This window comes from Brachyistius frenatus, unplaced genomic scaffold, assembly GCF_029030835.1.
Source record: "Brachyistius frenatus isolate BFR_SWC_R1_liver_20210118 unplaced genomic scaffold, ASM2903083v1 Contig_95, whole genome shotgun sequence".
NCBI classification, from domain to species: domain Eukaryota; kingdom Metazoa; phylum Chordata; class Actinopteri; family Embiotocidae; genus Brachyistius; species Brachyistius frenatus.
In genome coordinates this window covers 88,927-210,822 of record NW_027210694.1, presented here as the reverse complement: position 1 = coordinate 210,822, position 121,896 = coordinate 88,927, and the positions used below count along the sequence as shown (strand labels likewise).

Below are 121,896 nucleotides of genomic sequence, written 5' to 3'. Positions count from 1 at the left end.
TTAAATGACGTAATGTGCAGCTTAAAGTGCAATAAGTGGTTTAAATATATCCCAAATAAGGAAATGAGACATGATTTAATTCTGCCAAACACACCCCTCAGCCAGAGACTAAATACAGCAATTACCAAGATTCCACAGAAAAAAAAAAGAAAAAGGCCCAGAAGGTCCTCAAGCTGAATTGAAAAACCAAAAATGGAAACTATATCAGAGAAAAAGGAATATTTAATATAATTATTGAGTTAGCCACACACACACACACACACACACACACACACACACACACACACACACACACACACACACACACACACACACACACACACATATATATATATATCCAGGGGCTCTTCCAACACAGATTTTCTCGAGCTGTCGCCAAAAATGTTTTTCCCTGAAAATTACAGCCGGATTCCCGACATTCCCGCTCGACGTGTGAAAGTCCCACCGTGTTGCCACAGGAACACGCAGAGCGGGCGATAAGGACATCGTCCCGACCGAAAGGTCAACCTCTTGACGTACATGGGAGGGGGAGGAGGGACGGGGGACGGGACGGGGGGGCGGGGAGGGGGAAGACCAGCTCATTCGCACCCACTCGTCGCGACAGCCGCGTTTGACGGATGCGAGCGAAGGTTAGAAACAACAACCGGCTGCACAACATCACGAATGACCAACGGGCGCCGAAGTCTCCGCTGCCTTCACGTGTCAGTTTGGCTACAGCTGAAATCATGCTGCTGAAAATGGGACTGTTTGGTAGTTAACAGGTGAAGGGTGAAATCTCAGAATACCGTACGTATAAAGGATCGGTCGGTCCGGTCCGTCAACTCTCCGCCCAACACCGCCTCTTCCAATGAACCTCCACCAGGTGAGCTGGTTGTGAAAATATGTAGCCAACTCTTGATGGGATTTCATTTACCAGCATTCATGATGCTAAATGTTACAACCAAGCTGCCGAAGTCGTCCAAACGAACGCAATAATATTACTCTCAATAAATTAAGATGATTCTTGTTGTTTTGTTTTCACTTCTTCACATGAATGAGGGCAGGCTAAATTAAACTGACTGTATTTAGTTTTTTTGGTGGGATTATAGTCTGGAAACCCTGCTAGCATTAAGATTTGCTCAGCCACTCTGACGGGCGAACCAATCAGTGAGCAGCGGGTTTGGGTAAGTCTGATGACGTTGAAGTTTTTTTTTCTAAATGTAGCTCCAGCGGCGTTAAGAGTTTTGGACGGTTTCCGTGCATAGGGTCCGGTTAACGCTGCTCCGGTAGTTTCAAAATTAACCGGAGATCTACGACCAGTGGGAAGCAATGACCAGACCCAGATATCAACGCAGTGGATTTGGGTCTGATAACATTGGGCAAGAGGTTTACAGAAAAGGCATTAAGACAAAATGTAAACGCAACTTAAACTTTAAACTTAAAAAGTTTTTAAAGTGACCAGTAGGGGGAGGCTCTGCGATAACGTGAAGTCGTTCCAACAATGGCGGCGTTGGAGGACTTCTGGCGCACGAAATACGACGTTATGGCGGTCGATGCCTGTCGTTTAAAGGCCGCCACGATAGTTACCCGAGGTCGACGCCCAACAATCCCTCGAAGGGGCGTGGCTTAGCCGTGTGAATTTTGGGTAAATTGCAGAAACAGTCCAAATATTGTATAATTCAATACAGCTCAACAAACTACATCCTCCAAAAAAAGACCAGACAGTTGATTCAACACCTCGCTCATATAGTTTCGACCGAAACCATTAGAACTCATGAAGGTCGTATTTATAGCAGAGACTGTTGGATTAAACGGGCTAGTTTTAGCCCAGTACACCAAATAAACCAGCAAACGTGTGTAAATCTGCTCAACAGCAACATACTAGTATAATCACATGACATGCTGATGTTCGTATTTAGCATTATGGGTGTACTTTTCCGCTCCATAAAGCCCACTGACACACTGTGAGTAACATTATGCTAAACAAACAAACAAACCCGACTCGCACATACTGTACTGCAATCTCACCGTCCTTGATTCTGGTCACTTATTAATTTTTTTTTTTCAGTCTGTCTTTGGGTTCAGAAGGTGTTTGAGGAGAGCCGATTTGCAGGAACACGGGAGTGAAAAAATATCCTGTGGCGTTTGTTGACACACCTAAACCAACAACCAACAACACATCCATTCCTGGCTCCGGGTTACTAAAAATAAATCAGAAACAAATAAATACGGAAACAAGGACTCCGTTCACGAGGACGACCACTTCCTAGCATCGGTGTTATTGGCCGAGATAGTTGCTGTAAGTTCAGGTGGGAGGGAAGATATAAAGCCTGGCCTGCAGACAGGTGCAAAGATCCGAAGCAAACAACAAAAACAAAAGTAAAAGACAAAATGCAGAGCAGAATTTAGTGCTGCCATCTACTGGGAATAAAATGAAACAACACTGTGGGAATGTTAAAGAGGAAAAGCATCACAGACCTGATTCTCTTCATGTGAAATATTGTAATTAATTCCCAGCAACTAAACAACACTGCGAGAACGGAGAGAGGACTTTTATAACGACCGAACCACCGAGATAAACGGCGTCCGACGCGTCACGGTTCTCCGGAGCCGAATTGGAGGTGAAACGGTTCAGTGATGGCATGAAGCTGCAGTTGCCAACGTTGTGGGAGAAGTCGGGATGTGCCGTCGCTTTCCCACCGGTAAGTTTGGAAAACATGTCCGAAAGAGAGCCGCTATAACTTTTTCACAGTGTTTGGAGAACGTTTTTTGGGGTTCAAAGATTTTCACTGCGTTCACGTGTGTAATGTGAGTTTAATATGGACTCTGATGATGACTTGTTTAAAAAGATTTAAGACAAGGACAGTTTTATAGACTTACAATGTTTTTGGTTTTTGTTGTTGTCGCCAAGTTGTCCTCCAAAATAACTTTTTATAAAATTTATACTGTATAAGTGGTGGAATGATGCATTCATATTCTCTTTCCTGTGATTAATGATACTGTCAATAATAATAATAATAATAATAAACTATATATTTTTTTAGCACCTTTTGTACAGGAAATGCAGCTCAAAGTGCTTCACAGCAAGATAATGACACGCAGTGTTTCACATAAAAACAGATATAAAGGAACATTTAAAAATTATAGAAAAGAAATGAGATGCATAAGAAACAGATAAAATGCACAAAAAATAAACACAAATAGGGTTTAAATATATGATAAGCAATATGCATTTTAAAGGCGCACTAGTTCAAGCTTTCTTTTAAAAGTATTAACTCAGCAGCTTCCCTTAATATCTAACAGCTAGTTTGTTCCACATCTTTGGAGCGTAGTTGACAAAAAGCTGAATTCTTGAATTTTCCTTCGGCTGTCTGCTGTTGAACCTCCAAATAAACCAGCAGCAGCTGAAAAAGTAAGTAGAAAAGTAAAAGTTCAACATTTAAAAGCATTAAAATACACTTACAAGTACAAAATAATACAATAGAATGAATATATCTTGGACTGAAGCTTTGATATTTCATTTTTTCTTTCACTTGGGAGTCCTGCAAGACCGTGTGAAGGGTTCCAAAAACACAGTTCACATGGCACTTGCTACTTAAACCTGACACTGCACTGAGGATTTCTAAAAATGTGGTTGAAGAGACCTCTGGTGGCCAAATTAAGATTAAAAAAAGGCTGAACAAGTTTGCATTTCATTACAGCTGCCAGACCTCAGCAGTGAACCGTGTTACCGTGGCTGCGGTGATAAACAGCTCGCGCATAAAGTTGTCACACGACGGTGCGACTGTCCGTTATTTTACACACCGTGTGACCTCTGCGTGACCTCTTCGAGACATTTTGTCGCAGTAGGAGGAGCACAGGTGTAAAAATAAATGGGCTGAAATCTGCAAGCGAGCTTCTAAAATCTGGAGGAAATTATCTGTAGCGGTTAAAAGGAACCATAGTTTAAAAAAAAATAGGTGTATTTTTGTCATTGTTGAGGTCTGTCAGTCACAACAGAAAAACAACACTGCCTGGTTGGATCCAGTCTTAAAGGAAAAGTTTGACCTTTTTTTTGGGAGGGGGGAGGGGAGTGTTTGTATTCACGATCGCGCAGAGTTCAATGAGAAGGTGAATAAAAAGCCTGGAGACCGTTAGCTCAGCAGAAAGACTGGTAATGTAACACCTGCAGATGTTAGCGGACAGCTCGGACCAGAAGGGTTCAGCACATGATAACTTTAAAGTAAAAGGACCACAGAGGACGTAAATTTACTGGCTTATTTATGTTGAAAGATAGAAAACTTTTAGAAAAATTGGTATCAAAATTCACGTTCCTTGTCCCCAATTTCCCTTGTCTGTTTCACTTCAGTTTGCATTAAAATTATCTTCATTAAAAGACTGAATTTGCACTCTAATGAAGGTAACGGACACTTGTTTTGAACAGACGACTAAAATAGAAGGGAAGCAGCCAGACAGACAAAAAACAAAAGAAGACAGAAATAATCATTTCTTGCCATTTTCTGAATCCAGACAAAAAAAAAAAAAAAATGGATAAAACATTGCAGGCGTTATATGTTCTGCAACCACTAGGTGGTGCCGATTAGCAAAGACAAGAGAAAAGACACTTCAGCTGCAAATAAACCTGCACACCAGAATAGTATCATCAGTCACTCCAAAGAAAAAGACCAGCAGATCTTTTGGGGAAAAAAAAAAAAAACGTGCCACTGCAGCTGTTCATATCTCATTTTTCAGCTTCGTGCACAAAGTTCTTCGTCTGGCCCAAAACGGGTTGAAAGCAGGAAACTCAAAAGCCTCAGCAGAGGAAGTGGAACCGATATCTGACTGTGTAAAATGTCCAAAATATAACCGCGACCTTGAAGATAAAGAAAAAGATTAATCTTATGAACATTTTCCGTTCACTGGGACACTGAGGGGAGGGTGTGGGGGGGTTTCAAAACTTCTGCTAAAGAGACACTTTAAAAAAAAAAAAAAGCCAAACAGTCACTTTAAGGTTTTCTTGGTCAGCAAACAGCAGACTTCTGGGAATTCAAAGTGGGAAGCGGGATAGAAAATGATCCCTCGTGACAGGCAGAGATGCTGATGTGGTCGTTTTCATGGACACGACAGTTTGGTGGGTAAAATGTGAAATCTGCTGCCAAAGCAGACCGAAAACACAAGTTGGACATTTTGAACTGTCAACAGCTGTTTGGACTCCTGATGCCAGATTATTAATAATAACAACAGTCAATCATAATGATAAACTGCATTCGGGGGTTCGATTCACCAAACGCTGACCTGTTTCCAGTTCTCCCCGGGACGGAAAAGATTCCCAAGAATTTTTTTTATTGTAAATAAAAAAAATGTATTCGAAATAATTTCAGAATTGAATCAAAATGATATTCGAGTTGAAAAAACTTTTCTCACACAAATTCTTTTAATTTAAATACATTGTTGTGTTTTGAAAAGTTCAAGCTCAAATCTTGAACTTTCAGTTTTAAATTTTTTTTAGTTTTACATCCATAGTCAAAGTTACATTACATTAAACTTACAGTAGTGGCAGCCTGTCTCAAAAAGAGCAAATAATAATAATAATTTTTTTAAAAAGGAACAAGAACCGAGTCGGACGAAAAGTTTGTTTGTGTAACGTTCGCGTCAGCTGACACCACCTAACACAGTAAACATCGTATTCATAAACATGTCCGGAGCTGCTAATTTGATGCTCCTCTCAAATAATTCCACAACTCGGCTTACCTGCTGCTTAAGTCACCAGGTGTGGCTACGAAATGGCGCAACTTCCTGTCCACATTTCAAATTAAGAGCCCTTCAACGTGCCATACACACTTGGCTTTTAACTAGTCTCAAAAAAAACCTTATGTTTATGCCATATCTCCTTGTATCGTTAATTTACTGATGTAATGTTGTTTTTATATATATATAATCACACCGCAGTCGATCCCTCTGATGGTTTAATGCCTCTGGAGACCGCACGTGTCCATCGGTCAGGGTGAACAGATCCTAACCAATCAGCTGGAACCAAAATAGCTCGTGCCTTTCATTAAGGAGTATTTGGAGGTAAAAAAAATAAATAAATAAAAAAAAAATCTCTTTAATGTTATAGGTATATTTAAACTCATGTCCCGTGTGAAAGGACTGCTCTTTTTCTCTTTTTTTTATTTTTTATTTTGAGAGTCTATTTAATGAGCAGGCTACCTAACACGCTCTATTTCGGAACCCCGTTTGATAGCATTAATTAGCCTGCTGCAAAGCCCTCACATGGGACTAAGCCGCTGCCGTTAATCCTTCCACCTCCCGTCGGGTGCAGCGTGTTTACGCGCCACAGCCTTGCACTTTGTCGTCTCGTGATAACACAACTTTTACAGCGGTGTGATTTGTTGTTGTTTTTCTCCGTCGGCGTTTAACAAAGAGAGAAAGGGAGAGAAGAAAAAAAAAGAAAGGGAGGCGTGCCCCCACGAGTCGGACATATAACGGCCGGGCGAGCCGCGACAGGCTTCAGCTCCCTCCCACGCTCCCTCCGTCCCTCCGCGGACCAGCAGACTCACCGGCACCCGCGCGCTCTCCATCATGACCGAAGAAGTGGTGTTCAACAAGCCGAAGGTACGTCCATCAGCCGGCGCACCGTAGCACGAGCATGCATCTTTTGTCGTGGTCTTCTTCTTTTCTTTTTTTTTTTTTTTTTTAAAAAGGGACCGATTGGAGTGGATTATTGACACGCGCAACTTTGGTGTTTTTTTGTGGGTTTTTTTTTACGCACGGTAACCTACGAGCGCTCTGTTTGGGAAGTCGCACAACAAAAAAGAAAAACACAACAACAGCAACGACACAAAACATACAAATTTGCAGAAAGACCTTTTAACACTTCCTGTTTCCTTAGCATGATAACCTCATTCAAACGAGGAAGAAGATCCTCGCCGTTTGACTAAGCTGCTCTAAAACAACCATTCAAAGTCTCACTTGTTGCATGACTGGAACCAGATTTTTGCTGAGCAAGCTTCTTTCATAAATTTCTATTATTACGCTGCTGCAGAACACCAACACCAACAACAAAAGGGCTGGCGTCTGAACTTTGCTTCTTCTGCAGGGTAATTCAGATGTTTAATGCCTGCCTGTGTGGATGAACCCTCCCTATCAACTTTTAATCTTTCCTATTATATTTGTTCATGTAGTTTCGAGGGCTCACGGGCATTAACAATTCTTCTCATGATTGCACTTTGAGTTCTTGATGCTGACTGAACATGTACCTGGTCTACGCTCATGGTGATAAGAAGAAAATGACTGGAAAGACACACACACACACACACACACACACACACACACACACACACACACACACACACACACACACACACACACACATATACACAAGATCTTAGAAGTACACCAAGAGTGTACTCGGGGAGTGCTGGCAGCCATAACCTCATTACATATTAATATGTTGTTGTAGATTCGATACCACCGATAGAGGGAGGGGAGGGAGGAGGGAGGAGGGGGAGGGCGGGGTATCATCGTCCGGGGTCGCTTCGTTACGCTGAGACATTGCTTCACTGCAGTGACTCTTTGTTGCTACGCGATAAAGTGGGAATTATCTGCAGGGCTGGAACTAATCAGTATTTTTTTAAATTTTTTATTATCGATCAATATACTGATCATTTACTTCATTAATCGATAACAAGTCAGGATTTTGCTTCATCTCTACATCCAACATCATATTTGTTCTTGTTGATTAACTTATTAATCATTAAAATATTGATAAATTAATGAATTTTATGACTAAAGATACAAATTTGAAAGCGCCTGACTTGACTCTGCTTCTACTACGTCTTAGGTTTCAACTCTGGTACGACTGTATCAGATTAACATTATTAAAAGACGAATATGGACAAAAAAAAATAGAAGTACATGGACAAATATGCACATAAATAAAAAGATAAATCTGACCCAAGTGTAAGTTATTTTCATCTATAATTTGGTGTAAAATATCTAAAAGTGAAAAATGTTGAGGTGACATCTTTAAATGTCTTGTTTTATTGAACCAACAGTCCAAAACCCTCAAAATATTGACTTTACCATCACAATACGAAGTAGAAAATGGTTATAAAGGAGTTGTGGTGATTATTATTTTCACTGTTGATCAATCTGACGAACGTTTTCTTCATTGATCGATTTATCGTTTCGTAATAAAAAAAAGAAAAGAAAGCAGTTTGTTCTGGTTTCAATCTCGTACAGCTGGATTATATTAATAAACAAACTAATAAAACAGACGATGTCCAGAGAGCTTTTACTTTTTTACATCGACTTCCTATTTGGCTTCAGACATTGAACATCAGCGATGATCATGAGTCGCTTTCTTGCGCAACGGTCACATATTGTTCCATAGTTTACCGCATAGATCAAATCAGCACGACCGTTATGCAAGTACACCACAATGTACTGCAAGAACTGCCAGTGAAAAGTACTGTATCAGGATTTCCTGAACTCAAAGATGGGTTAAGCAGCTGTTCCCTGTCTGTAAACAGCTCCGACGCACCGCAGACACTTGAACAATCTTGATAATACATAACACGCAGTCACAATCAGTGTTGCAACGTCTACTTGTGAAATATAAAACGCTACAGGTTACTATTGACCCTTTTTACTTTTTCTAACACGTGTTTTAAAACTGGGCAATAAAGCTGGAAAAAGTCCCCCCAAAAAGTTAAATATAAAAAGTCACAACAGTACTTCAACAAACTGTCAAACTTTTTCGAAAAATTGCTCAACAATAACTTGAATTAAGATGAAAATTATTTCATTTGAAAGCTCAACCACCGAAACAGATCACGCGTAGATCACGATCGACTTCCTCGGTGGCCACGCCCCCTTCCTGCTACAAAACATAAGATGGCGACCATTTAGGGTGGAAAGTGTTTTAGACATCTTTTTTTTTTTATGCACTGAAAATAGTGAGCGTTGGTACACAAGTGCAACATTAGGAACACAGGGACTGAAGTCAAAACAACGGGTCCAAAGACGGACTGTGGACCTCTAGTGGCTGGAGGGAGTAACGCAGGAAACAACCTGGACGAATAACCTGAAAGGCAGAAAGATGGAAAACAAAAAACTGTGACACATTCTTGTTGTAAACATTTGGACAGAAACATCTGATCCCTGTTTCTTCTTTTTTTTTGGACACGGATGGACACTCTGCTTTCACTCTCTATAAAAGTTGGTCACAATTGGAGCTGCAATTATCTGTTAATATTAATGGTTACGTGTTATTTTCTTGATTAATCAGACATTTTTCCAACAGATTGTTATCAGGAAATACAAAAAAAAAAACTAAAGATATTTATTTTACAGTGATATAAAACTTGTAAAAACAAAAACATTGACTCCTCCCACTTGTACACCTGTAGGCGGAGCCTATCTGGAGTTAACGACTGCCCGACTATCCAAAAAGTTGCTGATGATGTTTACAATAATCGGCTAATCGTTTCAGCTTCACATCCAGTCAGAACAAGAAGTGCCGTTCATGTACGAGCATGTGTACAAATAATATTAAATAGCGATGACTAAATAAGCAGGTGTCCAAAAAAAAAAAAAAAAAGGACTATGTTTGTGTGGTTTGATCAGATTTGATTGACAGCTATCAAACATCCCACAAAACCCATCAGATGGTTTTATGATCCTGAATCCTTATTGAGATACATTACGTCATCGTTTCCAGCTGAGGCCCCGCCTTCGTCAAACCAATGAACTCGCAGATGAAATAAAAGAAGACGTCGGTTCCCACTACTTGATCTTAAAGGAATCCGATTCCGCATAACAAGGAAATATTGAAGTGGAATCAAATCACGAGACGCGAGAGAAGATCGAACTAAAGAGTCATTGTGGAAAATGGAGGTCAGCTGCTGCCTGCAGTGCACATTAAAGGGCTTCATGTAAGGGCTGATGTCCACAAACCGCTCTTCTGGCTCGTTTCCTTCTTTCCTCCCAGTGATCGATTCGGATTAAATGTCTCCGGCAAGGGAGAAAAATAAATAAATAATTGTTCGCTTGAACGTCTGCTGTCAAAACCGAGAGGCCTCAGCTGTCGAAAGGAGGAGCGGCGATTTATCAGCGTCATGTGCCTGGATAAATCCTGGCTCTCGGTGCGAGGGGGGGAGGAGGGGGTATGGGGGAGAATGGGTGGGTCGGGGAGGGGGGGGGGCACTTTTTCTTCTCTGACCTCTTCTCTGGCAGCCGTCGGCATTTTCACCGCTCGCTGCTCAGTCACGCGTTCGCTGCATTCACGACAGGCCGCAGCCAAAACGCTGAACTTGCAACCCCGCCGCCGCCGCCGCTCTCCTACTGCTGCTCCTTTTTTTAATTTTAATTTTTATATATATATATATATATATATACATAACACCCAAATCATTCTGTTCTTCTTTTAAACTCAAGCAGACTCATTCGTCTTTATTTTTTTTTTCTTTAATTTGACCGATTCGTCATTCATGTCGTCTGCAGGTTGAGCTGCACGTCCACCTCGACGGAGCCATCAGGGTGCAGACGATCTTCGATGTCGCCGAGTAAGTCGACGTGGAGACACGTTGTTCTTACAGAACAGAAACAAGGAGGAAGAAAAAAAAAACAACAACAACTTGATCCTTCTTCTGAATTGAATTGAAAACTCACAAAATGTCACAAAGCTGGAAAAACACAAGTGTCTTTGTGAGCTTGTTGACTTTTTTTTTTTTTTCTCTATACGCGGTTCTCACGGGACGGAGATGATGCGTTACCGAAGAATAAACTAGAGATTTACACATCAGTTACACCAAATATTAATCCAAAGACATCATGCGTATCACAGTAAAACACAGACACAGTGTGTACTTTTACTTTTCATACTTTAAGCACATTTTGCTGATAATACTCACATACTTAAGTAAGATTTTTAATTTTACTTGTAATCTGCTTATAGAATTATAAGACTCTCCTTGCAGCATTAAAGATAAAGATTAGAGCAGCTTTACCTCTAAAAATACCGGTGTCACATTAAAAAAAAAAAAAAAAAAAAAGTATCAGTTGAGGTCTTAAATAAAAAAAACAACGTGTTTTTGCATTTTCCAAATATAATGATAAATTAAAAAAAAAAAAAACAGGCTAAAAAGTGATCGTTATCTTTAACACGTCACACAAACGACAAACCGCCGTTCAACTCTCTCGTCGCGGCAGAGTGAAAACACGTAGACAGGATTTATACTTTGAGTTTTGAAATTGAACCGGCGTCCTCGAGCTGCTTCCTCTTTCCCCTCCAGGAGACGCAGCATCAGTCTGCCTGCCGACAGCGCCGAGGACCTGAAGCAGAGGATCATTCTCCTCCAGCCCACCACCCTCACCGGCTTCCTGGGCAAGTTCGAGGAGTACATGCACGTGGTTGCGTAAGTGCTGCCGACAGCCCCCCCCCTCCCCCCACCTCCTCCTTCTCCTCCCCTTTTTAAATAATTTAAAGTGTCATCGTCATTTTGTTATTTTCCGCCGACTCGGCGGAGGGCGGGGGATGCTGCAGCGATCTGAGCTATGAAGAGTCAGGGTCCACGTCATTAACAGGACATGTTTACAGCGAGGGTCAAAGTTCACCCACTCTGTCGGTAGCTGCCACTGCTGTGATGCATTCGATGTCTTTTAAAAACCAACGTTGCATGAGTGTAATATTGCGATTACACAACAAGTTATGAAATTCCTTCATATTGTGCTCTCAAAATATTACAACTTCTTGTCAGTGAGATCTCTGTATCCATTGCAACACACGGGGGGTGTAGGACTAAGAACCGGTTGCACCAGTGGACTCTTATGTAATGCGTTTACTACTTCAGGAAGTAGTCGGGCCCTCAGCAACCACCCTACCGACAGAGAAGGTTTAAGTGCCAGACCTGCTGAACAGGAACACATCATTAAATCGGCATCGAGTTTCTCCCCGGTAACCAAAACCGAGAGAGAAGTTGTGTTCGGTGGTTCTTTTCCGCTGTCACTCGCTCTTATATTTAGTAGTGCAGCATAAAAAAAATTAAAAAAAGGCCCGAACTGTTTAGCGAAGACCATAAAAACTAAACACACATTCTTTCAGGTACTCAATGGCCGTAAAAAGAAAAAAAAAAAAAAAAAAAGCTTTCAACAATGCTGGTCTGTAGCGGCTCTCGGTTGAGCTGAATGGAGCCTTCTGGAGTTCCCGGTGCTCCTGAAAGCCTCGTGGTGCAAAGCAGCTTCAACAACGTACGGAAGTTGCTGGCTGAGTTTAGCTGGTGTATAATTGTTGTGTGAAGTGGTCGTGTGTGTGTGTGTGTGTGTGTGTGTGTGTGTGTGTGTGTGTGTGTGTGTGTGTGTGTGTGTGTGTGTGTGTGTGTGTGTGTGTGTGTGTGTTTCAGTGTGTGTGTTTGGGGTGGTGGTGGTGGTGGTGGTGGTGGTGGTGGGGTGGGGGGGTTAATGAGAGGACACTGGTGAACAACAGGCCGCCTCTGTGCGATGAGCGTTCACGTTCTTTGTAATTGCTGGAAGCCGCGTTTGTTCTCCGTCACGTCCGAAGCGATTCCGGCCAATATTTTCACACAATATTAAATATCGTGAGGGCAAAACAGACAGACGTGTGTTGGATGTAAACAGGTAATCATAAACAAGCTTAGGGACCGTCTGAAAGTTACCGGAGGTGGGGCAGAATCTGTCCAGCATTACGCCACGGGACTGCAACGAAATGAATTATTTCCTTAATTAATCAATTCATTGGTTTGATTTGAAATGTCAAATTAACAGAAAATATTTCCAAGTCTAATCGTATATAACAAATGTCATCGTTCTCTGCTCAATCAAATTCTATTTTCACACAACTTACATCAATAAATGCACCAGAAAAGTGAAAATAGCAAAAAAAAAGTCATGATAAAATATTCTAAATGAAATGAATTGATGTTTGAATTAATTAGATAGACAAAAGGCAATTTAAAAAAAAATTGAATAGATGAAACGCATAAAACTTAAAGCCACGCTTACAAAGTCGGTTTTTAGATCTGTTTTTTACAGAAGCAAACATAAAGTATACTATCTATTATGAATCTCAACACTCATCAGTAAAACTTCTATTAATTGATTTTAATTTGAAAGATAAAGTCAAGGCCGAGTACACATCAAACAGTTTTGGAGTTATTATCATACTGCTTTAGAAAAAAGTAAATGACAGATTAAAAAAAAAAGGACACCGTGTGTCTCACATCAGTAACACTGAGTAAACGCTTACGTTGCTCATTTCTTAAAAGCCGTTAAAGTTCAGACGATAGATTGGTGCGAGTATTTGTTATCGCTGAGATAAGTCGATCAGAACCGAAACCGTTCTCCGTTTTCTTTTCTTTTCTTTCCAGCGGAGACGAGGAAGCCATAAAGAGGATAGCCTACGAGTTCGTCGAGGACAAGGCCAAGGAGGGAGTGATTTATGTCGAGGTCAGATACAGCCCACATTTCCTCGCTAACTGCAAAGTGGATCCGATTCCATGGAACCAGAAAGAGTACGTTTTTTTTTCTTTTTCGTCTCTAATAACTGCAACTTGAAGTCAAACCAAAGTCGTGCTCACGTGTTTTGTATTTTGTTGTTGTTGTTGTTGTTGTGTTGTTGTTGTCGTCTTTGGTCAGAGGCGACCTGAGCCCCGACGACGTGGTGCGCCTGGTCAACGAGGGCCTCGGCGAGGGCGAGAAGGCCTTCGATATCAAAGCCAGGTCCATTCTATGCTGCATGCGCCACATGCCAAGTAATGAACTGTTCACGCTTCTGTCTGCCAAAACAACCCCGTGAGATTCGGTTCCCTCCCTGTTCTGTCTTCCGTCTCGGTTATTCTCTGGACGATAAACAGGAGCGCCGCAGATACGCTACGTACGCCGACCTCCGCTACTCTTGATCTCGTCTTTGCCACGTATTGTTGACGTACGGTGAAAACCGCGTATTTACCAAATTTAGTGATTTTCTTTCGGCAGAAACTGTTTGTTTTTTTTGGAGGCAAAATGGTACTTTCGGCGAAACGCGAACCAAGTCTGGTATTAATGACCCGAATTCACTTCGTATATGAACAAAGTCCCGACCGTGTTTCTTTGGGGATAGTTTCAGGTCGTTGTATCTAAAACTGAAGACGTGATGTGTACAGTCTGCACCGGTAACCGCGGTAACGCGAGCAGTTTCTGTCGGTAGCGGCGGTGACGGCAAGAAGAGACGTCTGTTGGACGCCATGCAGCCGTTTCCTGCGTCACCCGCCGGCAAAACTCACATCTGCACATCATATGTTTTCTATTCCGTCTCTCACGAAAACATTTCCCCGATGACTGGAGACATTTTTAGCGTTTTGTTTTTTTTTAAAAATCTAAAAATGGGTTGTTTTCCGTGCAGTCGTAAAAGTCAGGAAGCGACATAAAAATTAAAGGGATAGTTTGACCTTTGGGGGAAGCACTTTAATTGCCCTCCCGCAGACGGTTAGAAAAGACTGTACTGTGAATATGATGCGACAGCGAAGGAGACTCGTAAAACAGCTGCGCTCGGTCCAAAGGTTCAGCCAACTTTAAGCGAAACCAGCTCACGGTTTCATATTTACTGTACAGACGTCAGAGTAGGATCGATAAAGAAAGCTAATCGGCACGTTTTGCAAAACGTCAGCTATTGACGGCTATTCACTACGTCCACATTACTGATAAGTATTTATCAAAAAAATCTAAAAGAATCTTATGAGAGAAGTTGATTGGGAGTCTGTGGAGGCTTTTCGACCTCTAGTGGCGCTCGGTGGTATTGCAGCTTAAGTTACTTCGGCATCGGCCTCGTTTTTTCGAAGCTACGGACACTTTTATATCCAGTCAATTGTTGCGATACTGACATCAAAATATTTAGTCAAAACTATCGTGGCATTTGATTTTGTCCATATCGCCTAGCAACAGTCACAACCACATGTTTCTCCATGTCGTCTTGGGTTTAGCATGTCTGTAGATCGGTGGCATTTATATTCTATCGTCACATCACCATCTGTCCGCGTCCTCCGGTCGGCAGAACCAAACCGCGTAGTAATACACGTACGTTTTTAAACTCCGCAGGCTGGTCTATGGACGTCGTGGAGTTGTGCAAGAAATATCGTCACGAAGGCGTGGTCGCCGTCGACCTGGCAGGCGATGAGTCACTCAACTGCGAAGCCAATCCGGATCACAGGAGAGCCTACGAGGTGAGCATGTTGAAACATCGTACACAACTTAATAAGGTGGGGACATTAATGCGTCAACCTCGCATAGAAGACACAACTCGTCGACAGCGGTAATTAAAAGTCGGCTAACCAGCGGCCCAAATACCCGCGATTTGTGTTCACGCCAAAAAAAAAAAAAAAAGCAAATGTCGAACAAAGATAATGACCATGGGTAAACATTAGACCACCCTTACATCAGCACGTTAGCGGGCTAGCGTTAACCTGGCTCCGCCCACCTCTTGCTTTAGTCTGCTTCAGGTTACAGTCCGGAATCGCCGGTCGCATGAAGGTTAGCGCAGCCACTCCGAAGGGCGGACCAACCGGACCAATCGGATACCAGTGTGGAAAGTTGAATATTTCTTTTTTCTAAAGCTAGTAGTTTATATTACTTCAATAATTTCAAAATTAATCCAAGGTTTATACCTGGTAGGATGCAACGACTGGAAATGAGTCCCTATGGAGAGTATCCAGACTCATATATTTAAATAGTGAATTTCAGATCCAGAGTTTATATTAAAAAGATTAAAAAAAAAATGAAGAAGTTATGGTGCTGCTTTAAGACTTCAAAATGTAATAAAAGATAGAAGCAACGAAGTCTACAGCGTTGATTTAAGAGCTCCAAGAGTTCCAGCTAGCTCAAAAATAAGTCTCAGTACAGAAAGATTTGAGACTCCTTTTTTTATATAATTATGGTTCTCAGACATAATTGTAATGTTTTGGTCAAAACGCCAACATATTTTACTTTTTTTTTTTATAAAGCCAACAAGGTTTCGGCCTTCTTTTCTACAAAGATAATTTTGTATTCGCTGTCACAGAACAGTTTTTATCTACTTTATTTAACTAACACGGGATTTTAATAAAAAAAACCAACCCTAATGACCTACTCCCAAACCAAAATTCCTCTTGAGTGCTGAAGCTTCTGAGAAAAACCCAATTTAGATTTCAGCCGGCGTGTATGGATTAATTCAGAGAACACACCACGCTGAGTAATCAGTTTTGCCTGCCAGACTTTAATGAAGGGGGTAGATTAATCACTTAGTGTCCCGCACGGCTCCACGTTTTACCTGAAATTGATTAGTTGCACGGACGCAGGACGGGTCGGCGTTTACTGCGCGGGGAGAAATCCAGATTTTTGCATCCATGTAAATTCGTACATTTTTCAGTCTTGTATGGATCTGATATCGATCATTTCTTTTGATATTCTGTGATTACATTTTTTTTTTTAAGTGTATTTTAGTCATCTATTGTCCCCCTCCTGCTCAATAGAACCACTTACAGGGTTTGAACAGCAAACAAAGATGTGTTAATGTTCAAACCTCACGATGGTTCACAGTAACATACCGCGACAACAGGCTTTAAAAAAGAAACAAAAGAGGAAATTCTTTCCATTCTTTCGTCGTCTCGGTCGATAATTCACAAACCGTCCGTAAAGTTAAAGCAGCTGATAATGTAGTATTAGCTGATGTTGCACAAGTGCTCTTTATCTCGCTTCTTTATCCAACATCAATATCGCAGTGATGCAGTTTGAATAATTGAAGTGATTTTTTTTTATGACGTTATTCAATTTGGTCTTTTTTTTTTTTTTGCATGTGTGTATTTATGTGTGTACAGGTTGATGTACTTTATGTAGCCTCCGAAGGAAACTTATATTTTTTATGTTTTGTTTGTGCATTTTCTTTTCGTTCTGCGTGAAGCACTTTTTTCTAACAGCTGTTTTTGAGAAGCAAGACATCATATTATTTTGAATATTAGTATTGTTATACAACTGCAGCAGCACATTATGCACAGTTTTGTTTTTTTTCCACAGAGGAGTAAAGGTGACTGTATATCTATGAAATTAAAATTCTCTTCAATTATTAACAGAAGCAGACAGAGCAAAGTCCGCGCTAATATTGAGGGTTATCTTCATAACCGTGCGATCTACAGATACATGCGTGCCGATTCAGCAAACCCACGCTTTGTCCGTTCAAGTTTGAAAATGCTGAAACAGAAAGCAGCGGGATGATTCCCACTATGACGAATTCAAAACATAAACTTCCCAACTCCCCTCCTCTCCCTCACCAGTAGATGCTGCAGATGTGAAAGCCAGCTGTTTGGCTGTTCCATCTAATGCGCCGCGTTTCCTGTTGATTTCTGATTTCAGGAAGCGGAGCGCTGCGGGATCCACAGGACGGTTCACGCAGGAGAGGTCGGACCGCCGTCTGTGGTGAAGGAGGTGAGAGCTGCTGCAGCCGCTCGACAACATCACCAGACACACCCCCCCCCCCCCCCCCCCCCCCCCCCCCCCCGAGCCGAGGGCGGCGGAGGCGTGCGAGCGCGTTAATCGTTTCTGGACAAATATGTGTGACAATAGAAGCGGAGAAGGGCGGAGGTCCAAACCGAACAAGAAGAACGGAGATGTTTTTCACGTTTGGACCGTTGAAAGAAAACAAATTGGGGAGTGCTTTAACTAAAACAATTAAAGTAATTAATATCACACACATATACTGTGATTACTTTCTCGCCGTCCACCTCGGCTGCTTTCTCTCAAACCTCTGCAGAGGAGAACCCGCAGTGTCTCCGACTAAATAAGGTGTCCTCTCTCCAAGCAGCCCATCCTTCACTGAGACAGCTCAGCTATGCGTCGACGGTCGGACGCGCCTCTAGAAATAGCTCGTAGACTCCGCTGACATACTGTAACGCGTGGGACGGGTTGGGTTTTGCTTTTTTTTTTTTTGTCTGATATTTTAGGCCGTAGAAGTGCTGAAAGCCGAGCGGATCGGACACGGTTACAGAACCCTGGAGGACCGAGTCCTGTACGAAAAGCTGCTGGAACAGAAGATGCACTTCGAGGTAACCGACCGTCCAAACATCTTCATCACAGAGCTGAAATGGAAAAGTCATTAAATGTTGCTATTTTTTATTTTTTTTTATTTTTTTTAATATTCCCGCTATCTAATAAATTAAATGTGCTTTGCCATTTTGTTGTTACACTCTGTTAATATTTATCATCGCAGACAGGAAATTAATTTTTTAGTGCTGAAGTGGACTGACACATTAATAAGTAGCTGTCGCCTGTAGGAGCAGTGATGCACTGACCCCTAGTGGAGGCCTGCAGTAATTAGCTGTTCTGTTTGCAGCTGTGTCCCATTTCCAGCAAGCTGACAGGTGCCTGCGACCCAGACTTCACCAAACACCCCATCATCACGTGAGCTGCTTTTTTTTCCTTTCTTTTCTTTTTATTTTTTTTATTCCACATTCACCAAAAACTTTTTTTTTTTTTTTTTTAACTTGGAGAAAGACGCTTTAAGCGAGGAGCGATTTAGGAAAACTTCTCAGGAGCAAAGGAAACGACAGAAACCTTTATCTCAGCGAGGAGGTGTGGTCCACCCCGTTGCTAGGCGACGCTTCCTTTGAAAAGATGTGATCCAAACGAATGCTTCTCTGTGATATGGACGGCGACCTCCGGTGGAAATGAAATGAACTGCGTTCCAATACCAGACCGTGAAAACGCTGTTATTTGTTTTCCGGTTACTAAATATTAGCGAACGTCTCGAATGAACATCGATCGCAAATATCATCCTCTGGCCGATTTATAATTTGTAGCGTTTCATTAACGTCATTCAGCTTCTTTTTTTTTCCCATCACAAGTTGTATTTATTTATTTTTTGTGTATATAGTTTGTGTGTATTTATTCATTAGTCTTACTTTTTATAAAAAAAAATATTTGTATCTATCATATTTATTGTATTTGTAATTTTTTTTCTGATTGTCTGCATCTTATTCTTTTCCTAACTGTGTTTCTATGCTGCTGTGACGACTAAATTAATAAAGTCTTAACAACCTCTCTATCTATCTATCTATCTATCTATCTATCTATCTATCTATCTATCTATCTATCTATCTATCTATCTATCTATCTATCTATCTATCTATCTATCTATCTATCTATCTATCTATCTATCTATCTATCTATCTATCTATCTATCTATCTATCTATCTATCTATCTATCTATCTATCTATCTATCTTCTCTCTATCTATCTATCTATCTATCTATCTATCTATCTATCTATCTATCTATTATCTATCTATCTATCTATCTATCTATCTATCTATCTATCTATCTATCTATCTATCTATCTATCTATCTATCTATCTTTTATCTATTATCTATCTATCTGTCTATCTGTCTATCTATCTATCTATCTATCTATCTTTTATCTATTATCTATCTATCTATCTATCTATCTATCTATCTATCTATCTATCTATCTATCTATCTATCTATCTATCTATCTATCTATCTATCTATCTATCTATCTATCTATCTATCTATCTTTTATCTATTATCTATCTATCTATTATCTATCTGTACTTTGGTAGTTTCCTCCTCTGCTTAAGGATTTTTTTTTAAACTAAAGTTTTTCACCTCAGGGTTTAAGATGCTTTGTGAAAACCTTTTTATCTCAACTCTCTAATTTTAAGGGGAACATTTTTAGAAAACACCAAATTCGAAGAATTTCGTCACCAACTAAATTTTAATTCGAGGAATCTTGATATAAACTCGATTTTTTTTTTTACGCACTGGTTGGTTTTCGTTTTCCCTGTTTTGTTTTGTCCGTGCAGGTTCAGGGAGGACAAGGCCAACTACTCCCTGAACACCGACGACCCTCTGATCCTCAACTCCACCCTGCACCTCGACTACACCACCGCGCACACGCACATGGGATTCACCGAGGAGGAATTCAAACGGCTGGTGAGATCAAACGCGTGAATAATCGGAGGTTTTCAACGTGGTCTGAAAGGAGCTTTTTCCTCGGCTGGTGATTATAAGCAGGAACAAAAGAAATATTCCACCGCACGCTGAATTTTAAACCTTGCGAGTTGTGATTCACGCCTCGGGGTTCGAATGTGGAGTTCAGCGAATGATCGTTAAAGGAATAGTTGGAAATATTGATTTGCTTTTTGCTGAGAGATGAAAAGATTAATGTTGGTTTAGTTTGTACGCTAAATATGAAGGAAACAGCTGATCTGTCTGTCTAAAGATAACATGTCACCTATAAAGCTCAGAAACAAGCACATTGGATGGATGGATGGATGATAGATGGATGGATGGATGGATGGATGGATGGATGGATAGATGGATGGATGGATGATAGATGATGGATGGATGGATGGATGGATGGATGGATGGAGGATGGATGGATGGATGAATGGATGATAGATGGATGGATGGATGGATGATGGATGGATGGATGGATGGATGGATGGATGAAGGATGGATGGATGATGGATGGATGGATGGATAAATATATAGATGGATGGATGGATGGATGATGGATGGATGGATGGATAAATAGATGGATAGATGGATAAATATATAGATGGATGGATGGATGATGGATGGATGGATGGATGGATGGATGGATGGATGGATGGATGGATGGATGAAAGATGGATGGATGGATGGATGGATGGATGGATGGATAAATAGATGGATGGATGGATGGATAAATGATGGATAGATGGATGGATGGATGGATGGATAAATAGATGGATGATGGATGGATGGATGGATGGATAAATATATAGATGGATGGATGGATGGATAAATATATAGATGGATGGATGGATGATGAATGGATGGATGATGGATGGATGGATGGATGATGGATGGATGGATAAATATATAGATGGATGGATGGATGATGAATGGATGGATGATGGATGGATGGATGATAGATGGATGGATGGATGGATGGATGGATGGATGGATGGATGGATAAATATATAGATGGATGGATGGATGGATGGATGGATGGATGGATGATGAATGGATGGATGATGGATGGATGGATGATAGATGGATGGATGATAGATGGATGGATGGATGGATGATGGATGGATGGATGATGGATGGATGGATGATGGATGGATGGACAGTTTCATAGGTTAGAAACGAGTAAAAGCAATAAAATCGACAGAATAAGAATAGATGTAGTAAAATATAAAAAAAAATTACAGTATATACAACTAAAATAGAATAAAAAACAAAACAATTACTGACTTAAACTACATATTGTTTGTTTAACCAAAGTTAGAATCGGTGTCTTTTCTATTTTTGGAGTCACCGCTGTCTTCATGCTAAGCTAAGCTAACGTCTGGTGCAGAGGTGCAACATCAATAAGAACTTTTCCTGATTTGAATCCTTGTTGTTTCAGTCAAATTAAAAGATTCATGATGTCTGACTTGTCTAGTTTATTCATAGCTTTTCACGTGATATTAACATTCACATCAGCGGTCGGCTGCAGTTTCCGCCTTCGGTTGTTTATCGAGGTCAAACTGTCGCTGGTTCAAGCTGCTCGGCACAAAACCAGCCAATAACAAATACTCACCAACTTAAGTAAACGAGTGATGTTTACCAAAACATCGCTCGCTGCCGTTCGTCTCGTTTTTCCGGATCCGATTCGTGCTGGAAACTGGTGTATCCCAACAAAACGCAGCGGACGGATGAGAGAAGCAGGAGTGACCCGTTATGTAGGTTTTCCTTTCGCACCTGCAAAAGGATGAAGAAAAGGTTCAAAACAGTCCTCAAGCACTGGCTGCTGCTCGGAGGAGGAGCTTCCTGGAAGGTGACCAATCAGAGGCCGGAAGGGCCCTTAAAGAGACGGGAGCTGAAACGGCTCGTTGTGGACGAAGCTTCGGGCTCAAAAGAAGAAAAAAAAAAAAAAGGAAGCAGATGATGGAAAAAGTCATGGAGTGATTACAAAACAAAAACCTGAAAATGAGCACAGTGTATTCCTTAAAAAAATAAAAAGTTGTTTGCGCATGAATTGAGCAGCTGATAGTAGACCGGCAGCCGTCTTCTGTTTTTATTTCCGAATAATGTCTCGAACTGTCCCTTTAAAAAAAAAAAAAAAAATTCGTACCTTTTTCTCCGTGCGACCTTTCGTTGACCCCTCGTGTCTTTCCGTAGAACATCTGCTCGGCGGAGTCGTGCTTCCTGCCCGCCGCCGAGAAGAAGGAGCTCCTCCAGCGACTGTACGAGGCCTACGGGATGATGGAGAGCACCTCCTTTTAAACCCCGCCCCCTCCGACCGGCACGTCATCTTAAAACCTCCCCCACCTGACACCATGCAATGCGATTTTTTTTTTTTTTTTTTTTTTTACTTATTTGTAACCCGACACGAAGCCTATAGATCAAATATCAGACATGCCGTTTCATCATTATGGCTGCTGCCTTTTCACCCTCACGTACCGTTTCATTCTGCACACCTTTAACTGGCTTTTGTTTTTTTGTTTTTTTTTGGAGAAGGAGATAACGTCTGCAAAGGTGCAACAAATATGAGCATTGGGTGGTTTTTTTTGTTTTTTTTAGTCACATCCAAACTCTGCATACATCATGTTTACATTTTTTTTTTTTTTTTGTCATAAAGAGAATCAGGGAAACTTCACATGCACAATAACGCAGCCTTTATGAACAATTTTCAGCATGTTGTCAGCCTGGAAACAAAAATTAAAAGAGGCCAACTGAAGAACTTACGGGGAAAATATATAGTTTACTGTGAATATCCATTGTCGGGTTGAAAGGGTGAAAACAAAAATCAGGTGCAGAAACGAGCTCCATACCAAATATGCAGTTTTACGTTTGACCGCAAGGGGGCGCACTGCCGTCACCCACACCGATCCAAAAAAAATAAACCACAGCTGACTTGTGTTTTTTTTTAATGCATTTGATCATTACTCTCGCAATTCTTTTGACGTATGTATTTATTCAAAATATTTCAAGCTAAATATAAAAAGCTAAATCACTTCCATTTATAACCAACACATTAATGACACTTCTGAAAAACATCTCTGACCATGATAATAATAATAATAAAAAAAAAGAAGCTATTATGATGTTTCTGTGCGTCTCTTCTTTTATTTGTCTTGTTTTTTCTCTTCGAAGGACTTCCTTATAATAAACAGCTTGTGAGGTCGGTGATCCTGAAGAGTAATAAATAAGCCGTGCACATGAGGAAAAGATCGCAGAAACATCTGCAGATAAAACGGCTGTTTCATTATTGCTCAAAGAGATAAATGGGAACACGGAGGGGGGGGCGAGGACGGAGGGGGGGAGTGGGGGTGTAAACACTGGCTTCCTGTTGGGCCATGCTAGTGTACGCAAACGCTCGCATTCAGTAATATTTATGGTTTCTGGAAAAAGCTGAAGTCATGAATCTCGGTCGTGGTTTCAGGAAGTGAGGCAAAACAAAAACAAAAAACGATCCTAGAAAAAATACCAACGTTACAGTAATTCATAAGTATTTTATTACACAAAGAAAAATTGCTATCACAAAGTTATCACGGAACATTTAGCAATAAATATGGAGTCCGTACACGACAGTAAGATGGGAGACTATGTCGGTTACTATAAAAAAAATAAAAAAAGAAGAAGAAGAAACCCAAAAAAAAGATCGGACGGGTGAACACACACACACACAGAAAAAAAAAAAAAAGGACAAACAGATGATTACGAATACGTCCTCCGAGACGTCGTCATCAGGCCGAGAGCGACGTGGTTGTTTTTTTCTTTCCCCGAGTGTGTTGTTGTTGTTTTTTTACTAAATGTTTTTAAGCTCGGTTCGTCTCCGCAGACGCGACTCAAAAAAAACAACAAAAAAAACAACAAAAAAGAAGTTTTCTGTGCTTTCTCGTCTCGTCGGGAATATAAATGAGTGTGAAGCAGAAAAAAAACAAAAAGAAGAAGAGCAGCAGTTTCTACTCCGTGTTACAATCTCATCCAATAAAAAGGCGTACACATGTTTAGGGGGGGCCCCTCCCCTCTCCTCCTCCCACCACCACCACCACCACCACCACCACCACCTCCCCCGGGGCTCCAAACAGGCCCGGCAGTGAGCGAAAGTGTCCTCATGTCCACTTTTTTTTTTTTTTTTTTTTTTTTTTTTTTTTTTGTCTCTCTCCACTACATTTCTTCTTCTTGCCTCTCTTTCGGGTCTCCGGCTGATTTATATATTTATTTATTTATTTAGGACGGGCCTCCGCCGCCCTGGGCGTCTTGGCTGGTGGAGCCCTCCGCCGCCGGGGCTGGAGAGGCCCCCGGGTCTCCTGCAACAACAACAACAACAACAACAACAACAACAACAAAATAAGTTTTTTTTTAAATTTTTTTAAACACCGGTAAAAAGTCTGTAAAAGACGGGTGTTTTATAATCGTGCACAAAAAAAAAAAAAAAAAGGAGAAGGCAGCACTGAAAATGAGGATCTTGAGGAAGGAACTACGACTTCCTGCGTTAAAACGCAGTGTCAGCGTGACATGAGATTATTTCCCCAGTTTAGCTGGTTTTTGATTTATGGAGGTCGAATCGGTTGGCGCGCCATGGGAAAGTTATTTTGTTTTTTAATTTGAAGAGGAAGTCGGCAACAATGCGACGCGCGCATGCACACACACACACACACACACACACACACACACACACACACACACACACACACACTGTCATATTAAGACGTCCCTGCTGTAAAGCGACTGATAGCGGCGGGGGGACGGACTGCGTGACTCATTTTTTTTTGCCCTCGGTTACCGTGACGACCCGAATCGGGAATCAGGAGGTCACGCGACAAGGTAAGAGGCGACAAATGCTCGCCATCAAAACGGAGGTCGCCGGGGTTTACGGCAGGCGGGTAAGTCGTAAAAACACCGTCGCTAGGCAACCGCGGACGACATCCGGAAGCCGCGGAGGTTGAGAAGCTGGCGAGCTACGACGACGCGCGGTTATGGAGACGAACTCCACGCGACAAAAGTTACAAACACATCGGCCGAGACATCCAACGAAACGCGAACTTCCGGGCGTTCCCGTACACGTCGGCAAAACCCCGTCAATAAAATTTGAGTTCGGACGGAATTGGTGAAATGAATTGTGGGTAAATGAAGACTTATTAAAATAGAAGATAGGGAAATTGGGAAAAGCAATAATTGGATTAAGTTTAATTTATGGTGTGAAATCAGCGCGAAGCGTGGTCCTGAAACACTTAAATAAAATACAGGAAGTATTTGGACGAAAAGTTTCAACGTCGGAAACAAAAAAAACAACAAAAAAAAGGGAGTGAAGAGCAAAAAAGGGGACGTCGTAAAAAAAAGTATGAATGCGAATAAAATGTCAATAAAGGACATTTTAAAAGAAAACCAACGTGGCCGACGCCGGCGCTCCACCCACCTGCAGCCTTCAGGTCCATCTCCGCCAGGTCTTTGGTGAGTTCGCTGGTGCTGGCCGCCCCCGCCCCCGCCCCCGCCTCCTCCCCGCCGATGTCGGGCACGGCGTTCCTGCGGCCGGTGCGATCGCAGTTGATGAAGTCCGAGTACGACGTCTCCACGTCCATCATCTGTCCATGACCAGCGCTCTCATTACACCTGCCGGAGAGGGGAAGAACGAGGATGAGGAAGAGGAGGAGGAGGAGGAGGAGGGTGAGGAGGAGGAGGAGGGTGAGGAGGAGGAGGAGGAGGGTGTCAAAGCGTCTGCGGAGGTGTTTTCTTCTTCTTTTTTTTTAATGCGAAGCAGCTCATAAATCAACTCGGCCGTCTTCCTCTCGGTGGTCGTGGGAGGACGCTTTTTTTGTTTTTTTCTTTCTTCCCAACTGAATGTCTTCTTCAGCAGAATCAACAGGACGCACGGACAAAAAACAAAGACGCTGGTTAATAAGACGGAGCGGAGAGACGAGTCCACGACCGGCAGAGACAGAAGCAATAAAATTAATTTTAAAAAAAAGAAGAGAGAGAATTAACGTGTTGGTAATTGTCATCTCTATTTCTGTACAGCGACGCCGACATCTGTGCTAATTGGTCGTCCTGATTACATCAGGACAAAAAAAAAAAAAAAAAAAAAAGAAAGGAAGGAAGTGTGGCTCTCACTGTCATCCACTTTGTCGGTCCTGTCGGTTCTTGCACAGCAAAAGGAGGAGGAGGAGGAGGAGGAGGAGGAGGGCTGATCAATATGGAAAGCCGGAGTGATAGAACTTGAAACCATTCATGAGGGAGAAGAAGAAGAAGAAGAAGAAGAAGGGGCGGAGCCACAAGGAGCCCCGGCAAGAAAAAAAATAAATAAATAAAAGAAAGAAAAATCGAGCTCCCATTAGGTATTCATTCCTCTTCTGTTTCCCGTTTCCTCGGTCCATATTTAACTAGGTCACCGATCCTGCCAACCACTAAAGCACTATAGAGGAGTGTTTTTTTTTTTCCTGGGAGAGGAGGGGGAAAAAAAAGAACAAAAAAACACCACTGCTCCAAAAAAAAATATATATATATATATATATATATAAAAAAAGAAGAACGAATGAAGTAGAAAAGAAAAAGGCAGAAAAACACTTTGTCGGACTGTAAAATTTCTCCTCCTGAAGGTTTTCACACAAGACGACTTCACGGTTAACTTCTCTGTCAGAAGCACGTCAACGTTTTAACCGCCGGCGAGCAGCCGTGAACCTTTGAAAGGAAAACTCGAGAGTCGGGAGGTCCGGGAGGAAACTGGTACGAGAACGAGAGAGGAATGATAATAATACAAAAACAAACAAAAAAAAAGAAAAAGGAGCTGGCAGCCTCGACACGCCGACCCGGAGCCGGTCTGTTCCCAAACTACTTTTTTCTTTTTTTGCACTCACATTCTTTTAGTGTCAAAAAAAAAAAAAGGGTCCCACAATTGTTTTTCTTTCCTCCGAGTGCCAAAAAGGAAGCAGCAGAGAGACCCGGGGCTGAATTATGAGGCCGCCGCCGAAGGGACTTAAGCTGCAGTACCGCCGAGTGCCAGTAGAGGTCTCCGGCTCCACAGACTCCCCATTCAACTTCGCTCATGAAATTCTAAATCAATAAAGTTTCTTCCGTCAGTTATCTCGTGTGTTGTTAGCTAACTCCTTCCTTATTAGTTTTCTGGAGGTGCATCTGAAAATAATCACGTCATTAATTGGAAAATAAGCTTAAAAAAAAAGATCTGTTTTTGGGGGGCGTGTCTGTTTGATTGACAGGCCTGTGGTGCAGTCAGGTTACAGCTATCGCTGGGCGGGACGTAGTATCGCCGGGTTTCCCATCAGATCCAGTCAGATCCCCCGCTCCCTCCTCCCCCTCCGTCTCGCCCAAATATGGTCACTTCCTGCTCCAAACCGCTCCGAACTAGCAAAGATGGCGCCGGACGAATTCCAAACTCGAGACCAAGAATTTACTAAATTGTTGGCTGCATTCGTCATTTCAAAATAATATTGACATATAATCGTTGATTATTGCTGCATTTTTTTTTTTTTTTTTTTTTTTAGCCACTTAAGGATAAGTGAGCGCCGACTTTCACTCGATCCGACGAGAAACCCCGAGGACGCTAAGCCCCGCCCACCGAGGCCTGTCAATCAAACGGACACGCCCCCTAAAAACAGGCTTCTGGAGGCCAAATATCTCATTTGTGACGCAATTAGTGTCAGATTCTTCGCCAGTAAACGAATACGGAACGACTCGCACGTTTGGCTCGTAGCCTCACGATGACATCGCAAACTGTTGTTTTATAAACTTTTTTTTATATATATATATATATATATATATATATAGTTTACAGGGATTAAACAAGAGAAGTTTCACGAGGAGCAGATTTTGTTACGAAGGCAAACGAGCCGTGCGACAACAAAGAGCATCGACGTTCTCCAAACAAAAATACAATTAACGTGTTTAAACGCGTTAAATTGAGGCTCCCGCTGTATAAAAATCGGCGTAAAGATATAGATATATGAAGCGTATCGGCGGAGAGATTTTAGAGATCGAAGGAACAAACAAACGAAGCTCTTTGTTTGTCTTCCTCTTCTCCACTTTCTCACGCCGACTCCCGTCTAATTGCCATTTGTTTGTTTAATTAGTCGGCTCGCCTGCAACCCGAGGATGGAAATCCTACCCGGAGATCATTAACAGGTTTCCATGGAGGGATGATGATGATGATGATGTTGTTGTTGTTGTTCTGCTCTTCGGTTCTACGCTCCTCTTTCGTTCTCCGTCTGGTCTCAGCTGCTTAATGAAATAAAAAAAACAACTGATTTTGCGTCCTCGGAGCTCACCGCGGTGATGAACTTGTTTTTGTAGCGCCGGCTCGAATGACTGAAGAAGAGGAAGCTGCTGTTGTTGTTGTTGTTGTTGTTGTTGTTGTTGTTGTTGTTCACCCGCTGTGATTTGTATAATGCAAAATCGGGACGTGAAGGTCGCTTGTGTAGACAAATCAAATGAAGCGCCTTGTTTCTGATGACTTTGGTGTCCAAACATGACTGTGAATAAAAATAAATAAATAAATAACAAATGAAATCTAAATTACTTAAAGAATCTTTCTCTGTATTTTGTTCTGTAAAACAAATTAAGAAAAGAAATCTACGCAGATACCGGTATATTTCTGATAGATCAGTCTGGTTGTATTTTCAATAATAATAATAATAATGACGACGGTTAAAGTGATGACTTTTTAAACTGCTTTTATTTTGTCGGACCAACGGTCCAAAACTAAAACTGCGATTTAAAAAAAAAAAAAAAATTTTATGGATTTCGAGAAAAAAAATACTGTTTTGATAATCAGAACTATTCAGCGATTACTTGACTATTTTGTGTTTTTCTGAAATGTTCTTTTCGTGCATTGTTGTTGTTTTGACCCTCATGGCCACCGTAGCTGTAGCACCACCATCTGGTGGGAGCAACACATTACAACTAGGCGCCAATCCAACAGTGGAAATAAGGAAGGGTGGACTATTTGATTATTATTTTATTTATTTATTTTTTCATTTTAATGACTATTAGAATATTCTTAAATCATGACAACGTCCTTATAAGGTTCAGTTTTAAGGATCGCGGAGGCTCAAATCTCAGAAATGGAAAATAACGTCCATAACTATGTTCTAATTAATGTAAAAAAAAAAAACGAACACTAAACTCACCACAATCCAGAAATTATGACTTAAAAGTTCGCGTCCCATTTACATGGAAAAAAAAAAAAAAGGCTCCTTTTATCTGACAAAACAGCGTGTGTGTGTGTGTGTGTGTGTGTGTGTGTGTGTGTGTGTGTGTGTGTGTGTGTGTGTGTGTGCGCGTGGGGGGGAAACTCGACACAGCTGCAGCTGGAAACACGACCACAAGACAAATGTCACAGGTGTGTATTTTCACCCGGGACAATAACGAACCGAATCCTCAGGAGGGAAACAAAAAAAAGCAAACACACACACACACACACACACACAAAAAGGATCGGCTGGAGAGCTTGAACTCAGATCGGCCTCTTTTCTTTCTTCCCTTCGACTTCCTGCTCCGCGTCACTTCAGGAAAAAAATAATAATAATAAAAAAAAAAAAAAAACACGAGCGACGATATCGGACACCGAAGGCTCTTTGTGGCGAGCCGTCTCCTTCACAACCCGTCGGACCACCCGTTGGACCACACTGGGCGAGAGGTGACGTGTAACCGGAGAGTGTTGGTTTTTTTTTTTTGGTTTTTTTTTTCAACGTGGAGATATTAGCAACAAAAGCCCTTTATAGAGACCAGCGACAGGAACATGAGTCAGCAGAGCTTCCTTACAACCATTAAGGGGACGAGAGGAGCGCCGCCGAGCCTTTTAAAACCCGATTTGTGTGTAATAAACTCGCGTTATGTGCAAATAACCCGCACAAAAGACCGGCTTCCTGGACCGTCTCCGTGTCCATTAGGGGGGTGCGCCCGCCCGGACCGCTTCCAGGCTGTCGAGTCATTTCGCGGGCAATTATTGACGAGGCAAGAAAAATAAATAAATAAATCCCCACGTGAAATGAAGGTCGTCTGCTGGTCAGATTTTCCACTGAAGTTTATTAGTTTGGTCAATAAAACGCTGAGAATGAATAATATGTGTTTTTCTATGTGAGGGTTTGACTCTTTTAATGTCAGACGTGAACAGGAGGCTTTTTTTTTAAATTTTTCTTCCACTAAAACTTCCAGAAAAAAGACGATTAATCTGTGAATCAATTCCACAAATTGATGATAAAAAAAAAAAAGTAAGATCTGAAACGGTCCTAAAACAATAAAAAGATTTAGTTTCCAGGGATGTAAAGCAGAAAATAAAAGCCAAACAAGAAAAGCTGTGTTTGGTTATTTTTGCTTGAAAATATGGTGAATTATTTTCCAATGAGTTAAATCAGTTAAAAAGGGCTTTTTAGCTCTAATTAAAAAAACAAAATACAAAACACGCCTTCCTGAAACGAAAGAATACGACAACCTCCAATGCAGCTTAAAGCTCTTGTGGTCTAAATAGATGAAGTCAACAACAACAACAACAACAACAACAACAAGCTGCGTGTCTTACCAAAGTACTGAAAAAGCGCCTCGGACGTGTTCGCCCGGATCCGTTCGGCCCTTCGGTGCCGAGTGTGTCGCGCCTCGGGGTCCGTTCGCCCTCCCACCACCCCCCCACCACCACCACCACCCAACACCCCCCACCCTGCCACCCCACCCGTCCGACGCGGTCTGTTCACATGATGTCAGCAGCTGCTCGGCTGAAACCACTTCAAGGCACGAGGGAGCCGCACTTCCTCGTCGGCATTGTTTTTCCTTCCCCTGGTTCTTCCTCTCATAAATAAATAAATAATAATTTTAAAAAAAAGCCGGTCGTCCCCTGTCCAGTTGTGGTGCATACCACCCCATCGACCCCCCCTCCCCCCGTATCCTTCCTCCTCTTATGGGACCTATAAAAGCCGGGTGTGAAGATCTAATTTCCCCCCGGTGAAGTGAATATTGCAGCTTTATTTGTTGTTTTTTTTACACTGTACACATTTTACACTGTTAAAAGTTTTCCCTGCGGTAGAGACCAGCAAATCTCTGCAACTTCGAAAGAGTTGTTTGTTTTTTTTTTAACGACCTCTTGTGACACGTTGAAGTCAGTAACTGTGTTCAGTTAGACATTCGTACGTATTTAATTGTTTGTATGGTCATTAAAAAGGGCCAAAAAAAATTAAAATAACATGTTAAATAGGAAAGACCGATCAAATTATTATTTTTTTAAATTTAAGAAATGTGAGGTCACCAACAGGTCACATGACCAAAGTTAATGTTACGGCACGACCGCGGCATTGTGGGTAAAATGTAATTTAATTTGTTCATATTAATGTGTGTATTGTTGTTGACGTGCGTTTACCTCGACTACGTGTTGCAGTTTGACTGATTTATCGCTTTTTTTTTTATTTCTTATTTTGTTACGCTAACACGTGTGAGCCGAGGTGACCAAAGAGAGACGCGCCAATAAAAATCATGAAAAAGACTTCGGTGTGATGCGTGGCCGTTATTTGTCAGACCCCTGCAGGAAATCGTAGCGATCGCAATAATCAACGCAAAATCAAGCGAGCAATTTCTTTAAATTCCCACGTCGTCAGCAGAAGCTGTGCTGAACGTATTAACGGCATAAAGTAAAGTCTTTTCAAATAAAAACTTGCTTGCGGGGTTTGCGGAAAATGTGACCTTCACAATAAAATGTTCTAATTTACTTATTATTAATGGAAGTAATTATGTTATTGTATGCTAAAATAATTTTATACCCGCAAGTTGTAAGAGACTGCACGTTGTTTCTGTGCATACAGTCGGCCTGTGTGTCGAGTTAACGTTAATTAAAAAGCACCTGAAGCTCTTATTTTGAAGGCTGACGTAGTCGTTGTTTCTATATTACAGTCACAGACTGTCTGCCCCCCCAAAAACTGTGGAGAGTATCAGTACGTAACTACGGATGTTTTTATTTTATTTCAATCTGAATATTTTCATTCTGAACTTGCAATTTTTTTTCAAATTCCAGCACAAAAAACCCCCCCAAAAAACGCACTTAAAACTGGGCGAATTACATCGCAATTTTTTTCTGTACAGCCACCGCAGAAAGGAATATATTTTTTTTTTAATCACAATTTTTTTTTTTTTTTTAAATAGTGAGATCCTGGAGGGACCGTTTTAAAGTTTCAGACTTCCTACCGAGTCACAATTTCCCATCTTCTCTGTCAGACATGCAGACTTATCGCCGATAGCAACTGGACACTCGATGCAATTTTTCCATCTCTGGCGATACGGAGACCGACCACCGCCACTCTCGCGTAATTGCCGTCCTAAACGAGCGTGCCGATCTCCGACGCCCCCGAAGGCATCACGAACAAACTGGGCGGCGAGAGACGAGAAGCCTGACCGGCGCTATCAGCGTCAGGCTGGAAAAAGCCTTTGAGTGAACTAATGAATAAAAGAAAAGGAGCCGGGGCGAGGCCAAAATAAAAAAAAATAAAAAATCAATCCGGCCCTGAGAGATGATCTGGGGAGGCCCAGAGAGGAAGAAGAGGAGGAGGAGGAGGAGGAGGAGCGTTGTGATTTCCCACTTAAAAAGTCGGAGCACTTTGCAGATCAATTCGTTGGAGAAAAACAGACGTATGAACGGCTTTGGTTCAAAATTTTATATCCACCATTAAAACAACAACAACAAAAGTACTCCCACACTGATTACTGCAAGAAATTCCCACATTTTCTAAATCTGGACGAAGAGGAAGAATTTTTGGCCATTTTCTTGCTCAGAAAATAAAAAGTGAAATGATTGATTTAATTATCATGTTAATTGCCAATTACTTTTCTGTCAATCAAAGAGTTACTTCCGCTATAATACAGCTGAATCGTCTGAAGACATTTGATTGGAAAACTGTTTATAGTACGAGGACAACCAATTAAAATATAACATTGTAGCTGCTATTTAGGTTTAAACTCAAATATATTAAATCATGTTATATATTATATTATATAAATGATATGAAAATAGAAAACTAGAAAAGAGACTAATGCTGGAAAATTTGATTAAATACTTTTACTTTGAAAATATGCTTCGCAGGACATCTGGCCGACGACATTGTCCTCCTTTATTTACCAAAATCGGATCCAAATGTTCGTTAGCTCTAAAAGCCGTTCTGTTTTTCGGTCTGGCTTTCCCTTGTTTTCATCCATCTGTGGCCACGTTGCGTGGGCACGTCTACTCGCGTATGTCCGTCGTGTGCGGGATTTTGATGATGTGATTAAATGCTTATGAGATTACGCTACAAAACCAATTCCCCCACGGAGATGAATAAAGTTCTTATTTCCTGCATCTAAAATTACACCGATGTTCTCTAAATGTCCACTGCACTGCTCGCATTTTTTTTTTTTTTTTTAACTAGAAAATCCAGTGTCCGTCCGTTCCCTCCCCCCCAACCACCGGCTTTTAATTTGAAAAGTCGCTGCGTTCAGCTGGAACTTTAAAGTTATAAACCTAATTTATGAGCACCCGTTTCTTTCCAGCTCAGTGTTGAGAGTCTCTGCGGTGTTTCTGTCCTCTGACCTCTGTGTGTCTCACTGTGGGCGGGGCTTAAACCTCTGCTGCACTCGTCCACTCGTGAATCGATCGAGTCGATGGCGTCGTTCCCCTCGGTCAAGTTAACGAATTATAAATAAAAAATTTTTTTTTAAAAATGATGAATTTGATCATCAAATATATCTCGGCGGCCCGGCCAAGAGGGTCCGTGCGTGGGAAACATGTTCGAACCTTCAGCCATCTACTCGTTTACAGCTTTTAGAAAGAAAAATAACGCTGTCGTCATGGCGACTTCAAATATATTCTAACAAAATGTTTTCTTTTGTCCAACCAACAGTCAAAAAAACTCAAAATATATTCCGTTTACCGTCACTGAAGACCAAGAACACAATAAATTATTCACATATAAGAAGTTGTTTTGTTTTTTGCCGATTTGTTTTAAAAGCTTCCTTTAATTACTAAAACAGCTGCAGTTTTTCTGTCAGCTGACAATCGACAGAATCGACTGTTTGGTCAAAAAAAAAAAAAATCGAAGGAAAGGGAAGGAAAGTACAAAACTAAGGACAGAGTATGTTGAGAAAATTAAAGAGTGTTGATGGCCTTCTAACAAAACAAAAACAAAAAAAAACCTCTGGATCTTTCTCTTCTTCCAGGCGGGGCCGAGATCCTCCTCTTCCTCCTCTTCCTCCTCCTCCTCCTCCTCGCCGCTGCAGGAACTTCAGGCTGCAGTGGCTCGGAGGGATTTAGGAGGTCAGAGATGCAGCGAAGTGCTCAAAGCAACATGATCCCCGCTGGTCAGAAAAGAAAATCGATGGCAAACTTTAAGGTTAAGTGTCTCGGTGAGGAAGGTCTTCTCCGCTTTGTTCTGCAGGCTGTTAAAACAACCGTCTCCCGCCTGCTGCAAGTGTCTGCACAGCTGATGCTGCAGACGGCAGCACAGAAACACACTCCAATCCACAGACTGTGTGTATGGAATAAAAAACAACAACACGCAAAAAAAATAAAATAAAAATGGATGCAGCCTAACGTGACGTCACCCTCCTGAAGTTCAGTCTGAGGTGTCCAACTGGGACGGCATCCCGCCTGTCACTCAAAGCAGCCCGCCCTTATTCATGCAGAGCTTTAAGCTTTAATGCAACTTAAACAGCGAGTTTGCAAAAAAAAAAATTAATAATTATAATTCACCTTCTGCACAGTTGATGTTAAATAAGCTGCAGGACGTAAACGTGTTTATACAATTTGGGGGTTTTAACGTACAAGAGGAGTGACTCGATTTTTAGGAGTCGGCCTCGAGTGGCCACCGGAGGAACTGCAGCTTATGGAAACATACAAATCCAACACGACACGACGCAAAGAGAAGCTACAACTATGACGCTGTCAGACTCATGATGGACAATAAAAACAACAACAACAACTATCAAAATCAATGCAGGAAAACCGGAGATTTTCTTCTTTCTTATTTCAACCATTCCTCTTTCAAAAGCTGCCGCCAACATTACCCACAAGGCAACTTGATACGAAATGTATCTGGATGGAGGGGCCGAAAAAAATTTAAAAAATGAAATTTATTTTACAGAAAATTAACATTCCGCATCGTAAATAAACGTAAACACGACTTTGAAGTGCCAGTCGTTTTGCACTTCTTTTTTTTTTTTTTTTTTTTTTTTTGCACAAGCTTGTTCGTGGGTCAAACTTGGCCCGCGGGCCCCCAAACTGGCCGGCTCTGACACACGACCGCTGCGGTCGATGCGTAACATCAGCGGAGTTCCCCCTTTAAAAAAAAAAAAAAAAAAAAAAAAAAAAAAAAAAGCTCAGTTACGTCACGGTACTACTCCCTGACTGGACGCAGCGCCTTCCTGAAATCACCGCCGGTTGCCCCGGACAACGCACGCGGGTGATGTCTGCAGCAGTGAAATAACAGAAAGCTGGAAAACAACGTGGTTTTTTTTTTTTTTTTCTTCCTCCGAATACGTCTAATTAAAGCAGACGATTCTCCTCTGTAGGAACCCAAAATGTCACACACACACACACACACACACACACACACACACACACACACACACACACACACACACACACACACACACACACACACACACACACACACACTTTGTTAATCCACTAAGTCGTCTCATCTATTGAACAGATGGCAGAATTAAACAACACGGAGGAGACGGACGACGCTTCATCTACGGACTCCGCTTCCCTCCTTTCGTCGGCTCGATCGATCGATACCGACGCCATCGTAACGTTACCGAACGTTCACACGGCGAGGAACGTCACACACACACACACACACACACACACACACACACACACACACACACACACACACACACACACACACACACACACACACACACAGTCCAGGATCAGGTGTCCATCTCTGGAGATATTAAATGTTCAACACTCTGTCCTGTGGGAGTGTGTGTGTGTGTGTGTGTGTGTGTGTGTGTGTGTGTGTGTGTGTGTGTGTGTGTGTGTGTGTGTGTGTGTGTGTGTGTGTGTGTGTGTGTGTGTGTGTGTGAGATTGATCAGCACTTCACAGGCTAGAAAGAGAAGAAGAAGCGGCGAAGCTGTCAAGGCCTCGAGCTGTAAAGGGAATCCCCCAGCTGCTCTCTGTGTGTGTGTGTGTGTGTGTGTGTGTGTGTGTGTGTGTGTGTGTGTGTGTGTGTGTGTGTGTGTGTGTGTGTGTGTGACTGGTTTTCATCAACCCTCCCAGTGATTCACAGCTGACTCAGGAGCAGGTGGTTCAACTCAACTGCAAAAATGAGACCGCGACAACAAAAACACACGAAGAATAAAAAACAACACATTCTCACGTCTCCCAACTTGCTCGTTTTAGCGTCTCGTCATTCGAGACTCTTCGCAGGCCGGCCGTCCTGTTACACAAACAAAATGTGTCAGAGGAAACGGATTTCATATCGGAGGCTGGATATCGTCTCTCGGGGGATAAAAGAGAGTAAAAGAGTCAAAATAAATCAGGACTGAAAATGGGACGTTTACGTATAAATGAACGAGTCCACACGATGCTATTAAATCCATTAATCTCTCCGTGTAGTCGTATTTTTACATCTGTTGTCATTTTCCAGCCGTCACCATCTTGTTTTGTTTTTTTGGAGCCAGACGTGACCATATTTGGACGAGTTGGGGAGGAGCTATGATTGACTGTAAATAAAAGATGGATGTAGCTTCTTGATCCGAAAAATGAAGCAAAGTGTCTTAAGCTGCAATGCCACCGAGTTCCACTAGAGGTCGGATCCAAGGAAGCCTCCATAGACTCCCATTCAACTTCTCTCATCAAATACAAAGTCGATAAAATGTCCCCATCAGTTATTTTGGTGTTGTTAGCTAAAGTCGCTTCTTCTTATTAGTTTTCTGGAGGTCCATCTGAAAATAATCCCGTCAATAATTAGATATTAGGCCTGAAAAGGCGGTATGTTTTTGGGGGGGCAGGTCTATTTGATTGACAGGCCTGTGGAGTCAGGTTTCCGCTGTTGGTGGGCGGGGCTTAGTGTCAAGATTCCTCACTTGGTCACTTCTGGCTCCAAAACGTCAAGATGGCGCCGGTCCAAATGTTGAACTCGAGGCAATTTACCGACCGATGAGTGACATCACAGTCGTTCGCCACTATGCCCCGCCCACTTATAACCTGAAGGCACCCCAGGCCCTGTCAATCAAACCATTTACAATAAACTATCTTTGGGCTTTAACGTTGTTATTAGTTATGATGTTTCTCTCTATTTGACATTTTATCAGCCACAGAATGAATCTATTCACCGAGAAAAGAATCTGCAGACGAACCAATGATGATAATTGTAGTTATTTTGCAGCATGAATCTCAACAGGCTTTCACAAAATAAAAAAATACATGTATTTCTTTATAAATTTACTGGCAGCGATTTGAATGAATATTGTTTATCCAAACAAACATCTTCAGGTTTTCAGCTCTTTAAATGTGGTCCGCTGTTTTATTTCTGAGACATTAAAGACAGCCGAAGATGAGACCTCGGAACAAATTCATAATTGGTATTTCATAATGACCTCATACACTGAATATTTTATGTCTGAATGCCAATAAAATCCTGAAAATGCTCATTTTGTAAATATTCAGACTTAAGAAGGTGCAGCTAATTCATATTTGGTATTTGCGCTTGAAAAATTGATTCAATCAATTAATTAAATATAGAAATAAAGCCGAAACAATTAGTAGATGAGTCGAATGAATTGGGGACAGTTTTGATGATCAATTATCGCAGATGTTTAATTCCCTGGTTTTTCTGCTTCTAGGGGATTTGCTGCTTTTTTTTCTCTAATGCAAATAATTAAAAGAAAATGGAATGTGTTTGATCATAATAAATATAATGGATGTATTGCTCGTGTTATTATCAGTTTTAAAGCAGACGTTTTAGATTTTTTTTGTTTGTTTGTTTGTCACAAAATTCAAGAAAAATTGAATTGGAGACATTTTAAGTTAAAGAATAATTTATGTCGACGGATGAATTGATGACTTGTTTTGGGCCGTGATTAGTCCTCGTCGGGTTTCGTTCCCCGAAGTCCTCGGGTCGTCGCCGGGCTCGCGTCCTATCTCTGAACCGCAGACGGTCGTCACGGCGACGTGTGGCTCTGGATAAACTGTCCGTTCTGTCTGCTCCGGTTCTACGGACGGCTTCTATTTACGTCCACACATTTAACGACACGAGACCTCGGCAGGAAGCAGGTGGTTTGTTTGCCCGTGTTGTTTATGGCCTGTATCGTTTTTTTCCCAGCCGCACACGCACACGCACACGCACACACACACACACACACACAGACATAAACACACACCAGCAGCTGAACGAGACCCTTGAGCTGACGAGGAGGAGGAGGACGAGGAGGAGGACGAAGCAAGGGCGAGCGGCGGGAGGTGTGTGGGGGGGTGATGGCGCTAAAGAAGGAGGCTGGGTGGGGTGATGAGGGGGGGGAGGCATAAACAAATGAGAAGATGAGGAAAGGATGGAGAGCAGATGAGGACGAGAGGGAAGGAAAAAAAAAAAAAAAGGAGGAGGATGACGAGGATGAGGAGGAAGAGCTGCAAGAGAAGGAATGCATGCGTGTTTATTGTGCTTTCTAAATAAAGCAGTGACATCACACACTACTTGTTTTTTTTGGAGGGGGAGGAGGGGAACTTGTAGACAAATTTACAACAGAAGATCTGAGTTTGCTTGACCTGCACCACCTGTTAAAGAGGGATTTACCCACAACTCCCTGCAACCCTCCCCCTCCTCCTCCTCTTCCTCCTCAGACATCAAGCATACTTCAACGAAGGCGGAAGACTTATTTTACTGAAGTAAAAGTCCTTTATTGTCACCGTGCAATAAAGATTCCAAAGAGAACATAAAAATAGTAAATAAATAAAAAATAAAAACGCTTATTACGAAACCAATTTCCGAATATATTTGTCTTCACTAACAATCACAATGCTGTTTAGGACGTTTATGTGGCCACAAACAAGTTTAATGAGACGATAAAGGAAAAAAAAATACTTCAACAAAAATTTTAAACGTCCCACAAAAGTTGAAGTTGAACTCGTTTAAAAACGCTATTGCTAGGCGACGGCAACGTGGACAGCGACTAGAAGCCACAGAGGCTAACGATTCAGCGAGCTAACAGGCGGGATAACGTAATGCAGGAAACGCGAAAGGCACCGAGGGAAAAAGAAGGAAGGTCAAACGTTTTCCTCGGACGTAGCCGATTATCCAAGTTACGAAGACGAACTCCACGCGACTTAAATTGCAAGATATTAGCTCAACATCCGACAACAAAGTGAAGAACTAAAAAAAGGTTGAACTTAAGAATCGACCGTATTTTCTAATAGTTATTGAATGTTTTGTACGTAAAGTCTTAATCTGAAATGCAACTACAAGCTCGAGAAGTCAGAGTTGAATAAAAAAAAAGGATTAAAAACAAATCCATGAATAAGTACGCGATGCTCCGTGTTGCACTATTTACTCATGATTAGAGCTTCGGGATGGGCCATTGAACTGTGACAGTTTATCCTGCGGTAATAATTAAATGCAGCTATTAACCTCCCATCCGATGAATTATCTTCTTACTTTGAAAAGTGGATCAAATAAAAAGCGGTGTCTAAAAGGACGAAGATCACGCCGGTTCCTTTTTATACCCTGCAGGGATATTTTTTTATTTTTTTTTGGTTTACAGTTCACTGATTTTAATTCACGACACAGAGCTTGAAAAAAAAAAGAAAAAAGGAGTTCATCTAAGATAATTCATTTTTTTTACACAGAGAGAGATTCTTATCAAATCATCTTTCACCTCTTTCATCTTTCAGTCAAAAAAAAAAGGTATCTTTCTTTTCTTTTTTTTTACAAAAATATATATATTTTTTTATATAATAAGGCTTGATTAAAAAAATAAATAAATAAATAAAAAAAAGATTTACGGTCTTATAAATGTAGGAGCTGCAGGTTGGTAGACTTTAACCAAAACGTTAAAAAAAATCTCTTGCTCCAGCTGGGCTTAAAATACATGTATTTAGATATGTGGTCAGTTTGTTTTTATAGTGATGGCTGTATATTCCAGCTGTGACCCGGTTTAACAAAACAACAACAACAAAAAAGGAACCGTCCCCAACTTGGGACATTTTTTTTTTGCCCACATATGGTCAAGAGACGTCGTTTCCATCCGAGTCTGAACGTATGACCGCCGGCGGCAGTGCCAAGAGACGCATCTGTGTTTTTTTTTGCGGTCGCTGAAGTATCGGCGTCCTGCTTCTGTTAGTCACAACTGGTTTGTCTTCACTCGCCTGCTTCTTTAAAACAAAACAAAAAATAAGCTGTTCTCTGCAGCGTCTCCTTCAAATATTCCACCAACAGATCTACCTCGACTTTGATATCGGTTCCTGAAGGACACAAAATCCACTTTAAAGAGAAAGAAAATGACGTGTTCAAATGATTTTCATGCACTTTAGAGGGGGAGAGCGTAACCCAGGTCTTTTTTTGTTCTTTTTTTTTTGTAGCTACAAGTGACAGACGCGACCATTTTTTGAGGCCTATTTTCAAATTAATGACGGGATTATTTTAATCTGGAAGAGGGAATTTTATCGAATGACATCGGGAAAACTTTAAAGCTTCAAGAAGATGTGTTTTTTTTTGGGGGGGGGGGGCGTGTCTGTTTGATTGTCTGTTTTGATTGACAGGCCTGTGGTGCAGTCAGGTTACCGCTATCGATGGGCGGGACGTAGTATCGTCAGGTATCCAATCAGATCCACCGCTCGCTCCCCCTACCCCCCCCCAGCTCGTCCAAATATGGTCACTTCCTGCTCCAACTTCGAATTTGTATGAAATAAATTGAATGGGAGTCTTTTTGGAGCCGACCTCTAGTGCCGCTCGGTGGTATTGCAGCTTAAGGCACTTCAGCATTAGCCTCATTTTTCAGACCCGCCGTCGCGACCGGACGCAATCTCAGAAGAAATCTAGGGAGGCGTTCGGACCGACTCTGAGAATAGATTTCTATATTTAGTCGCGTGCAACGTCCTTAATGCAGAAATGAGCCTCGAATGTGGCTGCTTCAGATTTAAGGTCAGTGGCTCTCCGTTTGAGAGGACATTAAAAACACACTGGGAGGGGGGCGGGGGGAGACTGGTTTAAGCAGGACGGGGATAAAGACAGAAGCTGTCTGGCAGGATCTGATGACCACTTATGGAAAAAAAAAAAAAAAGAAGTGCCGAGTGGGCTTTAAACGCGGGCGTACGGGGGGCCGGATGTGTCCAGAACGGCGTTTTTTGTATTGACGGGAGCAGATCCGACTCGTTGTTCACCCGAAGGGACGGAGGAGAGTTGTGAAGAGCGTCGGTCGCGCAGCGCTGCAGATAAAAACCGCACTGGCATGACCTGATTACTCACCGATCTAACCGAGCGCCGTGGCACAAGATTAGAAAGCTCACCGAGAAATACAATAAAATAAAAAACAGGGGGGGAGGGAGGGAGGGAGGGAGGCAAACGATGAAGCACGTTAATTGTTAAAAATGGTAAGTGGTTGCGCTGCTTCGGCAAACGGGAGTGAAATTCAGATGGATCTCTGCAGGGCTCTGAGTCCAAGGTCAGCAGGGCGTGTGTGTGTGTCTGTGTGTGTGTGTGTGTGTGTGTGTGTGTGTGTGTGTGTGTGTGTGTGTGTGTGTGTGTGTGTGTGTGTGTGTGTGTGTGTGTGTGTGTGTGTGTGTGTGTGTGTGTGTGTGTGTCTCTCGAGTAGTAAGGAGGGTTTTCTAGCGTCGCTGCTCTCTGGCTGCTCTCCAGACCCCCTTTTAGGCCATTTTGACAGAAAACAGACCATATTTGGTTTTGCTGGTACGAAGCAGAAGAAGAAAAACACACATGTGACAGGAGACTACGCGCACACGCACACACACGCACACACACACACACACACACACACACACACACACACACACACACACACACACACACTGCACAATTTCATCAGGTGGGTCGAACCCTCTGTGACATGTGGAAAATATAGGTGTTTTTAAGTGAGAATATTTTTCCTCTGGAGTGAAGCTGAATCACTATTTTCATTTTTCCGAGCAAAAAAAACAAATAAATAAAAATCACCAAATGTGATTTTTGTTTTAAGCTCCAAAATGTAAAAGATTTCCTGGATTTCTTTGTCTTACGTGACAGTAGGGAGAAAATCTAGCATCACAATCGAGTTCACAATGTCACCAGACAAAATGTAAATAATATGAATTATTGTATTTATTATTATGTTTTATTCCCCCACAGCTTTACACCCTGGTGTTGTATGTTTATAAGACAACACAGGTGACAGTTCCTCCCTGAAATCAGTGCAAATCAGACGCTCACAGTTTTGTTTGTTAAGCTTGTCCTTGTCGAGACACCCCCCTTCCTCCCTTTTTCTTTATTTTTTTATTCTGGTTTCCGATGCTATCCCCCCCCCCCCACCTCCCCAGCTTCATCAGAAAAAATGTCGAGGCTCTGCGTAGCCGATAAACAAAACCAAAAAAAAACCCAAAAACAGCACCACAGGCTCCGGCAGGAAGCCAGTGTTTATTTTCACCAGTGCTCGTGCCCAGTGAGGCTGGCACTTGCCCAGCAACACTCATGCAAAGCAAGGGGAGTGTGTGTGTGTGTGTGTGTGTGCGTGCGTGTGTGTGTGTGTGGGGGGGGGTCCTAGGCTGCCTGCACCCCCTCCCTCTCCCCCTCCCTTCGCCCCACCACCCCTCAACCAGCCTCCATCCAAACCTCTTTCTTTTTTCAAACAAGATGCACCATCAGGGCTGCTGCTGCTTCACTCAGCTGCCATGATGCTTTTACAGTCAGGAGAGAAGAAGTTGATTTGTGTGTGTGTGTGTGTGTGTGCGTGTGCGTGCGTGTGCGTGTGCGTGTGCGTGTTTGACAGAGGAGGGAGGAGAAAGAAAGAAAAAAAAAAAAAGCACAGTTGATGATGAGATGATGAGATGAGAGGCTTTCAAAAGCATCATTAGCTGCACTGAATGCAGCAGTGTAACGTGTGGGAGGGACGTTGCACGGCAAGCCCTCCAAACTGTGCACGCGCGCGCGCGCGCGCGCACACACACACACACACTAACAATGCACGCAGAATAATGGACACACTTCAATTGTCTCGAGGAATAAAAAAAAAAAAAGAGGAAGAGAAATGTGAATAGCATTAACATTCATGCAGGTTGACCCCGGAGGAGACGCAGGCGGAATATATGTGTGTGTGTGTGTGTGTGCGTGCGTGCGTGCGTGCGTGAAGAAAGATGTATTGTCTCGTTGGTCGCGCGTCCGGCTGGAAAAATGACTCGCTTGAAATCATGGAGAAAGCCGCTCGTGACTCTGCGGCCGCACGAGCTGCTCCCACCAACGTTTTTTTTATTTATTTATTTATTTGTGTTTTTTTATTATTATTATTTTTTTTAATGCGCGTGCAAATAGCTGCGTTCAAATCCAACAGACAAGAGGTAAGAGCACTCACCTCGGTCGCGTCGCCTCCTGCTATCCACTTATTACAATGGAAATTGAACACCGTGGATCTCCGGTTAAGTTTCCTGGCAGTCGGACAAAAAAAACGCAGCGCGCCGAACCGAGCCGAAGCTGAAGCTCGTGCGCGTTAAGGAAATAATAATAATAATAATAATTCAAAAAAAACAAAAACACCGGAGACGGAGAAGAGTCCTTAAAGCCTGAACGGTGGTGGTGTTTTTTTGTCTTTTTCTTTCTCCGTCTCCTTCTCTCAGGGTACCGACGGCAAACAACGAGCACACACACGTACAAAAAAAAAAAAAAAAAAAAAAAAAAAAAAGCTTGTGTCTTCAAACAGCTGTTTTTCCAAAATGGAGTTAGTCGTGTCTGAGCCAATCGGAGCGCAGCAGCGGAGGCTCCCCGCTCCTCCTGTGGGCTGGAGCCGAAACCACGCACGGGTCCACGGGGTGGGTTTTTTATTTTTTATATTTTTTTTTTAAAGGATGAGTCTTTGTTAGCTTTTCATGTCACTGCAGCTTTATTTAGCTGCACATCAAAAACCAGCAGACACTTCATAAGAGGAGATTTCCACGCGCAGGGGAAACTCCCGCAGGGTTTGTTTGTTCAAACTGTTGAATCCATAACGAAGGAAATATTCTGCCAGTTTATTATGCACACCTGGTTGATGCAGCCCAATTTTCATCAAATGTTTTAATATTCTTTTTGTTGTTGTTGTTGTTGATAAGGCGTTGATTTATTCACTGCACATGGTTCACAATTAAAACACAACTAGTAAATCATTTTTCACTGTTTACGACTAAAAAAAAAAGGAGCAGGGAGGAGAAAAATCTGATTTTGCACGACTTAAAACACCTTTTAAAAAAATAAACTAAAACATCTTATTTTATTTTTATCATTCTCGTAATCTATTTAATACTCTTACACACTCTGTCATGTCACTAATATCTGGTCTTTTTTCTGCCACGTTTCTAATTATTTTACCTTTTTTTTTTTTTTTTTTATTCTATTTCTTTCATCTGTCCTAAAACGTTTCTTGTGTTTTTATTTTATTGTGAAAAAAAAATACAGCAACTTAGTTCTCCACTTTTACGAAGTTGGGAGACTCATAAATGGGTTTAACTCCAAAATCATTGGAGCCTACGTCTTGGCCCGAAGTAGCGTGAAGGGGGCGTGGCCACCGACGGAAAGGATTTTCAAATTAAAGGCTCTGAGGAAGCTGCAGCTGTTGTTTCTTTTATCGCGAACTCCTGCTGGAAGAGAAGAATCAGTGTTAAACAGAAGGGCACGAAAACACGTTGATTTCTGGGTGAAAATAATAAAAGCTGCAGATATCTTGGCGTGTTCTTATATTTGTTTGCGTGTCATTTGGAAAACAGCACAGGATTACTTTTCAGAAGGAAAATATCCCACTTCAGGGTTTTTCCTCCTATTATAACATTTGTAAAAAAAAACAGCGTCGATATCGCACAGAAATTGTGATGACGATGGTCCAAAAATGATGTAAAAATGGCAGTTTTCAGCCAAATAAGTGCTCATTGACCCCCGCAGGGTTTATCACAACCCTTAAGCCCTGCGGAAACAACCGCGTACTTCACCTTCATACGATTATAATAACTCAAATCGACAAGCTACAAGCTTAAAAAAGCTGCTTAAATGTTAATCCACAACAATATTACAATAAAAAAAAAAAAAAAAAAACGATGACGTGGCGATTTAAAAACAAAAGGAACATGTCTGCATGAGAACGTTTCACTTTGGATTATTTTTTTTAACTTCTTCCTCCACTGCTTGTATTTCTGATTTCTTTGGGGACGCATAAAAACCAGTTGGGGAGCAAAATGCAATAATGTTGTAAAAAAAAAAAACAGGCAATTTATGGCATCAAAAACATAAAACAAGACACAAACAGCACTTTGTCTGCTTCACTTTGTACTTTAATGTCTTCGCTATATGAACAATAAATATATCCTGCAACACATCACAGCTCATATCCACAGACATGCTTCAAAATTAAAAAAAAAATTATAAAAAAATAAAATAAATATTAAACCCTGAACAAAACAAAACAAAACATAACAATTTTTTTTTTTTTAAAGTCAACTTTTTGGGCCACGGAGAGAAAAACAACAGATGCAAACGTTATTTATTCTGTACTATTTATGCGGTACAGTTTGGCAAACCACCATATGTGTGTGAAGTCACCCCCCCGTCCTCCCCCTCCGTTCACCCCCCTCCCATGTGACTCCAGTAATCAGTATTGGCCCCCCCTGTGTGTTAAGACTGCGTGATAAAACACAGGAAAACAGGTCAGGAAAAACAAATAATACAAAAACATAAGGCAGATTATCTAAAGTTAGAAAAAAACCCAACATGAATAATCCTCTCAGAAGATTAAAACCAGAAAAATATAAAAATAAACCATCGACAAAACAACAACAGCAACAACAACAAAAGGCTCTGAAACGCTCTCGCTCCGGCGTCCACTCTTACGTAAAGACGAGAACACACGTGGACGTCGCTTTGGTGCACGAAGAAAAGCGTTAAGGCGAAAACATTTTTATTTATTTTTTTATTTTTTTTAAAGCTAACGATAAGCGACCGCCAAAAGATGATGTCACGCTTCGACAAGCCGCAGATGAAGAGACTGAAAACTGAAGAAATGCGGGAGTCTTGAGAAGCTGGAAATACTAAAACGTAGATTCAAAATGTTCCCGGTGGGTCTCGAAAAGCTGCTCGTGTGCACGTTAACGGCTGAAGACGCATTTCAGAGTCCAAAATACCGAGCGAACAAGTTCAGCTGAAGCTCAGAGGAGCAGAAAAGAAGCCAAATGAACTTCAGACGTGCGGTTTTTTTGTTGTTGTTGTTTTTTTTTTAAGTGTATCTGAGCCGAGTTGTGGACTGGTGTCTTGTGGGTTGTTGTTTTTTTTTCCAAGGAATGGCGAGCTAAACCCGTTTCCGTCCACATTTGGGCACCTGACTATTAAAATAAAAAATAAATAAATCTAGAGGCCACCGAGGAAAAAGGCTGAACATGCTCACGTCGCCGCCTCGGACAAAACGCATGTGTAGAAACTAGACTTTCCAACTTTTAGTAAAATAAATGTCTAATATTGGCAACTTGCCCTGTGAGAGTCTACACACACACACACACACACACACACACACACACGCACACAGACACACACACACACACACACACCCGTCCTCTCCTCAGTAACAGTAGTAGAGCTGCGAGCGCAGCCCCCTGAAGGTGTCGTCGTCCTGCTGCTGCCGCTCGCCCTCCGTCAGCAGGGAGTCCGGCGGCACGGCGCCCTCTAGAGGATCCGGCTGGCAGAACTCCACCACGAACTCCTCCTCGCAGGCCAGCAGCAGCCGGGACCAGGCGCACATGTCCAGCTGGCCCGCGGTGCCGCCGTACTCCTGCGGCAGGACGGAGCGCGGCACGGCGCGGTGCAGCGAGCGCAGGTCGGAGCCGTGGAGCGTGTACTGAGGGGGCGGAGTCAGAAAAACTCAATTCAAAAGTGTCACTTCAAATCGAAACAAACCCACAATATTTACATAATTACACTTTAGCATGAAATCTGAAAGTTGTGGTTTTTTTGGTGTTTTTTTTCGTAATTTGAAGTCTGTCTCCATTTTAAAAATAAATAAAATACATTAATATAAAAGCAGGATTTTTTTTTAAATTTTTTTACTGTTGTAGCTCTTCAACTTTTATTTAATTATTTTTTTTTATTATTATTATCCAGCTGCCGTTAGTTATTAGCCATTTTCATTTTGGATACGTCTGTTGATTATTTTCTCCATTAATGGATTGACCAATTGAAAATCCTATAAATAGTGATGAATAGTGCTCTAAACGGTTCTCAGGGAGGAGCACCGATAATCCGTCTGGCTGCGTTGGGCTCAGCCCGACTGATCCCGTCTGAACCGTCAATTCATACAAAAAAAAACCAAATTTTTCAGACACGTAAAGTTGTCCCACTTTGATTTTTAATTACTTTATAGAGGGTGAAGATAATGATGTCATCAGTTTATCACGTACCTGTCGCAAGGCAGCATTTTTTTTGTAAAAGAAAAAAACTAACTAAATGCTACAGCTGTTAAACATAAAGGTGAATTATTTTTCCCGACTTAATTTTTTACTGTTAAAAGGAAGTTTTTCCTTCCAGCTGTTGCTCACGTGGCTAATTTTCCATTTTTGGGTTCTTCTCTGGAACACGTTGTGTTTTTTCAGCTGCAGTCAGCATCCATCAATCAATCAATGGAGAAAATAATCAACAAACGTATCAGTAATGAAAACAGCTGATAACTAACGGCAGCTGGATAAAAAAAAAAATTATAATTTTGAAAAAAATCCTGCTTTTAAATTCATGTATTTAATTTAATTTTCAAAATGGAGACAGACTTCAAATGATGAAAAAAAAACGTTCAGATTTCATATTAAGGTCTAATTACGTAAATATTCCTTTTTAAGGGGTCATTTTTTACCGATAATAATATTAATAATAACTGTTCAAATAAACTGTAATATTTTCAGAGACAGTTATGATACCATAAAGAAGAACCGCCACCCTGTTTATGAACGGCGTTTACAAATTGTAAGACTTAAAAAAAATATATAATGTTTTGTTTCTTGGAGTTTTGAGTTCATATTTCTGAAATAAAAAATGTGCATCTTTTACAGTCACACAGATAAAAAAAATAAAAAATAAATAAGACTATTATTATTTTGGACCGCAAGCTGCAAATGAGGCACCCGATCTGAAACAGGCACCTTTTTTGTTTGTTTTTGAGACAAAAAACAGTGAGAAAACAAGCGGAGGCCGATAGTTACCCTCTCCGCCATCTTCTCCTTCAGAAACGGCTTAATTATAGCGAAGATGCCTTTGAAAATCCTCGGCTCGTTAATGATGTTGACGGCCTTGATCCGGATCGGAAACCCGTCCTGTGAATTAGAATTAAGAGAAGCTGCGTTCAAAGCGGTTCCCAGCAGATGTCGGGTTTTTTCTGGGGTGAATATTAAACAAGAAAAAAAAAAAAAAAACTCAACAGGAAGTTTCAATAACGAGTTTTTTTGTTGTTCTTTTTTCTGGATCGCTACAAATAAGATTCATTTAGATGAAATGTTACAAACATTTTAGTATTCAAAATGCCATCATATTGTAGAATTTGATATTTCCTAATGGCGTAATGCGAATTATTTCCACGATTGGATTTTTCGCCGTCTCACCTGGAGGATGCTCACGACTTTCTTGGCGAGGAACGGGCCGGGATTGGACGCCTGCGACATGCCCACGCCGGTGTAGTCGGCCAAGATGACGATCCCGTTCACCTGCGTCTCCTCCGGCTGGATGAGCTTCTCCAGAGTCAGATAAATGGCCCTCACGTTGTCCACGAACGGATAATCGTTGGGTTTCCATTTACCTGTCCAAACAAAAGGAGGGGTGTCGGGGGGGGGGGGGGGTTCGGTCAAAGCTTTTGTCCTGGAAGAAGAGCCGAAACGGAGCGACGGTAACGTGGACGCCACCGACCTGGCCGGAGACAGAGGATGTACCTCCCGTTGGGGTCGGGCCGCGGCAGGACGGCGAGGAAGCCCAGGTCCAGGACGTGTTTGACGGTGGACGGCTTCAGGTCGTGGAAGACCTCGGGCCACGCCCTGCGGCCGGCGTGGTAGTTCATCAGCAGCTGCAGAGCGCGGTCGTAGTCGAACTTCCTGGCCCGCAGGAAGCGCAGGAGGAAGGCGTCGTCCAGCCGCGTCCTGAGGTTGGGCTGCTCCTGCCGAGTCGAGGAGGAAGAAGGAGGTAGAAAATAAGATATTTTGGGGATCTGGAAGTGCAGTTTTGGGATAATAAAGTTTTTTTCTGGTTTGAACAGATTAAATGAATTCTTTGAGATCCGCTTATTTTGTCATCACACTGTGATATTTACATAAATCTAAAAATCAAATTCCTGAAACTCATTAATGAAATAATTTGAGATACTGCTGATGGGTCGTGTCCCATCTGGATGGGGAATGAGATTGGGCCTAAGATTTGCTTTCAAGTCAAAAATCTTTGCTTTCATGCCATCCGACCGAATCTCAGTCTGTAAGAAGTCTCCAACAGATGAAGGATTTCCTCCAGTGACCTGCTTCATTATGAAAATCATTTAGCCTTCTCTTGGAACTGAAAGTATATAATAATAATAATAATAATAATAATAATAATAATAATAATAATAATAATATCAAAGATTTTAAAATGCAACCCGAGTAAGAACAAATGGTTTTTGAACTGAGTGCAACAGGCTGGAGAAGTCAGGAGAACTATAAATATGCAATTTAGGGATTTTGAAGATCAGCCTGCCGGACGATGTGTTTTAATTTTAGACATGTTTTTTTTTCTATAACTCTGCTTCAACATGCTGAAAAACAAGAAAACCCCAAACGTCGATGAAACATAAAAAAAAAAAAAAAAAAATAACCTTCAGTATCATGTCTCTCAGCGCCTGGACGTCCCGGAGACGCCACTCCGGCTTCTCCTGGAGTTCGTCCCGCGCCTTGATCAGCAGTTCGGGGGTCAGAGTGCAGGAGTAGATGGGCGGAGGCGGCCCGGGGAACCAGCCGTGTCCCGCCGACGGGTCCTCCGACGGGTCCTCCGGAGGACTGTCCAGACTGATGGACTCGTGCCGGTCGGCCATGGACGGACCGGGGGAAGCTGCTCGGGGGAGAAACGCACGAGAGGCACGAGAGAGAGGAAGTTCGAAACATGCAATTCAAGAGTACGCAATTCAAAAAACAAACAAACATCGAGGCATTTAATTAATGATCTGGGGCAGCCAACTCCGCGGGTGAGATCAAGTCTTAGACTCAGATCTAAGTTCCTAAGACCAAAACGTATTTTTCTTCCCCCTTAGAAACGCAAACAATCAGACGGATGCCGAAAAGGTGATTCGTGCCTTCGTTTCCAGCCGACTGGACGACTGTGATGCACTTTTCTTTTTTCTTTTTTTTACTGGCCTCCCAAAGAAAACAACAGAGAGGCTTCGGCTCATCCAAAACAACAACAAAAAACTCTGCAGCTCGAGTTAAAGAAGAACCGAGAGGAGAGAACATCGAGTCCGGTTCTAGCTGCTCCGTGAGACGCAGGATGGACTTTAAGCTCCTCCCCCTCATACATCTCTAACTCTGGTTAACTATGAGCCTTCAGGAACACCGACATCATCTGCTGCTTTATATTTTAAACTCCATTTGTGTTTAATTTTAGGCATTTTATCTGCTCTTGTGCATTTGATCTGTTTCTCGTGCATCTCATTTCTTTTCTATATATTATTAAATGTTCCTTCATATCTTATTTTCATGTGAAACACTGCATGTCATCTTTTCCCCGTGCGAAGCACTTTGAGCTGCATTTATTGTATTAAAGGTGCAAAACCACTAAAGTTTATTATTATTATTAGTGCATATAGTTGCTGTTTTTTTTTTTTTTACTGTGAAATGAGTCTGTTTACAGTTTTTAGGTGCAATCTTGCCTTTTTTGTTTTACCCCTATAATTTATAGGGGAGGCTTTAACCCATTTTAAAAATAATACACACTACTGTGGAAAAGATTCATTAGCAACAACATCCTGATTTAAATATTTGATTTGATTTTATATACGTATAATCTGGTTCTGCTGTGTCAGCACAACATTCAAAATACTCCAGTAAAACACCACAAAACTGCATTTTATTTTTTTTATTTTTTTTATAAATCATTAACAGCATTTTTAACGACATTTAACGAGAAGTATCGGAGACAAATATTGCTCCCAGATACCCGATAAAGAGCCCGATTTTGTTTATTCTAACGACACCGCATCACAATATGCATGTGTGCAGTAATAATGAGTCATACAACCGGACCCTGAACGCAACCTATGCGACACAATTTAAGTCCGATACTCACCCGAAAACGCGTTTAACATTCACCTTCTAGCACCGAGGCATAGATGGCTTTAACGGGCACCCATCGGGAAGAGAGGAGCAGCTTTATATATATATTTAAAAAAAAAAAACAGCCGCAACGATTAAACTACAAAAAACTAAAAAAAAAATACCGTGACAAAAAAAAATCACCACCGACTTGACTGGAAAAATCCTTTTTTTCCGGGTTGAAGGGACGGCGCGCTCTCATTGGTCAAATTAAAGCACGTGACGCTCCTCCAGCCAGTGGGCCTCGCGATCGAACGTCTGATGTTGCGACGGGGGTCGTTGTGCTGCCTTCAGGGCCCCGTCGGAAACTAGGCGAATCACGTGTGGTTTGCGCGAACGTGTTTTGTGACGTTTTCGTGTGCGTGAAAAATAGTTGTTCACGTTCTTTGCTGTCACAACTGACAAACTGACAAACTGACGTGGCGAGATGTTACGAACGGAAACAACACACACACACACACACACACACACACACACACACAAACATCTGGCCTTTATTTACGACACCGCGTGATGTCATTTTTTTTTAAAATCAAAATAGCACTTGTAATTTTTTATAACAGACTACAATATGAGCAGATATCTGCCGTGCAATTTTTTTTTCTTGCACCGGTTGTTCAGTGTTTTGTAAATTTTAATTTGTCTGCATATCTGTAAAAAATAAAAAAATAAAATAAAAAAAAAAACTTTTATCAGAAGTTTGATGTGTCATTTATTTATTTATTTAATTATCAATGCGTTCGTTTATTTGGCTTTATTTATCTATTTATTTGTTGTGGATCAATTACACTTCTGAGCGCTAGATGGCAGGATTTGCCTGCATGTTGCTGAGTCTGCAAAGAGCGTCTGCTCCATCTGTCAGGGAGGCTTTTTTTTACTTCACATTTTAAATTCTGCAATAGATTTATGTCCAATTGAAACATTATTTGTAAAAAAAAATAAAAAATAAAAAAAAGGGTTGTTGTTTAAGAAGTTTTATTTGTTTTATTGGTTATTTGGCCCTTTTGTAAAAAAAAAAAAAAAAAACACAATCAACGCAAGAAATTGGTTTAAATTTGATTGCCGACCTGGAAAATAGTGCAAACATTTAATGTCTTTTTTAAGATGTTTTTTTTTTTTTTTTTTTTTAAATCAAATGTCCTGACTATTTAAAGGATTACATGATTAATACGACAGATTTTTCGATGCCGAACATGGCATTCGTAAGATGTTTTTGAATGTAGAAAAACATCTTTGAAGTCCCCCTCCTCTCCATATCTTGGATTTGAGCTATCTAATGATTTTATGACTGTTTATCAGTCTGAAGCAACATGTTGCAGAAGTCTATCAGTGATCGAGCAGCGCTGCCACGTTGGACCTTTTTTTTTTTTTTCTTTTCCTCCAGGGACGTCCCATTTATTACTCTGAGGCTGTGCAAATCCACTTTATACCCCAGTAAACCCTTGTGATCGCAGTATAAAAAAAAAAGAGTCAGCAGAAAATACAATGTAAAAATAGACCTTAAGATTTATTAACTCATCTTCACATTTTAAGGCGAAACATTGCCTGCTTTTTTTTTTTTTTTTTTTTTCGTAAGGCAGAACAGGTTACAAGGCACAATTTATTCCATCAGTTAAACCATGACAAAGTACTAAAACAAAAAAAACAAAAAAAATACAATATATAGTTTCTTAAAAACCAACACAACACATTATTTGGGGAAACTTTCCACAGCACTTTTAAAACGTGGCACTAGAGCGACAGATCCCACATCCACTACAGCAAAAACGTGAAATAGCTACGTTTTTTTTTGCTGTCTAAGGCGTGACAGTTACACGGCGTAAAAATTTAGAAATTGTACTTCTGTAAATATGCATATTCCTGCGCATGAGACAAACCGCAGTAGTTTAGACCCGGAAATCAAGGGATTACCTTTTAGCTGTCGACAAAATGAAGTTTTTCAAAGTTCATTTTTATCACTAAATAAACATAAAAAAGAGAAAAAAAAGAAAGTGTGCAACACTAAAATACATAACAACATAAGGCCTGTTGTAACATTCATAAAATACTGACATGATCACCATGTCTTAACATGAGCCTTACTGCACACAGAAAGGAAGTGATGTTAAAAACCCCAACAATGAACGATACTGTATTTACACCCAGTGTTTTCTTCTTTCTCGGGCAGCACATCCCCGGAAAGGTACGACGTTTTTTAAAAAGTTTTTTTTTTTTTTTTTAGTCCGGCTGTCATCGAGCTCGGCGGGGCTGGCCGCGTACGTTTTTTTTTTGTAAATGAGATCCCTGAAGACTAAAAGGCTCGCGATCTATTCGGCTACTCTTTTTTTTTCAGCGTTTCAGTCAAGTTAACAGCTTCAAATGCTGATCGTGTTATGAAGACCCTGGTTTGAGGCAATTAAAAAAAACTTTTAAAAAAAACAACTGAAGGGGGTTGTTAGATGGCCTCTTGCTTGGTGATGGTCGGCTGCGGGATGGAGGTCGGCTGCTTGGGCACGGCGGCTATGACCCCCTGAGGCATTTTATAATGTTCGGAGCCGGAGGCGGTGGGCGGAGACGGGATCGGGGTTTCGGGAGTGGCTGGAAGCACAAACAAAAAAAACAAAAAAAGGAAGCACAGGAGAGTTAGAAGCAGGAAAGTTGCAGCGTAAAAGCAGGAGTACGTTCGGCGGTGGAAACGCGATTTTACGAGATAAAGGACTAAGCACTTTTGCGACATTTCTCAGAGCATTAAACAAGTTAAGAAAGAATAACAGACGTTTTCTTTGACAAAATAAGCCCCGATTAGTTTCCGTGAAGAACTTATGAGGATTACTTCCGCCAAGCCTGTTTGTCCTTCCAGCTCCCTGCGTGAGGCTCGCACAAGGAGCTGGAGGAGGAGGGCGGTGGGGGGAACTTTATGGTCTCGCTTCATTAAAATCAAATTGATTCCAGGTCACTTTGATTGATGCATCGGGATCGCTTTCGTCGAACTCGAACAGACAAAAAAAACCTTTTATTTGACTGTACGTTGAGATAAATGACCTCGAAGCCGAAGACGGGACGATAAATCTCAACGGCTGCTTTTTTTTCTTTTTCGGGCACTTACAGATTTGACTGTTGTGGATCGGCGTCGGCATGTTGCTGGCCACGATGACGTTGCTGCTGAGGTGCTCCTGGACCAGGTGGGGGTGCAGAGAGTGAGGTGCGTGTGGCGCTTCGTTAGCCGAACCTAAAATACAAAATAATTTACGTCAGCATATCGAGCCCAAACGGAGATTTGATGCGTCGGGAAACTTTGTCCGCCAGTCAATCACAATCAGACACGCCCCACCCAAAACATACCTCTCTTTTAGTTGAGACAATGCCTTTAAGTGTCATACCGCCGATGGCCACTAGGGGGCCGGCTCCAGAAAAAAAACCTCTGACTCCAACAGACTCGCATTCAAAAAGCATCGACTTCTCCTCATTAAATTGCAAAGTGGACGAATATTTTCCGCAAGTCGTTGCAACACCGTCTCACAGCAAAGCGTGAAATAGCCACGCTTTTGCGCTGTTTAGGCGTGACAGTTACACGCTTTTTCTGTAGTGGACGAAAATGAAACCTGCTGCGTGGGTAGAGCCGTGAGATTTACAGGAAAATGAAACTTTATAGTTAAAACACGTGTTTGGGGTCACGAGACAAAAAAAAACCTCAACAAAAACGGCGCCACCTCCTGGTTTTGAACTTCATCGTCCCGCGTGCTAGCGCGACCTCCTAACAAGGCCAAAAAAAACACGGCCTTTTGTTGTTTTTGTTGCGGGACCATTGGTCACATGATCCTGTTTCCACATGACATGTACTCTGCGGTTTTACGCTTTCGAAACGTGTAACTTTCACGCCTGGACAACCCAACGCGTGGCCATTTCACGTTTTGCCGTAGCGGGCCGGCGTGTCTATTTCACGCTTCGCTGTGAGACGGGGTTGCAACGACTCGCGGAAAAATATTTGTAGATTTTGTAATTTAACGAGTAGAAGTTGATGCTTTTTGACTCTATCGGATTGAGAGGGTTTCTCTGGCGCCGGCCCCCTAGTGGCCATCGGAGGTATGGCAATTAAAGGCATTGGCTTAACCTTTTTCTGGTAAATAATCTCACCTCCGAGCAGCATTTCCTGCAGCAGGTTGTCGATCTTGGCCATGCCGAAGAGCTTGACGAACTGGATCTGCTCGATCATCTGCCAGGTGATGCTCTGCAGCGTCGGCAGCAGCAGCAGCAGCTCCCCGAAGCGGCCCCGCGAGTCGTACTGCCGGTCGTTGATGTAGTCCTCCAGGCTGACCTGCACCTGATACCGCATCCGCTTGATCTTGCCAGGGTCACTCAGACCTTTAGCGTCTGGGTGGGAGGATGGGGGGGGACGACGGCAAACAGGGATGTTTGTAAAGAGAAGCGTGTTAATGAGTAGCACGTGGATACAGTGAATAAAAAAAAACTCTTTTCAGCTTTTTTTGGGGAGGGGGGGGGGGGGACTTTTTTGTTTGTTTTACCTGGATCAAAGAAAACGATGGCCTTCAAGCAGGCGTACTCGTTGTCGTCTATCTGGAGCTCCTGGAAGGGAAGCACCAGCTCGTCCAGGATTCTCACCGCCACCCGGCCCACCTCCAACTCCGGGCAGTTTCTGGGGATGATGTGGTCGTTTCCTGTCGGAGACGTGCACATTATTAACGTGAAAAAAATATGGAAAAAAAAACCCACCGCCGCATTCAAAGATTCATTCATTAAAAAAATTTAAAAAAAGAAAGAAAAGTCAATGTATTTTACCTAATAAGAGGATGTCTTTGTACAGCATGGACCTCTTGGCAGCGCCGAGCAGGAGATGTTCCCCGGCGTGAGCTCGCAGCAGCGCCACCTGGATTAAAGGGAAAAGACGTCGTTTTAAAATCTCCTCACGTGAAGGGGAAAAAAAAAAAAAAAAACTATCCGTGTCTCTCACAGCATCAGCAAATGAGTTACCAAAGCCCCGGTGATCACACTGTTAATGATCTCTTGTTTTTCCGAAGGAGGGGATACGACTTTAAAAAAAAAACTAAAAAAAACAGCTCATCATGTTCTAACCGAGGATTAAAACACATTAACTTACTGTGGTTGAAATGTTTACCTGCGTGATGTCCTCGGGAGATTTTACGGTTTTATTTGGGTTTCAAATTGAGAAGCTGCTGCAGCTCCCCCCCCACAACACATGCTGTGGTTTTTTTGAGGTAGTTGATGAGTGACCGGAGTGTCTATACCACTATGTACTCTTGTCTTTCACCTGGTCGTCCAGGGGCAGGTCGCAGAAGGCCGGGATGTACTTGGCCCACTCCACCAGCACCAGCAGCTGCTGCTTCATGGACTCGCACACGTCCGTGATGGCGGCGATCTTCTTGGTCCTGATGTCGCCGTTCAGTATGGGAGCGGGGGATGTGATCTAGAAAAAAGAAAAACCACAAAACCGAAAAAAAAAAGCACGCGTGAAGTCTTTCGATGCCTCGTTACGAGCAGTCGAAGAGGTGATTTTTTTTTGGGGGGGGGGTTGTATTTTTTTGGTACCTGTCTGGACAGCACGTCTGCCTGGATGAGTGCGTTGATGGAGGGTAAACTGCTGTCCTCGTAGCTGGACCTCCTGGTGCTGATTCTGTCTCTTTCGTTCTGTACAGCTTCGAAAAAACCAAAAACAAACACACAAAACACTTCAAGTATCTGCATCAACAACCAAAAAAAAGTGCAATTTTCATGCAAGAAAACGAAAGAGAAAAAAAGGTGTATTTTCCTTCATCGGTGTGAAGATTGAAAAAAACTCCCGAGTCATTTAAAAGAAAAAGAAGTCTTCCCCCAGGTCGCGGTGTTTTATCAGTATATGGCTATTATTGCTCTGAACTTGTTTGCTCAGCATAAGCTGGTCGGAGTGAACATTAACAAAACTCTCGGGGGTGTTGCGCAACGACACTCAGACGAGTCGTATCAAAGTGGCACTGATTTTAACGATGACGTTTTTTTCACCACAAGAAAAAAAAAAAAACCTTGTCTCCTACCTTCTTTCTTCATGCCGGCTCTGAAACACTTCTTCAGTCGGCAGTATCTGCACTGATTGCGCTTGTCTTTGTCCACGATGCACTGTCTGCTGAACCTGGAGATTGAGAGAATGGGGAGAGGGGGTGAGCTGGATTGTGCCGGCATTGTTTCAAAAAATAAATAACTTTGAGGAAGTTTAAAATAAGAAAAAAAAAATGCCCCCCATCTCCCCTACACACACACACACACACACACACCCAAAGAATATTTGCAGTTTTCTTGCCATGTGGAATATCAGAATGTATCTTTAATTGTAGGAATCGATAAGTTTTCACAGATGTTTTGGTGTCTTAAACTTTCGACCGCTTTCCAGCGGTCCGTCTTCACCTGCACGAGTACATGTGGTTCTTGCGGACGCTGCGTCTGAAGAAGCCCTTGCAGCCGTCGCAGCTGGAGGCCCCGTAGTGTTTGCCGGTGGCCCGGTCTCCGCAGATGGCGCACAAGCTGCCCGCCGCCAGGTGGCCCGTGGCGTTCATGTTGGCGCTCTCGGCCGGCGAGGAGTCTGGACATGACGACGAGAGAGAGAGAGAAAGAGAAAGAGAGAGAGAAAATTAAAAAAAAAAAAAAGTTTGATCGTTGCTCAAGAGGCTCCGAAAACTAGAAGTTTTTCTACTCGGCTGATTTGCGAAGTTTCGGGTGTTTAATTTAGAGGAGGCGTGAACGGCCGCTGCGAATACGGCGATCAGCTGCATTGATCGAAAAAGAAAAAAGAAAAGAAGCAGCCTTTTGGTATTGATAGCGGCCTCAGTGGCTCAGACTGAGTCAACAGAGCGTAAACTGATGTCGGTTTGATTACCTCTGGAAAAGACAATCACTGCAGACGCAATCACACAAAATCACATGAGAAACCGCTGACTCGTGTCGAGACATTTCTCTTTAGAGTCGAGTAAGAAGCGTGCAAAGCGAGTTCCCCATCATTTTATTATTTCTTTTTTTTGGTGGAGGGGTGGGTGGGGGGGGGGGGTTCACACAGCCAGACGTCATGGGAGACTGCTTATATAAATAAGATGGGTGTCACGTTGAAAGAAAAAAAAAAAAAAGAAGCAACTTTCTCTTCGGTTTGTGGGAACAGACACGTTTGTAACAGGAGAAGCGAGATCGCGACACTCAAACTAACTGCTTCATCATCGGGCCGGACGTCGACCCGCGACAGGTTTTTCTTCGGGTCTTTGGACCCAAAGTTTTCAGCCTCGTATAAATCGAAATGTATTTCACAGTCGAGGCGTCGTCCCCCTCCAGCGGATGGACAAGATGGACAAAATTTCTCTCTTTTTCTTCACATCACGTCGTGCAAAGTTTTTAAAAAGCCTCCACACGTTTTGCAATATCTGCGACTCACCTGAGCCCAGCGGGAGCACCTGCATGTTCTCGAACTCCAGCGTGGTGTAGGCCGGGTCCAGCGCCTCGCTGTAGTCTGCCATGTCCATGTCTGCCTCGGCCTTTTTTTCTTTTGGTGGTATTTTGGTTTTTTGTGGGGGGGCCCAAAAGAAAAACCCTACGACTGCTTGACAGCTGGGCAGAAAAAAAAGAGTCTGTCCAAGAAGCTGATGCGCCCCCCTCACCTTTCTCCCTTCCTTTCCTTCCTCCTCCTCTTCTTCTTACCTTTCTCACACACCTCTCCGAACCCCCCCCCCTCCTCCTCCTCCTCCTCCTCCTTCTCCCTCTGTTTTCCCTCCCTCCCTCCCTCCGCCCCTCAGTTTAACAGGACGGCTCCGTCGGCCCCGGCTGAGCGTGATGGGGGGAACCGACTGGTGACTGACAGCAGAGCTCCCCTTCATAGGGCTAAAACCAGAGGAGAGGTGGAGTCGTCCCGGCGTGGTTGATGGTTAACTCGAAGCCCTTCAGTGGTGAATCACACGCTTGTTTTTCTTCTTCTTTAAAGAGGAGATAGCACAACTTCAATATCTGACATCTCTTTTTCACGAGTCCCTATCAGGAACGGAGAAACAATTTTTAAATCGCTTTTTGAAACCCGGTCTGTTTTTTGTTGTTGTTTTTTTTTTTTTGTAATCACAGCAAGAAAATGAAAGAGCAGGTTCGATTCGAGAGTCTGCAGAGAGCCACAGAGCTGGAAAAGTACATTTACTCACATGTTTAATTTACAATCAGTCATCTGATAGTGATTTTTGTTGCGCACCTCACGTGCACATATCCACACGTATGAGGGAGTTAGCTCACGCGGGGACCGTCTGTATAAAGTTCTGCTGTGAGGACTCAAATGTGTTTTAAAATGCTTCCAAATAACCCGTGTTGTGATTTGTCGTTACAGAAATCAAATTGAATTGAATTCTGCAGTCCTGTAAATACGATTTAACAACCGCTCGACCTGCACGCGCAAAAAAAGTTGTGCGTAGAAACCGCAACTGGTGCGATGTTGTCGTTACTCTATCTGTCTCGTTTCCTTTGTTTTTGCAGCGACTTGGAATTGTTTTTTTTCTTCAATTTCGTTATGACAATAGTAAAGGAGTATTTCCAGGGAAAAATTAAACTTTATGCTTTTGTTTTCAATAAACAACCCCCCCCCCTTTTTTTCCCTTCTGCAGGTCAGCTGATATTTTCAAGGTTTAAAAGGAAAAAAAACGACTCCTGAGCTTCGATATTCATCTCACACGGAGGAAGAAACGTTTCTCTGCACAGATAATATACAAAATATTAGAAATATTTCACATTATCCAGATTAGCAAACCATCCAGACCAACAGCTGCTTTACATTTTATCTGATTAGTTTGCCACATTTGGTCAATTATTTTAGATTAAACTACCAAACTGTATATAAAGCAGAATAACATTATGTCCACCATCGAGCGTTAAAATGCTTCAATAATAGTCAGAAAACACAGCGAAAGGATTCATTCAGCAGAAACAGAACTTTTCTTTTTGGCTTCTTTTTTTTATAATTCTTTCCAAAACGACTCCCGGAAACGTTGACGTTGCGCTCGAGTGAAAAGATTTAAAATAATTCTCCCGTCGAATCTCATCAGGCCGCCATATTCAGACCGACTTCCATGTGTAACACGGCTGGTAAGTCTGAGTTAATTCTGCAGCGATCGACGGGGGGGAGGGGAGGAAATGGATGGGGGGGAGGGGGGGGTAACTCAAAGTGATGCCTTTATGTAAAAAGCCCTCATTGTTTGTGAAAACGCAACGCGCACGTGAGGCTGATCCCAAAGCTCAACGCTCGTTCGTCGGCGCGAGACGACCTCGACGGGTCGGTAAAATAGAAAATAGGAAAATGTAAAGGACGGCTGACGTCCGGTGAAATCCTGTCGTTTCTTCGTCCGAAAGGCTCGGAGGACGTTATTAAACCGAGGCCTTCGACATCAACCCCAAACAATCAGTCCCAATCGTAACGCGTTGCATTACACTGTAAAACTATCATTTAAAAAAAAAAACTTATGATGCACCGAGTGGTTTTTTTTGTACCCAACGTCTTCTTGCGTGTGATTTAAAAAAATATATAATTAGAAAAGTATTTAGATCCTTTACTGGAGTTATAACACCCGGTGTATTGATTATCAGATAAATGTACTTCAATGATCAAAAGTGCATCTGCTATTAAGCGGTTTAATGGAGTCTCGTCTTCTAATATCATGTTATCGGATTTATTTTTCCAAAAGCTTTTTAATGTTGAAGGTGCTTGAAGGCAAAACATTTTTAAACTTCAGTCCAAAAAAACGCATCATAATTTAGAAAACCGATAAGTTTTGTTTGTAAAAACCTGTTAAATATAAGTGATGCTTTAGATCACAGACTAATTTACAATTTTGATATTCAGTATATATAGGTGTGTATATAGAGAGATGTCATGAAGTAAGTGTCACAATATTTAACTTTAAAAACACTGAAATTCAAACTTTCACAACTCAAATGCGTCACATCTGAACCAACATCAAAATTTATTTATTTTTTTAAACGCGTGACTTTCGCAAACTCTGACTGTTTTTCCAAAAGAACATAAATTTGCTCGCTTGCTTGCGCAAAGCGTCGTCCGCCCCTCTTCACATATCACACGGCAAACAGTAGTCTGGTATTTGAAGAGAAAGTGCCAGGACATCGCGGCGAGGTCAACGATCCCGGGTTCAGCCAGGCCTCGGGATCAGTAAAGAGGGTGAACTTGTTAAACCGCGCGCTCAAATTATACCGAGCACTTGTAAAATTATTTATTTTTTTCCTCCCCCTCTTCTTCCAGCAAGTAAAAAAAAACAAACACTTATAACATTCCTGCTTCTCCCCGCTCACGATGATTGGTTTAATGATTACGCGTTTGACGAAGGTGATCCAATCAGATATGAAGGTCGGGATGTGATTAAGCTCTGATTGAAACTCTTCTCTAACTGTCAGGCATTAGATTAGTTTGAATCTTTCTTTTTTTTTTTGGGGGGGGGGGGTGTTACATATGTTAAAACAGCCTGATTCACTCAATGGGAAATTGATCAAGAAAATGATTAGCATCTTCTCAGCAGACGCTTTGATGGGACGGTGTTGTTTCCACCGGTGTGTACAGAGGTCGAGCGTTACGACATGTCGCCGTGTTCGACCCTCTTCTGCAACGGCCTCGTATTTGCTCAAGAAGTGTGCTGATTATTTCAGAGCGGCGGACAGGAGGAGGAATCGCTGCCGAGCTATGAATGAGTCACTCGCCTGCAAAATCTTATCTGCTCCGTCATTAAGGCTTTTTTTTTTTTTTTTTTTTTTTATCACTGCTCCCATCTTAAATTTCTGTGAACTCCTCAAGGAACACGTCGTATACGAGGACTATAAAACGTAATCTGCTCCGGTTACAGCTTTCTTAATCACGAACTGACAAACTGTTCCGATGTGTTTCGATATGGGCAGCGTCGAAGAAATATTCTCCCACAACTTATCTGCACTTTGGTGGTGAACGTGGTGGTGGGGGTTGGGGGTGGGGGTGGGGTGGGGGTGGGGGGGGTGGGTATTAACTAGTGCAGGCCATAAAACATAAAGTGTTCATGGCCCAACATGTTTAGAAGTCAAGATTACATTCAAAACTTTCCGCCCCGGTTGTTATTTTGGAAACTAAGTAAAAAAAAAAAAAAAAAAAAAAAAAAAAAAAAAAGAAGAAATCTGTCCAATGTCTGAAATTTTGTATTTAAAAAAAAATCTTGAAGGAATAGTTTTATATTTTTGTAAAGTTACGTGAGAAGATCAATAGCACTGCCATAGCCGCACGATAAATAAAACCAGAGCCAGCAACAGGTTAGCTTAGCTTAACCTACCATAAAGATAGATAGATATGTAGGGAGGTGGAGGGAGGTGGAGAGGGAGGTGGAGAGGGAGAGAGGGAGGTAGAGAGGGAGGTAGAGAGGTAGAGAGGGAGGTAGAGAGGGAGGTAGAGAGGGAGGTGGAGAGAGAGAGGGAGGTAGAGAGGGAGGTAGAGAGAGGGAGGTGGAGGTAGAGAAGTAGAGAGGGAGGTAGAGAGGTAGAGAGGGAGGTGTGGGTAGAGAGTAGAGAGGTAGAGAGGGAGGTAGAGAGGGAGGTAGAGAGGTAGAGAGGGAGGTAGAGAGGGAGGTAGAGGCAGAGAAGTAGAGAGGAGGAGAGAGGTAGAGAGGGAGGTGGAGAGGGAGGTGGAGGCAGAGAGAGGTAGAGAGGGAGGTGGAGAGGGAGGTAGAGAGGGAGGTGGAGGCAGAGAAGTAGAGAGGGAGGTAGAGAGGGAGGTAAAGAGGTAGAGAGGGAGGTAGAGAGGGAGGTGGAGGCAGAGAAGTAGAGAGGGAGGTAGAGAGGGAGGTAAAGATGTAGAGAGGGAGGTAGAGAGGGAGGTAGATAGGGAGGTAGAGAGGGAGAGAGAGAGGTAGAGAGGGAGGTAGAGAGGGAGGTAGAGATGTAGAGAGGGAGGTAGAGAGGGAGGTAGAGAGGGAGGTAGAGAGGGAGGTAAAGATGTAGAGAGGGAGGTAGAGAGGGAGGTAGAGAGGGAGGTGGAGAGGGAGGTAGAGAGGTAGAGAGGGAGGTAGAGAGGGAGGTAGAGAGGGAGGTAGAGGTAGGGAGGTAAAGATGTAGAGAGGGAGAGAGTTAGAGAGGAATATATACAAATAAAATATAATCAAATGACATTAAACAACAGTTTTAATGACGTAGACTGGAAACAGGTAAACAAACAGCTAGCTCTGCTATGCTATGCTAACTGGTTACTTGCTGTAATTTTCATATCGTCAAGAAAAAAAATCTTTTTCCTCCAAAAGTACCGAATTCATGTCGTTTAACTTTTAACCGCACTTTTAGCAGCAAAGAAGGATTAGCATGTCCGCCTGCCATCAGGTCGGGCCTGCCGCGCTCACGAGCTGACTCCGCCCCCTTCTGGGGAGCCGTGGTCGTTCAGTTGTTTGTTGGGTGTTCGGCGAATTGTAATTTTAGCCGTGAATCATTTTAGTTTTTGTAATTTAACAGTAGATTTAAGGAGATACGGTCACAGTCCCCGCCTCTGTTGCCGAGTTACGGTGTTAAATGATGGCCTGAAAAGTGTTGTCATTCAAGTTTTTGATGTCACACCGGAGTTAACCTTTGACCTTTCTCGTTACGATTCGTTATCACTTCACCGTTTTAGACGCGTGCGAACCGATCTCGTAATTAAAAGTGTGAATTCTTGAGTTGTGTCCGTAGGCGTGTTTGTGAGCTCCCAGCGACCTTTGACCTTTTACAACCAAAAATCTACGCAGTTCGCATTTGAGTCCAATTTAAAGACGTGTTGTTGTTTTTTTTCACTGCGCTCTGATTGGAAAACTCGAGGCCACCAAGCCCCGCCCACCTATAGCGGAAACCTGAGCGCGCCGCAGGCCTGTCAATCAAACAGTCACACCGAACATACCGCTGTTTGAGGCCTGATATCTAACAAATTATGGGATTCATTTCCGACGGACCGCCGGGAAGCGAACGAGAAGGGGCGACTTTAGCGTGTGACACCGTGTCGACTCGTGGAAAAAAAATCGATTGACTTCGTATTCGACGTGAGAAGTGGAATGGGAGTCTACGGAGTCGGGGGGGCGACCCTCTAGTGGCGCTCGGTGGTATCGCAGCTTAACGCGCTTCGGCACTGGACTCGCTTTTCAGACCTTTCCCATGCAGCCTGCGGCCGTAACATCTGTTGTTACGTAAGATGCATTAGCTTTATGCAATTTATAGCGGTTTTGTTTTAATTTGGTCTTTCGGTCATTCGTTTTTTTTTTGTTGTTTTTTTTGTCCCAGCGTGTTGTTGACGGACATAAACAGCCGCCGCGCTGAAAATATGACGAGGCCAGACGGAGCTGTCTTATAATCAGTCACCCAAACTTCTGCCCCGGGGGCTAAAAGTCAAAAGGCTCGCCGAGGACCTGATGTAACACTTTGTGTGATTCTCCCCCTTTGAAGCTTCAAACTCCAGTTTGTGAACAAAGTCCTGTCTATCTTCTGAATAGGAATCTCCGACCACTGACCAAACTCCATTTGTAACCGCTGCCTATTTGTACCTTCTCCTCAATGACTGCATTTCATTTCCCTCAAAGTCCGACGTCAAAGGCAAACCGGCGGCGAGGCAGCGCCGTAAAAAAAAAAAGAAAAAAGAACCGAAACGCGGGACGCCGGCCGGCAGCGTGGGGAAGGAAGCAAGCGATGAAAAACACCAGGCGGCCCGGGAGATGTTAATAACGTGTGGATACGGGACTTATTTTTTTTGGGGGGGCTTCTTTTCAAAGAGAGAAGCGGGAGATGCGAGCGTTCTTGGTTGTTTTTGGGGGGGGTTTTTCTCCCAGAAGCTCATCCGGGAAGCGAGCTGAACGCTGATAAGAGTTAAAAATCAGAAGGAGACGATGTGCTGCCTGCAGCAGATTTGAGGCCAGCAGAGAGGAAAAAAGGCAGGAGATGGAGGCAGATAGGTGAGTGGAGTGTCATGGCAAAGACCTTGTCAACAGATAACTATCTGCAAATAACACACGGCTTATGCAAGCCCCTGTGGCTGAGCGGGGGAATATCAACGGGTTTTTTTTTTTTCTTCCCCCCGTGCCGAATCGAATATCCTCACTTGCTTTTTATTTTCCTGTAATCGCACAAGATTTGTGATTTATGAAGATCAAAAATGACCTTTTTTTTCCCTCATGTTAGCGCTTCAAACTGTTCTGCTCGCCTTTACAACATATCCAAAACTAAAACATGTATTTTTGTCCCCTTTTTTTTAATTCTGTCAAATGTCAGAATATCTTTGTTTTTAATTTTTTTTTTAAAGGTTTTTTTTTTGTGCTAAAACGCCAAACAGATGCTTACAGAGGCCTTTCAGGGGTCATTTAAAATATTAAAAAATATTCTGTTTAATGTTCTCTTTTGGACTTTCAGAAATCCTAAATGTGCTTTTTGAAGCTGATTTTAACAAAACAGAACAAATGCCAAGAAAAGGAAGCAATCAGGGTTGAAATCTGATTTTTTTTTTCTTCTCTAAAACAGGAGAAAAGTTGTCTTGTTTCACCCATTTTTACTTTTTTTGTTGTTGCAGGTTCGTGATAAAATATCTATTTAGACGACTGGTGATATTTTAGAGGGTTTAAAATTTAGGGAATTAAAATAAGAGAGGTATACGCGTGGATTTTTTTTCTCTAAAACTTCATTTGTGTTTTAAGTTTCTTACATTTCTTTACAGAGAACTTGAACTCTTTCTGTAAAGTCCACAACTTTGTGTTTTTCTTCACTGATAATCACTTTTTCTTACGCTCACATCTTTAACACTGCGATATTCCTCGCAGGTAAAAAAAAAAAAAAAAAAAAATCCACCCAAAAAACAAAACACGTTTAATCTCGTTACACGTCCAGTCGGACTGAAAAACCAGAGTAGCCTCCGTGCACCAAATAAGTAAACAATTGCATCAATAAACACGAAGACCTACGTGGGACGTAAATCAATCACAGCGTGCGATAAGGACCCCGTCAATCATTAACTCTGTTTTTGCTGAGAATTCATTTCGACTGCTCGTCCCGATCACGTCCCGTCAGCAGCTCTGCTCCGATTGGCTCTTTTATCTCTGCGATTCTCTTCAGTCAGCAGCCGATCGATCGACATCTAACCTCCACGGCTTCAATGAGGCGGCCGAAGAAGAAGAAAAAAAAAACATGCAGCGATTCGTCGTTATCCGGCCGGGAAAAAAAAAAAATCAAAGACGACCTTTTTAATTCGTGCAGCATCTAAAATTGCGAGAAAAAGTGGCGGTGGAGATATTTTACTTCCATAAAACTACAAATGCAACAGTGCGGAAGTACTGCATGCATTCAAAGTTACTTATAAGTACAAGCAGCAACGTGTACCTGCATATTGATCTTTAATAATGCATCATAGATAGTTTAGATAATCTGCAAAGTAAATCTTAACTGCAGCTATCAGATAAATGAAGTGGGTTATAAAGTACAATATTTGCTTCTGGAATGTAGTGAAGTAAAAGTAAAGTAACATAAAATTAAATTTATATCTATGTTCATATTTTTGAAGTGAAATTCATTATTATGCAGTATTTTTGCCTCATAATTTACCGTTGTTATTACTTGTCACGGTCAGGCTGTAACTAATTCTAACTACTTTATATATCGGTGGCGTCGTTCAATAACAACATAACTATATTAAAGTTTTTTTCAACTTTAAAAAAGTCCCATATTCGTATTTTTATTTGACTAAAAGCACTCAATATGCAGCAAGTTGGCTCGTCTTATTGTTGTTGTACGTGGTCACGCTGTAACTAATTTGAACTACTTTTATATACTAGCAGGTGGCAACAAGTAGAATAAAATTGGAAATACTCAAGAGGAGTTCAACTGTAATTAAACTGTCCACAGGTAAACGTGTTTTGCTCCTTTCCACCACAAATACTTGAGTTTATGCACTGAAGTTAGCTGTCAGGAAAAAAAAAATCACAATCACTGCTCACTGCTGCCACCGTGTGGTCAAACAGCACAGGTTCACGCTCAATCCACTGCTCAGTGAACCAGGTTCATAATACACAAGATGTTTCTTTCCACAAACTCCTGTCTTTGTCCCAACAACATTCATCAAATAATCTGAGATATAAAGACTTTAAAAACCTAAAATACGTTATTTAGATATTCACCGAAGCAGCTTTTGTGAAACATTTCAAAGCTTTTCTCCGTCAAAACAAACCCAACAGATTTGATTCTTCAGCAAAAAAAATTCAGGCGAGTAAGCGAACCAGAAACTCAAAACAAAATGAGTTCACTTTCATAAAATGTGTCTCTCGCAGTCGCAGCAGCTTTACTTCCAAACAACAGGCAAAAAAAAAAAAAAAAAAAAAAAGAAAGAAAGAAAGAAAAAGCAAAATCTCCATAATCCAACTAAACTCTCAGAGCTCTCTCTCTCGGCGTCCTATTTATTTTACCTGCGTTGGTGAAGTGCAGCGTCCCATCCTGGCCGTACATCCCCGCGAAGGCCGAGCTCTGACAGTGAGCCGGCCAGCTGAGCGACGGCCCATCAGCCCCGGCGGCTCTCTCAGGCCCGGCCAGGCTGAGGCAGGCTGGGAGGAGAAGCAGTGCCACTGTGACCGGACCGTGGACCGATTTGCTTTGGGGCCGCCGGTCCGACTGTAAAGGGGCCCCACCCCCCACACCCACCCCCCACCCCCCAGAGGCACACGGGGATAATCCCCATAATGCCTGTCACAATGAGATTTGATTGGAGACTTGAACGGCCGGGATTAATAGTGTCGAGTGAGCAGAGCGTAATGCCTACGAGCGGACGCTTAATTGGGTTTTCTGCCTCCGTTTCACGCCGGAGACATTTTACAAATCACGATTTTTTTTTTTTTTTTTTACGTCGGGACGGATTCGATTTCCAGGACGCACGTTGTACCTTTTTTTCTGTCTAGGAGGCTTTAATCCTGTTAATGCAGCTGCGCTTATTCGTATCGTTTTTAATATGCAGAATTCTTCCAGAGATCACGTCGGGTGTTACCGTTTAACGCCCGATGGAGCAACTGAGCGGGAAATTTCAAGGAAGTTCGAAGTTCGCGTAAAAGCAAAACCTTGACGTGTGAGAAAGGCTACATGTATGTATGTACAGTTGAAACCAGAAGTTTACATACACTGTGCAAAAAGACACATAACACTTTTTTTTCTCACTGTCTGAAGTTAAATCAGACTAAACCTCTCCTGTTTCAGGTCCGTTAGGATTACCAAAATTATTTAACTTTTGCTAAATGTCACAATAATGAGAAAGAGAATATTTTAGAGAATTTTTCATTACTTTCTTCAAGGTCAAAAGTTTACATCCAGTTCCTTAGTATTTAGTAGCATTGCCTTTGAACTGCATGACTTGGGTCAAACGTTCTGGGTATCCTTCCACAAGCTTCTTACTCTGCTGGAATTCTGGCCCATTCCTCCGGACAGAACTGGTGTAACTGAGTCAGGTTTGTTGGCCGCCTCGCTCGCACACGCCTTTTCAGATCTGCCCACAAATTTTCGATGGGATTCAGGTCAGGGCTTTGTGATGGCCACTCCAAGACATTGACTTTGTTGTCCTCAAGCCACTTTTTAACTATTTTGGCAGTATGCTTCGGGTCATTGTCCATTTGGAAGACCCATTTGCGCCCAAGTTTGAGCTTCCTGGCTGATGTCCTGAGATGTTGCCTTAATATTTCCAGGTAATGTTCTTTCTTCATGATGCCGTCTATTTTATGAAGAGCTCCAGTTCCTGCTGCAGCAAAACAGCCCCACAACATGATGCTGCCACCTCCATGCTTCACAGTTGGGATGGTGTTTTCAGGTCTACAAGCTTCCCCCTCTTTCCTCCAAATGTAACGGTGGTCATTATGGCCAAACAGCTCCACTTTAGTTTCATCAGACCACAGGACATGTCTCCAGAAGTTAAGGTCTTTGTCTTGGTGTCTTTTTGCAAACTGTAATCTGGCTTTTTTATGTTTCTTTAGGAGTAATGGCTTCCTTCTTGCTGAGTAGCCTTTCAGCCCCATGTCAGTGCAGGACTCGTTTTACTGTGGATAATGACACTTTCTTATCAGCTTCAGCCATCATCTTCACAAGGTCTTTAGCTTTTGTTCTGGGGTTGATTTGCACATGTCGGACCAAAACACGTTCATCTCTGGGACACAGAGCCCGTCTCCTTCCTGAGCGGTGTGATGGCTGGACATTCCCATGTTTATACTTGCGTATAATTGTTTGCACAGATGAACGTGGCACCTTCAAGCATCTGCAAATTGCACCCAAGGATGAACCAGACTTGTGGAGCTCCACGATTCTCTCCCTGATTTCTTGGCTGATTTCTTTTGACTTTCCTATGATTTCAAACAAGGAAACAAGTGTTTGAGGTGTGGCCTTAAAATACATCCCCAGGTGTGCCTTCAATTAACTCACATGTTGTCAGTTAACCTATCAGGAGCTTCAAAAGCCATGACATCATCATCTAGGCTTGCCCACGTTGTTTAAAGACATAGTACTTTTGGTGTATGTAAACTTTTGACCTCAAAGAAAGTAATATAAAATTCTCTAAGAAATTCTCTTTCTCATTATTGTGACATTTAGCAAAAGTTAAATAATTTTGGTAATCCTAACGGACCTGAAACAGGAGAGGTTTAGTCTGATTTAACTTCGGACAGTGAGAAAAAAAGTGTCATGTGTCTTTTTGCACAGTGTATGTAAACTTCTGGTTTCAACTGTATGTGTACACGTATGCGGTTTGTAAAGCAGCTAATTAAGTTGCGTGTTGAGAGAAAAAATATCAAGTTATCTGTGACTTGTGAATAATTTCACAAAGTTACGTATCGCTTGAGATTCGAAAAAGTCTGAAAAATCGGTTAAAAATCAACAAAAAAATGTGATAAAAGATTTAAAAAAATTCCTCTTAAGATACTTTTTTTTTTTTTTAGCCTAATTTGTACTTGTCTTTTATTTTTTTTCATACAGTTTCATTTTTATTCCACTACATTTGTCTGAAAGCTACAATTAGTCGTTGCATTGCGGATATTTTACACTCAACATGTCTGATCAATCAAAACAAACCTCAACTGAGGTGAATGAGGTTTCAGAAAAAAAAAAGCAGTTGAACACGTACGTTTCCATGACAACCACATCAGCCGAGGATGATCGTGTGGTATGATGGAAATCTCCCGAAGAGCTACGAATGAACTTGCGATTCATTATTTATGACTTTAATTTAAAAAAAAAAAAACTGCTCCAAGTTAACTATAAATTTAAAAAAAAAAAAGCTGCTGACATTTTTACTGTATCAGCGATTTATTCCGATAGAAGTGGCGAGCTCGTGGTCACAACGCAGGAAGTCGTGTGAAACCGTATGCTTCGCTTTCAAGTGGGGTTACGCATGGGGAAAAAAAAAACAGCGTTGCTAGGCAACACGGAAAGGCGTCTAGAAGCCACAGAGGCTAACAAGTTGACGTATAACGCGGGAAATCCAAAGTCAGCGAAGGCGAAGATGAGGGCCTCAAACGTCGGCTTTTTACCTAGGTGACGAAGACGAACGCTACGGGACTAAAATCACAACATGTTAGCTGAACATCCGACGAAAGATGAACTTCGACGGCGTCTGACGTTTCCGTGAAACGTCAGCAAACACGTCGCAGCTCGTCACATCATTTCAGCTTGATTATCTTCAAGTAAATGTTGCTGATAATAAATTCTTCTTCTACTGCGACTTGTAACTTTACCGCGTCGTGTCGGCCATTTTGTATTTCACTCCGCCCCCTTTAATGCGAGCATGTTTTTTTTTTTTTTTTTTCAATTTAAACTGAAAGGAAGTAGCAATCGATATTAAAGGGAGTTCTAAATCTTACATTTTACTATTATATCTGGACACTATTGTCCACACAGACGGTAAATATGCCACATAAATGAGATTATTGCGTGTTTACATGCGGTTTTGACGGCGTGTATCAAGGAGGCCTCTCCGCCCTCATTCAGCTCCGTAGGCAAACAGAAATATGCCGAAGGGGGTCTGACCGTCCAACGGCTGTTTGTGGTGTTTACATTCACCAGAAGCTTCGGAGGGGAGTTTGTCCAGGCCGCGACCGTTGGAGCAATTAATCCCGCGGTGCCTGACACCAACCGTGTGTTTTCTCAGAGCAATGAGTTACCTGATCTGAGAGGGAGCTTCATCAGCGTTGTCTCTGCAGCTGAAGCGCCGATTTAAATATTATTTTTTTTTGGAGTGGGGGGGGTAAAATTGGGGCCCCGAGCAAGGGATCATTTATCCTGACGCTCTTATGGTGTTTAAATTGGGCGGCGAGAAAGAGAACAACAACAACAAAAAGTATTTCTGTATTGCGTGACATAATAAAACGCCGAGTATGCAAATGCTTCCACATTTAAAGCAAACCTGAACCGGTGTTTTTTTTAGTTTTTTTTTTTTCTGTTGGTGCAGCTCGTTTGGACAAAGAAGTATTAAACCCGATCGAGGCCAAAAAGAAGCTTAGAGAGCGGCGCTGCCAAAGAATGCATTTGCAACATAAATGTTCTGGTTTTGGACGATTTTCAAGTGTATACTGTAAACAAATCCGTCCACAAAAAAACGTTGCTATTGTACTCGGACGCGGTGCGACTCAGTTACTCGAGCGGATTTAATGTCGGGGTTTTTTTCTACAAAAATAAATGAATAAATCTTGAGATTTCTGAGTGTTTTCTGCTGTTTTGTAAATGGAGGACTTCGTGTTCTTCGGTCTGCGGAAAACAATTCTATATTTTTATGTATATATATATATATATATATATATATATATATATACTTCAAAACTGTGCATTTGTTGCGGGACTATTTTCTGCGGTGGATTAATACTGTAGTGTTTTGAGCAGTAGATGTATACGTATATTTATGTTTGTTTAGAAGATGCGGCACAAAGTAATGAGACACATCAGCCTTTTGATATGCACGCAATACTTTCAGGATTTCCTCACAACGATAAAGAGAAGAAAGAAAATTACAGCTGTGACGGTCGTTATTATTATTATTAAGATCAAAATGATCCGATCTCTCTGTGATTATCTTTACGATTCAGAAATTAGCCTCGTTAGAAGATTGAGAATCCCCGTTGAGACCAATCGTCATCTTGAATGTAGTTTAATAACTTACAAAAATAGAAACACATCAAAGAGATAAAATTAAAAAAAAAAAAAAACAGGTCTGTGATACAGATTGTTAAATGTAGGTCATATTAACAACATATATTAACACAAAACGTCTTCATATTTCATTCGTACGTTTAAAGACCAAAAAGTTACATAACTGTCCTTTAAACAAGTTTTTTTCTTAAATTGAATGATGACGTAAAACCGAGTCTCCAACTGCAGCTACGTTTGTCCAACGGCAACGGCCGTGAAAACTGAGAGATGACGATGTTTAAGACGGGACGTGACGGCGTTGCGAGAAAACTGGACTTTCACTCAGGAAACTGGTTTTCAAAGTCTGTGAAATAGTAAAATAAATAAATAAAAATCGATGGGGATTCATTTAGAGGAACGTAAGTAAGTGAATTTAGGTGATAATGTGGTTATTTGATGTACTTAAGAGGATTTATGGGAGATATTCGGACCTAAACTGAGATGTTTTCCCCAATCTGAATATCCGAGACACCAGCCGTCTTCTGTCTCAACACCAGCGTGCGGCCGAGTAGTCGATATTTCCGAGGAAGGTTTCCAACCGAAAGGAAATGACCTGGAAGTAACGAGCGGCCGCCATATTGAGCGTTTTCAGCAACACTTCAGGGAAAAGGCGCTTCGGTCCTTCCTTCCTCGTCTCCTGTAAGTTAGGACACGCCGAACCGTCCTCCACGAAAAGCCGAGGAGGTTAACGCCGTCCCACAATTCCTCGCGGCATCATCCGGGTAGTTCGGGGATGATGATGCGTGCAGTAATTAAAGATTTGCAGGCAGAACAATTGTCACATAATCAGAATTCGTGGAGGTGAAAATGAGCAAGTGAGGAAACAAACACCTCAATTAAATAAATTTTTTTTTTTTTAAAACAGCTTTATATGTTGCACAGGAAGATTTTCATCCATTTCAGCACCGATATCGATGTAGAGATCTTTCACCCCCCCCCTCCCAATTTTTTTTAAAAAAAATCACTGACCACCTTTCATGTGAGTTCATCCTTGTTGCTCTATAACTTCACATCATTTACAAACATGAAATAACGTTTCTCCGGCGGATCGTAAAGATACGTTCATCACCTGTGAAAAAAACGGGTTTTGCATCGGGATGTTGCGATCCCTCTGCTTCATGCAAATTATCCAATGAATGACCACGAGCACACACACACACACACACACACACACACACACACACACACACACACACACACACACACACACACACACACACACACACACACACACACACACACGAACGAACGACTGTTACGTCCGTGCAGCATCACGCACTGCAAAAAAACACACACAAAGCATTCAACAAAGCAAACTCAGCAGAATAAATCCTAAATCCACTAACGCAGCTTCTTAGAAACAAACAACGAGAGGCCCGAAATCACTTCGAAACCGTCCGACACCTCTGAACCGTCATCGCCATCGGGGCTCCCAGTTTATCTCTGACACACCTCCAGCCAGACACATATGGCGCTGAGACTTCCACCCAGAAACACTGGTGATCCAGCAGAGTTCAAAGAAACCAACCAACAGCTGGCAAACTTCACCTTTTTTCTTCTTCTTTTTTTTTTTTGAACACAGAAACCAAACAGACTAAAAAAAAAAAAAAAAAAAAAAAGTGTGTTCTCACCGAATGGAAGTTCCACGCTGGAGTTTACGTTGACCATGTCGTCCTCTTCGCTCTCGACGCTTTAAAAAAAAAAAGAAGAAATGATTCAAAATCCACTTTTTCCTCCTTGCCCTCACCATGAGAGGTGTTTTAAAGACGTGGAGGCTTTTTTTTTGTTGTTGTTTTTTTTTCTTCCCCCCTTTCTGGAGCAGGGTGCTGCGGCGGCGTGAGAAGGGTGTTGTCGGTGGAAGGTGGAGGGTGAGGCCTCGGCTCGCTGCTGCTGCTGCTGCTGCTGCTGTTATCTTATTGATTTTCCTAATCTGGGCAAATGTGGGTGGAGATGGTTAAACAGTAACCAGGGCTCGTATGGACACCGATCTATACAGCAGCACGTAACTATGGCAACGTGATGATAGAAGCTCAACTAGACATAAAGTTATTATGTGCTTTTTTTTCTTCTTCTTCTTCTTCTCTTTCTTTTCTCGTCACTGACTTTTTCTTTCTTTTTTTTTTATCTTTTTAAATCCAGATTATGGGAGCGAAGTGAAAGCGTTGAATGAGAGAGAAAGGAAGGGAGGTGCATGAAAGAAGGAGGGAGAGGTGTGGAGAATGTGCTGAAGGTGTGTGTGTGTGTGATCACTGATGTCACCAGGTATGTTTTGAGTGGCGGGGGATGGAGGGGGGGTGGAGGGTGGTGGTGGTGGGGGGGGGGGTAACTGTTTAGCTGGTGCAGATTTGGGGCCCTGAATGGACGTCAAGACAGCCCACTGACATGTAATTCAAAATCATATTTCATGAAGGTAATTATTTTTAAACCATGCAGGAAAACACACTTTTAAAATTTACAAGTTTTTATACGCCCCGCCCCCCCCCCTAAAAAAAATGGACTAATCCCACTATATTCCTAAAAGCCAGTTAGCTTAGCATAAACGGTAATATCCAGGGATAAACAGCCAGCCGAGCTCATTTATAAAAAAAAAAAAAAAAAATTAAATTCACCTACCAACGTCTCACTAGTGCTTTTGGTGTTGCTTCTTAAGTCCATGTTTGACCCGGTTCTGAGGATTTAAACAAAGATGAAGGCAGAATCTGTTGTTCCTTGTTGATCTGACGGTTTGGGTTTTAATTGAGAAGAAGGTAAAATGAGCGACACCTGGTGGCGCTAATCGGCGTCACTTAAGGTGGACCGGCTTTTAAGGTGGACCAGATAATCCTCCGCTGCACATCTTAAAAGTGTACGAAAGTATATATTTTAATCGAGTTTTGTTTCAGCTCCATCTGTGTTTGCAGTCTTTGTGTTGATCCCAGACTGCAGCCATGTGATTTACATCTTATTAAGTTATTTTACTGGGCAGAATAATCTTCTGTAGATGACTAATAAATTGTGCTGATCCCTCACATACATACTGACTTTAGTTCCCATAAAATTGAATGCCACCGATAGTGAAATAATATTGAAATATATAATTTGTGGTGATTTCATTCAACATGTTTTTGCTGGTTGGTCGTCTCTTTATTTAGATCTGTACACTCGTTTATGGAGAATTTTTATTTTTATTTTTTTTATTTTTTTGCTGTGTGAAATTGGTTTCCACATCAAATATTTTACATGTTTTGCTCTCATTGGCTGCATTGTGTGTGTGTGTGTGTGTGTGTGTGTGTGTGTGTGTGTGTGTGTGTGTGTGTGTGTGTGTGTGTGTGTGTGTGTGTGTGTGTGTGTGTGTGATGTGTGTGTGCTCCATATTTTACACCATAAAAGCTGCATCGGTCTCCCGTTTTATGGCAGAGAAAGTCTCCGATGGCCGAACGGTGAGATGTAATGAGGTGAAGTGCAGTAAACACACCGCAGATTACTCTCAGAGACGTACAGCATCGCCACTTATTTACGACAACCATCAATCAAAGCACATTTTATTTGTACTTTGTTTGAGCAAAAACAAAAAATATTTGGCTTATCAGGTTGGAGAGATCATTAATAACACTGCAATCTGTACAATAAAAGTGCTGCATTTTTTTTAAAGGGTTACTTCAAACCAACAAATCCATCAACGACAAAAGTGCAAAAATACAAAAAACATTTCACCCCAATAAAAGAACGTTATTTCATCACTTCAAATATGGAAATCCAACTGTGAGACATTCACGAGTAGATATTTACAGTACAAATAGTGGTGACTGGACAGTTGCATCATTTCCTGTTTGTTAAATTTGACTTGTTGTGGCAGCTGATTTGTTTATTTGGTTTTTTTTTTCTACCTCCTGTTAAAGTCTTCTGGTGTTCGGTGAGCACTGGTTCCTCCAGCAGGTGGCGCCGTAGCTGGACGGACAGGCAGAACAAGGCTTCCCGCTCTTATAGGGAGCCTGGCCCACCCAGTTTCCTCTGAAACACACAAACAAGAAGAACAATGGTCAATATGTTTTTAATGATTTAAGCCCGCAGTATATATATATATATATATTTATTTATTTTTAATTTTTGACTGTCGTTAACCCGTCCAATGATATAAAGTACTTGGATATGACCATTGACGCGTCAGCGTCTAGTATCGACAAAATGTTGAATGAAATCACCACGGATGAAGTGTGAAAGTATTATTTCAGTATTGGTTGCGTTCAATTTCACGGGAACTGAAGTCGGTATGTTTGTGATGGATCAGCACAATTTTATGCCGCCAGGTTAATGATTGCACGACTATTCATCTACAGATTATTCGGCGTCGTTAAATAACTTCATAAAACAAAGAAGGGCGACGTCACCAACACTGCTGCTGTGTGTATTTTGAAGTCGTATAAGTGAAGACAGAAGAGGGAAGAAAAAAAAAAGCTGTAAATTATTGGAATACATTGACATTAATGGAAAAGAAAAAACGTATTCGGTTTCTTTCAAAGAGATCACGTTGATTGTCGTCTTGCCATCGAACTCTTTGCCCAGAAGGTGAATTTAGCCGGTTTTAATTCACATGTTTAAAGCGGGTTCTTACTTTATGGAGTAGTTGCAGACCAGCAGCGTCGCCTGATTCCAGCTGCTGCCGAACGCCTGCATGTCGGAGCACGTCCTGACGGCGCAGCCGACCCTGCTGCTGCTCGCCCAGACCATCTGACAAGAAAACAAATACACAATCTCACCTTCACGTGTACGAACGGAAACCATCACATTTAACAAAGGATTTGAAAAAACTCGCTCAAGATTTTCCTGTTCAACATTTGTAAGGTGTTTTTTTTTTTTTTTTATCTTCAGCTCCTTTTCTTTACTTAGAAAACTGCAGCAGCTTTTTTCCTCCCATTTATGTGCAACCATTAATTATTATTATTTTTTATTAATAATAGATAAATAGAAGTTGTAGCTTTTACTTTTTACCTCCAGATTCCAAATGATCAAAAATAAATATAATGCGAAAACTCCAAAACTATTCTGTCACTCAAAACTGGCATACTGAAGAAAATAAAGCCTCCATTCAGAAATATTTTGATTGGCATGTTGTAGTAAACCAAAAATTCTTCTTGTGTTTTGTTTGATGTTTTTACTGCATTAAAATCCTCCTGAATATCAGTAACTATTACTGGTGCTGCTATAGTGGATTTTGATGAGGAGAAAAAAAGAGGCCTCTATTCATCCCCATGATCACAATAAACCCAAACCAATCTTTTTGATGTATTATTCTCCGTTAAGTTTCAGAAAAGAAAAAGTTCTCTGCTCTCTCAGAATATTCAGGACATGTTTATTTCATTATAACCGCCCTCTTTCTCCCAAAAATATAAACCATCGCATAACGATGAGGACGTGTTGTGTTTTTCAATGATTGACGTCATATTTGAAGGAGAACAAAAACGCGGATGGAGTTCCTGTTTCACTGTGCAAAAGGTACTTCAGGTGTTCACGTTGTTATATATGATGCATCAGGGAGGCACATCGTTTTCATTCTGTGGTTACAACAACAAACATGCAGCCAAACTGATAAAAAAAAATTAAACTTTTTTTTGTTTTTGAGCCACAACAAGAAGAAGAAAGAAGAAAGAATCCCGCTGTGCTAATAAAACTGGAAGTATCTCCTTTTTCATGTTGAATTTAATTGATTAAAAATCATTATGTCATTATTTCTGAACATCTTCACCCCCCTCCCTCCCCTCCTCCCACACACACACACACACACACACACACACACACACACACACACACACACACACACACACACACACACACACACACACACACGTTTTTAAGTCATTCGTCTTTTATACAGCACACGTAGAACAAAAACAAAATTCGCTGGGAGCTCTGCGCTACCTCCCCGTAGTGATGGACAGGTTTTGGCCCAAATACTTCATGGCTCGCGTCGGACCGTGATCCCAGACGCGCCGCGAAGCCCACGAGTCGGCGGACCTGGCGAGTCCCTCGTCCCGCAGCTGTGAGAGTGACGGCAAAAAGAAAGAGGGGATGAGAGGGATGACGCTAAATAAGAAGTAAAAGCAAATAAATAGTTGCTGTTCGCCTCCTCCGACCAATCAGGTTTCAGTGGTGAAGACTTTGAAAGGAATTTGTCCAATAAATCTTGCTTCTGAATTGAAAACCAAGTTGTTGCCATGACAACAGACAATGCTTCAAATGTCCTTTTTTTTTTTTTGCTGCAAAGAAGATAAAAAACCTTCTAAAACATGGATTTCTTGACACACAATCTTCCGCCCGACAACACAGAAGATCTTTTACAATCAGCATCAGTTTCAAAGGGCGGACGCACAAAGATTAGTGCCCGATTCGTGAAAATATGGTCAACAGTTTCTGATTCTGTTCTTTTTTTTTTTTTGCCAAACGTTTCAGATGTAAGCGGGGAAGTTGACCTTTGACCTTTTGGCTCTAAAAAAGGTCATCCTTTAATCATTTTTAATCTATCAAACATTTATGTGAGATGTTTGTTGCAAGTTAGCAACAGAAATTCTCGAGTTACGGCCAAATTATGACCAAACTCTAATTGGAGCGTTCTTGAGTCCAAGTGAACGTTTGTGCCACATTTTGAGGTAATTCCCTGAAAGGCGTTCCTGAAATGTTGACGTCACAGTGACCTTTGACCTCTGCCTTTGGAAATGTAAAAAAAAAAGAAAAGAAAAAAAAGGCAGCTTTAGTGATGACGATAATCCAGTAAATCCTTTAGTTTGTAATCGCTGCTCTTGTTTTCAAGTGGATCTGGACTCTAGAGATTTCTGGGCTTCGGTAACGACAACCAAAATGTTTGTGTTCAGCCGAAGGAAGTTTGCCACCGTCCAGTGGGTCATTTCTTCTAAGCAGCTCACGGAGGAGTTCATGGGTTGGAAAGTAGGCTGGATCAGATCCCAACAAACCACAGAGAGTATTGTGGGAGACACTTTACCAACTGGAAGATGAACATTTCGATATGTCTATCCAACTTAAAACACGCACACAATATACTCTGCAGGTCACAGATCACTAATATATTTTACTTGAATGAAACTTTTCTGAAACTCCCTCATTTTCCAGCTCAATATATTTTCTTTTAACCCTCTGCTTCATGTTTTTTGTTTGTTTTGTTATTTGTCGTCTATTAATACACCAATCAAAACATTCATGAGCACACACAGTACACAGTTAAATAAGTAGGTCTGTTCCTGCTAAGTCTCCTGAAATAAATTTTAAAAGAAAAGTGTGACAACAATCTACCTAAAACATGCAATGTTCATTCACACAACTTGTCATAATTTATTCGTTTTTACCAAGTTTGTTTGCAATCAAATAAGCTGCATAAAAAGGGGTAAATAATCTTCTTACCGTTATCTGCGAATCCTTCAACAGAAGCAGCAGAAGAGCAGCAGAGATCTTGACTTCACTCCCAGACTTTGCAAACAAGCCCATCTGTCATGTGTGGCAGGGAGTTTTAATGGAGGCCAACGGGTCTCCGACTCACTCAACCCTCCCGCATGCGTCCTCTCCTCCACTTCCACGCCCGTCTCTTCCTTCCTTTCTTTCTTTCTTTCTTTCTTTCTTTCTTTCTTTCTTTCTTTCTTTCTTTCTTTCTTTCTTTCTTTCTTTCTTTCTTTCTTTCTTTCTTTCTTTCTTTCGCAACCTCAGAGAAAAGTCACAAACGCAGGAAAGTACGTAAACTCTCAGTCGTAAAATGTTTGACGTGCCTGTAACACTTTAACATTTACAAGACATAAACAGAAAATAAACTTATTCTCAAGGAGTTATAAAGCAAATATAAGAAGATTTTAAGTCTTGTAAGTGCATATTAATGCAAAAATATTTTTAGAAATGTATGTGATTTATGTGATATTTTAATGGAGGGACTGTCTTTGTGGGATTAATACTTGAAAAGATCTGTTATAGAATCATTATTAGACCCAATACGAATTGTTAAAAAATGATCTTACAGGAAAATGAGAGAAGAAGAGTACTTGAGACTTTTATTTTGAAGGTGGCGGCTGCTTCACCAGAGCTCATGTTTCGGCTGCTTCCTGACCGTCCCCGGGTACGTTTCGATGAAAACGTTTTAAACAAGCTGCGTCGGGGAGAGTCGGCGCTTCGTCTCCAGCTGTTGTTGGATCCAGGAAGAGCTCCACGTCCTCCGCCAGGTGGAGCGAGAGGCTGCCAAGGTACACGGCGAACCACCCGGCTCGGCGAGATTTACTCACGGGGGTCAATGAGGTCGCCGAGACACAGAGGAACAACCGGAACGGACCATCAACAGACAGGGTTCAAGATCTGATGAGAAAAGTTGAGTTTTGTGTCCGACATCTTTTTGGAAACACGCCGCAGTCCAGTTGCTCCTTAATTCTGTGTTTCCCAACCGAAACCAAACTTCTGCAACAGAACTGGGAACCGAGAGAAATCTGAACTCATGAAAAAGTTTGTAAGAAGTCGCAGTTGATAGATGAGAAACGAAACTGGACATGTCAAATTAAAAATGTGCAGCAGGGTTTTTTTTTTGTTTTGTTTTTATACCGTAATTCTTTTTATAATTGATACTTATTTAAAATCTATAGAACCACAGGAAGTTTCTGCAAAAACCCGACAACGTCCTGCAACCGAGAATCAGCTTGGAAGTGAACTGTTGCAAAAGTACGGACGTATTTATATATATATATCTATATATATCTATATTTGGAGTTTGGAGGTCAAAGGTCAACGCGATTGTGACCTTCATATCTGTCCCCCTTTCCATGAACGTCACATCTCAGAGAGCTCCTTCAGGGAACTTCTTCCAACTTTCACTTGAACTTCACAATGAACCGAGTAGAGTCTGGTTGTCAAGGGTCAAAGGTCAGGTGAATGCAATCAATAAAAGTCAGGAACAGCGGTGGGGGCTCATAGCGCCCCCTGTTGGCAACAGGAAATTACATTTTCCATTTATTTTATAATTGGTCATATTTCTGTGCTTTTTTAAAAACGTTAAATATTTAATAATGATTCTCATGAGTCACACGAGTTGCTGACAAGAAAGGATGAACTGTCGTATCTGCAGGTTTTTCCAGTATCTAAATTTAGCGACGGCCACATACATGTCAGTTCTGACACGTCGTTAATATTTCTGTGATCGCACATGAAAGACGGGCGGCGCCGATCCATCAAACACAACTGATAGGTGGTGGAAAAATGTGACTGAAGACGGTTAAGCTTTTAAAAGAGGAAAAAAAAAAAAAAAGGTAAGTTTGTTCAGTGATTTTTGGGGGGCGTCGCACTGACCCAGGAGGAAAAGTGGAAATGTGAACTTTCCATGCTTGAAGGACAGAAAAAACTGCATTCTGGGAAAAAAAAACAACAACTTTCAAAACAAGCAGTTGATCAAAGTTGACCAAAACGTGGTGAATTTATTTTTCCTCAAACGCACACACAGAAGAACTACGATCATTTACAACAAAGCAGTCTCCAGCATACTCCAGATATTCCTGCTGTCTTAATTCAGGAAACCTGGGAGAGGAAGAAGCTGAGTAAGCAGTCTTTAGCCAGGTGGCCCGAGTGGAACAAAATCCCAAAGGGGGATTCGTAACGGATCGCATCTCTGCTGGCTCGGCGGGAAATAACCAGATATGGGCGCGCTTAACATTTAGTTAAATCATGGAGGCTTTTGATTTTTTAACCCTGAACAAAATCACTGGAGAAAAATGATGAAAAAGTAAAAAAAAAAGAAAAAGAAAAGGGGATTCCTGCATTTTGTAAAATCTGTGAAAACAAATGAACTTCTTTTCCTTCGTTATTTCCCACGGAAATTATTCTTTAGGTACGTACTGTCAGTATTGAAGGAATCCTGCATATTACTACAAAGCACACATCTCTGCTGAGTCAGCATGCACAGGGACAGTGACACAGCATCTCTCCTCCTGGTGGGGGGGTTGTTTTAATTATTCACGGCACCATTTTTCCACTCAGGGCAGCAAAGACTCTTGCGGGACAGTTTTCAAATGTTCGCAGCAGGATCTAAACAAATTTTGAATCCTTCTTTTCTTTGTTTTGGTTGAGATATCTGAGCTGAAATCTGAAACCGTTTAATCGCGATGCAGTTTTCTTCCTGACAGTTTGAAGTCTGGCATCGACGCTCGAAGAACAATCGGCCAAAACACCAGGCGTGCCTGGAAAATTGCCTTTTTCGAAAAGGAGGCCGGTCTGCCAAGTCCAGAGTTCATCGAGGACGAACTTTTCTCCTGCATTCGGATGCTACAAGAGGAGATTCATTTTCCATCCATCCTTTGTCTCTACCAGCTTTATCCTGGAGCAGGTCCCAGGGCGAAGGCCGGGTAACACAGGGCCGACACATAAGAGACAGACAGAAACACCGTTCACACATAATGGCATATTTGTAGAATCACCGATTAACCTGATATGCATGTTCTTTGGAGATGGTGGGAGGAAGCCAGAGTACCCAACTCACAATACGATAGTGATGTTACAAGGTGTGCCGACGCTTCGAAGCGTGTGTCGAGTAACGGAGGGGGCGTTTCCTCGAAGCGTGTGTCGAAGCTTGCTTCATTTAGGGGAGGAGCCAAAAATGATGACGTCCGAAGCCTCGCTGCCGGCTGTACCACGTGACTGCTTCGGGAAGTGGTTCAGGTGTTGCCGGGAGGTTTGACGGCAATATAAACCCCTCAGGCTCCGTTCAAAATGTGGGTTGTTGGTGGAGAGTTGAGGTCAGTTGAGAGTTTGGATAGTTTGGAGATTTAGGAGAGTGAGGAGAGAAGGAGGTGATAAGATGGAGCCAGCTGGGAAGAAGAGGATTTCCCCTGTATGGGAACACTTTGATTTGATAACTCCTAATAAGCTATATCTAACTCTATTTCAGACACATTAGGTTTGCTTATCAAGAACTGTATTTTTCACAGTTTCTTATTTTATTCAAAGGTGAGGTGTTTATTGTGCTCCAAGGAGTTGGAGTACAATAACAACAGCTCATCCATGCTGAGGCGTTACCGTGCCTTGCATGAGAATAAGGAGGAAACTGGAGCTTCACCCAGCCAAGGTAAGTCATTACAATATTACAAATGCACCATCACAATTTTTCCCTGTTCACTTTTGTTTATTGTGCAAATAAAGACAGGTAACAGACACTGTATTTATTCTCTTTTAACCAGCCACCAGAAAACCAGAGCTGGATGAAGCCCTCATCTCCATGATAGTGATGGACACTCAGCCCTTCAGTATTGTGGATGATGTTGGATTCAGGGCATTTGTGTCCAAACTGGATCCTAATTATGTCCTCCCTACAAGGCAGGTATGTATGGGTGCATGCATGAAACAAATGAGTACTTTATTGTGTCTCACAGTTCAGCACTATATATTTTTTCCTTTGGGCTCTGAAGGCCATTGTGGAGGCCAAGTATGAGTCAGCTAAGGAGAAGGAGAAGGCTAAAGTGGAAAAGGTGGCTGCTGTTAGCCTTACTTCGGACATGTGGACATCCACAAAACCAAAAACTGTTGAGAAACTGTTATTTCTGAATAAAAATGAATAAAATGTCCCCTGTCCTGTACATCATTGTCCAAGTTACACAAGCATATTCAGTCCCCTCTTCCTAGTTACACAAGCACTTCCACTGTCCTCTGCCTGCTTAAGCCCATGACATGTTCCTAAAGTGACAGAAAAACATGATTACACAACCTGCCATATCATATGATACTACCATTTTGGGAAAATGTACACACACAGAATACATTCAAAAGATATTTTATTATGCACATATGTGATAATTTATGTACAGAAATTATTTGGTCATACATTTTAGTAATTCATAGTCATTCCCAGCAGCCATAACAGACACTAACATTCAATGCATCACATGTGGTTCAGATACAGCTGCCTGTCATTATACACTTGGCCAGTAGGTGGTTTCGTGTTCACATGAAGCTTCGAGTAATGAACCCTTTCTGGAACCAATTGGCTGAAGTGGTTCGATGCCTCATGAGGCTTCATCTCACCATCACTACAATACGATCACTGGAAATGAAGCCAAGTTGGACGCAGGTGGAAACAATCAGGGCGGAGGAAGTGAAGCGAACTAACAGGAAAACACGACCTCAACTTTATCGGCAATTTTACACACACAGTTAATCAAATTTAAATGTGTCTTATTTTGTCTAATTTTGTTTTGTTTTTGTTTGAATCCTCTCGTAACAACGCAAGAAAAATCCCACAACATCCGTATCAGAGGTATTTGTCAATTCAGTTACATGTTTGTAACAGCAGATGGCGCTGTGTGGAGCTGAATTGCCCGTTTAAGAAAAAAAAAAGGAGAAGAAGAAGAAGAAGAAGAAGAAGAAGAAGAAGAAGAAGAAGACCTTGTCCCAAAGCCCTTATTGGTTAAATCGCAGTGACGTCGGCGGAAGTCTCCCTCCACCTCCGCCGGCCAAATTGTTTGGTGGAGCGGCGTCAACATGGCGGCGGTGGATGTCATTGTGGACAACCTGGTGTCTCTGTGGCGGATCCCGGCCGTCCGCCTCAACTTCCCGTGGATATTCCTGCTCGTGTCGGTGTCGGGTTCGGTTCTGAAGGAGCTGCAGCTCGTGCCGCACACGTACTTCAGCAGCAGCAGAAACGCCCTGAACCTGTAAGTGGAGCGAGATTAGTGTTTTATTTTGATCGAAACGTAATAAATTCATTCATTAAAAACTTGCACTTTTTTTTTTTGTCGCACCCTGAAAAAAAAAGGTTTAAAAATAAAATAAAATAAATAAATATCGGTAGAAATTATTCATAATTTAGTTTATTTATTTTTTTGCTCTGTTGTGATTGGATCAACAGAAACGCTGTCAGGAATGTAGGTCAAAGGTTAACAGTGACGTCAGCCTGCTGCCCCACTTTTTTTTTTTTTTTTTTTTTTTTTTAATTTCTTTCTTCTTCTAAATGAATTCAAATCGAAACAGATCAAAACAAGGAAAAAAAAAAAAACACAATATTTTTGCAAAGGAGTCATTTAACCTTTGAATTATTTCCACGCGTGTGTGAAATGTTCAATATCTTCACGATTTGACGACGTAGTCACGTTCAGTGGGAGCTGTATTATAAACGTGGTGTTTAAGTCCATATGAAATCAATAAATTATACAGAAATATGTCCACGAAATAAATACAAATAGCTGTAGAATAAATCCTGAAGTAAACAACCGAGGAAATGAATACATGAATCTTCTCCACTTTGTTTTTTGCTCGCATTTTTTTTTATTTCTTATATCTTCTTTTATGCATTCGAAAGGTTTATTTCTCTCAATATCTTGTTAAAAAAATGTTCATGAGCATGATGCCGATTTAAAACTGATTGTTGAACACGTTGACACTCTAAAATGTGTAGTTTCACATTGTATTTCACTATTTATAAATTCACAAGTTTTGAAAATGAAGATAAGATGAGAACCCAAATATTTCCAGTTATTTCTATATTTTTCTTCATTAGTTGAAAAATCTATTAGTAAGTTGTTTTTTTTTTAATTTTCTCAGCTTGCAGTTTTTTGCCAATTATGGCAATTTTTAATCGCAAAGAAATTCACATAAAACGTTAACAACGATAATAAACTTTACATGTTTGGCACCTTTCATACAAGAAAATGCAGCTCGAAGTGTTTTACAGGGAGAAAAAAACCCGACGTGCAGTGTTTCACGTAAAAAGAGATATAAAGGGACATTTAAGAATATAGAAAGGAAATGAGATGAATGAGAAACGGATCAAATTAAACACAAATAGCGAAATATAAAATAAGCAACATGCAGCTCGTTAAAGGCTGATGTATTTTTCTTTCTTTTCAACCGTGACCACGCTCGTCTGTCCGGTTAATGAATCCTCCGGTGTCTTAATGCGACTTTTCCGTCCCCACAGCTACTTCGTCAAAGTGTCCTGGGGCTGGACGCTGCTGCTGCTGACCCCCTTCGTCCTCCTGTCCAACGCCTCCTTCAGCCGCAGCGTCTCCTTCCTCGGCCGCCGGCTGCTGTCGCTGGCGGTGGCCACGGCCGTCTGGTACTTCTTCACCGAGACCTTCTTCTACGTGGAGGACGCCACCGGCTCGTGTTTCGAGAGCGACCCCCCCGGCGCCGTCAACGCCGACTTCACGTCCAAAGCCAGCTGCCGGCGGGCGGGCCTCCGCTGGCACGGCTACGACATCTCGGGCCACTCCTTCATCCTGGCCTACTCGGCCCTCGTCATCGTGGAGGAGACGGCGCCGATGGCCTCCCTGAAGACGGCCGGCATGTCGGCGCTGCCCAGGACGGTGCTCAACCTGCTGTACGTGGCCCTCAACCTGATCGTCATCATCTGGGTGTGGATGTTCGCCTGCACCTCCGTCTATTTCCACGACCCGTCGCACAAGCTGCTCGGCACCGTGTGCGGCCTCTCCGGCTGGTACCTGACGTACCGGGTTTGGTACCTGAAGCCGCTGTCGCCGGGACTGCCGCCTCAGCGCCACCCGAAAGAGCAGAAGTAGCACGCCTGAAGCTGAGCTGCCCCCCCCCTCCTCCTCCCCTCCCTCCGTGCCAGACTGTTGCTAAGGTTACCGGCCATCTATGGAGGTATTTTTGTGTCTTTGTTATTATTCAAATTTTTGGACGCAAATTTCTCACACTGAGAAACAGAAATCTAGTTTCCAAGCAAAAATATATAAAGTGAGAATATAATTTGTGTTAGTTTTTGGTCACAGAATTAAAACCTTGACTTTCAAATCAAGAAACCTACGAGTTGAGTTGGGTGTAGCGGGCGACGGAGGGTTTCTATTGGTGGATCGGCGGCCTCCGACAGCAGAGGGCTGTTTAGTTGCATCACTCTTTCCTGTAAATGCTTTAAAAGTGACGACTCGGCTTTCACTTTGGTTGTACTTCGCGTTGTCAATGGCGACGGCGTGAAAGCAAAAGTTTTGATTTGAAAGCAAAGGTTTTAATTCTGTAACCAAAACTGTCAGAGCAAATTTATTTGCAATGCAAAAAATTATCTTCTCAATTTATATTATTTTACTTATAAACTTGATTTTTAGATTGCAGTGTGAGAAATTTACTGTTGCTTTTGCTTTGCATAATAAAGACACAAATCCCCCCCCCCAAAAAAAACAAACAAAAAAACACAAAACAAACAAAAAAAACAACCCACCACACTACAGTTTGACCCCCCCCCCCCCCTCTCCCCACCCCCGGGTCCAAAAAGCTGACCGTGCTGCTTTAAAGCTATTTTTAAGTTTCTCACAGAAAGGTCGCTTTAGTACAAGATGACTCGACTCGCAGTGTTTCAGCAGCTGTCGATCCCAAAAAAGACTCTTTTGTAATCTGAGATTAAAAAAAAACAAAAAGCTGCTCGGCCGTTCGGCCTCTCACCTTCAGCCTCCGTTGTCCTACGGTGTCCCTCGAGGGTCACGGGGGACAATTTTCACATTGCGAGGGCACGTAAAAAAAAAAAAAAATCCTCCCCACGTGACCCTCGAGGGCCTCCGTAGTGTTCGTCTGCCTTACGAATGCTTTTTTTTAAAAAAAATTTACTCACAGCGAGTAATCAGTAGTTGTTTTTTTGTTTTGTTTTAGAAAACGAGCGGGAACACTTGAGAATGTTTACAACCCTCTGCGGTAAAAGCACCCGACGACGCGTGTTTTCTTTGTTTTTTCCCGCAGACCAACGTACTGTAGATGTTAATTTATTTTAGGAAAACGACCTTCGGAACAAAGTTGCATCGGAACCACATTTTGATCCGACATGTAGGATTTTAATCAACATGTGTGTTATAAGTTGTGTGTAAAGTTTTGCTCAGAGGACGTAGATCTTGATTAAAAAAAAAATAGCAGATATTAAGAGAATATTTACTCTAGTTGCAGGTCAGCTTTAAATAGTTTTCTTAGAGTTGCACCTGACATTTATTTAATCAATTTATCCGCCAATTTATTGTTTGCTTTTCCGGATTGTGTGATCCAATTAAAACGCCAAAAGAGTTTTTAAAACTGAAGGTGATGTCTTCAGAAGTCTTGTTTTTTTTGGTCCAACTAACAATCCTCAAAAGATTTTTTTTTTTTTTTTTTTTTACAAAAGAAAAGCAACAAATTGTCACGAGTGAAAAGCTGAAAACAAAACAAATTTTTTTTTTTTTTTTTTTACTTTTGTGCTTCAGAAATGAACAGCTGTCAAAATAGATTTATATTGTCCTGTTGATCGACTTCATTTGTTTCAGCTAAAATTTTATTCGCGAAAATACAAAACACTGAATTTATCCTGAAAGTATCGTCAGGTGCTGCAAAAGCCCTTAAAAGGTTAATTCCTCGGTGCCGTTGCTATTGTGGTTCAAAAACTATAAAAAAAAAAAAACACCTAAAAAACCCGCATAATTGCTAAACACTGCAGTTTTTTTATTTGTTTTATTTCCACAAACACCGTCATGCTGCTGTAAACACTCACCTGAGACCTGGTATTAACATGCGTTAATGTTTGACACATATCAGGCCCACACCTGTGGAAGAGCCCCCCCTACCCCGCCCGCACAGTTCATTTATCCAGCGCAGCGCAGAGCCCAACCCTCTCAAACCGGAAACTGGTGTGAACGTTGATAAGACTAAGACGTTGATAGTTTTGGTCGGGTTTTGTGGACAATTGGGAAATATTGAAGCAATGCCAGCCGTATCAGGGAGAAGGGACCTTTTTAACACTTGCTGCAGGTACACAACAGTATTTTTAGTTTCCTGTTGATTTGTGCATTTTAACGACGTGTCAAACAACCAAAGCTAACTGCTCCTTGCGGCGGGTATCAACGGTGGGCTTCATCGAAATAAAAACACTTTCTGAAGATTCCAGTTTCATTATTTATTCGTCATTGATGGCAACTGAATAAATTAAGGCTTATGAACAAACATCATAAAAAGCACCATAAATAAATGCATATTATATTCATATATATATATAGAAATATAAAAAATAAAAATAAAAAAAAAAAAATACTATAGTGAAATATAATGGCCACAAATCACAACGAGGATTTTTCTCGACTTGAACTCTGTGTGATCTGAGAAGTTCAGATCCAAACGCCTCGGGTAGCAGTCGGAGGAAGAAGTGGAGTCGTAACAGCTGCAGCAATCCAAATTATACCAAGCGATCACAATGATTGGCTGGTTATGACGTGTTCTTGACATTTGCCCCACCCCTCTCCTCCCCCCTCCTCCCCTCCCACCCACAGTGTCTTCTGCTATTGGTCGATCGACGAAATAAATTTGAGCATCGAAAACGTAAATAACAAGAATGTCAACACACAGTTAAGCTAATTTTCAATGATTCATTTTGCAACTGGAAATACATGTACACATCCTTTTGCTTATTTCCAAACTTGGAAAAAAAAAAAAAAAAAAAAAAAATTTACATTTCGAATCTCCTTTTTGTGCCATTTACATCACCGCTGCTCGAGCTAGAAAGAGTTTGAAACCAAATATAACCTTCCCTGCGTTTTCTTTTCATGTACATCTCAAACGTCTCGGTTACGCCGTAAACCTCGCTTCTCCCGAGTTTAAGACGGTAAAACTCCGCAACTCCGTATCCACGGCAACACGTTGCACGGAGTTGGGGAGGCGAGCCTCGAGACGACAAGAGAACAGTTCAATCCTGCACTCGTATCGAACATAAAACACTTTTCAGATTCGGTTTGATCGGACGCACGACGCGGCGATTAAAGGAGGAGCATTGTTCATCGTCTTTGGTTCAACGTTTGCAGCAAAACCACCGGCCGCGCAGAGACCAGTTTTCTCCCGCGTTTCCCCCCTTCGAGGCTTTGAGCTGTCCACGTTACGCGCCCATCCCGCCATCCCCCCTTTTTTTTTTTAAATGACAGAAAGAAAAGGCGACGCTCGTGAGTCCTCGCCCGCCCGAATAACCCGCCGTGGTAACCGGGAAAAAAAAAAAAAGCTCGCGGAGAAAGCAACGAGGCGCTATCCCCTCGTGAGCCTTTCGACGAGTCGGCGTTTTTCTCCTCCTTTTCGCCTCGTTCCCCCCGTATTTCCAACCTTTCGAGCTCATTTAAGACTATTCGGCACGGTTCAAATAAAACGAGACCAACGTGTCGTTAAAAATATCTATCTGTAAAAACAATCTTGCATCTGTCAGGAGGAGTCGGCGACAAACAAACAAACAAACAAAGAAAACAAACAGCAGTAAACTCCAGTGTTTTTTTTTTTTCTTCTGGGGGACGATTTCTCTCCGACGCACGACTGCACACCTAGAAAATCGGTGGTTTAATTTTGAATCATAAATTCTGCCTCTGGGCATCACAAAACCCCTCTGGTGTCCAACCCCCCCCCCCACCCCCCACCCAACCCCACCCAACAGCCCAAAACCATCACAAAAACGCTGACACAATAAGAAAGTATACCCATGCAGTGAAAACACACACACATCCTAAAACCTAACGCGACGCCACCGCGCCAAACGATGCAGAATTTATAATTGAACTTTCAAGCCTCTTGTTGCGTAACTTTTCACAAACACCCACATTTGTTCGTAGCGTTCGACCTCCTGTGACAGTGGACCGCCGTGTGCCGCGTGACCTGTGGTGCTCTAAATAAACCGACTTGTGTGTTCATCGTGTGTGTGTGTGTGTGTGTGTGTGTGTGTGTGTGTGTGTGTGTGTGTGTTGGGTGTACAGTTTAGTCAAAGGGAAGTCGTTTGACATTTTGGGGGGGAAAGAGCGGGATTTTCATTTCTGAGAGACATTGTTATGAAGCTGCAGCCGCTTAGCTTAAAGATCGGAAACAAGGTCACCAACCAGGCCAAGTTTTTGGGTTTAAGTTGCCATTCTGGGCACCGGATTCAAAATCATTGCGGAGAGCATTAAAGTGAGTAAGTATACCTTTCCTAATTGGTATGAACCTCTTTTATAAGTTTTACTTTTTGGGTGTTTTACCCATTATCTGCTCTAGCTTTTCAAAATGATGTTTCAGGCGTCGCCCAACAGGTAAATCCGCTCGTGCAGCCGTTTCCACAACACTCAAGTCAAAGTGATGAACTTCAACTTTTTCTTTCCTAGATATGTACAATATACCCAGCCGTTTAAAAAAACAAACAAACAAACAAAAAAAAAACAGCAAGCGGCACTCTGAACCCGAACTGTATTGTGACTTTAAAAATCTCTTTTTTTGATCACATTTAAAAAAACAACATTTTCACTAGCGAGTGACTGTTGAGTGATTGTCGTATGAACTGTGGCACAATAAAAAAAGAAAAAAAAGAAAAAAGTTTTAAACCATTTTCCATATTGCTTTAGTTTTTCTATCCAAAACAAAGAAGCTTGCCTGACTGTGATACTTCAAACTATCACGCAAAACGCGTTAATGAATTGTTTGTGTTTCACAAAAAAGAAACGAGCGGACAAAGCAACGTAATTACCGGCCGCCTGGATTTGAGGATGCGGTCGCAACTTTTAGAAATTGGTTAAAAGTAGTTTTTTTTTTTTAAATTGTGCAACAAATGGAATATTTAATACCATTAAATGGTTAAAACGAGTCGTACTGTTTTAAATCTTCAGTTTTAGCACTGAGCTTAACTGGCTGCTAGACATGATACCTCCACAGGAGTGTTGAGTATTGTTTAACAAAACGTCTGTTTTTTTTGTTTTTTTTTTCAAAGGCCACCGGATAAACATCTTGGGGTTTTTGTTGTTGTTGTTGTTTGTTTGGATAATCAAACGCTTCAGTAACAATGGCAAAGTTTAAGGCGCAAAACGGGGGCCAGGAAATAGCCAGCCAAATTTGACGACCAGTATTAAGCCACGATTAGACACGTTAACTCGTAAGCTTCAGAGGTAGTTTAGTTAGTTTTGGATAGTGCCCGACCAGCTGCAGCCCTTCGTTTCCTATTCTTCACGCTAAGCTAAGCTGCAGCTCAATTAATTGGCGTCCACACACGTCGAGCTTCTCTCCGCCTACGAAACCGGCAAGAAAATCTATTGAGAAAATTTCCCCAAAATGTCAAACACGCCTGTAAAGTTTGCCTCCGTCCTTTCAACATTTCATCTGGCAGTTTCTGGCAGCGCAGCACTTATCAGAAAAAAGTATTTGCGACAAAACATATTCCTGCGGTTTTTACAGGTGAAACCTCGGCAGATGAACAGCAGGTATGAATGATGACTATAATCGTGGCATGCGAAGGTCAGTTAACCCGTCGGTGTCGTCGTGTTTTTATCTGGGTTTTTATTTTTGAACGATTTTCCATGTGAGTGGACCTAATGCATGCCTCCAAACTAAACGTAAAATGAGGACCCGCATGCGACGAGAGCTGCAAGTTTTCCAGAAATTAAAACTTTATGAAGGCCCTTGATCACCAGAAAATGTGCTGTCAAGGATTTCTTATAATGGAATGTTTTAATATTTCTTTGTTCACCCAGGTAAGTAATAGTGTTCTCTATATAGATTCATTTATGTTTTCCTGCAGTCATAAAACATTACAGAAAAAGTTGAAACATCACACAAATTACACGGACATTTAACACAACGAGAGGGGCATTCACTACATGTATTTCTTTTTTAAAAACCAGTAGGCGAAGTAGCCCATCCCGCCCAGCGAGCCCATGAGAAAAGAGGCGCCGAAGAACGACGGCGGCTTCTTTTTTACCATCCGGAAGGCGTTGGGTAGGACCGCCGACAGGAGCGTCGTGTGGATGTCGCCCAACACCCGGCGAAAAGCGTAGCGTTTTTGCACGCGCACAAAAAAGGACTGCAGGTTGGCTCGGCTGCCGTCCTCCCAGTATTTCTTAGAAAGTCCCAAGAACTTGAGCCTGTGCAACAAGGCTCCGAGGCAGATATCAGCTAGCGTAAATTCAGGTCCACAAAGCCACAACTCACACTTTTGACCTGCGAGGGGCGAAAGAAACATTTCGATAACAACAATCTGTAAAAAAAAAAAAAAAAAAAAACGTCCGGAGGGCGATTTCTTGTTATTTTGGCGATCTTTTTGGACGTACCTTCGTACTCGAGTTTTCTTTTCTCCAGTTCGGCCTCCACTTGATCTAGAACCATCGCTAACTCCCCCAGAATTTTCTTCAAGTAGTTCACGTTGTCGTGGTCCAAGATTTTTGCCTGGCAATCGTAAAGCAAAAACAAAAACTCTTTTTAAGAAAAGAGAAACATCGCGTTGAAAGAAGCGAATGCTGATTTATTGCTGTCTAAAAACAATTAGCAGTAAACAATAAACACTATTTGCATAAATTAAGCTTTTGACAGTCAAACCTTTTTCAAATTATAAGATATCTTATCTTATGTAAAAATCTTATTTATTTATCAATTAAGGGCTTTAATTTTTGATTTCACTTGAAATTTATCTGCTGACTTAATGGTATTTTTTTTAAATATATATTTAGAGTTGTTTTTTTTTAATAGATTTACTGCGTTTATTAAGGGTTTTAAATGGGTAAAATAAAAACTTAAAATGTACAAAATACCAAGCTTTTCCTTAATTTTCATATCAACTCAAAAACGGAGGCCTTGTTAATGTACTAATGAAGAGCTCGAAGACCCTGAAACACATGCAAATAATCCAATAACTACCCTATTATATAACTCCTTTAAAGTCACATTAAAATATGTTCATTTTACCTTCATTATAAATCTGTAAATTCATGGTATTTTAAAGTAAAAAGCAAATTAAGGGATTCTGCATCAAAGAAAAAAAAAAAAAAAAGGTTAAAAGATCACAATAGTGCAATCATAAACTCACCATTAGCTTCTTCTGCTTGGACAGGTACGGTTCTGTCAGCTGAGGCTCCTCATGGTCCAACTTCATCAGCTCCGTCGCAGCATTGGCCAAATGTCCTGAGGTCACACACACACACACACACACACACACAGAGCGCATCCCATTAAACAGTGTCTTCTGTTGTTCAGGGAGGGTAATACTAATTCTGCTGACACCATGTTTTCTGACCACTGTGGTTTACACGAAGCACACGCTCTAAACTCACGTTGTCAGCTGCACCACAGACCGTTTAATTACACCACCGAGCCCATACAACACGTGTGAAGGGGTTCTGTCTTTTTAAACAACAAACCCATAAACCTCTGACATCACACGTGAAAGGATTTAGCCTTTTTAAAAACTAAAAATAGAACTCGTGCAACCTGCTTTAAAATGTCTCCAGAAGGAACCGATGGGTTTGGAGCCGAGAGCCACGTGCAGGGCAAAGATGTCAGGTAAGCATTTAAAGAGAGGAAATACACCTTTCTGTTTTCGATATTTCGTGATTTGTTGATGTGTCGGCTACTGGACTTCTCCAAGACGTTTCACCTCTCATCCGAAGAGGCTCCTTCAGCTCTCACCGACGTGGAGGGGAGTTCCAGCTTTTAACTTCTTGCGGGGTCCTTAAAACAACCTTGAGGGCCGTTAGGAGTCGTTGGGGTCACATGTGGGACCGACCCGGACTCCCTGTGGCTCGTTAAGGTCACAAAACCGTGAGGAAGGAGCCTTTTCGGATGAGAAGTGAAACATCTTCAAGAAACTATCAGAAGACTAGTTGCTTTTGGGCAAAACTTTTAATTGATGAACTGGATGGCCGAGAACCTTCACAGACCAGTTGACCAGTTGATCCACAGGTCATGAAAACTTACGAGCATGGCCAGGATCTGACATGTTTTATATTATGATATATGCTGTGGTTGAAAATGTGTTGTCAGTCCAGCTGCATTACAAATATGTAAAAAAAAAAAAAAAAAAGTAGGTACTATTAGTTGAAATGAAAATAAAACCACAAGATGAACACAGAAATAATCAAACACTTTACAATGAATCGTGTAAACTGTACTAACACTGATTCTTCCTATTAAATACTCCCATCGGGTGGATTTTATAGGTACAACACAAGACTGTCGAGAGTTTCACTGGGTAATTAATTCAGCTGCAGAACCGGTTGCTTTGATTTACGGGGGCCGAGGCCGTTACCCGACGCAGAGCGAGCGCCGCAGTTCAGACCTGAGAGGCCTGATATCTGAACGAACTTGGCGTCACTACAAACTGCTGCGTTCGGGTCTTTTTTTTTTTTTTTTTTTGGTATTGAGTGGCGTCAAATTACCCGGCGCGATTTGTTTGCCGACGATGTGGAAAACGCTGCGCAGGGAGATGAATAGCTTTGCATTCATAATGTCTTGTTGCTTTTGTTCTGAGGAGACGAGTTGGTCCCAAAGTTGAAGCTCATTCACCTCGAGTGTTTGCAAATGGTCAAAATATTGAGTAAAAAAAACGCAACTCTTTTTTTTTTTATTATTCATATCATGTTTTTGTTTTTTTATGTTTTGGAAAGTACAAAGACAAAAACAGCATCTACTTTTATTATTTAATTTGATCACTCTACTCTTTAATTTAGGAGTTTGGTTTGGTGAAGCACCACCATGGATTTAAAGGCATAGTTGAGGCCGACTTTGACTCCATTTTGGTGACGTTTTACTTCTATGACTATATAACCTCATTTTAGGTTTGTTTTGGGGACGATAGTTCAACGATGAAGATTTTTTTTTAACACCACAACGAACGTGGTTCCGTTTACACCAAAGTTTGCGTTTCCGTCCCAAGAAACGGGCGAACGTAGCACAGGAATTTCTGGAGAATTTGGAAGTTAAATGGGGGAAGCAGGATTTTAAGTGCCCGACTACCCGTGGTGTTACGGTACTGTTGCTCGGAGCGACAAAAAAAAAAAAAGGACCAAAAGAGACCCGATTTCACCAAATGGATCACAATTAATAGACCTATACCAAGTAGAAACTACATTATACTGCATATTACACAAAATTCAATTCCAATTATATATTCCCCAACGAGAAGACGGAGTGATGTTTACTAGTGATGCGCACGTCCCAAATGTTCAGTCGACCAATCAGATCGCTGCGGCGGAACTACTTGTATAATTTTTCACACGAGGACACGTGTTATATTGTTATACATGTGCTGTAAATTTAACGTCATTCGTTTTCAAATCCATTTTTCCTTTTCGACTTCCCGCACGACGTTGGATTTTAATTTCTCGCTTTTTCCGCGAGGACGTTCGTTAATTCGAGTTCTCGTCAGCGCTACTTTCGATTTGATGTAACACACAGCAGCGTGTTGTCTGACGAGCCTCCGACGGTGCAGTGAGCTGGCTTCACTTACGACGTATTTCTGCGGTGGCGTACTTTGGGATCATAGAGTCGGTGGTGAGCTCCGGATGGAGGATGCAGCCGTGCGTGTAAGCGTCCATCGGCAGGCCGTCCAGCAGCTGGCGGTACTGCTGCACGCGCTCGTGGAGAGGCGAGTCGGCGTCGGGGATCAGCTGAGCCACCGCGTCTGCGTGAGTAACCACACGAAAAACACAGAACATTTTCTTTCAATTTAAAAAAAAAAAAAAAAAAAAAAAAAAAAAGCTGCACAGTTGGACGCTATTTTCACAACCTGACGTCGCTAAGCAACTGTCTTCGAGCTTAAACAAGCACCAGAAATAACAACAATCCCCGACTGACCTGCTCTGTTTACCTGCTGTCGCTCAGATTCTGAAGAATAATTGGACTTTTTGTAAATGACGTGTATTTACTTTTGTTCAGAGAGTTAGAGGGCAGATGAAGGCCGCTCTCATACAATATCTGTCCGGTAGATTTCACCTACAAGGCCTCGTCAAGGCAGACTGAAAGCAAACCGAAGGCTCAGTTTGTTGTACAACCGTGAGTTTGGTCTCTGGAACGAGTTTTAAGAGCAGCGATGCTTCAACGGAGCAGAATTAAAACACGGTCGACATGGGCGGGTCTGTTTGATTGACAGGCCCGTGGTGCAGTTAGATTTCTGCTGGCGGTCGGCGGGACGTAGCGTCGTCAGGTTTCCAATCAGATCGAGTCAGATCCACCAGCTCGCCCAAATATGGTCACTTCCTGCTCCAAACCGCTCCGAACTAGCAAAGATGGCGCCGGAGAAAATCCAAACTCGAGGCTTCGCAACGGCCGTTCAACAAACCGACGGGTGACATCACTGTTGGTTACTGCTTGCTTCGTAATAAAAGAAATATCAGGCGTGTTTTTGGATGGTGGTCCTACAACAAAGATCCTCTAATCTGGATCTCTAATACTGGTGAGCTTCACAGTTGGTAGAAGGCAGATTTTTGTCGCCTCTACGAAAGCCTGGCTCGCTTTTTTTGTCACCCCGCTCGGCAAAACCAGCTGCCGGCTCCATAACTAACAGACTTATATCGATCTTCTGCTGTCAAACCACGTTTTACTCTTCTGTGTTCGGACACATTATTTCCCAAAATGTTGAAACGAGTCCTTTAAAAAGTTTTACTACTGACGGCAGTTTTTGTTGTTGTTTTTTTTTTTTTACATCCTGCCGTCCTATTTTCTCGCGGCTGGCGGAAAGATGCTGTTTCGACACAATGACCCTGCTGCTGAGTTTTCCAGTGCTTTAAGCAAAGCAGAGGCGGCTATTTTTTTATTTTTTTTATCAGGGGCGGGGGGGCTGCTGCTGCTCCTGCTGCTGCTGGCCGAGCTCCAGAAAGCTGAGTAAGCAGTCGCAGGACCTGAGCGTGCCATTCAGGGGTCCTCTAGGTGGTCTGCTGCTGCTGCTGCTGCTGCAACGGCGGCCAATCAGCATGCGGTAATCGACGTGACAGAAGCAACCGAGGGTTTCAGGCATATCTTACTTCATCTTAAAAGTTTCTTTTTTTATCTATTTGCTTTTATTCATTCATTGCCTCCACACTGTCACAGCGTTTTATCACCCGTTTAGCTCCTTTTACATACTTTTAATTCCCCTTTTATTCTAACTTCTTATTCACGCCTAACTTTTATCTTTCTAATGTATCGTCCACATTTTTATACTCCTTTTTAGTTTCTACTTCTTATCGCACTCTATTTTAACGCTCTTATTGTCATTTTTCACTTTTAATCTATTTGATCTCGATCGTCTCGCGTGCATCGGTCTCAGTGTTGTTGGTTTTTTTAATTGTCTTATTTCAATTTGTTCTCAAATTCTTTTCTGATTATCGGCCTGTCAATCATCTGTAAAGCACTTTGAACTGCACCAAAATGTACCAAAAGTGCTATATAAATAGTTTGATTGATTGATTTAGGGCCCTCTGATTTTTATTTGGAATTGACCAACAGCTTGTTTTGCGTCGTGTACGACTCTTTTTTTTTTTTGGAGACATCTGCACTTTTCCCGGCCAGCTGCAGTCCACGTCGGTCAAAATACAACAAACAAAAATAAAAGATCCCGAGTTTTGGCCCGCTCGGTTTGGGGCAGGAAATGACCATATATGGGTGAGCTGGTGGGGGGGGGGGGGGCGAGCGGTGGATCTCACTGATCTGATTGGACACCCGGCGATACTACATCCCGCCCACCGATAGCTGTAATCTGACTGCACCGCGGGCCTGTCAATCAAAAGGACACGCCCCCCCCAAAACAGGTCTTTTTGAATCTTCTTTTCTAATGAATGAGGGATTATTTTCAGATGGACCTCCAGAAAACTAATAAGAAGGAGCGACTTTAGCGAACAACACCGAGATAACTCCCGTAAAAAATGTATTCACTTTGATTTTCACGAGAGAAGTTGAATGGGAGTCTATGGAGCCGGAGGCTTTTTTGGAGCCGACCTCTAGTGGCACTCGCTGGTATCGCAGCTTCAGGCGCTTCTGCGTCGACCTCATTTTTCAGAGCCGGAAGCTGCGAACACTTTTACAGACAGTCAACGGTTATTAGCTGGCGTCTCTCGGGCCTTTCCTGATCCGATGCTCCCGGCGTGTTACGTAACGTCTCAGCTGACCGTCCTATAGGACACACCGCCCACGGATAGGACAACTCATAGGACAGGATTGAGCGCGTGCATCTTAACGTCGGCTTACTCAAGCATGAGTCTGAGTCAGTGCCTCACATCTTGACCGCGTCCATGTTTCCTCCTCCAGCTCCATCGTCTTTGACTTTGACCGTATTTATTTGCTGGACTCATTGTTTTAGTGACGATTTCCAGTTCAATCATTAAATTATCTCCCTCGTATTTGTCACTCCAGTTTTGTGTAATCTAATCAGGTGAAGTTCATCTCGGTGACATTGCTGCAAAGGCGTTGACGCGGCGACTCGCAGGGCTTCCAGTGGTCCGGCTTCACAGACTCGATATTTCTCGAGCGTAGCAGCAAAGAGGGGGAAACTGCAGCAGGGCCCTGAATCCCCGGCTGACTGTGGAAGTAAATTATTTAACTGTACGTTTGTGGGGGGTTTTTCTTCAAAATTTTGGGAAAAATCCACCGGCGAAGCAAAAAAACCCAAATATCAGCTCGAACGGTAAAAAGCTTCAAATACAGTACGAGTTGATGGAGAGCTTTCATGACGCAGGAGGAGCTTTGATTTCAAGTGGTTTCAGACAGCGCGCTCACGTCAGAATTAACCATTTGGACCGCAACCTGAGATTGACCATATTTAAATAAAGATTGCAGGTCGATTGAATGAAGTGCAGCTATAGAAACTGCTGGTTCAGTTTCTCCCGTCCGAACACTGAAGCGTCCTCGTGAAAGACACAGAATTCCTAAGTTGCTTCCGATTGCCACGGCAGCTCTGCTATCGTTTGGTGTTTTTTTGTGACCAGGTGTCCCGATTTATCCCAGGAATCGAGACCAGCAGGAAGTGACCATATTTGGACGAGCTCGGGGGAGGGGGTGGAGCGGTGGATCTGACTGATCTGATTGGAATCACATGCTTATACTACGCCCCGCCCACCTGATAGCTGTAACCTGACTGCACCACAGGCCTGTCAATCAAACAGACACCCCCCTCCCTCCCCCCCAAAAAAACAAAACAGGTCTTTCTGAATCTTCTTTTCTAATGAATGAGGGATTATTTTCAGATGGACCTCCAGAAAACTAATAAGAAGGAGCGACTTCAGCTAACAACACCGAGATAACTGATGGACACATTTGATTGACTTTGATTTTCACGGGAGAAGTTGAATGGGAGTCTATGGAGCCGGAGGCTTTTTTGGAGCCGACCTCTAGTGGCGCTCGGTGGTATCGCAGCTTAAGGACACTCCTGCATCGGCTTCATTTTTCAGAGCCGGAAGCTACGAACACGTTTATACAGTGTGTGGGCCCGACCCGTAACCCGCAGAGTATATTGTATGTATATATTTTTCATAAGTCGGATAAACACATCAAAACTTCCAGCTACCTCTCAGCACCGTGTCCTACGTCCCCGACAAACCTACTCTTTACCCCGCATTTTGGCTTGTTGTCTGTTCACCTTGTGCGTGAGCGTGACTGAATGGGAGACACAAATTTGACCCTGCAAAAATTCAGCTCCGGCTAACAAACCCAACCAGCGTTGGAGGTCGGAAATAACTCGTCTCCAGCGTTTTACGAGCGCTTTACCTCGTAAAAGAGCCTCGAGCGTGCACTTCGACGGCCGCATGCAGCGCACGCGGTACGTCACGCTAAAAGATGGGAGAAACTACACGCCCGGACGATGAATGATGATCAACGAGGAAGACGTCCGCCCTATCGGAGTGGCGAATTAATACGACCCGAGACTGTATTCACAGCGAAGGAAAAAAAAAAAACGACTTAAAAACGGCATCGTCCAAACCACATAAATTTGAGCGTACCAACGTGTAACTGAAAACTCTAAACTTGCTGCATCTAATCAGGTTGCTAAGCAACAATTGGCTGTTCGGGAAGAGGCTTTTAGCAAACAGTCCGAGACTTTATCGTTTGCTTCGGGGGGGGGGGGGGGGGGGGGGGGGGCTCCACAGAACTTGAAAAAAAAAAAAAAAAAAAAAAAATCACCCCAAAAAAGTGGAACACAAAGACGCCGCTGTACTCTACCTCCCGCAAAGTTTTTCTCCAGGTAGTCGATGATCTGGTTGTAGTCGCTGATGATGGTGTCCCCGTGGAGGAAGACGGGCACCTCCTCGCCCAGGTTCAGCCTCATGAACCACGGCTCCTTGTGCTCCTGCAGCGGCAAGCTCACGTCCCTCTCCTCGCACAGCAGACCCTTCTCGTTGATGACGAGGCGTACCTGCAGTCACAAGGAGGCCATCGGCTTCGTCACGACAGGCGTACCAAACAATATTTGTTTTTCGGCAAGCAAATCAAAACGGGGAAACGCTAAAAAGATCGGCGGCACCGGCTCTCGGTTTACGGCGATAAAAAAAAAAAAAAAAAGGTGCTGCGCCGCGCGGAACGGAGAAGCTGAATTGTTTGCGCTGTCTGCCAAACTAATGTGACGTTTTACAGCGTGCTAAAAGTTTGAGCAAAAAACATCCAGGAACGGTCAGGATCCATTACGTCGGGCGGTGAAGGTTAACCCCCCCCCCGGCACCCCCCCTCCACCCTCCAACACCCCGGAGAGCTATTAGTGGGAAGAAGATTAATGAAAGGAGATGACACCTGTGCTACATTTGGAGTTTCCGCTGAAGGCGGCTGGACGCGGCGTAATGAAATAAAAGAACCTGAGTGATTCAGCGAACACGGTGATTACAGCGTCCAAATCCAGGATTTCTATACGAAACCGTCGAATGTTTCAAGTCTCAGTGTTTAACCGTGGAGGTGTCCCGCGACAACGCGACAACAGTTGGCGACGATTTCTCCGACCCCCTCCCCCCTCCCGCCTCTTAGATACGACCTGCGGGACTGTTTCCTAAATTGGCGCCCTCTGCTGGTGGTTTGTTCTTATTCTCAACTGCTACCTCGCAGGGACTGTTTCCTGAAAAATAACGTTAATTGTGTTTTTCTTAATCCTCTCAACAACCCCTCAGATTCATCCCGTGAGCTTTTAGTGTGGGAACAACAACTGGAAGTCAAACCGGCTCCGACTCCGTCGGCCTGGAGAAAGATTTCTCCTCGCGCGTTAATGCGTCCGGGTCAGCGATCATCTGTTGTCATTTTCCGCATAAAGACGTTGACGTCCAACACTTCGAGGACATTTTTTACTGAGAATACGTCGGTATTTTTTTTATTTTTACCCAAATAAGATTCACGAATGCAGGACTTAGTCGCGTGATTTTCTTGCAGAGTAAAAGATCTGAATACTTCTTCCGGCATGACCCTGAAAAACAACGTGACCAGGAGACGACGCGGAGACGTTACAGTCTCGACCGCTGGGACGTGTGCATCTCCGACCCGCTTTTTTTTTTTTTAAACTGTTGATTGTATTTCATTACCAGCTGATCGGCCTGTTATTTCGGAGCTTAATCAATTAATCGTTTATAACTATTTTTTCGAGAAGGGTTGACAAACAGTCTAAAAAAACTGAAGTTTGTTCTCACACCAGAGGAAAGAGGCTTTTTTTTAAAAGCTTAAACCAGAAAATAACGTTGTATTTTTCATTGACAAATGACTCAAATTATGAATCGATAATTCTTACGTGGCTCAATTTGACTCTTACATCTCACGTACTGTACAGGAAGACTTCAATCACGAGCGTGTAATCCGTGTGTACACATTCGGCACAGATGGAGGCCCGCGAGCACAAAGGATAAAATGCCAGTTGTCCTTTTTTTTTATTTAAAGGGGCAGTTCAGCAATTTACAAATAGATTTCTATGAATTTGGGGGAGTCACAAGAGACAACAGTCAAAGCCGTAAAGGCCGAGATATCGTGACTTAAGATTCCCTAGAATGGGTCAAGTTCCCGAAAACAATGCATCCTACATTTCCCACAATGCAACACGATAATAAACGTGGACGCCCCGATGTATTCGACCGTTTGTCTGATGTTTTCTTTCTTTGAGTCAATCCGGAGTTTGCCACGACCGTAAACCCGTCTTTCAAAAATCAGCACAAGTCTCGCAGCTCAGATATCCCCGATGACATCACAGTGACATCACAGGGCCCCTCCAAACCAAAGAAGATGCAGCTGTTTTTTTTTTGTTGTTGTTGTTTTTAAAGGCTAAGCGGTCACAGGTAAAATGATCTTTACGTGTAAAAAAAAAAAAAAGAAAGAAAAGAAATTGGTGCAAATGAATGCAGTCTTGTAGCTTCATGCAGTATGGTGTTGTTTTTTTTCAGAGTTTTTTTGGCGTGGCTAAAATACAACATTATAATCCCATATGAACTATACAGGTTACGGTTAGACTTCAAAGAAGGCATAAAAATAACATAAGCTGCAGGAGAGGGGGGATGGGGGGGGAGGGGCTGGAGGAGGGGGGGGAGGGAGATGGCTTTTGGTTTGTTTTGCACATCATTTGAATCAATTATTTAGGATGTCATGTGTCAGAGCATTTTGGTTGTAGCCACATTCACCGGCAATGAGGGGGACAGGGGGGAGGAGGGGGGGGGGGGAAAGCGGCTCTAAGCTGCGGTTAACAAGGTGGAAGCAGATGTGAGGTGATTTATGACAGGAAGCATTGACAACCGAATCGTGGCATGTTTCACGTCGAGGGGAACGAGCACCTCCGCGCTGCTGCAGCGGGGTTTTTTTTTTTTTTCTAAACGTCTCCAAATGGGGAAGGTCTGCCCAGCTGCAGGAGCGTATTCATATTCATGCACTACAACACCCCCCCCCCCCCCTCCACCACACACACACACACACACACACACACACCACCAAAAAAAAAACCACACCAAACATGCTTAAACAAAAGCCAAACGCAGGGATCTCCACGCTGTCATGCAAAGGGAGGAGGGGAGGGGGGGGGGGGGGGACGTGAAAGGAGCCACCTCCATTTTCAAGCTCTGCTATCTCTCTCTCTCTCTCTCTCTCTCTTTTTTTTTTTTTTTTACCTTTTGGGAGGTGAAAGACTGCGTCCAGTGGTACAAAACGAGCCTGTCTTTACTGAAGGGTTTGGGCTCTGCCGTCGGTTCCTCGCACTCCTCCCCGTCTGTGATTTTGCCGTCCTCGTCCATGGCTGAGATGGGCCACCAGCTACAGTTGGTGGGGGTAACATGGTTGGAAGACGCCATGACAGAGCGTTTTGTGCGTGTGGAGGAGAGGCGCGAGGAGGGAGAGACGAGGAGAGAGAGAGAGGGAGAGAGAGAGAGAGAGAGAGAGAGAGAGAGAGAGAGAGAGAGAGAGAGAGAGAGAGGGAGGGAGGGAGGGAGGGAGGGAGGATCTCTCAGCAGCTCGAGCGCAGCATCACCGGCGCACGCGGCATCCAGTCAGTTCGGGACAGCTCCGGTGCTGAAACCACAACGATACGAAATAAATCAATAAATAACATTAAAAAAACAACAACAACACCAACAGCCGAATATATACGGTAATAGCTGCTTACTCCGGCATGCTGCTGCTTGCTGCACAATTAAATCGATGTGCAGCCGTTATTACATCACACGACGAGCGACGCACAAACATGCGCGGCGGAGGGAGCCGCTTCAAGTGGGAAGGTCAAGCGGCTCGTGGAAGGACACGGAGGCTGTGGACTCCATGCCGTTGTTGTTGTTGTGGGCTACTTAAAGCCCGTAGGAGCAAATACAGAGGTGCACTTCCGCAAGATTCATCTTGAGAAACTTGTCTTGAACGGTGCCGCTTTTTTTGCCGCTTTATTCAATAATGAATCGGTGATGGAAGAAGTGTTTCAGATCGTTAAGTTAAAAGTTCAGCAGTGCTGCAAGTGGGAGACGTCCTGCATGAAGAACATAAAAGTATTGGCAGCAAAATGTACAAATATCAAAGTCCCGGTTTGGTCCCTCTGATATGACGTCCTCGGATTATGAATAATGAAGCATTAGCGTGTCAACAGCTGGTTTGAACTACTTTACATCCAGTTTTAATATTCAGAGACAAGCGGATAAATGTGAGGGGGTTTGTCAGATGGGAAAGGAAAGAAAAAAGAAAAGAAAAGTTCTGGAGTTAATTTCACCTTGATATTAATGGATCAAAAATAGAACATTGCAAATCAATAATGTTTGTTATGGAGGATATTTTTCTGCAGAAGTGCTTTTACTTTTTTTCCCCTTTAAGTAGGCGTTTCAATGCAGAAACTTTAACTTGTAACTGAGTATTTTTAAATGAGCTAATTGCCACTTTTACTTTAGAAGAAAATCTGAGTGTTTTTTTTTTCCCCCTCCAGTGTTTATTAGTGCCATAAAAAAAAAGTTTTGTAAAGTTTACTGACAAATTCAAAATTATACGCATGTTGTAGTTACCAATGATTTCCAGCAGGGGGCTGACGTGAGCGCAATAAAACTGGTGTAAACATGACTTTTCAGAGTTTGCACATTAAGCTGGTGACAATTTAAAATAAGAAAAAGTAAAAAAATAAATAAAAGTGTTTATATTGGCCTGAAATTGAACGTTTTTCTAATATTTTTCTAATATTTATGAAAATTACACTAATATAGGTTTATAATGGCATTTCTATAGTAAAACATATACATACAAACATATAGGCCTTCTTATAGTGATCCATAAGCGTATTATAACTTTAACCACAGAGACACGTGTTATAATATGTCGTAAATATTATCCTGATCTACTTTCATTTAATGAGAACCGCGGACACTCTGCAGGAGCATGAGTGGGACATTACAGAGATTTATAGGCGCTCGGGTAAATCTCTTAACAGCCTATTTAGAGAATAATTGTGTTCAACTTGCATTAACTGGGTTGTGTGTGCAGGCAGGGAGTCCTGAATACTTTCAGTCCCGAAGTGGCAAGACTCTGGCATGGCTCCTTGCAGGCAGCGCAGTAAAGGATTGGGTTGTATTTTTGGAAGGGTGTGTGCGGCGTGGATTGGTCGCCTTGTTAGGTCTGCTCAAACATTTCCATGCAGCAAGCAGCAGCGACCCGTCAGGAGATAGCTGGGTGGCAGGGACGAGGGGGGGGGAGAAAAAAAAGGGGTGCTTTTTTTTTTTTCTTCTCTGCGGCCACCTGGGGGAAAAGAAAAGGAAAAAAAAAAAAAAAGCCATGTATAAGATCCCTGGCTTGTCAGGAAACAATTCGGTAATTTGGCTCCAAATTTTGTAACATCTGAATCTGCTGGAAGTAGGTATTCATGAGTTTAAACAGAAGAATCCAAAGAAGACTTTGAAGTGTGAAGTGCGCACTCGGAGCTTCATGGACACGCGCAGAAATCCCGAAAGCAACTCCAAGAGAAGTTCAGCACCGAGGATATCTGCTGTCAGTTTTGATGTCAGGTGAAGGTGAAGTCAGGCTGACGGAGCTTGTATCTTTAGCCAGGTAACAGACCTAAAAAAAAAAAAAAAAATTAAAAAAAGAAAAGAAAAGAAAAGAAAACAACTTTACTTTACTTTACTTTTTTTTTTTTTTTTTTTTTTTGCGGGGTGAGGAATGAGCGGAGGTCGCTTTGAGTTCGATGACGGCGGAGCGTACTGCGGCGGCTGGGAGGGGGGCAAGGCGCACGGCCACGGCATCTGCACCGGACCCAAGGGCCAGGGCGAGTTCTCGGGCTCGTGGAACTACGGCTTCGAGGTGGTGGGAGTGTACACCTGGCCCAGCGGGAACACCTACGAGGGCTACTGGTCGCAGGGGAAGCGTCACGGTCTGGGAATAGAAACCAAGGGCCACTGGATTTACAAAGGGGAATGGACTCACGGCTTCAAGGGGAGATACGGCATCCGGATCAGCGTCGGCAGCGGGGCGAAGTACGAGGGCACGTGGAACAACGGGCTCCAGGATGGGTACGGGACGGAGACGTACGCTGACGGAGGTGAGAGCTCACACTGTTTCTGTTTTTTGTTTTTGTTTTTGTTTTTTAAATTGCCTCCCATTGGGTTGTGTTTGTGGTTTAATGTTGCAGCTGGTAAAGATGGAGCTTAATTTGAACTACCTGACATGCAGGCCGGAAGTTGAATCTGTAATAAACTGTGTGATAATGTTTTGTTTGTTGTTTTCAAAATGCACAAAAAACAGAAAAAAGAAAGTAGCAGAAACTGGAAATACTCAAGAAAAGAGCTTTAAAAAGTGCACAAAAGGAAAATACTAGAGTACAACATTTGCATGCATACTAAAACTGCAGCTGCACCTGCAAATCTTTTAAGTAAAATATGAATGAAATAAAGAGATACTCCACAGTAAGAAAAAAACCATCATGAGTCAAAAGTGAATGCAAAATGTATTTAAAGTCTCAAAAGTGATCATAATTGAGAAAAAAGTGTCTCCTGTTAATGTTATTATCACTCGTGCGTTCACGTTTAAGTCTCATTTTAATGCTGCAGTTGATTTAAGTGACGCTAATTTGAATTTCTTTATATATTGTTGGATATTCAGTCCATAAAAGTGCATCACATTTTTTCCAGAATGATCATAAAATCTTAATCTGTAAAGTGACTCCCGCTGTCAAGATTTAAGTGCAGTACAAGTACTCAGGAGTGTAAAGTAACATCTCATATTTGTACTTAAGTACAAGTAGCAAGAACAAAAGCTTGTTTCAGATGTTGTCAACAAAGTTATTATTCTCCGCTTTTGATAATACTGGGATGTAATTATGTAACTGTTCGAGGATGAGCGAATTCAACTCCCTTATGTTCTTTTTGAAAAGTAGAATCTATCAAATGTTTGATATTTTATTCATTTATTTCATGTTTTAACCTGCAAGGCAACTAGTAACTATATCTGTCAAAGAGGTGTTTAAATAAACAGGACCTTAAAAAGTTGTCCTGAACTATAAAACTTGATTCCTTTTTCACCTCTTTTTTTTGAATACCTGGATGGTTTGTTAAGTCGTGCAGCAGCTTCGTGCTCCGCTGCATCGGGATCGTTGCAGGAGACGTGAGAGACAAATCACAGAGTGGAAAAAAACAGACCTGACGATCCTCGGGGTCTTTTTTTAATGATGTCTGTGTAACCAGAAAGAAAACACCACCCTGCTGCTGTCAGTCAAGATGGTGCTCGGAGCTGGTTGGAAATGTCAAACCCGCACGGGAATGTTTCCGTTTTTGTTCAACTACACAGTCGTGTTTACATCTTTTATTTACAGAAAATACAAAGGAAAACATCAAATGTCCTGCATTGGTAATCTCACGCAAGCAAAAGTATTATAATCAAGCAAAATGTAGTTCAAGTATCAAAAGTGTGCAGTTATGCAGCGTCAGTGCAGTGTTATATTTGAGCATCACTGTCTTATACTACTGATGGATTACTGTGTAAAGTTTTCCGTTAAAAGTTTTATTACTTACTTTAAATCTATAGTGTAATAATATCTAAACTTATCGGGAGTGAAAAGTACAAAATTTAGGAATAGATTTATAAAGTAGTTTTCAAACCTTAATATTGTAGCATACAGTTTATACGTTAAGTAAATTCATTTATACACTTTTCCTCGAGTTTGTTGTTAATGTTCCGCATGAACTGTGAGTCACTTCTCGAAGCCTCTGTTGGCATCTTGTGTCCGTCCGGTTCAAACATTGGACTCTGAAGAGGAAACTTAAATTAAGTTGGACGAAATAAAATTGATTGCGCTCGTACGCCAGCGGTGGTTTCCCCCTCGTCAACAGCTGACTCACCAGCTTTTAAGCGCAGTCTGCTGGAAGCTGTTGTGTGTGTGTGTGTGTGTGTGTGTGTGTGTGTGTGTGTGTGTGTGTGTGTGTGTGTGTGTGTGTGTGTGTGTGTGTGTGTGTGTTGGGGGGGGTGGGCGGAGGGGGGAGGGGTGGCACCAGATGTCAGGATGTAATAATAGCCCACAAGCTCCGTGCCCTCTTGGCCTCACGGGCTGAGGCCTCGCTGTCACTGTAATCCACACAAGTCAATTTTAGCATGAGAACAGACCCCGAGATGACTTGTCGGTGAGAGTATTAATGAACGAGACTTTTCAACGCTAAAGATATCCGTGACATTCTGGCAGGAACACCAAAAAAAAAAAAAAATACGGGGGTTTTAACAACAGTCTGCGGCCGCGCTAGCAGCTCTGTGACTCTGGACTTTGACGTCAACAGGCTCAGAATGACAGTGCTAACATGCTAATGATGCTAAAATGCTAAGATAATGTTTGCCAGCATTTGCACCACCTTACTTGCGTTAGCTTTCCTAACATTTGCTCATTACAAATCACAGCAATTATTGGCACCCGAAAAAACTTGCGAAGCAGTTTCAGCTGTGTGAAGACCTTCATTTTTCAGTGTTATTTGTTTTGCATATATTTGGTCGTAAATCAAAGTTTCGGGCAAAATTTTAATTTGAACCTGATGGTGGTTCAAAAAGGAAAAGTAGAATTTGCCATTTAGAAATCTTGAATTTCTATAAAAAAAAAAAATAGTTTGGTCAATGGTTACATTGTGGAAAAACACACATTACATTTTTTTGGAAAAGTCAGGGGATCCCCAACGTCAGTTGGATTCATCCTCTGGAAACCACGAATGTTCCTGCCAATTTTCATTCCAATCCATCCGATGGTTGTTGACTTCAGTCCAGACCAAAGCGGCGTCAGTAGAGCCGTCGGCCAACAAAACGGACGCTCCGAGGTTCGATCCGCGGCCCGGTTGGGTCGACTCACTTCCTGTTCTCCTGATGTTTGCAGGTACTTTCCAGGGTCAGTTCACCGGCGGGATGCGGCACGGCTACGGCGTCCGTCAGAGCGTCCCCTACGGCATGGCGGCGGTCGTCCGCTCCCCTCTTCGAACCTCCCTGACCTCCCTCCGCAGCGAGCACAGCAACGGCACCGTCCTGCAGCAGGACGTCCCCGTCATCACCGCCACCAACGCCTCGGGCGAGGAGACGCCCGTCGCCACCCCGACCCAGCTGGGCCCGTCCCGCGGCGGCTTCGCCCTCACGCTGCAGGTGGACCCCGAGGCCGTGAAGCCCAAGAAGAAGGGCCTGTTTCGAAGGGGCTCTCTGCTGGGCAAGCTGAAGAAGTCCGAGTCCAGCACGTCGCTGTCCAGCCAGAAGAGCAAGATCAGCTTCCTGAGGACGGAGTCGGCCCTCAGCTCCAACGCCAGCGACACCAACTCCACCATCAGCATCGGCGACGAGAGCCTGGTCGGCGCCGAGGACTTCCCCCCGGTGGAGGCCGACATCGACGCCACCACCACCGAGGTCTACATGGGCGAGTGGAAGAACGACAAGCGGTCGGGCTACGGGATAAGCGAGCGGTCGAGCGGGCTGAAGTACGAGGGCGAGTGGCTCAACAACCAGCGGCACGGCTACGGCTGCACCACGTTCGCCGAGGGAGGGAAGGAGGAGGGCAAGTACATGAACAACATGCTGGTGAAGGCCATGAAGAAGAGGGTGATCCAGCTGAGGGGAACCAAGATCAAGCAGAAGGTGGAGCGGGCGGTGGAGGGCGCTCAGAGGGCCGCGGCCATCGGCAAGCAGAAGGCGGAGATCGCCGCTTCCAGGTAAGAAGGAAGGACGCTTCGTCTTATCTGTGCTCTTTTCTAGGTTTACTTCATGAATCTGTTTTCCTGAAAATATAAACATCCAGCGACCTTTTCTGAAGATGTTAAGACTCTAGCTCACCATCGGGGACAAAAATATTCTGTATTCTTTAAGCCTGTTGCGCCTCTTCTTTCCCAATCCAACCAAACAAAGATGTCAGCCCAGAACTTCCCGTGCTCATTTTGACGTAAAAACAAAAGTCATAATATCCGACTTTGCTTGAACTTTGCTTTATTTTCACGCAGAATATACAGAAATAATATTTATTCAGGCAGATGGTCTTTGAGGATTCTGGAAATTCTTTCACAACAACAAGTGTTGTTTTAAAAGACCTTCTGGTTCTTTTAGTATCACTCGGTGGTAAAAACAGGTGCGTTGTTCTGGGACTTGAATTCTGGAGCACATGTGACATCACAGATAATAAATTGTTACGCCTTGGTTTTTTTTTTTGTACAAATAAAAGATAAAAATGTGATAATTAGTGAGCTTTAAAAAAGGACTTTGGCTAACAGTTTCCCTCTGTTTACAGTCTCTACGCTAAGCTAAGCTAACGACCTGCTGGCTTGGTATTGATCTTCCGATCTTTAATCTTTGAACTATCCCTTTAACTTAGTAACAGACCAGCTACATATCAGTGCGACATAATCAATATAACCTCCCTGAAACCAGTCAATCAGTCCAGTTCTTTTCACGCAGTTCATCGTTTCACACGCGTCCGTCTTCAGTTGGACTGTGACCGTACAAGGCCGTGCTGGTGGGGTTTTTTATTTTTTTTTATTGTCGGGCCCTGAAATACGCTGCGTGTTTACAGAAGCGAGACGAGCGGTGACGGACTGCAGACTCCCGTCCCGGCAGATTGAAATCTAAATATTATCGTGCGGTTGACAAGCAGCACACAGGAGTTATTCATTAGAGCCGCGAGATCACCTACGAGCGCGTCTGGAGCCGAGGATGGAAACGAGCTCCATTTAACCTCAACAAACAGAAATTATAGAAAAGTCCCGAGGTACCGGAGGAGCAGTCGATTTTTTTTTTTTTTTTACTATTCTTGAGTATTTTTTGCTCATATTCAAACTTTTCTTTGATTATTTTTATGTCTTTGTGTTATGTTTTGAAAACTGTTCTGCACATCCGATGCATTCTCCGATATCTGAACTGGATTTCTTCAGATTTGGCGCAAACATTCACTCGGACTCGTGGGAACGATGTCATTCGATTTTTTTCAAGGTCAAAGGTCAACTGCATCGTGACATATACGACGTTATGCAGAAACACTTTTCGAAACAAAAGGGCAGATTTGGACCACATTTCACATTTATGTCAGACGCTGAATCGGTGACACTAATCTCGGGTTGTCCACCTTGAAAATGTATTCGCGACGACATCAAGAACTTCTCGAGGTTTCCTTTAATCATATCACGACTCACCCATTTAACTTTTGACCTTTCAGATAATAATGGTAATAATAATATTCATATTTTCTTTATTTATACAGCGCTTTAAAAAAAAAAAAAAAAAAGGTTAAAAAGCACTTTACATATATTTTTTTGAAAAAGCAGTAAGTAACAGTGAATAAAACATGAAGATAAAACAGATGAAAAGATAATAAAACAAGCAGTGGCTCAATAAAACAGTGAAATCGATAAAAAAAATGAAGTCTATAATAGTATGTTTGTTTTTAGAGGGATTTTAACCTGATCTGAGTTGCATTTAAATACATATATTAAGTATTTTTAAACCACTTCCTTTTACTGTGGTTTGTGGTAATATTACTTTGTAATATTATATACATACATTGTGAAATCAGGACTTCTTCTTCTTACTTGTAGTAAGAGTGTTATTATATTGTTGTATTGGCCCTTTTTGTTTTTTCTATACTTCCCTAAAGGATTTGAGCGCTCCTGCCACCGCATTAACTAAACATTCAGTCTCCAGCGGCTGCGAACAGTAAACTGGAAATCCATTGTTATATAAGCAGAGGAGACATGACACATCTGTTCCGCCATGATCCTTTTTGGCAGCGAAGTCGAGGGGTTAAAAATATATCGTACAACCCTGCAGTTGGGTGGGTGGTGGTGGTGGTGGTGGTGGTGGTGGTGGTGGTGGTGGTGGTGGTGGGGGGTTGCAGAGCCAGAGCCGGGCCCTGTTCGGGGTCCAGTCGAAGGGTTCAGCTGACGCTCCGAGGACAGTGTTTCTGTTGCGTGGGGCTGGCGGTCGGCCGTCTGGAGGAGGAGGAGGACGAGGAGGAGGAAGACTTGTGCTGTGGGACGGGGTGTAAATGACGCACACACACACACACACACACACACACACACGGTGGGGGGGGGGGGGGCTTTTGGTCACAGAGAAGCCCTGACTAAATATGGACAGGCGCTCTCCTGCTGTATCACAATCACAGGGGAATGCAACAGCTGATTATCACCCCCGCTGCTGCCTTCAGACCCCCCCCCCGCCCCCTCTCCCCTCCTCTTGTCTTCACTGACACGCCGTGTTTTTTCTTCTTTCGTCGCCCTCTCCCGGTCCTGTTTTTTTTGTTTTTTTTTCTGTCTCTTTCCGTCCGGAGATCACAGGCCTTCACGGCACCGGCTTGCGTCACCGCCGGTGTCGAATGCTTCCACGGATATAAATATGACACGGCTCATCAGCGATGCGCTCGGGTATAAAGGGTTTGGCGTATACATGTACCACACCTAAAGCTTTGGTCGTGCGGTGGGGTGGGGGGGGGTCTCGGGTTGCATACTGTACTGCTGAGACAAGCGTTTTTGTGTCGGCGGGTTGTAAACAAAGGTCAGATCCCTCCGCTCGGCGCCGCTCGCAGGTTGCTTTACGTACCTTAATAAAATATCTGCTCGGCATTTCAGAGGCACTGACGACATCTCTCGTTCCTTACGACGCGACCTCTCAGCGATGTCGCAATAATGAGGATTCAATTAGCACTTCATGAATGTGTATTTTGGACCAAGTGCTTTCATTATGTTTAAAAATGCGGTCCTCTTTTTATAGTAGCTAAATCCCTCTTTCGCACGCACACACACACACACACACACACACACACACACACACACACACACACACACACACACACACACACACACACACACACACACACACACACACACACACACACACACACACATAGCTGCATGGTTGACTGGGACCCTCCACCGTGATGCCAGAATATCTGCCGCCGTCGACGGGCTCCAAGACGATGAAGAAAACAGACGCTCACAAAGCAGCAGAGCTTCTTTCTTTTTCTTTTTTTTTGCAGGCTACTCGTTAAGATCGAACTTCTGGATTATTCTGTGACCTCATAGCTTTTTTTTGGTGGTGGTGGTGGGGGGGGGGGGGTGAGGTGGGGTCTCCTCCTCCAGCTGACGTCTCGTCGCCTCCTCGGGGAGTACAACAGGCGTCTCCTCCAGGCGGGCCCTGAAAGCATAAAGGGTATTTGGGTCACGGTGTCAAATGTTACGTTTTGGTTGTGGAGAGAAAAAAAAAAAGGGGAAAGACCAGCTGCATGTTGTACAATTAAATTCTGTTGTTTTGACTGATGTTTGTTGCAGCTACAGTTCATATTTTTTACGTGCTTATTGTGAACAAACCCCACAGATAATATTCAGGTCTTTGTGGAGCGTTTTATCGCCTTTCAGCTCGCTGTTTTGATTTTACAACACGCGACTTTTAATGTTTTTGCTCGGCGTGTAGATGTTTTTTTTTTTTTTTGCGACACCCGACAACGTTTTCAGCTGCTGAAGCGACAGATTTTTTTTTTACTCGGGAGTCACTGGACGCCAAAACAAACACACAAAGAGACTCATTATTGGACTCGTGTTGATCAGAGGACCCGGAAATATGTTGCTTTATGTGTGCTGGATTTGTAAATAAGGAACTGATTACAAACAAGTTTTCTATAGCAACATAAAAGATTATGTCAGTGACCCCCAGATAGCCAAATATGAAATATTTATTAATATTAATATTTATATATTATCTTAAAATAATGAGAAACTTTCTCAAAATATTGACTCAATATATTATCATTATTGTATCGAAATTATTTAGAAAATCTCAAAATATTTTAAGATACTACGTCAATATTTTGAGGAAGTTTCTCACTTTACATTTTTAGATACCAAGTTAATGCAGGCTTAACCATCATTCATTCATCCTCTTCATAAAGAAATACTCGCTGTGACACATCCTTGAAGATTTTCACCAAAGAGCCAGAGGTTTGAGATTCAGGGTCCAAGGCATGCTGGGAAATTCAATTTGAATTAAAAAAAAAAAATGACATCAAATACGTTATAGATAGACCATTAGTGCGTTTTTTGTTCTTTTCTTATTGGATTTGCTGACACCAAAGAACACATATAGAGAGAGAAACTTATTCTTTTAATACTGAGAAGTTCCTTTGGACCAAACGACGCGACGTTTAAAGAGCGTGAGAAAACTGAGCGCGGAGCTTTCTTGGAAAAAGGAGGAGCTGACTCGGTGTGGACAGGTGGAGCTCATCTATATCGATCAGGGAACCTCAGGAGTCGGTTAATTGTTCCAGCTGGAGGCCTCGCTAACTGGCCAGCAATAAGTCATTGTCTCGCAAAGGGCGCTGAAAGCATGTTTTTATTTCTGTCTCGCGGCCCACCAACAGAAAAAGGACACCTCCCCACTCGATAGCTAATAATACTAACGAGCCATCTGACCAGCAACGTCCCCCCGCCCCACCCGGCCTTCATTTCAACATGATTGAACACTATAAACAAGCCCCCTCGCACGGTTTAAAGCCACGATCTCCCAGGGTTCATAGTGTTTGATTGGAGGTTAAGATGAAGGTCAAACATATGTTACAGTAAAGGATGCCAACGATCCGCGTTTGAATAAACGCACCCCCCGTTTCTAGGTGTTTTTTGTTTTTTTTAACTTTAATTAAACAAAAAAAAATATAACTGCTGGATTTTGCCCGCTTTAGCCAGAGCCGAGCTAGGCGTGTTTTAGCAGTCATTATGCTAAGCTAAGCTAATATTTTGGGAGATTTCCTTCTTGTTTCCTGGTTAAAATGTGTCATTTCAGATGTAAAACTCAGACCACTAAACAATCAGACGATGACTTTTGGGGTGTTTTTGTTTTTTGCGTCCGTGCCCCCGTACAGGACCACCCACGCGAAGGGCAAGTCGGACGCAGCCGAACAGGCCGCTCAGGCCTCCAACGGCGAGTCCAGCATCGCCAGACTGGTGGCCAAAGAGCTCTCCCCTTCCTTCTACCAGCCAGGTCAGTGGTCATCCACACCTCATCTCTGAAATCAAAACAACGAAGAAAAAAAAAATGCCACTTTTATCATAATCTTACCTAAATATAGCAATTTATTTTCACCTGTGATCTGATGTCGTACTTTCTTTTTGGTGTTTAATTAGGAGGCTCATATTTACCTTCTTTCCCAGGTGACTTGAATGCACCATGAAATGCAAAATAATACAACCACAATCCTCCCCTTATGTTTATATTCGTGGCCACAAATAGCACAGAAATCAATGTGTTTTTCAGCCGGAGCAAAGATGGCATGGCATTTCCATTAAAAAAAATTTTTTTTTTTGACGATAGTACAATTGTTGTTGTTTTTTAAAGGAAACAGCAAATATAAACTCCCAGCTTCCTGCACTTACAGCGTGTGATAGTAGATCCTTCTGCTGAGGCTCACCACAAGGGTAGTCGCATTTGAATGTCTAAAAAAAGGAACATCTTATTGGGTCGAAGGGATCATATCGGTTTCATTGCGAGGCTGTCGACACACACTTACGCGTTCAGACAGACGCAAAGCAGACTTTTTAAAAGCCTGCTGCGTTCCTCTGCTGCTGCTTTTATCCCCTGAGAGAGAGAGCTTGAAGAAATCAGACACAAACAGGAAGTTAAAAACAAGACACAAAAAGAAGTAGTATTTTTTCTTGACATTTTAATGTAGGGAAATTAGTTTTATTCAAAAGTCAGGTTTTTTTTTTTAAATGAAAGTGTCCCACCGTAGTCAACAATAATTGGTTAAAAACAATCCACACAATCAAATATGACTGTAACTGAATTTATAAATGAAATTTAAAAAGAATTAAACAAACAAACAATATAGTGCTGGAGAAATTAAAAGTTAAATGAATTACCATCCTCGCTGTCTTTTTTTCCAGGCTTTTGAGACAAAGTTCAAATAATTTAAAGACGACTATTTCAGGATTTGATCGTTACAAAAAAATGTCAGGTCATTTCTTGCAAGAATTTTAAGAATATTCCTTAAATGTTTGTGATAGTTGCAGCAGAAAACTCTATTTATCATGTTTGTCAGATCATGTGTGATTTATTTATCATCAAGAGACGGGACAAAACCACTTACGCGTCTTTCAGGACCCGAGTATCTGAAGAAGAGGGTGTTACAGGAGGTCGTGGAGGGCGGCGAGAACCCGGAAACCGTCATGCACGAGCCGCTGCTGGCGGAGGAGGAGCCCATGCCGACGCCGCCCGAGAGCCCGTTCATGAACGAGCTGGACAGCCTCATGCCCGGCTCGTCCCCGGGCCGCACGCCGTCCCCCAGCCCCGGCATCGTCAGCAAGGAGGAGCCCAAACTGCTCAGTCCGGGGAGCTGGAACGAGGACAGAACCGGCAAAGGTGGCGGCAGCAAACCCAACAGCAGGCCCGGCAGTCGCCCCTCCACCCCGTCGACCGCCGTCTCTGCTCCCGCCACGGCCGCACCCGACGGAGGCGGGGCCTCCGGCAGCCGCGGCCCCTCTCGCACCCCGAGCCGTCAGAGCAGCAAGAACGAGCAGGGCTCCGACCTGGAGATCAAGCCGCTGCAGAAGTTCGACTCCGAGGCGCCGGCCGTCGTGGTCTCCGCCGCCGCCCCCGTAAGGACTAGCCTCATCTCGCCAGATGAAGATGAAGAAGAAGAAGAAGAAGCGCCGCGCCCCGCCTCCAAAGCGGCCTCCAAAGCTGCGACCCCCGAGCCGAAAGCCGCCGCGCTCCCAACCGCAAGAGCGCCGTCGGTCCACGAGCGAGCGCCGTCCGAGAACAGAGCGGAGTCCAGGGAGGCGAGCCGGCCGACCAGCAAAGCGGAGACGAAGCTGCCGCCGAAACGGCAACCGAGCCCGGCTCCGGCTCCGGCTCCGACCCCGAAACCCGCTCCGAGTCCCGAACCCAAAACGCTACCGAAGCAAGTGGAGGTCAAAGCCGTCGCTGCCAAACCAGCCCCGAAGGCCGATCCCAAAGCGGAAGCCCGACTGAAGGCCGTGTTGTCGAGCACGAGTCACGAGGCGACCTCGGAGGCGCTGGAGCTGGAGGTAAGAACAACTGCTGGATGGATCACGTTCATGGTCCTCAGAGGACGTTTACCGCTGAGCCATCTGATGGTTTCCAGTAAAACGTGTCAACAAAGAGGATCTTTTAATTTTTCGGATTTTGGGTCAAAAGATTTCAATACTTTATCACCAAACATCTGCAAGAGTAATTACCTTCCTACTAACTCAAAATGTATCGTGTGTTTAGATAATATAGATTATCAAACGTTACCATGGTAACGAGCTAAACTAAGACGGCGCACTGGAAACGCATCACCATGTCAACATTGTGGCATGAAGACCAAACGGCAGTGACGTCACCCGTTGGTTTTGTGAACGGCTGTGATGAAGCCTCGAGTTCGTAATTTGGCCGGTGCCATCTTGCTCGTCCCAATCGGTGTGGGGCAGGAAGTGACCATATATGGGCGAAATTGGGGTGGAGCGAGCGGTGAATCTCACTGATCTGATCGGAAACCTGACGATACTACGTCCCGCCCACCGATAGCCGTAACCTGACTGCACCACGGGCCTGTCAATCAAACAGACACGCCAACAAAAACACTATTTTTGAAGCTCATTTTCTAATGAATGAGGGATTATTTTCAGACGGACCTCCAGAAAACTAATAAGAAGGAGCGACTTCAGCTGACAACACCGAGATAACTGGCGGAGAAACTTTATTGACTGAGAATTTGATGAGAGAAGTTGAATGGGAGTCTATGGAGCCGGAGGCTTTTTGGAGCCGACCTCTAGTGGCACTCGCTGGTATTGCAGCTTAAAGCAACTCAGCATCGGCCTCATTTTTCAGAGCCGGAAGCTACGAACACTTTCATATCCAGTCTGCGATGCAGACGTTAGCGTTCAAAGTCCCTAATGAAAAAAACCTTTTTTGACCCCACGTTATGTTCCTTTCTTCTCGAGGGCCCAAACACCATCATGATCTGCATGGTGATCCTGCTCAACATCGGCCTGGCCATTCTCTTCGTTCACATCTTGTCCTGAGACGTTTCCCGCCACGTCAGGTAATTTTAAAAAAACAACCTGCTGATAGAAAAATAAATAAAATACATGAATTGATTTTCGTATTGTTCTGGCGCAGGTCACCAGCAGCGGCGGAGAGAGACGGCGTTCTTCTTCCTCCTCCTCCTCAGCAAAGGACCAGAGATCAGAGACGCCCGCTGAGGGGAACCAGACGCCTCACGCAGAACCGCTGCAGCTCCTCTACAGTTTTTTTTTTTTTTTTTTTTTTTTTTTTTTTTTTTTGGTCGGTGTGACTGTGTGGAGGCTCTGAGAAGCTCCTCTCTTTTCCGGAGCTTTTAGACAAAAAAAAAGAAAAAAAAAAGGTGAAAAGACACTGAGCGACTGAAACTGTGAAGGTCGTTGGAGGGAGCGCGTCCCGCCGCGCCGACACCGGAGACTCGACTTTTTCTCACCGCGTGTCACGAGCGTGTCGACATTTTTCTTTCGCGGCTTTCGAACTAAATGTTTTGCAGTTGGCACACACCGGCTGGCCGAATCAGGCGTTCAGCAGACCGACTCGGCAGTTTGTATCACGTGCATCGTTTTTAATCGCCGGCTGAAGGAATGTTTAACCGTCCACTTTGCCTTAAAACTCGATTGTTTAGACAGGAAATTAAAAAAAATGTAGAAAAAAACTCTGCAGCAGACGTGTAAAAAAAAAGAAAAAAAAGAAAGGTTTTTTTGGGGGGGGGGGGGGGGGTGATGACTGTCGCTGTCACTTTTTAATTATCTGCACAAAAAAAAAAAAAAAAGATGTAGGAATCTGAAATCTGCGTGTGCGTCGTGACTGTGCTGTAACAACACTGTGAAAAATTGATTTTCCACGTTCACTGGGATTTTACATGCTTTTATTGTCGTTCTTGCTGCTTTGATTTTTTTGTTTTTTTTTTGGCAGGAAAAAAAAAAACCAAAACGGGAGAAGGAAACTAGGAAGCTTTCACGAGGCTCGTATGTTCGCTGCGGTTGTCACGCAACGGGGTTTTTAAATGAGAGCTGTTGTACGTCGGAATAAGCGAACACTGAATGTCTAAGCGACGAATCTGCAGGTTTATATTCACGCGGCGGGTGGGGGGCGGGAGGGGGTGTCGCGTCCGCCGCCGCTTTAGAGGCAAATATACATTTTTTTTTTGTACGCGTGAGGGCACTTTGAGTGTACGTGTCTTTTTTTTTTGTACCTTTTTTTTTTTTTTTTTTTTTTTTGGAAGTGCACATCGTTTCAGCATTCAAAAATATTCTGGTGGTTCAGAATGATTTTTTGCAAAAAAAAAAAGATTAAAAAAAATAAATGTATTTATTTCCCAAAGGAGTCAGTCAGATTACCTCATGATTGTGAGATGGAGGGAATGATTCTTAACTCCATGTCTTACACTGAAGATGGCGCTCTTTTCTTTCTTTTTTTTTCTTTTTTTTTGACCCGTTCATGTACGGACTGTTTTTTTTGTTGTTTTGTTTGTTTGCTGGGTTCGTGTTACCTTTCTTGCAAATGAACACAGAAGGAGGAGGTGGGAAAAAAAAAAAAGAAAGAAAGAAAAAGCCCACGAGCATTTAAAAAAAAAAAAACTAGTTCCAGTGAAACCTCTAGTGAAATCTACCTGAACTCAATCCTACGTGAAAAAGGAAGAACTTCGTACAGGTCGGTGTTTAACGTAGAGGCCATTTTGTTTTTTTTGTCTGTTTTCGTGCAAAGTGGAACACAAAAAAAAAAAAAATAACGCATTTGTGTAGACAAACCTGGTCAAAAATTACAAAGCTAAAAATTTAATAAAAGAAAAAACTTTTACAACACTTGTGAATGTTTCTAAATGTATTCTATTATTTTCGTCGCATATCGCTCGTTTACAGAAGAAATCCTGTCCAGTAACAGCAGAAGTAAGTATTTTTAAACACCACCTGTCTCACCAGACGCCCCTCTTTGAATACCGCACACTATTTTAAACCCGGCCGAGGGTTCGGGCCTCGGTTCTTCTCCGGCAGGAAGTTCTGCCCGAAAAAGTCCAAATTAATTAAAGTAAACGTGAGATATGCAAACTGTGAAACTCATTTAGTAGTTGAACGACGGTGCCTCCTGTTGCCATGCTGATCATTTTAAATTTTACTTCAACATTGGAGTCCAAAATCTGAACATCACTGCCCCCATGTGGCTGAAATGGCATCAGCTCCTTCCCTGCAGTCAGTGACACTAAAATTATAACAATATTTAGGTAAAAATGTAACAATGGATTACAGTTTAAACACGAGCAGTTTGATGATTTTATTCTGACTGACGACAACATAGCCTGAACAATAATCTATACAAGAGGCAAGTTTAAGTAAAGGAAATAAAACTGGATGTTTTGACAATGCTTATAAATTCCTGTAATTATACTTCTTTTAATTGGCACAGTAAAAACATTCTTTTTGACAGGTTATTTTTTTTTATTTATTCTTACATTTAGTGTATTTCCTTGACCAATCACAACCTCCTCCTTGAACCTTAAAAGGTTTTTTTGCACTAACACTCTGCCACCACCAGAAGGCGCCATATATTAAAAGCTGCATCATGCTGAAGAGAAGATTGGAGTTTGTGGACTCATTAAATAATGCTGCCGGTTATAAACATGTTTCGGGGAAGTTTTTAACATTAAAACCCAATAATTGATGCACCCTCAACCC

At 42.5% G+C, this 121,896-nt stretch overlaps 8 protein-coding genes across 11 annotated transcripts; 3 read left to right on the top strand and 5 right to left on the bottom strand.

Annotated features, from left to right (window-relative positions):
- The first annotated feature begins 6,478 nt into the window (after positions 1–6,478).
- Positions 6,479–23,250, top strand: ada (adenosine deaminase). Its single transcript, XM_069710942.1, has 11 exons — positions 6,479–6,573; positions 10,465–10,526; positions 11,256–11,378; positions 13,347–13,490; positions 13,615–13,730; positions 15,052–15,176; positions 17,338–17,409; positions 17,925–18,026; positions 18,314–18,381; positions 19,802–19,931; positions 22,152–23,250. The coding sequence occupies exons 1-11, from the start codon at positions 6,541–6,543 to the stop codon at positions 22,254–22,256; spliced, it is 1,080 nt and encodes a 359-aa protein (XP_069567043.1). The 5' UTR covers positions 6,479–6,540; the 3' UTR covers positions 22,257–23,250.
- Positions 23,251–23,470: 220 nt separating this feature from the next.
- Positions 23,471–43,814, bottom strand: pkig (protein kinase (cAMP-dependent, catalytic) inhibitor gamma). 4 transcript variants are annotated; one of them, XM_069710975.1, is made up of 4 exons: positions 43,498–43,814; positions 28,096–28,205; positions 25,396–25,589; positions 23,471–24,286 (listed from the first exon to the last, which is right to left on the bottom strand). In XM_069710975.1, the coding sequence occupies exons 2-4, from the start codon at positions 28,104–28,106 to the stop codon at positions 24,207–24,209; spliced, it is 285 nt and encodes a 94-aa protein (XP_069567076.1). In that variant the 5' UTR covers positions 28,107–28,205; positions 43,498–43,814; the 3' UTR covers positions 23,471–24,206. The 4 variants fall into 4 exon arrangements, with proteins under 4 accessions (XP_069567076.1, XP_069567074.1, XP_069567077.1 ...); XM_069710973.1 differs by lacking the exon at positions 43,498–43,814 and adding an exon at positions 30,508–30,586; XM_069710976.1 differs by lacking the exon at positions 28,096–28,205 and having other exon boundaries at positions 43,498–43,811.
- Positions 43,815–45,741: 1,927 nt separating this feature from the next.
- Positions 45,742–51,615, bottom strand: ttpal (tocopherol (alpha) transfer protein-like). The gene is made up of 6 exons (XM_069710985.1): positions 51,435–51,615; positions 49,972–50,204; positions 49,041–49,284; positions 48,740–48,933; positions 48,344–48,454; positions 45,742–46,992 (listed from the first exon to the last, which is right to left on the bottom strand). Exons 1-6 carry the CDS (start codon positions 51,451–51,453, stop codon positions 46,717–46,719), a joined length of 1,077 nt encoding a protein of 358 aa, XP_069567086.1. The 5' UTR covers positions 51,454–51,615; the 3' UTR covers positions 45,742–46,716.
- Positions 51,616–52,941: 1,326 nt separating this feature from the next.
- Positions 52,942–59,187, bottom strand: hnf4a (hepatocyte nuclear factor 4, alpha). Its single transcript, XM_069710990.1, has 10 exons — positions 58,866–59,187; positions 57,854–58,028; positions 57,487–57,581; positions 57,005–57,111; positions 56,727–56,882; positions 56,237–56,324; positions 55,963–56,115; positions 55,574–55,810; positions 54,546–54,668; positions 52,942–54,037 (listed from the first exon to the last, which is right to left on the bottom strand). The coding sequence occupies exons 1-10, from the start codon at positions 58,951–58,953 to the stop codon at positions 53,895–53,897; spliced, it is 1,365 nt and encodes a 454-aa protein (XP_069567091.1). The 5' UTR covers positions 58,954–59,187; the 3' UTR covers positions 52,942–53,894.
- Positions 59,188–76,494: 17,307 nt separating this feature from the next.
- r3hdml (R3H domain containing-like) lies at positions 76,495–79,098 on the bottom strand. Its single transcript, XM_069710851.1, has 5 exons — positions 79,069–79,098; positions 78,518–78,636; positions 77,794–77,801; positions 77,214–77,358; positions 76,495–76,612 (listed from the first exon to the last, which is right to left on the bottom strand). Exons 1-5 carry the CDS (start codon positions 79,096–79,098, stop codon positions 76,495–76,497), a joined length of 420 nt encoding a protein of 139 aa, XP_069566952.1.
- A 5,952-nt stretch (positions 79,099–85,050) lies between these two features.
- On the top strand, positions 85,051–87,772 carry fitm2 (fat storage inducing transmembrane protein 2). Its single transcript, XM_069710854.1, has 2 exons — positions 85,051–85,275; positions 86,538–87,772. Exons 1-2 carry the CDS (start codon positions 85,103–85,105, stop codon positions 87,136–87,138), a joined length of 774 nt encoding a protein of 257 aa, XP_069566955.1. The 5' UTR covers positions 85,051–85,102; the 3' UTR covers positions 87,139–87,772.
- Positions 87,773–92,310: 4,538 nt separating this feature from the next.
- gdap1l1 (ganglioside induced differentiation associated protein 1-like 1) lies at positions 92,311–104,945 on the bottom strand. The gene is made up of 7 exons (XM_069710941.1): positions 104,862–104,945; positions 104,371–104,767; positions 101,474–101,666; positions 96,792–96,965; positions 94,374–94,468; positions 93,622–93,736; positions 92,311–93,511 (listed from the first exon to the last, which is right to left on the bottom strand). The coding sequence occupies exons 2-7, from the start codon at positions 104,548–104,550 to the stop codon at positions 93,168–93,170; spliced, it is 1,101 nt and encodes a 366-aa protein (XP_069567042.1). The 5' UTR covers positions 104,551–104,767; positions 104,862–104,945; the 3' UTR covers positions 92,311–93,167.
- A 1,422-nt stretch (positions 104,946–106,367) lies between these two features.
- On the top strand, positions 106,368–121,029 carry jph2 (junctophilin 2). Its single transcript, XM_069710887.1, has 7 exons — positions 106,368–106,768; positions 106,878–107,258; positions 110,064–110,880; positions 116,064–116,182; positions 117,299–118,227; positions 119,146–119,246; positions 119,324–121,029. The coding sequence occupies exons 2-6, from the start codon at positions 106,880–106,882 to the stop codon at positions 119,224–119,226; spliced, it is 2,325 nt and encodes a 774-aa protein (XP_069566988.1). The 5' UTR covers positions 106,368–106,768; positions 106,878–106,879; the 3' UTR covers positions 119,227–119,246; positions 119,324–121,029.
- The last annotated feature ends 867 nt before the right edge of the window (positions 121,030–121,896 follow it).

Coding starts and splice junctions, on each gene's coding strand:
- hnf4a (XM_069710990.1), bottom strand. CDS start 58,953: ATGGACATGGCAGACTACAGCGAGGCGCTGGACCCGGCCTACACCACG. Junction 56,883..57,004: donor CAGACGTGCTGTCCAGACAG/GTACCAAAAAAA, acceptor TCTTTTTTCTAG/ATCACATCCCCCGCTCCCAT. Junction 54,038..54,545: donor GATCCACAACAGTCAAATCT/GTAAGTGCCCGA, acceptor TTGTGCTTCCAG/CCACTCCCGAAACCCCGATC.
- ada (XM_069710942.1), top strand. CDS start 6,541: ATGACCGAAGAAGTGGTGTTCAACAAGCCGAAG. Junction 10,527..11,255: donor ACGATCTTCGATGTCGCCGA/GTAAGTCGACGT, acceptor TTTCCCCTCCAG/GAGACGCAGCATCAGTCTGC. Junction 19,932..22,151: donor AGGAGGAATTCAAACGGCTG/GTGAGATCAAAC, acceptor GTCTTTCCGTAG/AACATCTGCTCGGCGGAGTC.
- pkig (XM_069710975.1), bottom strand. Junction 24,287..25,395: donor GATGGACCTGAAGGCTGCAG/GTGGGTGGAGCG, acceptor TTGTTGTTGCAG/GAGACCCGGGGGCCTCTCCA.
- r3hdml (XM_069710851.1), bottom strand. CDS start 79,098: ATGACCTTTTTTAGAGCCAAAAGGTCAAAG. Junction 78,637..79,068: donor TTAGAGCCAAAAGGTCAAAG/GTCAACTTCCCC, acceptor TCACTCTCACAG/CTGCGGGACGAGGGACTCGC. Junction 76,613..77,213: donor GTCTGCAACTACTCCATAAA/GTAAGAACCCGC, acceptor TGTGTGTTTCAG/AGGAAACTGGGTGGGCCAGG.
- jph2 (XM_069710887.1), top strand. CDS start 106,880: ATGAGCGGAGGTCGCTTTGAGTTCGATGACGGCGGAGCGTACTGCGGC. Junction 110,881..116,063: donor GCGGAGATCGCCGCTTCCAG/GTAAGAAGGAAG, acceptor GCCCCCGTACAG/GACCACCCACGCGAAGGGCA. Junction 118,228..119,145: donor CGGAGGCGCTGGAGCTGGAG/GTAAGAACAACT, acceptor TTTCTTCTCGAG/GGCCCAAACACCATCATGAT.
- gdap1l1 (XM_069710941.1), bottom strand. CDS start 104,550: ATGGCGTCTTCCAACCATGTTACCCCCACCAACTGTAGCTGGTGGCCC. Junction 101,667..104,370: donor AGTCTTTCACCTCCCAAAAG/GTAAAAAAAAAA, acceptor TTGTGACTGCAG/GTACGCCTCGTCATCAACGA. Junction 96,966..101,473: donor GGAGAAAAACTTTGCGGGAG/GTAGAGTACAGC, acceptor TTACTCACGCAG/ACGCGGTGGCTCAGCTGATC.
- fitm2 (XM_069710854.1), top strand. CDS start 85,103: ATGGCGGCGGTGGATGTCATTGTGGACAACCTGGTGTCTCTGTGGCGG. Junction 85,276..86,537: donor AGCAGAAACGCCCTGAACCT/GTAAGTGGAGCG, acceptor CCGTCCCCACAG/CTACTTCGTCAAAGTGTCCT.
- ttpal (XM_069710985.1), bottom strand. Junction 48,934..49,040: donor CATCCTCTGTCTCCGGCCAG/GTCGGTGGCGTC, acceptor TTGTTTGGACAG/GTAAATGGAAACCCAACGAT. Junction 48,455..48,739: donor AAGTCGTGAGCATCCTCCAG/GTGAGACGGCGA, acceptor TCTAATTCACAG/GACGGGTTTCCGATCCGGAT.